This window comes from Macaca mulatta, chromosome X, assembly GCF_049350105.2.
Source record: "Macaca mulatta isolate MMU2019108-1 chromosome X, T2T-MMU8v2.0, whole genome shotgun sequence".
NCBI lineage: Eukaryota > Metazoa > Chordata > Mammalia > Primates > Cercopithecidae > Macaca > Macaca mulatta.
This window is the reverse complement of record NC_133426.1, coordinates 43,336,770-43,480,948: the sequence shown is the minus strand read 5'-3', so window position 1 is coordinate 43,480,948 and position 144,179 is coordinate 43,336,770. Positions and strand designations below refer to the sequence as shown.

Sequence of the window (144,179 nt, the reverse complement as noted above, 5' to 3'; positions counted from 1 at the left end):
AATCCCAGCACTTTGGGAAGCCGAGATGGGCGGATCACGAGGTCAGGAGATCGAGACCATCCTGGCTAACCCGGTGAAACCCCGTCTCTACTAAAAAATACAAAAAACTAGCCGGGCGAGGTGGCGGGCGCCTGTAGTCCCAGCTACTCGGGAGGCTGAGGCAGGAGAATGGTGTAAACCCAGGAGGCGGAGCTTGCAGTGAGCTGAGATCCGGCCACTGCACTCCAGCCTGGGCGACAGAGCGAGACTCCGTCTCAAAAAAAAAAAAAAAAAAAAAAAAAAAAAAAATTTCCCAGTCTCAGGTATTTCTTTATAGTGTGAGAACAGACTAATACGGGGTGCAATTACCAAAATGGCCAGAGCCAGAGTGGAATCAGTTTTGTCCTGTAGGGATCTTTGGGGATGGTTTATTGATCTCAGTGTCCCTAAGACTGAAATAAGTTATCAGCCTATTGTCACGGTTCACCTTCCTCAGGACAAAACTCTGATACAAAATTTGCGTTATGAAATTTTCTTGGGAAATGCTCTTTCCCAATCCATGGGAAAGTGAAGGAAGCAGCATTAGGCAAAAAAAGCTGAGATGGATCTGCAGAGTGTTCTGATTTGGAGCAAAGGTGCCTGACTTTTATGCCTCTGTACTGACCTGCCATTTGATATAGGCTGCCCCCAGCAAGGGGCATAATCTTGGGCAAGAAAGTTCTGTCTTTAGGCCCAGGCAAGCTCCAAAGAAGGACTTGACTGAGATGTTGCTGCCAACACCCTCATCAGTTGTGGTAATTAATGCTCCAGTCTTAGAAGAAGGGTTGAGTTTGTGAAAGGTACCAAAGTATCCACACACCTACTGAAGTTTTATGGGATCTAGATAACTAGGAGGAAAAATCTAGGTCTAGTGGAGAGAGACCTGACTTGAATTATTACAGTGAAAATCACGGTCTCTCACTCTGTTCAGAGACCTGAGCCAGGACACAGAATCAGAGCATCTTGAATAAGGGGATATTGGGTCCTCTAGAAGAAGGATCCCTATGATATTCTAGAAGAAGGATCCCTATGATATTGCCGTAAGCATATATTGTAAATTTGTCTCCAAATTTTCCTCAGGCAATTTAGAGCCATTTATCAGGGACCACGGACTGGAGAATGGGAAGTAGTTACATCAAAGATCACCAGATGGTGGCTCAGAGTTGATCCTAGTCCTGGAGTTCTCAGAGGCTGCTGTGGCTCACCAAACAGAATGGCGGCTAGAGGCTAGTTGACTCATAGAATTTCAGGCTGAGAATATGATTATTTCCCCAGATTTGGAATTATGATAGACATACTCAGAATATGACAGAATCCCCACATTCTTTCCCAGGCTCAGACTGAAGGACATTACAGTAGGAGTAGCCAATAAAAACCCCTGGAACTTCCCTTTCCTACCAGGATAATAAATCATAAGCAGTATTACTTTCCTAAGGTAACCGCAAAAAGTGGTGTCGCTATGAAAAATTGAGAAAGATGGATCCTATCACATCACCACTTAACCTGCCTATTTGTCTTCTGCAGAAAGCGTCTGAGTCTTAGAGAATGGCTGTGGATAATCACACAGTTAATTGAGTGCTGACTCTCATTTCAGCAACTGCTCCATATGAGATCTCTTCTCAAGATGAAATCAACGTAGCTCTTGGAACCTACCTGGTCAGTAGAGGCTTCTTCTTGACCTCTGGGTAATACCACCTTCCCCTTATTCACTCCTCAGTCATACGACACTTCTATAGCTTATTTCTCTGGAATTCCTCTGCTTGAAATATCTAGAGTGGTGTAGATTGAATTCCCTGGGATGCAGACTAAAACAAATTAGCATACAGGGTATTTCTTCTATGCAGAGAAGGGAGGGCGGCACGATCAGGCAGAGGGAGAAATTGAGCACAAATTACAAGATCCACTGCAAGTGGGGAGTGGAGGGAGAAAGGGTGTTAGGGACAGTGAGGTGACACAGATGACAAGGTGATGCTCCATCCTAGGGTCAGTTATTCTGGGGTGGCCAGAAGAAACCTGACTAGAACTCCATACTAGTCAATTCCATGGCATAAGAAGTATTTCCTCATCAAATGATTGGTTCTCTATATTTCTCAGCTGTGCAAGCTCATATTATTCATAACCAGAGAATATACAGAGCAATATTTGTGCATACACATCACATGTAACAAATTTACTATAAGCTATATGATTGCATTAAGTGTTCTCTATGTTTCTCAAATTATTTTTGGAAGAAAAATTTCCAAAGCAGCAGCTCCTTTATGGCTGCAATGAACATCTTCGCAATTATACTTATTAAGTCTGTCCCACATCCTCTCTCCCCAACCCTGGATCTTCAGCTTTGCAAGAGAAGAAATGAGAGCTAATGAGACAGAGAGAGAGAGAGAGAGAGAGAGAGAGAGGAATGGAGTTTAGAAACAGAGCTAAAGGAATGCCTTCAAGATTTCTGAAGGCATGCTGCACCATTTTACATCCCTCCTTAAAAATGCATGGAGATGATCTAATTAGTTGGAGTGCTGATTTTTTCCCTGTATTTGTAAGAAGATCAACAGTGAGAAAACACTAACTGGAGCCTTTGTTGCTGAATGTCAAGAGAATCCCCAGAAAAGAGAATGTTATAGATGATAGGAAGTAAGGACATGAGAAATTTATCAGGAATGTTGGGGCAGATTTCAATGACACGTTGAGGGAAATGTATTAACAGATGACTGGGGGAAAGAAAAACTCAGAATGACGAATGATATAGCATTTGCTAGTGCTCGAGCTGACAGGAATGGAGGAGGAAGAATTGCAAGACACTGCCTCAGAACAGGACTGGCAGATGAAGCTGGCTGCCCTTGTGGCATCATGCCATGCTCCCTAGGAAAGTTGTCTCCATCATCTTTCCTTGCTGTACCCCCAATTATCTCTGAACTTTCTGTTAGATATTACTTCATTGTGTGATATTTTCTATATAATTGCATTTTGAAGCTTATAGCACCTAGCACAAAGCTGGGTTTGTGTGACTATATTCTGTAAACACTTTCTGATTATTTTGAAAATGTAAATTCTGTTAGGAGTAGGAACGTGGCATTGCATGTTTCGTAGGAAATGAGTACATATGACATATGTTTTCCTTAGCTATTTGAGAGCTCTGGACCTGCACCTGAGATGTGGGACATTAGGAAAAAGGGTGCTAAAAAAAAAAGGAAATGCCCCCCAATGGTCCCCAAAAATCTGCCCTTCCTATTTTCTCATGCAGCTTCAGGCCATGGAAAAATTGTGTGATGAAGTCAGTGTTGCGGGTTCAGATCCCACTCTGAACTCATTTTTTTATAGTTAAAGATTATAATACTAACTCTACATCATTAGCTAAAAGATGTTTTGTGTAGAACACATCTCTCCCTTAATTCCACCATACTGATAGAGCAGTTGCTTTCATTTTCGTGCTCCCTTCCAGTATGCGTTCCTATACATATTTTAAATAATTATAATGGTAGCAAAGATATTTTATGTTTTGATTTTTCACAGAAAATAATTTTTCCATGTTGTTACAGTCTTAATTATAGTTTTTCATGGGCTTCTGTGCAATTACTCAATTGTATTCCCATAGGACAGTTGTGCTAGTTTGTAATTTTCATACTACAGATAAGTCTCAAATTTGAGAAGAGAAACTACTTGGTCAAAGGAGTATGAATATTTAGACAGCATTTGAGATATTGCTGGATTCCAAAATGTGGCAACTTATAATCCACCAAACATTTCCACCTCACTTGCTAGTGTTATTCTTTTAAATGATTCTATTATTTTAATGAACGTATTTGGTGTAAAATGTAACTGTGAAAATGTCTTACTATGTATTTCTTTGAGGGTTGGCAAGATTTAGTGGGTCCCCATATGTTTAAAATGATATCAAAATGAAAAGTTGTGTGTGTGTGTGTGTGTGTGTGTATGTGTGTGTGTATATATATATATATGACAAGTTTACAGAGAAGTTACAAGAAGAATACAAAGATCTCTGGGTACCGGTACCTGTACCCTAATGCATCAGTTGCACACATCTTGCTACATTGTTTTGTCATGAACCAGTTTTTCATGAACCTGCTGAAAGTATGCTGAATATACCATGTCGCTTTACTGCATTAATAATATTGCATTATGTTAAACTTTCCTGAATTTTATAGTTACACCATTATTATATAAGAAAATATCCTTGTTCTTAGGAAATATGCATTTGTTTTACTTAATCTACAGTTCATATTCCATTTTTACAAGTTGCTTCGATAGTATCTTTGAAAACAATTTTTTTCCTGTTCAGGAACGAACCAGTCCAAGACCATGCATGCACTTAGTCATCAAGCTTCTTCAGTTTCCTTTAATACGGAACATTTTCTCAGCTCTTTTTTGTCTTTCATTACCCTGACATTTTCAGAATATGGGCCAATTATTTTGTAGAATGTCCAGCAGTGTGCTGGTAAATGTTTAACAGATGTCTTAAAAAAAAAAAATCCTGCTGTGTAGCATTTGCTGATTTCTCTGGTGTAAATATTCCTATCATGGCTGATGTCAAGCTCCCAATGTGATGTTGCTGAAAGTGCCATTGTGCCATTGGAAACAATTGTGCACAGTTGGCTCTCCCGAGCTGATATGTATGAGCCAGCTCCAGCACATCACTGAATCTACCTCAATTTGGGTTTGTCTGCTTGCTTTCTCATGAACATAACAGGAGCACCAACAAAGTAATGCAATGTCCTTCTTAGTGCATCATACCAAGGAGGCACATAATATAGATATGTTCTACCTGTACATATCTTTGAGTTCCTATCACATCACTATATATGTGTGTGTGTGTGTGTGTGTGTGTGTGTGTGTGTATGTGTGTGTGTATGTTTATTTCTGCCTCAGTATATGGAATGGATGGAAATGAGGATATGGGGGATGTTCTGACATTCTGGTTGAAGTAGAGAAAGTCAAATCCTCAAAGTCCTGTCATCCCCATATTATGCCCCTGAAAGGTCTCTGAGTTGCACAATTTGAGAAAAATCACTATCCTAAAGACTGGGAGTTGTTTTGTGCAGGCCTTAATAGTGGAGTATATAAGCCCAAAGCACCTACCAATAGGTAAGAAAAGTCTACACATAGAAACACAAACCCTGTTAGAGAAAATGTGGCTCATCCATAAATATATTCACTCAGAACAGAATCAGGAAGAGATCACAGAAGTCACAGTACTAGACTACAGTTCCAAGTTAGGAGTGTCAGTTTGCATTGAATTAAGTTGGATCTGGTGATGATACTCAGGGAAGAGAGGAGTGTCTTAGATTGTGGCACCCCAAAAGCCAACCTGGAGACAAGGATTTGGATGGTTTATTTGAGATCTGATCATAGGAAACACCAATAAGCAGAGGATGGAGTGGAAGAAAACTAATGCAGGGCGTGGCGGTGAGCAGTTGACTTCCCTAAGCAATCAGAACCTGATCCCACTGGGAACCACTGGGAAACTGTGCAGGGCATGTGCCAGAGTTGTTTTACCTGAGGTGCGAGGAAGCTGGGTATTTATCCACCAGCTTCCATCCATCACTGGCTGAAGGCTGCTCACAAGGGCATCAGACCCCTTGGAAATTTCTGCACTCATAGGTGAAACCTTGTCCTGTAGTCAGAGAAAGCCTCTTTTCAGTAGAAAGACATTAGCATCTACAGGAATGATGAAAGTGGCAGAGATATTGGCAGGTTGCAAACAGCGTCTGCTATAAGGGGCAAAAATATTTGCCTACCTGTGGAAATGGAAAAGTAAGATGTACTATATAACTGAACTCTAACCTGAGTCACTATAATGTCTAGGTCAGTTAAGACTTGAGAAGAATGAGAAAAGTGGCTCATCAGGCAAGGGTACACCTTTGTGGCTTCCAGATTCCCTTTACACCAGCTTCTCCTGCAGGTCTTGGCTGTTCCTTTCAGACAAACACAGACTTTTACTGCATGTATATGTGTCAAGGATGAGTTTACTCTGCAACCCTTAGTTATAGGAAATATCACATTCTTTTATTTCTTCCAATTAAATTTCATATATTCATAACCCTGCCCACTTCTTAGTTGGCAGGATATTTAATCTCATGCATTACTAGAACTCCCTAAACCTCAGTACATAAAACGTACAGGGTCCCGTTTTATGTGGGGCTAGAGAACCATTATAGAGAATAGGTCCTCAGTCCATGGTGGTATACTATTATTCCTTTATTCTGTCACTGATTGGTAATTCATTCAGTACTGCCTGGGCTCAGAGAGGCCCCCTTGTGGTGACCATCACCTAAAGAGACCCTTATCACTTCTCTCATGGCTGAATAGCACAGTCCCGAGGCTATACAGAATCCCTTGTGATTGCCCATTAGGGTGCAGTTTCAGATGGGGCCGAGTCTTTACCATATGTACTTCTCCTCCAGTTCCCATACTTACCTGCAAGTACATGCTTCCACTCCTCTCTCTCAGGGACTACAAATCATAATCCTTAGCAATGAGCTTCAAAAGCCCTTTACTCTGTTCTAAAAACCCTTTATTACCCTGTCTCAGAGCCTGAGACAAGAATGTAAGAACAGGTAGTTTAGTCCCAAAGAAGGGAATAGGAAGAGAGAGGGAATGGAAAAAGCCAGTGAAATGCACATGAATGATCTGGTTTTTCTAAGAGCAACTGAAGCTCTCTGTCTCCTTGGGGACCTTATTATTGTTTCACCAGGACTGGAACATTTATCTGTTTATTTTTGTCCTTCATTGGTTAAAGTTTTCCCTTGGGAGGCATCCACACCCCCATATTTCCAGGTTGCACCTGTGTGGAGCTGATCAGGCTTTCTGAGCTTGCGAGAAAGCTCTGAGGCAGCAAAGCAGTTCCCAAATGAATGTGGGATACTGGCAATGTACAGTAAATTATCTGCCTATGCTAAAATTGGGTGGGGTGAGGTTTGGTAGCATGATACACTGTAAGTATCTGTTAAATACCTGTTTTGGACATGAATCTCATCCACTTCCTCAGATTCTCTTGCCTACTTCTCTCTGAAGGTGCCATCTGCTGCCCAGGCTTCTCCACCATTACCATCTTTGCTGAGATCCCTAGGCTGGCTGGAGTCAAGTTGCATCCTGGGACTTTGATGGCCCATATAACCCATACTCTGGGCTAATCCATGCCAACACCCGCTCCATTTTCAGACTTAGATGAAATACCACACTCTGGGGGCATCTGGCTTCCTGAAAGACTGACAAGGGGCTGGATGACACAATCTAGAAGTAAAGGGGCGTTAGCTCTCTGTGAGGTAAACCTTGGCCAATGGAAAACAGAAGGCATGAGGGAGCTGATCATATAAATTCCTTCTCCTTTCTCTCTTCCATGGACTGCTGTGACATGTGGTTTCTTCTTGCACCTTCCAGAGGAATCCTGGTACAAGGAGACATACATGCCAACTTACCAATGCTTGAGTTTCTTGGCTTATCATAAAGCTGTGGCCAATGCAGTAACAAATTATGTCACTTATTTTTGCTTGCCTCATTGCCCTTTTTCTTTCTCACTCTCACTGTCATGAGCTTGTACCAAATAAAATGGCAGTGCTCTAATCCTTACCTTGGGTTCTGCTTATTAGAGCACCCAGACTAAGAAACCATGCTTCTTTTTTTTTTTCTTTTTTTTTTTTTTTTCCCCGAGACAGAGTCTTGCTCTGTCACCCAGGCTGGAGTGCAGTGGCACGTCTTGGCTCACTGCAACCTCTGCCTCCTTGGTTCAAGCGATTCTCCTGCCTCAGCCTCCTGAATAGCTGGGATTACAGGCACACGCCACCATGCCGGCTAATTTTTCTATTTTTATTAGAGACGGAGTTTCACCATGTTGGCCAGGCTGGTCTCGAACTCCTGACCTCATGATCCACCTGCCTTGGCCTCCCAAAGTGCTGGGATTACAGGTGTGAGCCACCGTGCCCGGCCTGAAACTATGCTTCTTATACCTCCCCCACCTGCACCCTTGCTAGTAGTGGTGGTGTATGAGACAAACCAGACATCTTGAATCACATTCTGGAGAAAAGGTATAAAAGAAGGTGCTGACCAATATTCTGGTTTTACTTGTTGATGCTAGAGATAAGTGACTATGAAAAAAATTTATAAGAACCTTTTTTCCCTTTATTTGTAATATCCTTAAATTAAGTAGTAGATATCTTGTCTTAAGAAGAAAAATTCTGGACTAATTTTTACTCCCAGATTGTATCTGCATGCCACAGAAGACTTAGACAATCTTCTGATCACACGGGTGCTCTTAAATGCAGAGAGAGACAAATCATACCATGATCGCCTCTATCATGGTAAATTATAAGCTAAATGGAAGACAAAGGTTTATTTTCAAAGGGCAGGGGGTTCTAATTATTCTAGAAGGTTGTACAGTGTTAATGGGAAGAATTAATGACTTATTAAAATCATGCCTGTCCAGTGCGCTGACCTAAATGCGCCAGTGGGACATACTTCCATCTATAGTTACTTAACTCAAATATATTTTTAATTAAATAGATTTGCATATCAAAGATCAGTTTCTTCTAAGTTAATTCTCTCTTATTTCTTCAAGAGTGGTATACTTAGACTCGATGTAGCTCTGTGACAATAAATATGTCACATAACTTACTGGCATCTAATCTATCTAAGGAAAGGATGCTACACTTACTGATACTTGATTCTGTATGGAAAAGGACTTTAAAATTCTAAATTATACTCTTCCTAAAGGTAGAGACCAACCTAGGCCATCATAGAATAACTGCAGAACTGTCATTTCATGCTCTCTGAACCTTGTCTGCCTCAAGTTGAAAATCTTGATCTAAGTAGGTTTAGACCAAAGGTCAGCACTTCCTCAGCTCTTATCTATGGAACCTTTTCTTCCCCAAGATTCACAACACTCTAGTTACATTTTACCTTCCACGGTACCCATAGTTCCTCCTATTATTCCATCACTTTAATGAGAAAACAATGAATGGGCAAAAATAATGACTAGATAAAACATACTATTTTTGAGATAGCAGTTTTTAGATGCTGCAATGTTAGCTGAAATACAGTAATGAAATATTTTTAAAAATAATATTACAGGCTGGGTACAATGGCTTACGCGTGTAATCCCAGCACTTTGGGAGGCTGAGACGGGCGGATTGCAAGGTCAGGAGATTGGGACCGGCCTGACCAACATGGTGAAACCCCGTCTCTACTAAAATACAAAAAATTAGCTGGATGTGGTGGTGTGCACCTGTGGTCCCAGCTATTCGGGAGGCTGAGGCAGGAGAATTGCTTGAACCCAGGAGGCAGAGGTTGCGGTGAATGGAGATCGTGCCACTGCACTCCAGCCTGGTGACAGGGCAAGACTCAGTCTCAAAAAATATATATAATAATCATATTACAGGTTACTCTTACAATAATAAGTACACATTTAGACTTAAGTGATAGAATTTCAACATGTAAATCTTATAAGTGGATTGTCATTTCAGGTTATAGAATTTTTACATATATTTGAAAATGAATACTGAGGTGTTAATGATAAATCTGGAAAAATGACATGGCCTTTTAATATTATGGAGCTTATTGAGGGAGGCTAGAAATGATGGTGATGTGGGTGTTTGGCCATTCAGCTTTTCAAAAGTTGATATATAAGAGGAATATTTGATTTTGGTTAAATACCAAGTCTGAAGCCAACTTTCAAGTATCCTTAGCATTCTGTTCCTGCTTCAGGCTTTTAATAAGTTTTCTTTTTGAAATTACTTTTAAAATGTACTTTTGATGAGAAAGCTGCCAAGGCCATTGCCAGATCTGAAGCACCTCTAGTACCCACTCACAGTTGTGAATGTGCCAGGCTTTGTTCCCCACTGGGAGAATGTGCACATTTCCCCATGACTCCTCTTTGCTTTTAACTTTGGATGTGCTCATTTATTTCTTTCAATTTTTTTAGAGACAAGGTCTCTCTCTGTCATCCAGGCTGGAGTGCAGTTGTATGATCATAGCTCACTGTAGCCTCGAGCTCCTGGGCCCAAGCTATCCTCCTGCCTCAGCCTCCCAAAGCACTGGGATTACAGGCATGAGCTGCCACACCCAGGCTCATTTTTAATGGTGCCAAAAAACTAAAGAAACAAAAAATAGAAAGAAAGAAGTTATTAGATAAATTTGACCACTACTTTAGGTCACATTTTGGAGAAATGAGTAGCTTGAGGTATAAGAAGACGTGGAAATCCTATCTGCCTAGCATGTTGAAATAGTTCTGCGAAGTATCTTGAGGCCATAAAAGAAAAGAGAAAGGAGAAAACCAAGATAAAGAACTACAAAATTGTATAAGCTCTTTGAAGGCAGAGGCCATGGTTTCTGTTTCTTCGTTATGATTTTGTACTGGAAAAATTAAACTTCCAGCAGCCTTTTCCCACCTAGTAAAAGAGCTATCCTGGTCAAAAGAAAACTCTAGGAAAAGGAAACCCCATGTTTTTAATGATTTTTCCTCTTCCACATCCTCTGTGACAGTTTAGTGAGCAATCACTAATTATTCCAACAAATATTTGTCGAATGTCTTCTATGTGGCACTTCCCATTGCCATAAAGATATGAACAAGACAAACTTCATCTTTGCCTCAGGGTCTAGCTAAAGTTTAAGCCCTAGCTAACTTTGCCTTGTGGATGACTTAGAATAGCCTCAGCCACATGCAGAGGGTACATCCGATCCTCTGATATATTTTGTAGGAAATACCACAGCTTCCATACTTCCATGTTCTCTTACATTCTTTCAAAGAATCAGAATTTCTTGGAGTATTAAAATTAAGGTTCTATTTATTAAAATGCATATAAATAAGGTAATTAAACAACCAGACTATTTTCAGTATATACAAAACCAAGCCTGGAGCGGGGAAGTATTTCCCAGGATCTCCCATTCTGTACCTCCAACACCATATATTCCAAACACAGGAATAAAAATAATGTTGCAGATGGCTCCATTCAAAGAACATGCTGGGTTATTTTTATATCTTTCCCATGTTTATAAGTGTGTAGTCACTGATGTGTTTTTGCTGTAGCCATTGTATACATCTGCAGAACAATTTCTTAGACAAAATGCAATCCTTCTTATATGAATATTTGCCTCTTTCATCACTTAGATCATCTTAAATAATCCATTTTCAATGAGCTGTAATTTTTAGAGGCCAAGATACACATTAGAGGGCTTATTTTGTAAAAAGAGCTAATTTGAATTCTCCCTATATTAGTCAGGGCCCCAACAGGAAACAGATGATGCTCTTGAATTAGGATACTTCAAGGAGGGATTAATAAAGGCACTATTTATAAAGATGTGGGCAGGACATAGAGGAACCGTAAATGATATTTCAGGAACCACAAAACTTAGTACTGGTAACGATGAAGATGTTACCAGTTCCCAGCCTGAAGGGAGATGAGAAAGCACTAACTGGGACCCAGAAGGCAAGAGTTTTCTAGGGAAGTTTGCCTTCAGTTGAGAAACCCACCCAGCTCAAGACAAACTGTCAGGGAGGGAGATGTGGAAATAAATACTTTGATCTCACTTTATTTTTGCCCTAATCTTCCGCTAAGGGTCTTTATGAGCCAAATCTAAGTGGAAACTAAAGGACAAAGAAGACATTGATATAACTTATATAGACCAGGCTCTCAAGGCAGAAAGCAGGATGGAGAAAGATGGAGTATAGGTCTAGAGGGGCAAATGGAAGATATCCTGCTACAATATCCCTGTTAATTAGAAACCCCTTTAGCTTTGGGGCAAGGAGATTACAAAATAATTCTTTTGCTTAAGTCATGTTTCCAACTTTGTACATTTATATATGTCTTTACTGAACCCTTATTTTGTACTAAGCTCTATTTGGTGTAAGTAAAATAAACAAAAATCTCTTCCTGCAAGCAATATTCTATTGGTGGCCACTTCTCTCAGTCAAGAGTTATTTTGTTGCAAGAGAAAGTCACTCAAGTTAGGAATTTTAAAAAATATTGCTTGTAAGAAATTCTCCTGATTGTTGCAAATCTGTTAAGCAACTACTCCCTGGGATCTCTACTACACACCTCTCTTCTTTCTTTCTGTCCCCCATCTCTCTCTCCATACCTCCTTCCAACCCCCCAAAAAGTGATTTTGCTTCTCCACATATTTCTCCAAATCTGTTCCTTTCTCATTTAGGCAGACTTCATTTTGAGGTTCTTATTGTCTACTTCCCTATATTTTCAGTATGCATGTGCTTTGGTATCTACTCTGTTTCTGGTCATGTATATGAAAGTGCTTTGAAAACTTTGAAGCAGTGGCCATCCTCTTCCAGCCTATATTGCCTCCACTCCAAAAATGTTGTTCACGTGACAGTTGCTCTCCTATTGCCATATCCACTCACCCATTTGTTCATTTTTGAAAATTTATTTGAATATGTATTGAGTACTTTTGCACTCCAGAGGTAAAGGGGGAATTACCAAGGAATGATGGACATTTCATTTACTGAAGTTGGCGTTGGTGCTGGGGTAGGCTGGCATATGATGAACTATGGGCTGTGGGGAGAAATCACTAGCAGGTAAAAGAAACCAAAGCCAGAGTTCAAAGTGATATCCTTTCAAGTCAGATCTCAGATCTAAACACAGTGCCCAAGAAATGGGAGCACAGACTAACCAGTCTGCAGAGTGGTTGAAACATAGTAGAGGGCCCATTAGACTGAAGCAAGAATCTGGGTCCACCAAGAGCAGAAACTATCTCAGAGATTGTTTAACGTTTCTACACTCAGCAAACTCTTACACATGGTAAGAGTTGTGGGGGATAGAGCTGGTTCCTGCTCTCAAGTGATTTTACTCTTTTACAAAGGTACAATAGGCAGTTGTTGATGGTTTAAATGGTCCCCTTTTAGTGCTTTTGACTCTATCTCCTTCTGTCTGCATTTTCCTTAATATTGACACGTACTGAACACTTCTATTCCATTTCGAAATAACAAGTTAATGTGCTGCCCTTTGCAAGCATGGTTTTCATTTTGTTCCTGTTTATTTCACAATAATACATAACTCTCTCTCTCTCTCGGTGTGTGTACATATCCATGTTTCAATAGGAGTTGAAAAAGTTCAGGGGTATTGTGTCTGTTAATTGATCTACACTGTCTTCTGCAGAGGTTTTGTGATGGAAGTGAAGTCGTAGTTTATGCCTTCACCATTTTTCTAGCCCCTGGTTTTGAAGAACAACCATGGCCTAGACTGTGCGACTCGAGTTGACGTTCGGAAAGAGAATTCCCTATATCCAAGGTGTTGTTCTGCATGTAACGTATCGTCTAGGATTTTGAAACAGTTGGGACAAAAGCGCACCTGTTTGGATTCACTCTCCCTGGGGTGCAGGTACCATGTTATTTATTTTACTCTAGACCAGCTTTCTAAAAGTTGGAGTGCAAGTAGAACTGCCTGAAAATCTTCTTGGAAGTGCAGAAGCATAAATCATACCCTTGGGGACTGTGATCCCATAGATCACAGGTGCATTTGTTTTCTAGGGCTGCTGTAACAAATTGCCGCAAAACTAGACAGCTTAAACAACAGAAATGTATTGTCTCATGATTCTGGAGGCTGGACCCTAAGATCAAGGTGTTGGCAGGGTCACCCTCCTTCTGAAAGGGATAGAAAAAGATCTTTTCCAGACGTCCTTCCTAACTTGTGGTAGCTCCTGGGCTTGTGGCAGCATAACTTCTGTCCTCACATGCTATTCTCTCTGTACGTATGTGTGTCCAAATTTCTTTCTTTTATAAGGACACAAGTCGTATTGGATGAGAAGCCCACCCTACTCCAATTTAAGTAATTTAAGAATTATTTAACTAATTACATCTGTAATGACCCTATTTTCAAATAGCACCACATTCTGAGGCACTAGGGGCTAAGACTTCAATGTATGAATTTTGAAAAGACACAATTCAACACATAATGATGGATAACTACTAGAAACTGGCATTTTTACATGATGTATCAAAACCCCCTTAAGCTTCTGTTTATAATTTTGGCCCAATCTTGGATTCCAGTAGCCTTGATATGAAACAGTTCGAAGTAGAGTGGTCTGTTTCACACAGGTGCACCTGGATAGCACTGGCTAGCACTGTTACACCTGGATAGCACCTGTTAACAATTCAAAGTAGATTGCGCTGTTTCACACAGGTGCACCTGGATAGCACTTTTCCCCCAGCCAGCACCTTGTGTTTCTTGCTTTTTGCCCCAGGCTTCTCTCACACAATAGCATGGAATCCTGCTGCCTCCCAATCAGCTGTGACACATGAGTAACTCAGAATATGGAGGAGTTAACACTCCTTGGGCGGCCCTTGGCCGATGGGGGATGAGATGCAATAAATAGATGATTTCTCTCTCTCATCCCCAGGTGAATAGGTCTGAGATCTATTTCATTAGGATTTTTAGAAATTTCTTCAAATTCAAACACCAGTTACTAGTAGCAGTGGCCAACTTGGTAATGCATTTTTTGTTGTCTCGTCCAGCTTCCCTTTTATTTCTTAAGTTTTTTACCCTTGCTTCCTGAGTTCACTTCCCAAATAAATGATGTGTATCAAAACCTTTGCCTCAAAGTCTGCTTATGGAGATCCATGCTTCCCAGGTGATCCGGATGTAAGTGATCCATGGACCAATATTTGAGAAATCCTCCAAATCTCAGTGCAAAACAAGATGGGTTAAAATTACTCTTAATGTGTTTGTTAAATAAGACATTCCCCACACCACTCTCTTTCTTTAATCCAAGAAATATGCAAGAGAGATTCTGAAGCCAGGAGTTATATGAGAAGTCCAAAATCAAAGTAAATCTCAGAATGAGGAGCAGGCCAGGTGCAATGGCTCATGCTTGTTATTTCAGTACTTTGGGAGACCGAGGCAGGTGGATCACTTGATCCCAGGAGTTCAAGACTAGCCTGGCCAACATGGTGAAATCCCATCTCTACAAGAAATACAAAAAATTAGCCCAGCTTGTTGGCACACGCTTGTAGTCCCAGCTACTTGGGAGGCCGGGACCAGGGGCATCACTTGAGCCCAGGAGTTTGAGGCTACAGTGAGCTATGATTGCACCGTTGCACTCTGACCTGGGCAACAGAGACAGACCCTGTCTCTGAAAAATAAAAAATAAAAAACTAAAAGAAAAATGAGGAGCAAACCACCGTCTGTGACAGAAGCCAGCAAGTACCCAGATACTATGGCTAGTACTGTCTGTCCTCAGAAGATACCTGGGTGATGGGTCAATGTGATTCAATTATCAAAGCCTCATTATCTCTGTGTACTTAGAAAATTTATTTTGAGGCCCTCTAAAGCTGTGGGTCAGACACTGTCACCCTTTCACGAAGCAGGGTCCTATGAGGCCCCACAGGTGATGAAGAGGTGGGAAGGCCAGCGGGTTAATAGAATGTGATCATCTCTCTGCTGTGTCTCATGGAAACAGGACTCATGTCACAGAAAAGCCTATGCTAGTCTGAAAGCTTCATTTAAATAAGCCCCCAATTTATAATAACCTTAAACGTGGCAGAACTGATGTTCTAACCTGAATTTTATGCTTCTGCTAGTAGGCTGACAGAGGGCCAGTTCTCTCCGGGGCTGACTCAGCAGTTTAAAAAGCCAAACAATTACTAACCAGAATGGCCAGCTCAGCAGAAAGGATGACAACTGCGGTCTCTGAATAGCAGGATTTAAAATCCATGCCTGAGCTTGTCAGTCCTATGTGCCTAGACACAGTTGGGGGAAAAATCCCTGGGGGAGAAGAGAAATAAACAGAGGAAGATAAATTCAAAAATTATATATACATAAATACTGTGTGTGTGTGCATGTGTTCAAATGATAGCATTATCTTAACCAAGGATAAGATATTTAGTGTCCAGAAAACTGCTTTCTTCATGGATGACCCATCATGGAGGAAGAGTGAACAAAACAATATAACAAGGACAGACCAGCCAGGCTGGGCCTAAGCAAAGATCCTAAATCTGCTGGTAATGGAACAAGCCATTGAATGGATATCTTAATACCCATGTTGCACTTGAAGGGATTTGACTTGGGTAGATTTGGGTTTATACCACAACTATACCACTTACCAGCTGAGTGCCAGCTAGATATTTCACTTCTCTGATAATACTACCTTGCAGGGTTGTGAGGATTAAATAAAAGAATGGGTTAAAGGTATCCAGCTTAATTCTTAGTGCATAGTAGCCATTCAATAAATGGTGTATATTATAGTATTGCTATAAAAAAGCAGTTTTAGTGAACTATAATTTAGTGTACATAGGATGCATCTTGGACTTTATGTAAGCAATCTTAGTTTATGAAGTACTTAAAGAACCCTAGTTACATTACAGCCCCTGGGCATGGACTACAAGAACAGAATTAGAGGAAATCTTGTGTATATATGAGATAATTAAATGTATGCATTTATGTGTATCATATAGTGTTATATATTTATATGTCTGCATTTATGTTTTTATTTTAAATATTCTTCTTTTAAATCTCTGTTCTTTCTTGTCCTTGTTTTTTCATGGTTGCAGTATCTTCTCAGCTCTGAGAGGTGCTGATAGGTTATTTGGGAAGAGGAAAGGTTAAACAAAATGACTGTTTCCTCTAATTGCTTTTTTTTGCTCACCTGATGATCCTTGGCTGTCTGTTTACATTTACAAGAGGGACACTAAAAAGCTGATTGGAAGCTTTTAGAGTTGAATTGATCAACTGTGAATATTTCCATAGGGTTATCTGACTGGGCGGTTTCTTTGGGGAACCTTTGATTAAGGCTTTCCTCTTTGGGGGAGATCATATTCCTTAGAGTAGGCTCTTCTTGTAGCCTCAAGGCTTGCCTTAAGGATGAAGGCATGGTGGCTGGAATTCTGAGAGCAACATGGAAAAGAGAGCTGGGGAGACCTCACTGTCCATATTATCTGTTTCCATCGTGAACACAAGGCACAAAGACCCTACTTTTGACCTTTCCAGAAAATAAATCTCCAATAATGTTCTATGGTGAGTGGCAGAAATTTCAAAGGGTAAAAGAGTAGATCTAGCAACCTAATTGTTTCCTAAATAGATTTTGAACTCAATTTCCTTCTTTTGGATCTTTCCTTTCCCCTTTTCTTCCCCACTTCTAAAGATACATAAATGCTGTCATTGGAGGTTTTGTTGTGTAAGTTGAAGTACATTGTGTTGTTTCCTTGTGGATCTCTCCAAATTCAGTGTTCTCATGTCTCCTAAAATCTTTTATGCCTGCTTGTCCATCAGCTTTCCAGTTTCCAAAATTTTGTTAGTGTTGCATCCTCTCCTGTTTCCCTACATTTTGTGGTTTTATGGCTTTAAAAACATAAAAATAATAAAAATTTATTGATGTAAGTTTGTTCAATCTGCTCTTTACCTATACATATATACTTTTATTATGATCCTGAATTACTTTCTTATTTTATTATAATCCCGACTTAGAGATATTTAATGTAGACTTTTTACCTTTTGTCCTTTGCATAGACAGTATACAGCAAAGCAAAGTTCCAAAAATGAAGTACAAAAGTGGAAAAGAAATGGATTTTGTGCCTTGGGCTGTGTACTTGAAACTGGCCTTCAGTCCTGTCACATTCATGGTCTCATATTTGGTTAGGACATTTATGAGTGTTTCTTCTCACAATTCCCCTTGTGACTAGTTTAATGAAATACGCACTGTCTTCGTCTGGTATCTTCCCTCAAGAATGTGTCATATGAGACACTGAGGTCCATGTCTCAGAACTGCTCCCTAAGTTCTTGGTACCTCTAAGAATGTTTTTTTTTTTTTTTTTTTTTTTTTTTTTTTTGAGACGGAGTCTCGCTCTGTCGCCCAGGCTGGAGTGCAGTGGCTGGATCTCAGCTCACTGCAAGCTCCGCTTCCCGGGTTTACGCCATTCTCCTGCCTCAGCCTCCCGAGTAGCTGGGACTACAGGCGCCCACCACCTCGCCCGGCTAGTTTTTTGTATTTTTAGTAGAGACGGGGTTTCACCATGTTAGCCAGGATGGTCTCGATCTCCTGACCTTGTGATCCGCCCATCTCGGCCTCCCAAAGTGCTGGGATTACAGGCTTGAGCCACCGCGCCCGGCCTAAGAATGTTAAATAGACAAGTGCAAGGACCAGGAAAAGGCATTGAGGGGTGTGTGTGTGTGTGTGTGTGTGTGTGTGTCTGTGTGTAGACTTTTTTTGGACACTGATATGGGCTGTGCTTTCAATTCTCATTCTACTTATTGACATGAACTTCGGTGGTCATGAATAAAGCAAGCTCACGTTGCCTGGTGATGAACTTGGTTATGCAAGCTGTTTCTTATTCTGGCACACCTGTTCCAGCTTTCCCAGAAAGTTCAGCAAATACAGATTGTAGTTCCTTCCAAAACCTGTGATCCAGACATTCCCTCTTTGGGATGTGCTGCCCTTGTTTTCCCTTCCCACAGTACATCAAAAAATCAGAGGAAGGTAGGGCAAAAAAACAAAACAACAACAACAACAAAAAAAAACAAACCCACAACAACAACAACAAAAGAAAACCTCCTTTTGATCTCTTCCAGGGGAGCTGCCATATCTTTCTGTTGTCACTGCCAGCCTGTCATATTGCCTCCTGTTTCTTCACTTACATCCAGAAAAGAAAAAAAAAATTGCAGATGTTTCTGAAGCATCAAACTTCTAAAGCTTATTTATCAATTCTCCTAGTGTCTGATCCAGGAAACTCCACCACATAAATCTTGGGTCCAAGAAGCTGTCATTGAACCCCTCTGGGCATCAGTTTCTCTATCTATGACATAAGGAGATGAAAACCTATGATCCCTTCCAAACTTTAATAATTGTTCTCTATCTTTTGTTCACCCAGACTGTACCAGGGAGGATCTATATTTATACGAATTCAATTTTAGCAACCAAATGGAGAAGCAAGACATCAAAGCAGCCCTCTGATTAGACGTTGTTAATAGAGAGGATGGTAGATCTGTTAATCAAGGAGAGAGAGAACTGTTCTTTCTTCTTTCACAGGACATTGGCTATTGCCTTGGGGAAAATAACTTAAGCCATTTTAGATCAAAATGGGGATGAGCAATCCTGCGACCAGACACACAGATTATTGTGAGAGATATGATACGGTGTAGGTAATGGAGAGAAGGAGAGAGAAATGGGGAGGGGAGCTACTCTGGCTGACAGAATAGCCAAAAGAAGTAAGAGAATTGAGGTCGGTATGGGCAAGCCTTACCCTTCTAGGAATGAGCATGGATCAGGAGTAAAACTGAAAGAGGCTTTATCCTCTTTCCCCAGAGGAACCTTTAGAAAAGTTGAAGGGAAGCAGAGGCATGGGCACTAGGAACAGCCAGTCTTTGGGAGCTGTTTGTCAGGGAATGAGACAGACCAGAAGTGAAACTGGAGAGGGGTGGAGTAGTAAGAACTCGGGGCCAGGAAGCCAGGCTTCCAATTCTGGTTCCACAACTAACTAGCTGGACGATTTGACCGGGTCTAGGCTTCAGGTTTCTCATCTGAAAGACTAGCAAATTGGATTACTTCTCTCTAAGATCTGAGTGTTAACATTCTTATGATTCTATGAAATGGAAAAGCGAAGGTTCCTCTACATTTGTGAAAATACAGTTATTATTTTGATGATAATAATGCCAGTTACTGGCTACTATTAATTGATTGTTATATGCTAGGCATTGAATTTAGCATTTTATATCCATTACAACTTGTGAGTGAGGTAGTTATTTGCAAAAAGCACAGATAAATATTTTACCAAAATTACACATTTAATAAGAGGCAAAGCCATAATTCAAACTCAGTCTAATACACAATGAATTTTGAATCATAGAACTAGAGATTACCTTAAATTTAAACAAAGCATCAAAGCCAATATTTCCTTTGAACATATGAGGAAACAGAAGACTAGAATTCTTATCGCAGTTCTCATCATAGGTATAAGCTTGAGAAAGTCACGCCCCTTCCTCAGTTTTCTGGATCTCTAATTCTAACTGTAGCTTTTTTCCCCAATGCCCTAGGTTGCCTTGCTAAGAAAAATTACATCAAGCTGGTCCGCAGCTGTGTCTTTCAAGAAATAACAGCTTAGGGCACAGGGAAGTAACCTGAAACCCTTGGAGAAGGACAGTCTTTCAGACAGGCTGGGTTCAGTATTTCTGAAAGGTCCTTTGCTTATGTATGTGACTTTCAGGACCTGATTGGATGTGACTTGTTTTTTAATGAAAACCTGTTTTCCAGAACCTTATACTCTGGTTCCCACTCCATTCAAATTAGTGTATGTAGCACTCATTTCCAGTGTGTAAGATTTGCCTTGTCAAAGTTTACACAAGGTGTCAGCATTGCTAGGGGGCCAACATAGTGCCCTGCTTATATTTTTCCAGTGTGAAAGTTTCCTGTCCTCTGTGAGCACTTACTGAGAAAGGCTGGTGGCTTTGCTGTGTTATTTAATTTTGAACTGCCCTGGACCATTTCTGGAGTGAAGAGCAAAGCAGTAGGAGAGACAAAAACAGTAACCCAGGAAGTAAAGAGGGGGAAAGAAATACAGTAAAACTGTAAGAGCTTTCTTTTCACCTTGGACTGTATCTCAACGAATGCCCTCTTTTCAAATGGCCTTCTTCTCCCCACTTTTATTTTAGGATACAAATTTAAATGGTACTTTAATATTTGATGTAAAATAAATCAAAAACCCATAATACAAAATTATATATTACAGCTGCTATCATGCAACAATGAGCTTTCATAATGAAAAATCACTGGAAGGTGATATTTGAAAATAAAAATTGTTTTGAATTATGGTTGCTTGTATTTGTTCTCAATGTGCTTACTAATTGTTTTATGGCCTTTTAATTAATCAAGCACAGAGCTTTTAAATAAGTCTCTAATAGAAAAATGGGCAAAGGAGGCTGGACACGGTGACTCGTGCCTGTAATCCCAGCACTTTGGGAGGCTGAGGTGGGTGGATCACCTCAGGTCAGAAGTTTGAGACCAGCCTGGCCAATATGGTGAAACCGCATCTCTACTAAAAATACAAAAATTAGCCTGATGTGTGGCATGTGCCTGTAATTCCAGGTACTCAGGAAGCTGAGGCAGGAGAATCACTTGAACCCAGGAGGTGGAGGTTGCAGTGAGCTGAGATCGCGTCACTGTACTCCAGCCTGGGTATGACAGAGTGAGACTCCATCTCAAAAAGAAAAAAAGAAAGAAAGAAAGAAAAACAGGCTAAGGATATAAGAAATTCACAAAAGAAGCAAAAACATGATCAATAAACATCAAAATTGCACAATTATATTTGTATTAAGCTGCACACTGTGATGGTTAATGTTATGTGTCAACTTCACTGGGCTATGAAGAGCTCAGACATTTGGCCAAAGATTAATTGGGTGTGTCCATGAGGGTATTTCTGGATGAGATTAGCATCGAATCAGTAGACTGATTAAAGGAGATGGCCCTCCGTAATATGAGAGTGCCTCATCCAGTCAATACCTGAATAGAACAAAAGACTAAGTAAGAGGAACTTCACCTGCCTGACTGCCTGAACTGTGATATCTGGCCTTTTCTTATTTTAGGAGTTAAACTGAAAAATTGGGTCTTCCTAGGTCACAAGCCTGCTGCCTTTCACAAAGGAACTTATACCATTAGCTCTCCTGGTTCTCAGGCCTTTCGACTAAGAAAGAAAATACACTATCGGCTCTCTGGGGTCTCCAGCTTGCCAACACCTCTCTCTCTCTCTGTTTCTCCATGGAAACAGAATCTATCTATCTATCTATCTATCTATCTATCTATCTATCATCTGTCATCTCTCTGAAATAGACATGTGTAGAGGATATATATCCTCTCTATATAGAGATTTTATATTACATGTAATATATATTACAGCTGCTATCATGCAACAATGAGTTTTCATAATGAAAAATCACTGGAAGTGATACTTGAAAATAAAAATCGTTTTGAATTATGGTTGCTTGTATTTGTTCTCAATATGCTTACTGATTGTTTTATGGCCTTTTAATTAATCAAGCACAGAGCTTTTAAATGAGTCTTCGATAGAAAAATGGGCAAAGGAGGCTGGACATGGTGACTCATGCCTATAATCCCAGCACTATATATATATATATATATATATATATATATATATATATATATAATCTCTCTATATAGAGAGAGGATATATGTCCTCTTAATTCTGTTTCTCTGGAGAACCCTGATTAATACAGTATCTTAACAATAATAAAATATCTTATGCCTATTGTATAACTAATGTGTACTGTATTAATACCTCCCCAAAATTCATATGTTGAAGTTCTAACCCCCAGTACATTGGAATGTAACCTTATTTGTAATTAGGGTAATTGCAGATATAACTAGTTAAGATGAGGTAATACTGGACTATGGTGGGCCCCTAATCCAATGTGACTGATGCCTTTATACAAAGGGGGAAATTTGGAGATAGACACACACAGGAAACACCATGTAAAGATAAATGCAGACTTAAACAAGCCAAAGAATGCCAAAGATTGCTAACAACCACCAGGAGGTAGGGAAGGGCATGGAACATGGAACCACCAGGAGGTAGGGAGGGGCATGAGGACATTCTCCCTCACTGTTCTCAGAAGAAACCCATCCTGCCAACACCTTGATCTCAGACTTCTAGCCTCTAGAACTGTGAGACAGCAAATTTCCGTTGCTTAATCCATTCAGTTTGTGATACTTTGTTATGGTCACCCTAGCAAGCTAATATACATTTCATGTTAGAAAAAGTTAAAAGATGGATACAATCCAGCTGTGGAGAAATAGGTACTCATAAAGTTGGAGAAAGTGTGATAAGTACTTCTCTAAAAGCACTTTAGGAACAGGAGTAAAATAAAATTTCATGCATTTACAAAAGTACTTAGGAATTTATTTAACAGGATTATATACTCACAGAGCTGCTGGTAAACATAAAAATTTCAAACAATCAAAATTTGTGTCAATAATGAAATGGGTAAAAAGTTATGGTACATAAATAATATAAAATTAATATATCTAGTTCAAAGAATGAGACAGGTCTAATTGAGTTGGTAGAAATGCCGTCCTTGATATGTTGGTTAATGAATGAAGCAATTCACAAAAAAGCAAGTGAAATTTATAAGTGTGTATATATGATGAATAAATAAAAGTTGGTGTATTAGTCTTTTCTCATGCTGCTAATAGAGACATATCCGAGACTGGGTAATTTATGAGGGAAAGTGATTTAATTGACCACAGTTCCACATGTCTGGAGAGGCCTCACAATCACCGTGGAAGGGAAAGGAGGAGCAAAGTCACATCTTACATGGTGGCAGGCAAAGCAAGAGATTTTGTGCAGGGGAACTCCCATTTATAAAACCATCCGATCTTGTGAGACTTATTACTACCACAAAAACAGTATGGGGAAAACTGCCCCCATGATTCAATTATCTCCACCTGGCCCCCCCTTGACATGTGGTAATTATTACAATTCAAGATGAGATGTGGGTGGGAGCACAGCCAAACCATATCAGTTGGCAAAATGTGCATACATAGTAAAACTATTAGTTACCTTTGTGGACAAGGGTTAGGAGTGTAAAAGTTCATCCCTTTTTGTTATATGTTCTTTCCTTGCTTGTTTTACAATGAGCAGGAATTCTTTATGGTATTATGAAAAAAACAGAAAGCATAGTTTCAGAAAAAGGACATTCCCGTTTGAATTCATGGCCAAAGATTCCTCTAATAACACACCATCATAGAAATTTCTGCTGCCTGCCTCATCAGATTCTGGGCTCATACCACTCTTAATGCTGTGGCACTTACTCCAGGACTCTCATATTCTAAGGCTGTGCTAACCACAGTGACAGCACTGACCACTATTGTAGACAGAGGGTAGTGAGGGCATAACTGTAGGCTCCTCAACACATTAATTTGAAGAGATACCACTGCCCACATATTAATAATTCTATATTGATTCTAAGGCTCTCTTAGCATGCCTTCTTTCTTCATTCACCTCAAATTTTCTTGTTACAGCTTGGCTTACAGGTGAGTTCATCAAATATAGTTCTCAGCAACACTAAGATGGCCTTTTCCAAATTCTGCATCTATGATGACACCACCAGCATTTTACTAAACATATCTTGTTATTTTTTAAATTGTTTATTGAAGGTATGATTGACATACAACAGATAAATAGCACATATTTTAAGTGTAGAATTTGATACATTTTGACATATGTATACACCCATGAAACCATCACCACAATCAAGATAAAGAACATATCCATCCTTGCCAAAAGTGTTCTCTTGCCCCTTTGTAATGCCTCACTCATGCCTCATTCCTGCTCTTCTCCAACCCTCTAGTCTCTAGACCACTACCAATGTGCTTTCTGTCACTATAGACTAGTTATTAGGCTGGTGCAGAAGTAAACTTTTAATGGCATAAACCGTGATTACTTCTGCACCACCCTAATGAAATTTTCTAGATATGTAAATAAATGGAATCATATAATATGTACTATTTATTTGTCTGCTTTCACTCAGCATAATGATTTTGAGATTGTGACCATTTTGTGTGTTTCGGTAGTTGGTTCCTTAGTATTATTAGACAGTATTTCATGGTATGGATATAACACAATTTATTAATCTATTCATCTATTGATGAAAAATTTGGGTTGTTTTATTTTTGTCTATTAAAAATAAAGCTGCTACAAACATACAAGTCATTGTGAGCTCCTTTTTTTCATTTCTCGTATGTAAATATCTAGGAGTAGGGTGGCTAGGTTAGACTTTGGGCATATGTTGAACTTTTTAAAAAACTTCCAAAGTAAAAAAAAAAAACAAAAAAAAAAAACTTCCAAAGTATTTTTCAAAGTGGACGTCCCATTCTACATTTCCATTAAGAATATATGAGAGTTTCACTTGCTTCATGTCCTTGCTAGTTCTTGATACTGTCAGGATTTCTAATTTTAACCATTCTAACAGGTGTGTAATCTCATTGGGGCTTTAATTTGAATTTCTCTAATGATTAATGATGTTGAACATGTTTTTGTGGGCTTATTTGCCATCCATATGTCTTCTTTGATTGGCCTGTTTACTTATTATTGTGACTTAAGAGTTCTTTAAATATTCTGGACACATGTCTTTTATCAAATATGTGATTGGCAAATGTTTTCTCCTTGTGCATGACTTGCTTTTTCATTTTTTCAATGGTGTATTTTGAGGAAAATTTCTTAATTTTGGTGAATCCCTGTTTATTCAGTTTTTCTTCTATAAATTGTGCTTGGCTGTTACACTTAAGAAATCTTTATGTAACTCAATTCACAAAGATTTTCTCATATATTTTCTTCTAGAAGTTTTATAAATTTAGCTTTGTGTAACTTTGTATCCTGCCAATTTGCTAATTTCACTTGTTCTAGTATTCTTTTATTTGGTAATGTAGGATTTTATACATAAATAATCATATCATCTGATAAGGTAGTTTTAATTATTATTTTTCAATTTTTGTGCCTTTTATTTCCTTTTTTAAAACTCTTATTTCACTGGCTGGACTCTACAATGTACTGTTGAATAGAAGTGAGGAAAGTGGATATTCTTGCCTTTTTTCTTTTAATCTTAGGAGAAAATAATTTAGTTATTCACCACAAGTATGGTAGTGACTATACACTTTTTAAAGATGTCCTTTATCAGTATGAGACAGTTTCCTTTTATTCCTAGTTTACTGAGAGTTTTAATCAGAAATAGATGTTGAAACTTTTCAAATGTTTTTCTATATCTGTTGATGTTGTTTTTTCTTTTTAAATCTCTTAAACCAAAATATGAAACCAATCTACTCTGAGAACAATTCTAATCTGATCCTTTTTTTATATTGTTGAATTAAATTTGTAAAATGGTAAGAAGTTTTGTTTTTTTTTTTTTTTTTGTATTTATCCTCTTTGGCTTTGTATGTCTTCTAGCATCTATGGCTTTTTTTTCTTTCTTTTTATTTATTTATTTATTTTTAATTTTTTATTATGCTTTAAGTTCTAGGGTACATGTGCACAATGTGCAGGTTTGCTACATATGTATACATGTGCCATGTTGGTGTGCTGCACCCATTAACTCATCATTTACATTAGGCATATCTCCTAATGCTATCCCTCCCCCCTCCTTGTACCCCACAACAGGCCCCGGTGTGTGATGTTCCCCTTCCTGTGTCTAAATGTTCTCATTGTTCAATTCCCACCTATAAGTGAGAACATGCGGTGTTTGGTTTTCTGTTCTTGTGATAGTTTGCTGAGAATGATGGTTTCCAGCTGCATCCATGTCCCTACAAAGGACAAGAACTCATCCTTTTTTATGGCTGCATAGTATTCCATGGTGTATATGTGCCACATTTTCTTAATCCAGTCTGTCACTGGTGGACATTTGGATTGATTCCAAGTCTTTGCTATTGTGAATAGTGCCGCAATAAACATACGTGTGCATGTGTCTTTATAGCAGCATGATGTATAATCCTTTGGGTATATACCCAGTAATGGGATGGCTGGGTCAAATGGTATTCCTAGTTCTAGATCCTTGAGGAATCACCACACTGTCTTCCACAATGGTTGAACTAGTTTATAGTCCCACCAACAGTGTAAAAGTGTTCTATTTCTCCACATCCTCTCCAGCACCTGTTTTTTTCCTGACTTTTTAATGGTTGCCATTCTAACTGGTGTGAGATGGTATCTCATTTTGGTTTTGATTTGCATTTCTCTGATGGCTAGTGATGATGAGCATTTTTTCATGTGTCTGTTGGCTGCATAAATGTCTTCTTTTGAGAATGGAACAGAACAGAGCCCTCAGAAATAATACCACACATCTACAACCATATGATCTTTGACAAACCTGACAAAAACAAGAAATGGGGAAAGGATTCCCTATTTAATAAATGGTGTTGGGAAAACTGGCTAACTATATGTAGAAAGCTGAAAATGGATCCCTTCCTTACACCTTATACAAAAATTAATTCAAGATGGATTAGAGGCTTAAATGTTAGACCTAAAACCATAAAAACCCTAGAAGAAAACCTAGGCAATACCATTCAGGACATAGGCATGGGCAAGGACTTCATGTCTAAAACACCAAAAGCAATGGCAACAAAAGCCAAAATTGACAAATGGGATCTAATTAAACTAAAGAGCTTCTGCACAGCAAAAGAAACTACCATCGGAGTGAACAGGCAACCTACAGAATGGGAGAAAATTTTTGCAATCTACTCATCTGACAAAGGGCTAATATCCAGAACCTACAAAGAACTCAAACAAATTTACAAGGAAAAAACAAACAGCCCCATCAAAAAGTGGGCAAAGGATATGAACAGACACTTCTCAAAAGAAGTTTTATATCTGTGTTCCTGAGGGATATTGCTCTGTAATATTATCTTTATAAAATGTCTTTGGTTTTGGTATCACAATATTTCTCAACTAATTGAAAGACTTTGAAAGTATTCCTTTCCTTTTAATTTTCTGTAGGAGTTTTGTTGAATTAGTATTATTTAGCCTTTAAATGATTGAAGGCTGGACATGGTGGCTCACACCTATAATCCCATCACTTTGGGAGGCCAAGGTGGGAGGTTCGCTAGAGCCCAGGAGTTTGAGACCAGCCTGGGAAACAGAGGGAGACCTCATCTCTAAAAATAATTTTTAAAATTAGCTGGATGTAGTGGTGCATGCCTGTAGCCCCAGCTACTCAGGATTCTGAGGTGGGAGGAATCCTTGAGCCCAGGAGTTCAAGGCTGCAGGGAGCTATGATCATGCCACTGCATTCCAGCCTGGGTGACAGAGCAAGACCCTGTCTCAAAAAAAAAAAAAAAATGTTTGGTAGAAATCATTAGTAGAGCAGCTGTCTGAGCCTAGAATTTTTGTTTTGTGTTGATTTTGTGGGAAAGTTTTTAAATTACAAGTTAAATTTTTAAGTAGATATAGGAGTATTCTGGTTATCTCTTACTTTTTGAGTGATCATTGAGAATTCTGTCTTCCAAGTTATTTGTTCATTTCATAAAAGCTGTCAAATTTATTGGTATAAAGTTGTTCATAATATTCCCTTATTAAATGTGGTGGTTTTAAAATAGATTCACAAATAATTTGGTACTCCTCCCTTAAAGACACAGAAAATAAATTCTGCGCCACCCCCTCCATGTTTGAGTCATGCTAAATGACCGGCTTCTATCAAATAAAATATGGCAGAATTAAAATTGTATGATGTCCAAGATTAGGATATAAAAGACATTGATGGCATCCTCCTTAATCTGTGTCTTGGATTGCCTACTCAATGGAAGCCAGCTGTCATGTGTAATGACACTCAAGTATAACCCCATGGAGAAACCTTCATGGCAAGAAATGGTGGCCTTCTGCCAAAAGGCAGCAAGGAACTTCGGCTTCCTGCCAACAGTCACGTGAATTAGCCATCTTGGAAGTGAGTCTTCTGGCCCTAGTCACATCTCCAGATGACTCTAGTCCTGGCTACCATATTGGCTACAATCTCACAAGTGACCTTGAGACAGAAACATCAAGATAAAATGCTCTGAAATTCCTGAGCCACATACATTTTAAGATAATATATGTTTGTTTCTTGAAGCACTTAGACTGGGGACAATCTGTTACATATCAATGGAAAACTAACACAAATTTTTTTGTACTGAGAATGGAGTACTGGAATAGCCAAAAGCAAAAAAGTGGGAGTGGTTTGGAATTGAGCAGTGGGCACAACATGGAAGAGCACTGAGGAGAGAGTTAGTGAAAGATTGAAGATTTTTAAAGAAATTTAATTCCTGACTCACAGAAACTGTGAGATAATAAATGTTTGCTGGTTTAAGCTACCATGTTTTGTGATAATTACTATGCAGCAATAGATAACTAAGGCATTTTCCTTTTATTTTTATTTTATTTACTTATTTTAACTGTTATTTCATGTTCAAGAGTACACAGGCAGGTTTGTTATACAAGTAAATTGCGTGTCAGACGGTTTGGTGTCAGATTATTCCATCACCCAGATAGGTAGTTTTTCAATCCTCACCCTCCTCCCTCTCTTCACCCTTAAGTAGGCCCTGGTGTCTGTTGTTCCCCTCTATGTGTCCATGTGTTCCCATGATTTAGCTTCCACTTGTAAGTGAGAACATGTGGTGTTTGGTTTTCTGTTTCTGTGTTAATTTGCTAAGGATATTGGCCTCCAGCTCCAACCACGTTTCTACAAAGGACCTGATCTCATTCTTGTTATGGCTGCATAATATTCCATGGTATATATGTACCATGTTTTCTTTATCCTGTCTACCATTGATGGTATTTAGGTTGAGTCCATGTCTTTGCTATTGTGAACAGTGCTGCAATGAACATACATGTGCATGTGTCTTTATGGTAGAATGATACATATTCCTTTGGGTATATACTCAGTAATGGAATTGCTGGGTAAAATAGCATTTCTGTTTTTAGTTCTTTGAGGAATTGCCACATTGCTTTCCACAATAGTTGAACTACTTTACACTACCACCAACAGTGTATAAGCTTTCCTTTTTCTCTGCAACCTCGCCAACACCTGTTATTTTTTGACTTTTTAATAGTAGCCATTCTAACTGGCATGAGATGATATCTCATTGTGGTTTTGATTTGCATTTCTCTAATGATCAGTGATATTGAACTTTTGTTCATATGCTTCTCAGCCACATGTCTGTCTTCTTTTGAAAAGAGTTCATGTCCTTTGCCTACTTTTTAATGGGGTTGTTTTTTTCTTGTAAATTTGTTTAAGTGCCTTATAGATGCTGGATATTAGACCTTTGTCAGATGCACAGTTTGCAAATTTTTCTCCCATTCTATAAGTTGTCTCTTTACTCTGTTGGATAGTTTCTTTTGCTGTGCAGGAGCTCTTTAGTTTAATTAGATCCCATTTGTCAATTTTTACTTTTGTTGTAATTGCTTTTGGCATCCTTGTCATAAAATCTTTGTTCATTCCTATGTCCAGAATCATATTTCCTATGTTTTCTTCTAAGTTTTTATAGTTTTGGGTTTTACATTTAAGTCTTTAATCCATCTTAATTTTTGTATATGGTATAAGGAAGGGGTCCAGTTTCAATCCTCTGCCTATGGCTAGCCAGTTATCCTACCACCATTTATTGAATAAGGAATCCTTTCTCTATTGCTTTCCTTGTCCGCTTTGTTGAAGATCAGATGGTTATAGGTGTGCAGCTCTATTTCTGAGCTCTCTATTCTGTTCCATTGGTCTATGTGTCTGTTTTTTGTACCAGTAACATGTTGTTTTGGTTAGTGTAGCCTTGTAGTATAGTTTGAAGTCAGGTAGCATGATGCCTCCAGTTTTGTTCTTTGTGCTTAGGATTGCCTTGGCTATTTGGGCTCTTTTTCGGTTACATGTGAATTTATAAATAGTTTTTCTTTCTACTTCTGTAAACAATGTCATTGATAGTTTGATAGAAATAGTATTGAATTCATAAATTGCTTTGGGCAGTATGGCCATTTAAATGATATTGATTCTATTCAGGAGCATGGCGTGTGTGTCCATTTATTTGTGTCATCTCCGATTTCTTTCAGCTGTGTTTTGTAGTTCTCATTGTAGAGATCTTTCACCTTCCTGGTTAGCTGTATTCCTAGGTATGTTCTTTTTGTGGCAGTTGTGCATGGGATTACATTCGTAATTTGGCTATCAGCTTGACTATTATTGGTGTATAGGAATGCTAGTGATTTTCATACATTGATTTTGTATCCTGAGACTTGGCACCAAAGTTGTTTATCAGCTTAAGAAGCTTTTGGGTAGGATTTTCTAGATATAGAATCATGTCATCTGCAAACAAAGATAGTTTGACTTCCTCTCTTTCTATTTAGATGTCTTTTATTTCTTTCTCTTGCCTGATTAGTCTGGCAAGGACTTCCAATACTATGTTGAATAGGAGTGATGAGATAGGGCATCCTTAACTTGTACCAGTTTTCAAGGGGAATGCTTCCAGTTTTTGCCCATTCAGTATGATGTTGGCAGTGGATTTTTCATAGATGGCTCTTATTATTTTGAGATATGTTTATTCAATGCCTAGTTTGTTTAGGGTTTTTTTTTTTCTTTTCTTTTGATGGAGTTTCACTCTTTTTGCCCAGGCTGGAGTGCAATGGCATGATTTCAGCTCACTGCAACCTCCACCTCCCAGGTTCAAGCAATTCTCCTGCCTTAGCTTCCCAAGTCACTGGGGTTACAGGCTCCTGCCACCATGCCCAGCTAATTTTTGTATTTTTAGTAGAGATGGGATTTTGTCATGTTGGCAGGCTGGTCCAGAACTCCTGACCTCAGGTGATCCATCTGCCTCAGCCTCCCAAAGTGCTGGGATTGCAGGCATGAGCCACAGCGCCTGGATTGTTGAGGGTTTTTAACATGAAGGGATGTTGAATTTTATCAAAAACCTTTTCTGCATATATTGAGATGATTGTATGGTTTATGTTTTCAGTTCTGTTTATGTGATGAATCACAGTTACTGATTTGCAACCAATTTATTGAATCAACTTTGCACCCCAGGGATAAAGCCTACTTGATTGTATTGGATTCACTTTTTTATGTGCCAATGGATTTGGTTTGCAAGTATTTTGTTGAGGATCTTTGCATCAATGTTCATCAAGGATATTGGCCTGAAGTTTTCTTTTTTGTGTGTGTCACTAACAGGTTTTGTGATCAAGATTATACTGACCTAATAGAATGAGTTGGTGAGGAGTCCCATCTCCTCACTTTTTTGGAATAGTTTCATTAGGCTTGGTACCAGCTCTTCTTTATACATCTGGTAGAGTTCAGCTGTGAATCTGTCTGGTCCTGGGGTTTTTCTGATTGGTAGGCTTTTCGTTACTGATTCAACTTCAGAACTCCTTATTAGTTTCTTCAGGCATTCAATCTCCTCTTGGTTCAATTTTGAGAAGTGATATGTTTCCAGGAATTTATCCATTTCTTCTAGGTTTTGCTACTTGTATCCATAGAGGTGTTCATAGTAGTATCTGAGAGTCTTTTGTATTTCTGTGGGAATCAGTGATAACTGTTTTGTCATTTCTGATTGTGTTTATTTGGATCTTCTCTCTTTTTTTCATTAGTCTAGCTAGTCTAGCTAGTTGTCTATCTATCTTATTGAGTCTTTCAACGAACCAAATCCTGGATTCATTGATCTTTTGTATAGCTTTTTGTATCTCAATTTTCTGCAGTTCAGCTATGATGTTGGTTATTTCTTATCTTTTGCTAGCTTTGGGGTTAGTTTGCTCTTGTTTTTCTAGTTCTTCTAGTTGTAATGTTGGGTTGTTAATTTGAGATATTTCTAAGTTTTTGATGTGGACTTTTAGTGCTGTAAAGTTCCCTCTTAACACTGTTTTAACTGTGTCCTAGAAATTTCTAAGTTTTTGATGTGGACTTTTAGTGCTGTAAAGTTCCCTCTTAACACTGTTTTAACTGTGTCCTAGAAATTCTGGTATATTTTTGCTCTTATTTTCAAAGAATTTTTTGATTCTTGCCTTAATTTCATTGTTTATCCAAAAGTCATTCAGAATCAAGTTGTTTAATTTTCATGTAATTGTATGGTTTTGAGTGAATTTTCTTAGTATTAATTTCTATTTTTATTGTATTGTGGTTCAGGAGAATGGTTGGTATGTTTTCAGTTTTTTTGAATTTGCTAAGGATTATTTCATGTTCTATTCTGTGGTCAGTTTTAGAGTGTGTGTCATGTGCAGATAAGAAGAATGTATATTCTGGTTTTTTTTTGGGGGGGGTGGAGAGTTCTGTAGATGTCTATTAGGTTGATTTGTTCAAGTGTCAAGTTCAGGTCCTTAATATCTTTGTTAGTTTTCTGTCTCGATTATCTGTCTAATACTGTCAGTGGGCTGTTGAAGTCTCCCACTATTTTGTGTGGTTATCTAAGTCTCTTCTTAGGTCTCTAAAGACTTGATTTATGAATCTGGGTGCTCCTGTGTTGGGTGCATATATATTTAGGATAGTTAGGTCTTCTTGTTGAATTGAGCCTTTTACCATTATGTAATGCCTTTCTTTGTCTTTTTTGATTTTTTTTTTTGTTTAAAGTCTGTTTTGTCTGAAATTAGAATAGCAACTGCTGCTTTTTTCTCTTTTCCATTTGCCTGATAGATTTTTCTCCATCTCTTTACTTTGAGCCTATGGGTGTCATTGCATGTAAGATGGGTCTCTTGAAGACAGCATATAGTTGTGTCTTACTTTTTTATCCAACTTGCCACTCTGTGTCTTTCAGTTGGACCATTTAGCCCATGTACATTCAAAGTTAGTATTGCTGTGTGTGGATTTGATCCTGTCACTGTGCTGTTAATTGGCTATTATACAGATTTGTTTGTGTGGTTGCTTTATAGTGTCACTGGTCTATGTACTTGAGAGTGTTTTTGTAGTGGCTGGTAACAGTCTTTTCTTCCAATATTTAACAGTCTCTTCAGTAACTCTTATAAGGAAAATCTGGTGGTAATGATTTCCCTTAGCACTTGCTCATCTGAAAAGGATCTTATTTATTCTTCACTTATGAAGCTTAGTTTGGCTAGATATGAAATTCTGGGTTGCAAATTCTTTTCTTTAAGAATGCTGAATATAGGCCCCAGTCTCTTCTGGCTTGTAGGTTTTCTGCTGAAAGGTCCACTCTTTGCCTGATGGGATTTACTTTGTAGGCAACCTGCCCCTTCTCCCTAGCTGGCTTTAGCTTTTTTTTTTTTTTCCATTACAACCTTGGAGAATCTGATTACTATGACTATGTGTCTTTGGGATGATCTTCTCATGTAGTGTTTTTCAGGAGTTCTTTGCATTTCCTGAATTTGAATGTTGGCCTCTCTAGCAAGGTTGGGGAAATCTTCATGGATGATATCCTAAAGTATGTTTTCCAAGTTGCTTGCTTTCTTGCCCACTCTTCAGGGACACCAACAGATCATAGATGTGCTCTTTTTACAGAATCCGGTATTTCTTGGAGGTTTTGTTCATCCTTTTTTGCTTTTTCTTTATTTTTATCTGACTGAATTATTTCAGGGAACTGGTCTTTGACTTCTGAGATTCTTTCCTCAGCTTAGTTGATCCTACTGTTAATACTTGTGATTATATTCTGAAATTCCTGCAGTGAGTTTTTCAGCTCTATCAGATTAGTTTGGTTCTTTCTTAATGTGGCCATTTCATCTTTCATCTCCTGTATCATTTTATTATATTTCTTAGAATCCTCAGATTGGATTTCAGCTATCTCCTGAATCTCAATAATCTTAATTCTATCCATATTGCAAATTCTTTTTCTGTCATTTCAGCCATTTCAACCTGATTAAGAACCATTGTTGGGGAAGTAGTGTGGTCATTTGGAGGTAAGAAGACATTCTGACTTTTTGAGTTGCCAGAGTTCTTGCTCAGGTTTTCTCATCAGTGTGGGCTGATGTTCCTTCAATCTTTGATCTTACTGTCTTTTAGATTTTTTTTTTTTTTTTTTTTTTTTTTACACCCCTGGGCTGTGTGCTCTAACTTTGGGAGAGCTAGTCTCAATTCCCCAGCTTTGTTCTCTCACCCCTCATAGTTACGAATCTGCTGTCCTGGAGGGGCCGAGGTGTTCCCGGACCACTGAGAAAACTCTGATGGGTGGTGCCAGCCAAATCACTTTGTCAGGCAGTGGCAGTGGGATTCATGTTTGTTTGCAGCTGTGGCAGCATGGCAGCAGCTGTGGCAGCATGGCAGCATACATGCTTATCAGCTGTGGCAAGGCACTGGCCGTTGTGGGGCTACCAGCCTCAGTGCAGGTGTTCACAGCAGTGGCGGTGCCAGCATTGGCTGAGGGGCAGGGCCACTGGAGCCTATTCACACATTTGCACTGGCAGTGGTGTCAGTACAGGGTCAAAACACTGGTATGTGCAAGGCTGGCAGCCCTTTATGCTCACACTCATGCTAGCAGCAGTGTCAGTGTGGGACCTTTGGCCTCTGTGCATGCATTCACACCAGCAGCAGTGATAGCACAAGATTGGAGGGTGGGGCCACTGGCCTCTGTGTGTGCATTTGCTCTGGCAGTGGTGGCATAGTTGAGTCAGGGATGGGGCGTACTCATGCTGGCAACAGTGGCATGGTGGAGTGCGTGCACACATGCATATCATCAGGGAAGAGGAGGAAAGGTTCACCTGCAGACACATGCACCATCAAAGCAATGGAGACGGTGGCTGTGGTGAATTGCATGTTGGCAAAGTGGCACAGGGGAGGTTACAGTGAGGGAAGGGTGCTAGTGGGCTGGTGTGCATCAATGGGGGCCACTCTGCTGGAGCTTTCCAATGGTTAGGCATGGTTTGTCAAAGCAGGAGCTATGATGCAAATTCCCAGGAGGCACCCCAGTTAGACATCTGAGGCTGTACTGCAAGCATATGTGGCTAGGCTGGGCCCCTGGGATAGGCCAGCAGACAGTGGGATGCTCAGGTTGGACTGACTTGCATTATGGGCAAGATCACCTTTGTTCTGTTCAGGGCCAACAGTGCCCCTTTTAGAGGAGCATGGGGAGCCTTGGGGGATGGGCATCTGTGGCTGTGCTCTACTGCAGACTTTCCTGTATCAAACCCTCTGGGCTCCACACAGGCTGGAGTCCTGCCCTTATCACCTCTATAAGCAGCTCTTCCTGTCTGCTCAAGTGTCCATGGGGACTGTGGAGTCTCCTGCTGCCTGGATTCCAGAGGTCTTGAAACCCTGGGCTCAAGTGATCTTTGTGCCTCAGCTTCCAGAGGTCTGTGGCAAGAGTGGGTGGCTCCTTGCCAGCTCAACTCACCCCATCCCCAGGAGTAACTTGGGGTCAGAAATGAGTCCCTGTGTGCTACAGCCTCATGCAGGGTTCTAGCTTCCTTCCGCTTCAGCCCAGCATCTGTGTCCTCCCTCCATCCATTCTCAATGCCTTACCTTTGAAGATATGCTCAGAGTATGCTATTCTTCACAGTGTCCTGTTCCTTCAGTGGCAGGAGTTCCTCCTGGCTTCATCTAGTCAGCCATCTTGCCTCAATCCTCCATTAGTTAGTTGTATTTTCCTTCTAATATCTGTAGAATCTGTAGTTATATAACTTCTTTCTTCCTGATGTTGGTATTTTTGGATTTCTTTTTTCTGATTAGTCTGGCTAGAGGTGTGTCACCTTCATTGGTTTTTGATCCTCTCAAAAGGCCTTTGGTTTCACTAATTTTCTCTATTATTTTGATTTTATATTTTATTTATTTCTAGTCTATTTACTTTATTCTGCTTATTTTTAAGTTTAATTTATATTTTCTCATTTCTTAAGGTATAAGTTAAAGTCACTACTGATTTGAGACATTTCTTCTTTCCTAATATAGACATTTGAATGCAGCCCACAATCTTGATATGTGGTGTTTTTATTTTTCATTCAGTTGAAAACACCTTCTAATTTTCTTTGTTATTTCTTCTTGGATCCATGTTATTTAATTTCCAAGTATATAGTGATTTTCTGGATATCTCTCTTATTGATTTTAAATTTAATTTCATTACAGTTAGATAAGTTGCTTGATATAATTTGAGTCTTTTAAAACTTATTGAAACTTATTTTATAATTGGAAATGTGATCTATCTTGGTAAATATGAATTAGATCAAATTGTTTGTGTTATTCATTTTTTATGTCCTTGCTGACTTTTTTTGGTCTAGTCTATCAATTGTGGAAACAGGAGTGTTGAAAGGCCCCACTTATCACTGTGGAATTTTCTATTTGTCATTTCAGTCCTATCAGATTTTGCTTCATGTGTTTTGAAGCTTTATTGTTAGATAAATAAATGTTTATAACTGTTATGTCTTCTTGATAAACTGACACCATTATCATTGTGAAATGTCCCTCTTTATCCTAGGTAGTATCTTTACTTTCAAATCTACTTAATCTAATATTAATATAACCACTGCAACATTCTTTTGATCAGTGTTAGCATGGTCTATCTTTCCCTATTCTTTTACTTTAACCTATTTGTCTTTATATTTAAAATGAGTTTCTTGTAGGCATCATATAGGTAGTTGCTCCTTGCTTCTCAATCCAACTTGACAATCCAATTTGGCTTTTAATTGAAGTGTTTAGACTATTATACATGTAACATGATTATTTATGTAGTTACATTTAAATCTTGTGCCCTATTTTTTTTTTTATTTTTTCCATCTGTTATTTGTTTTATTTTTCCTTTCCCCCTGCAACCTTTATGATTGAGGGGATTAAAAAATATTTTTCTTATTATTTCCTCTGTTGGATTATTGCTATAAATTTATTTTGGTTTCTTTAGGGTTTATAACATAAATCTTTAACTTAAGGTCTACTTTCAAATAATTTGATACTATTTCACATATAAGTATCTTATGACAGTATATTTTCATCTCTCTACCCTAACCTTTGTGTCATTGATTTATATGTCTTACTGATATATAATTTATAAGCCCGTAATACATTATTATATTTGCTTTCAATAGTCAATTGTCTTCTAATAGCTTCAAAAATAACAAAGAAGTCTTTTATATTTACCATCTCTGGTACTTTTCATTCCTCATATAACCTGTTTCTTTTCTTCTGCTTGAAAGTCTTTCTTGTAGTCCAGGACTATTGATAATTAATTCCTTCAGCCTTTGCATGTGTGAGAAAATCATCCTTTCAAGAGGTATTTTCACTAGGTATAGGCTTCCATGTGACAGGTATTTTTTTCTTTCAGTACTTTAAATATGTTCCTCTGTTGTCTTTTGGCTTGGATTATCTCTAATGAAACATCTGCTACCTGTTTAACTTTGTTACTCTACATAATGTCTTTTTGACCCCTCTGGCTAGTTTTCAGATTTTCTTTTTAGCCTTGGTTTAATAATTTGAATATAATGTATCTTGATTTTTTTAAATATTTCTGGTGGTTAGGAAACATCCAGCTTTTTAGGTTTGTGAGTTTGTAGTTTTCATCAAATTAGAAAAATTTTAACCATTATTTCCTCAAGTATTTTTCTATTCTTTTGTGGCCTCCAGTGGCATGTATATTAGACTACTTGATTGTCCTAGAGGTTACTAATACTCTGTTCATTTTTCAGTATTTTTTCTCTGCATATTTTATTCTTGATAAGTTCTATTCCTAGGGTTTTGAGGTTTTCTCCTCTAGTGTCTACTTGGCTGGTAACCCTATCCAGTGCATTTTTAAAGAAATCTTTGACACTGTAGTTTTATCTGTAAACGTTTGATTTGAGTTTTTATTTTCTTTAACTTTTAAAAATTTTTGTAGAGATAAGGGTCTTGCTGTATTGCCCAGGCTGGTCTTGAAACCCTGGGCTCAAGTGATCTTCGTGCCTCAGCTTCCAGAGTTGCTGGGATTACAGAGGTGAGCTACTGTGCCCGGCTGATTTGAGTGTTTTGTATAGCTTCCATGTCTCTAACATGCTCAATTTTTTTCTGCCTTCTTGAACACATCAAATATAATAAAAATATCTGTTTTAGTGTCTTTGTGTACTACTTCTGATACCTATGTTGTTTTTAGTTTCTTTATATTGATTTACTTTCTCCTCATTATCAGTTTCATTTCCCTGCTCCTTTGCACATCTTGTAATTCTTGATTGGATGCCAGACATTGTGAATTTTACTTTGTTTTATGCTGAATTATTTTTTGTTTCTATAAAATTTTTGAGCTTTGTTCTCGAATGTGCTTAGATTACTTGAAAACAGTTTAATCCTTTCAAGCCTTACTTTAAAACTTTGTTAGGTGAAACCAGATCAACTTTTAGTCTATAACTAATTTTTTCACCCCTACTACTGAGGCTATACCCTTCCAAGTACTCATTGAATCCATTGTCTTGTGAATTACAAGGATTTTTCACTCTGGTTAGTGGAAATACCTATATGTTCTCTAGGGATTTGGGATGGTTCTGTCTTCAGTCTCGGGTGGTTTTCTCCTACACTATTGTGCTGATCAGTACTCAGCTGAAGATTTGAGGAAGATCTTCTGCAAATCTCTGGGAGCTCTGTCTTTGTGCATCTATCTCCTCTCTGTTATTCCTGCAAACTTAGCCATCCTTGGGCTCTGAATTCCATCTTTTTAACTCAGGGAGACTGTTAGGCTCCTCCTGGGTTTTCTCTGCCTGTGATGTGGCCTGAGAACTCTGTCTTGACAGTAAACTGAGGCAATCATAGGACTTATCTCATTTGTTTCTCCTTTCATAGGAATCATTGTCTTATGCTCGCTGATAACCCATGTCAGAACAACATCGTAGCATGTATTTTGTCTGATATTTTAGTTGTTTCAGGCGGAAGGGTCAATATACTCCTATCACTCCATCTTGGCCAGAAGCAGATGTCTCTTCTCAACTACATCTAATTACCTATGTTCCACAGTAGTTCTTAAACTGAGCATCCTGTTTCTAATATTTATTTATACCAATTCTACATGTCTTCTACATTATCTTGTTTAAAACACTTCCCTAAGAAATGAAGCCACTGCTTTTCTTAAAAATGTTGAATGATTAGATTATATCTAAACTTCTTTTTTGATGTTTAAGGCCTTCTAGTAAAATGAAAAACATCTCATCCTTTTATTTCTCCTTCCATTGGACCAAGGGAGGATAAAGAGAAGGAAATCACATTGACAACTTTTCTCTTTCCATTTGAGGGATCTGCCCCCTGGAACAGTAGCCCTTTTGTGTATAATCTATGATTTTAGGTCAGACAGTGGAGAAGCATGCAGCTGACAGTCAGAACTCATGATGGCAGGATTGTGTCTTATTTACTTGAATTCTTAGTGTATAATATATCTGGTATATATTTGATAAAGATATAGTCTGTGTAAATCACAGTACCTGGAACAAAACTATTTACATAATGGTTCTATAAAAATATTTATTGGCTTAGCAAGACATAAATTTAAGACCTTAAAAATATATAAAAACATGTATCATATCTTTTTCCCCTTAAGCAATCAATTAAACCAATCATTTATTTCTCCTCATAAGCAATTAATTAGGCCTTATTAACACTGGTATTTTCTGTTGCAGATCAAGCTATGGCTATCTCAAATTGGGAAAGCTGTTGTTGACTTAACATGGTTCCTCAGTCTCAAAAACTGAGATTTAACATAAAATATCTGGGTGGAAGGATTGGAAGGAAAAACAAAACTGCTCCTGGGGAAATATTACTTGCTGTGTCCAATCTTGATAAAAAAAAATAAAAATAAAAAGAAGGTGGTTTTCCTAGAATTTCAGTTGTCACTTTTATTTGTCAATAAATGTGTTTGAATTTTCTCAGGTTATGAAACAACCTGCGGCAATAGCAGGGGTGGCAGAGGCGTAAGCTGCTTGATTATCTTAGCACTGACCTGTAAGCAGCCCCCTCTGGGGTGAAATGCAATTGAATCTCTCTATTAAGTTCAGTCCTGAGTGCCTCTGCAGTAGTCTCGGTTATCAGGCTCAGAACACATTGAGTTAAGTAGGAAGGCACGGAGTGGATAATGGTTTTGTGACGCAGATGGCTATCAGCAAGCGACTAAGCTGAAAATTACTTCTCTGGGGCTGCGGAGGATGGGAAATCAGGGTGAAAGTTGAGGCTGAGCTGCAAGGTTTGGTTTTCTATCTTCTGCAATGGCCTTGCTCTGTGGGTTAAAGGCCACTGCTGTACTCATGAATATATACTATTTCTGGCTGCTATAATTGATTAGCTACACTTTGCAGCTGGCTTAACGAGCCTAAGAGCTACTATTCAAGGCCAGAGGAGCAGTACAGAATAGCATAGCCATAGATGCTTTGAGTTATCTTTGGCCATGTGGAAACTGAGTGAACTCAACAGCAGAAAAACACTCTTCACATTATATGGACTAAATTTTTTTTTTTAATTATACTTTAAGTTCTAGGGTACATGTGCACAATGTACAGGTTTGTTATATATGTATACATGTGCCATGTTGGTGTGCTGCACCCATTAACTCGTCGTTTACATTAGGTGTATCTCCTAATGCTATCCCTCCTCCCTCCCGCCTCCCCACAATAGGCCCCGGTGTGTGATGTTCCCCTTCCTGTGTATATGGACTAAATTTTGAACTACTATCATACCAGCATTGTCTCCATGTTAGTTATATTACTTTATATTTGACAAGAAGAAAAAACCTCAACATTTCATCTTTCTTTAGTTTACCTTTATCTTCATTTACATATGCATGCAGATGGTTTTATCTTTCTGATGGAAGTGGATTCAACATCTGACATGGTATGGCATCAGGCTAAGACCTGAACTCTGGAGTGAATTGCTTGTGGTGAATCCCAGCTTTATCTCTCACTGACTGTGTAACCCTGGGCAAATTACTTTACCTCTCTTGCCTTAGTATCTTCATCTGTAAAATGGGCATAACGAAATGACCACCCTCATATGGCTGTTATAGTACTAAGTAGGTTAATAAATATAAAGCACTTACATAGAGTTTACCATAATCTAGACCTTATTCTAACTTCTAGTCATAATATTAGCTGAAATGACACAAGAGCTGCAGTGGACAAGTATACAATGTAAAGCTTAGAATTCAAGCTGATGTCATTTTTTCACCCTTGATCTCAAGCTATTTCTGAAAGGCTTTCCTTTGTATTTGGTTACACACAAATGTAATTTTTCTCCTAGGTCTGGAATTGTGTTGTCTTACTTAGCTGACTAGAAGCTCTTGAAGTGGAGATTTTATTTCCCCGTTCACTTCCTCTATAAATAAGGAGCAGCTAGCACAGATAATGGGTATTTGTAAATATTACTTTTAGCAAGTCTATTTTTCACTAAATAAAGGCTTCATGTGCAGCCTCTATACCTTGTTGCTGTGAGTACAGCGCAACATCTATTAGTTCCTTAAAAATATGATATTATGTGACATACTCTAAAGAATACCAGTTATCATTTATTGAGTGGCTACCATCTGTAGGGCTCTGTATAAAAACTACATAGCTTGTCTCCTGGAACTCGCAAATTCTCTATAAAGTGGATGGTATTATCTTCACTTTAGATATGGGGAAATAGGAGCTCGGAGGGATGAAGGTACTGAACAAGTTCACACATCTCTGTCACTCTGGTCTGCCCGATTTTAAAGCTTATGAGTTTGCTTACCATATCATACTGCAATTCTTCCTGTTGTTGTCTCACGCCTGTCTTCACTTTATATTCTATTTATTGATTTTTTCCTCCTTCTTGTCTTGTGTTATTTTGATGATAGTTTTCATCAACAGGCATAAACATCAGAGTTAAATGATACTAGTTCCTTTTAGTTCAGGAGACTCAGCCCCAAGATCTTTCCTGTGGTAACTGAATAAAATTGTTGTTAACCCTTGATTAAACATTGCTACAAATCACATCATGGTCACTAACAAAGCTTTTTTATTCCCACTGAAATGTTCTGTTAACAGAGAGTTAACTAACCGAAATCCCCACTGTGCTCAGAGGACAGTTGCAATAATGGGACTTTTAACAACAGACAAAAAAATCCATAGGCTCCTCTATCTGGATTATCACAAAGGGGAAAGATCTGGAAATGACTGTTCATCAGAGCTATGATTGAAGGAGCGACTACTTCTCAGTTGTGTCATTTCTCCTTGCATTTTTCAGAGTAGCAACGTAGTATAGTGGTTCAGAACCACTGATGGTTGCTTGAGCCACATCGCTGTGTTCAAATCGCAGCTGTGTTACTTACTAGCTGTGTGATGTTGGACCCACTACTTGATTCATTTAACCTTCACAACAGCCCTATGATGTAGGTACTATCATTATCCCCACTTCACAGATGAGGAGACTTGAGGCACAGAGAGTTTATATAACCTGCCCAATGTAATATCCATGACATCTCCTTAAGTCTTGAAATTTGGGGTGTCAGAATTAATATTTTTTTCTAATATTTTGTTATGAAAATATTTTAGTATACAGAAAAATTGAAAGAATTTTCCAGTAGATACCTGTATATCCACCACATAGATTTTATCTATGAGTTTTTATTATAATTGTTTTATCACATATCTGTACTTACTTTACATTCATCAATCTATCTTTTTTTGTTTTCGAATGCACTTTAAAGTAAGTTACCAAATCAATTTTCTCCTAAATACTTCAGCATTTATATGACTAACTACAGGTCAATAGTTGTTTATAGTTTTTCTTTTGATTTATGTACAATGAAATGAACAAATCTGAAATGTACATTGCAAAATATGTGCTGGGAATACAGCAACTCAACCCCTATCAAGATATAGAACATTACTGTCCCATTACCATCATCCAGATAGTTCTCTTGTGCTCTTTTCTACTCGTCCTCCACTCCTATTCCAAAAGTAGCCTCTGTCCTGATATTTTTCATTATAAATTAGTTTAGCCTGCTTTAGAAGTTTGTATAAATGGAATCCTGCACTATTTTCTCATTTGTGTAAGCCTTCTTTCATTCACTATGCTGTTGAAAAATATCTTATTTGAAGACAGAAGAGCTTTCATAAGGAAGCCAAAAGACTAACTTATTTAACTGTAAATACCCAGTCAAATGAATGGTTCAAGAAGAAGTGCATAGAAGTAGAAAGATATGGCCAGGCGTGGTGGCTCACACCTGTAATCCCAGCACTTTGGGAGGCCGAGGCAGGCGGATCACGAGGTTAGGAGATCGAGACCATCTTGGCTAACACAGTGAAACCCCATCTCTACAAAAAAAAAATACAAATAACTAACCGGGTGTGGTGGTACGCGCCTATAATCCCACCTACTCAGGAGGCTAAGGCAGAAGAATCGCTTGAACCCAGGAGGCGGAGGTTGCAGTGAGCTGAGATTGTACCACTACACTCCAGCCTGGCGACAGAGTGAGACTCTGTCTCAAAAAAAAAAAAAATAAATAAAAAGGTGGAAAGATACAATTTCTCTTGCCTATACCTTTCACAGTAATATTTGCATGTGTATTTCTGTGGGTAAAACCATCTAGAAATACAAATATATATGTGTATGTATATGTGTGTTTTTATATATATGTATATGTGTGTGTGTGTATATATATATATGTATATTCTATTTAAAAAGAGCAGGTGAGGAAGAAAGCTGATATATATGGACCACCTAATGAGCACCAGATATCTGACATGCACTATTTCATTTAAACTTCATACCCCAAGAGAAATATTTTCTCCATTTTACACATGAGCCATGCACTCCCAATTACACTTTGCTGTTTCCCAGAGCTTTCTGCTACTTTGTATTAGGGAGAAACCAGGGCTCCCTTGCTAAGCTGCCATTCCTAGTTGGCCTTCCTTACCTTCTCCTCATTGTTTTCCAGTTACCTCATTTTCTAGAGTTTTGCTCCAGACTAGGTGACAACTAGTTAATTACTGAAATTGTCATGGCTTGATGTCCTGTAAAGGTTGGTATCCTACAATTTGATTCTTACGTGAGATATATTTACTTTGTAGAAAAACTGTGAGAGACAATATCTTCATCTGAAGGAGAAACACAACGGTGAAAATTACAGGTTCTTCTTTCGATATGTGGAAATACATTGCAATAGGCAGGCCTTGTACATTTCTAATATGTATACTTACTAACCTTATAACACTTTCTAGATTGTTGCTCATGGTTTCTAGATGTCTGCTTGTTCCCATATCCATCATTAGGAATTCAGGTATTAGAGACTTGGTTCAGGACTATAAACAAGGGTTCCAGTAACTTCAGACCTACTCAAGTCACTTAATTAAGGCCTATGTATTACCCACATGAACAATATACCCAGGACTTGGTCTTTTTATTCCTTGACTTCCTTAGTTTCTGTAAATTCTTTTTTTTTATTCATTAAAAAATTAATCATTTTGATTAGGACTTTGGTATATAAGAGGCCATCATTAAAATGAAAATTTCAACCAAAGATGTTGGGGAGAAACATGAAATCCATCCTCTATCTCTGCCATATCAATTATTTGTTCCTTTCCATCCATATCTGCCAGTCTTTTTCCTTATCTGTCATCAGGGTAATTTCTCTTCTCTTGAACATTTTCTTCCTTCCATCCCTCCCCAAGCTCAACTCACATTCTCACAAGCAGGAAGCATCTGTTCCCAAGTTGGTGATGTGGATTTAGGGGAAAGAAGAAGAGGAGAGTGGAGTGCACATTTGATGGAGGATTCTGAGAAGTGTTGCGAGCGATCCTCCACAGTGCAGTGGCACCACCTGGGCCCACACCACCAATCTCTGCTTAGTTTTTCATAAGTGCCTGCCCCACCTGGGGTTCTCAAGCCATTTTATGTGCATAAGAGCCACCTGTAGATATTGTTAAACTGAAGGTGAGAATCAGTAAGAATATGGGGAGGAGGCTGCAATTTGTATTTGTTTTCATTTTTTGATGCATTATATATATACATATTTATGGGGTACACGTGAAATTTCGTTACATGTATAGAATGTATAATGATCAAGTCAGAGTCTTTAGGGTATATCTGTCACCTGTGTATTTATCATTTCTATGTGTTGGGTACATTTCAAGTCCTCTCTTCCAGATTTGTATTTTTAAGAAGTTTTTTTAAACAAGTTTTTTGGTCTATGGACCACACTTCGAGTAGTAAGGTGCTACATCATTTTCCTTCCCCAAAGAAAGAAAAAAATATTAGCAAGTGTGTGGTGAGCGTTTGGAGAATTTCAGAACTATAAAGAAGAGCATGACCAGAGTTTTTCAAGAATACCTTGCTGATGAGAACCATGACTCACCATCATTCTGAATGAACCCCAGACTCACAAGTGGTGGGCTCTACAGTTGTTCCACTTTGGGGTAGCTGGTATGCCTGAGTGAGTTGTTGCTGGACATGACTCATGCTCACTGAACTGCAGCTTTCCCCACTAACCCAGTCTGTAGGCCTAAGCTCCTGCCATGCCATTCCTGACTACTTTTATTTCCTTCTCAGAATTAAGTCGCTAGGATACTAGCGCCTTGACTGGAGCCCTGACAACCTTCCTATCCTTTCCAGCCATTCTTTTAAGGGCACATAACCATGATCTTACGCCCTTAGACCCTGGAGTCCTCCCCAAAAGTAGCTCTAAAATGCTCAGTCTTCCACATGCCTGACTACAGCGATTTTCATTGACCTGTGATATTTGCCGAATCAAATTATTTCACTGGATGGTACAGAATGATAATTTTCTAATGCTCTCATTTTATTAGTTGGCTATCATTTATAAAGAAGAGTTTCCCTTTTTAGCTGGGAATGAACTAAGGTCCTGCAGAAACAGCAGTTAAAAAAATAAGTTATTTCATCATTATGGGTTCATGTATTTACATTTTTAAAGTGTTTTATAATGAAGAGTTCCTATTTTTTTTTTTTTTTTTTTTTTTTTGTGAGATGGAGTTTCACTCTTGTTGCCCAGGCTGGAGTGCAATGGCGCAATCTTGGCTCACCACAATCTCCGCCTCCCAGGTTCAAGCGATTCTTCTGCCTCAGCCTCCCAAGTAGCTGGAATTACAGGCATGCATCACCACACCTGGCTAATTTTGTATCTTTAGTAGACATGGTGTTTCTCCATGTTGGTCAGGCTGCTCTTGAATTCCTGACCTCAGGTGATCCGCCCACCTTGGCCTCCCAAAGTGCTGGGATTACAGGCATGAGCTACCGCATCTGGCCCAAGAGTTCCTAATTTTTTGATGCTCAGATTCTCCCCAGTTTGGCCAGTGCAAACACTTTCACACTGGCTCTCGTATCATTTTGACATGCCCCCATTATTCTTTGAGCCCTTGCTTGCTTGCTACCACAAAATCTTTCAGGCTCCCCTTTTATTTTTCCCTTTTCCTGGATGTGAATTCAGCCATTTTCTCCATGTAGGTTTATTCTAGTGGGAAATTGTTCTTACACATCAAGATCTGAGTGTTAGCTATCTTTAATACCACCCAGGAATGCCATTTCTTCTAGTACAATTCAGGGACAGAGCTAGCATGTATAAAAATATGAACTAAATTGTTTAAAATATGTTTTGAATTCAAATTTAATATCACAGAGTTAAAAAAATTTTTTTGATTTTATATTTCTTTTCTCAAACACTTGAAATTTTACTCCTTAAAAAAATAACTCTTTGCTTTCTTATGTAGTCTATAATATACATACAATAGCAAATGGACAATACCGATATTCCCATTTTTAATGACTAAGATTTCTTTGCAGTTCTTTTTATGTTAACAAACACAAATATGTCTATACATGCTTTGTAAATATCTAAGGATATACAGACATCTATGTAAAAAAAATCCCTTGAAATAGCTCTTTTCTTTGTGTGATTAGTATAAATTTTTAATAAATTGGGTTTATTTGTTCCCATCTGTGCTTACTTTTAAGTTTTGCTCACTTTTTCTTTTTTGATGAAAATTTGTTTTGTGTATGTAAGACATTTACATGATTCAAAAGTCAAAACTTTATTTTAAAAACTATATTCAGAGAAGATCCACGTCAGCCCTTTTATATATACTCCTTTACCCTACCTCCATAAGCAGCCATTTTTTAAAAATCTCTGGTTTATTTTTCTAGTTTTTTTTTAACAAATTATAAATGAATACTTATTTCTTTTCCTTTTTTATGAAAAAGTATAGATTGAACCATGAGTTAGTTTTTTTGGTACATTAAAAATGGTCAATTATTAGTAATTTTATATGGTTCAAACTAATGTATATTAACTTGAGTGAGACTTGACATTTGTATAATGTTAAACCATTCTATGCAAGAACATAACATACTTTTCCATTTGTTCAAATTTACTTTTCTGCCTTTTACAAGTATTTTGTAAATTGCTTAAGGTTTTTCCATGACATTTTATTTTCTTTTTGCTATATATATGTGGTTTTGCTCTGTTGCCCAGGCTGGAGTGCAGTGGTATAAACATGGTCCACGGCAACCTTGGCCTCCTGGGCTCAAGAAATCCCCCTACATCAGCATCACGAGTAGCTGGGACCACAGGCATGCACCACCATGCTCGGCCATTAAAAATATTAAAAATTAAAAATTTTTTTTTGTAGGCATGGGTTCTTGCTCTGTTGCCTAGACAGTCTGGTCTCAAACTACTGGGCTCAAACAGTCCTCCCACCTCAGCCTGCCGTAGTGCTGAGATTACAGATGTGAGCCATTACACCTGGCCTGCTATTGTTAATGTAGCTTTCTCATTCATTATATCTTCTATTATTTGTGTATGTATATGTGTGTCTGAATTTTTTATGTTTATTTCATATCTTTGCTACCTAACTGAATTTTTATCATTCGACTTTTAAAAATAATTCTCTTGGTGTTTTAAAGCAATACTATAATATCATCTTCAAATAGGGATTGCTTTATTTCTTCCTTTCCATTTTATGTGTCTCATTTTTTTTGTGTGTCTTATCACACTGGGAAATAGTTCCAATACAATGCTGAATAGTAAAGAAGAGTGTGGGCCTTATTTTTGATTTCAGCAGGAATGGTCCAGTGTTTCCCCATTAAGGAAGATGTTGGTCTTGAAGCTGATGTGTTACATTGAGGAAGCATCTGTGAAGCCTATGTAATTCAATGCTTTTAGGAATATGTGTTGAACTTTTAAACTACAATTTTAGTATCTTCTGAGACGATCATATAAATATTCTTAGATTTATTGATATACTGAATACCTATTTTGTTATTCCTGAAATAAACCAATTTAGTCATGGCATCCAATTTTTTAAATATGTTGTCATTAGATTCAATTTGCTTATATTTCATTTAGAATTTCTCTATCAAAATTCATAACTTGGACTGATATACAGTTATTTTGCTATTCTTAAATCATTATCAGGGTTAGGTATCAATATTTGATGGATTAAACAAAAAGTGCTTGAAAACTTTTTCTACTCTCTGAAACCTTTTAAGAATCATTGGAATTTTCTGGTCTTAGAAAGTTTGGTTGAAATCGCGATTGAAAATATCTGGACCTTTTGCTTTACTGGGACGTCACCGTTTAATAACTTGCTGTATTTCTTCTGTGGAAGCTGACTTATTTAAACTTTTTCTCTCTCTTAGAGTGAGTTTGGTAAATTATATTTTTATAGAAAATTTTCTAGAAAATTATCTAATTCAATTTACAAATTTCCTTTTCATAGAGTTTTGCAACTCAATCCATTATGATTTTGTTGAAGTTAAATAAAATATAGAGATAAATCTCTAAATTTAAGACATTTTATTTGGGAAGGAAGACTTGCAGTTTGGGGCATATACACAGACTGATCTTTGGTATGTCCGAAGAACAAAGAGAAGGTTGGAAGTTTTATTAGAAAAAGAAATGTTACATATTGTTTTGAAAGAAAGCTCATTGGCATTTGAGAAGCTTTTGGCATCCGGCAAGCTCTGATTGGTGAGTGGTGGTAGGTAAAACTTGTCTTAAGAGTCACTACAGGTGGTTTCAGTAAAACTGGTCTTTGGGTTACAGCAGGCCATTTCAGCAGCCAAGCTTGCAGAGAATTACATTCTTGGAGCAATGTAATATGCCTTGAATGCTTTTTTCCCCCTGGCCCCTCAACTCTGATTTAGTTGAGTATGACAAGAATGACCCAATTGTATAATTAACTTTTATAATTCAAAAAATGATTCCTCTGTTTCAGTGGTTGCATCTACCTTGTTTTTCTGTTGCATTTGTGCTTTCTCCTGTTTTCCTTTCACTAGTTCAGATTTTAGTTTTCCATTTCTTAAAGGAACTAGCTTGTTATTTATATATTAGTTCTCCTGTTTTTCCTAACTCATAAATTTTCCTTTATATTTAGTATTTTCTTATTTCTGTTTTGTGGATTGCTTCTTATTTTTTGAATTGAATATTTAATTTACTTTTATGCATTCACCTTTATCAATTTTAGTGTTTAAGGGTCTGAATATTTCTATCATCAATGTCATATTTTTAAAATAAATTTTGCATTTTCATTTTATCTCCTCCATTTAACAGAAAGTTTAAAAATACCCTGCAAATTCCCCAGCCTCTTTCGCAACCTTCTTGATCATGTGACTGATTCTATCTGATGAACTGTGGTATGTTTCACTTTCCGGTGAAGGCAGTGTAGTAGGTAGTGTGTCTTCTTCGTGTTCTCTCTCTCCTCTGAGTAGCTAAAGGTGAAAGACTGCATCATGATTAAAGGAGTCTAGATTCCTGATTTACTGCTTTGAACAAGGGTCAACACACTTCTTCTATAAAGGGCCAGATAGTAAACATTTTTGGTTTGTTGGCCATGCTGTCTCTATTGTGACAACTCACCTCTGCCATTGTAGCCATAGACAATACATACATGAATGGGTGTGGCTGTGTTCTAATAAAATGTTCTTTATAAAAAAACAGGGGCTGGCCAGGTTTGGCCTGTGAGTTTGCTAACCCCTCGTTTAGAGGAGAAAGCTGCCTAGGATCAATGTTCAAACTGCATCAGATCATATCAAATATGAGAAAAAACACTTCTATTGGCCAGGCGCGGTGGCTCAAGCCTGTAATCCCAGCACTTTGGGAGGCCGAGACGGGCAGATCACGAGGTCAGGAGATCGAGACCATCCTGGCTAACACGGTGACACCCCGTCTCTACTAAAAAATACAAAAAAAAAAAAAACTAGCCAGGCAAGGTGGCGGACGCCTGTAGTCCCAGCTACTCGGGAGGCTGAGGCAGGAGAATGGCGTGAACCCAGGAGGCGGAGCTTGCAGTGAGCCGAGATCCGGCCACTGCACTCCAGCCTGGGCGACAGAGCGAGACTCCGCCTCAAAAAAAAAAAAAAAAAAAAAGCACTTCTATTGTATTGCCACTGAATTTTGTTTTGAATTTTTTTTTTTTTTTTTTCCTACAACAGATGCTAATATTTTCCCTAGTGGTCAGGAATACTCTGAAAACCAGATTTAGTGATTTACTCAAAAGCCATAGCCGAGTCCTTGACAAACTTGAGATTTTAACAAGGTCTATAGAATTCTAGAGCTTGTGTTATTTATGATATCATGTTGTATCTCTATCTTCACTTTTTCTATTGAAAAAATTTTAGCCAAGAAAGGTTAAATATGTCCAAAGTCATGCAGCCAGTTAGAACTTTAGCAGATTATATTATTGTTCAATAATATTTACTCCCTTCTTCTCATCCACAGGAAAAATACATTTCCGTGATACATTGACTTTGGGCTTGTCCATGCTTTGGCCTTTAAGTGGGACAAGTTATTCTTTATGTCCCTTGTGTTTCAACTTGACCATGTACCTTGCTTTAGCTAACGATATAATAGTAGACATTATACAAGCAGAGATGTGAAATGTACTTCTACAATTGGGCTCATCTTCCGGTTTCTCTGTCATTGTCCTGGCTAGCTGCTATCCCTTCAGCCTGGGCTCCACAGTATCAGAGTTATGCCCTGGCAAAAAGGGATCAAGCCAGGCTGAAGCCACTGATTGAAGCAGAACCACCCAAACAACCCACAGATATGTGAGAATAAATGATTGTGGTTTTAATTCACTGAGTTTTAAAACAGTTTATTACATATAATAATTTTTGAAAATAGAAAAATCATAAAGGCAGAGACTCCCCAAAAACAAGTTTTCCGAATCCTTGCCTAGTTATGTTTTCTATGGAGTCATTTTTGATAGACACTTTTGATAGTCACAGGAGGCAGCCAAATGCCTAGGCAGATAGGGGTAGATACCCAGTGAAACCCCACCTCCAAGCCAAAGACAGTTTAAAGCCTGCAAGCCAAGCTACAAGTTAAATCCCCTGATCAGCTTGAAAACTTGTCCTGTTTGGTGCGTTTTCCTCTGATTCATCCCCACACTTTGCCTATTTTACATATACTTACTCTTTTCGAATTGGTTTTCTACACTGTCGTGCCTACCATTGGGTGTTTTCACTTTAACCTTTTCTGTGTACTCACAAACCAATCAGCACACACTCCCATCCTGTGCCTATGAAGACCCCAGACTCAGTCGGTAGAGGGGGAGATGACCTGACTTTGTGGAAGACGATCTGCCCTTCTCTCTTCTCTGCTGAGAGCTGTTTTCATTGCTCAGTGAAATTCCCCACCTTTACCATCCTTCAGCTGTCCATGTGACTTCATTCTTCTTGGGGGACACACCAAGTGCAGGTACCCAGAAAAGACTGTCACACTGACCCTTTGCCCTCGCCGGTAGAGGGCAGCCGCCCCACACGACAAGACAAGGGGCCAACTGAGCTGCTAACACAACACCATCCATGAACAGCAGATTTAAAGCAGCACTGTAACACCCCCTCTGGGTCTTTGGGGTCACAGGCACCATCACTTGGGCGCTGCTGCATTCTCCTTGGGGTGACATGCCTGGTCTGGCCGTGGGCCCTGCACAGAGTTTGCTCCTGTGTCCGCGCTCAGAGTGGCTGGCCAGGTCCCACACTCGCTTACTTGCACCTGGTCTGTGGCCGTGGGCCGTGCGTGGAGCTTGTTCCGTGTGGGCACCCTGAAGGGCCGGCGGGATCCTTCACTCTCTGGTTTACGTGCTCCCTCCTGCAAGGGAGGGAACGCTGCAAGTCAAGTAGGCGGGGCACCCCTGCTGTGAGTCTGGCTAAGGGGCTGAGAAAAATCCTGCATGACTTTCACATGTCCTTGAATTTAAACTATTTCAGTTATAAGTTCCTTACTCTGACATATACTATACCTTTCTCCATTGTGATAATGTGTTATGTTGATTTGATTTTCTGTACATTTTTATAGCTAGCCACGGTTCACTTTTCTATTGTCTAGAAATAAATAAGCACGGTTGAAAATAAACTAAAACCCACATCCTCTCCCATTTAAAACTCAGGTGGCATTTAAAGACCCTTGTTTAATCCAAAAAAGCAACCAGTTGAAACCAATGGTTAAAATGTCAGTCTACCCACTAACTATATTCTTAAATGAGAAGAAAATAGCATTTACCTCCCCTCTCTTTCTTTCCCCTCTCTTCCATATACCCCAAAAAGGCAAAGCTGTAAATCTATAACATGATCCCCAGAATTGATAGCAAAGCAAACAGCTTTTGGTTAGTCTCATTTCTCCAAGGAATAGATTTTCCATAACCAGTATTTTTTCACAGGCAAAACACAGAATGCTTGAAAAATCTTCAGGAAGACTGGACATTTTTGTGAGACAGACATTGACTGTGCTGAAACCCATAGCTAGGCTGATCTGTCTTTTCCACTTAAAGAGGATTATTGTATAAGCAGCAATATTAGACTCCTAGGCATAAAAATTGCATTTTAATACAGTATGGAGTTCTCTGACCTTCCTGTAAAAGGGACTGAAATATAAACAAATGGTAATTTGTTCTTAAACTCCACCATGCAATTCAATTTTTGCTTATGCTATCCATTTTTTTCTTATGTCCAATGGTTCATTTAAAATAACATGTTTGGCTTATTTTTAAAAGAGTCATTATGTATTTTTTCTGCTCTGAACCTCTCTTAGGTCACCTTGCCACTAATTGAGACCACAAGACAATTTGCCTCTTAATTGTTTCTTTGTTTCTGCTGTGGTTGTGCTTCACTTATTTTCTTGTTTTTAATTATCAGGTTGAGAGGTAGCAGATATTCTTTTGGTTTGTGGTAAAGAAGTTAGGTGTAACATGATGATCTCTTAATACTTTTATTTGCCGAGTATTGATTTCTTTCTTCTAGTATCCTCATTCCCTTCTCCCTGGCCCTTCTTTTGTACATAGACCTTCATTCTTCCTGAGGTGTCAAAATTTGCCTCTATACCCAAAACTGAGTTCTTTTGTCTCAAGTTTTTATATTGTTTTGTTTCTTCTCTGATGGGCGAGTATGTGAAAGGAGAATTGGATGCTCTAAGCTGCTGATTCGTTGTTCTTGTGACAACTTTGATAGCATCAGAAAGAAGACACGCCAATGCCACAAGGAATTCAGTGCAAATGAATGTTACAAATAGCTCTTAATTGTAGTTTAAATCTTTTCTATGCTAGATGCAACCCCAAGCTTCAACAGGGGAGGTGGTGAATAAAAATTCATTCCCAAAGGCTGCCTACACTATACAATTCAGAACCCTGTGTTTCCATAAATACACAATATTCCATTCATAAGTGTCTTTTTTGTTGTTGTTAAAAAAATTCACTGAACACCACATTCACCTGTAACTTAGTGATCCATCTACAGGTAGCTCTCTTATTTGGCATGCAATTGAGATGATCTAAAGTAGTACAATTCCTTCTCTTATTTGCCACGACAGGAAGTGCATCGCTAGAACTTATGTCTGGCAAACAAACAACAAAACCGTGTCTGCTTCTACAAGTCTATAGAGCTAAAGGCAGTTGGACCCCAAGACATTTCCAAATCTCCCATGGAGCTGAAGTGAAACCCAGTCATGACTTTCCCCACCTGGTCATTTTTATATTGTACCATTTTCATTTTTATTTTTGTCACAGCTTGAGAGTTCAATGCTATGATTTCTTTAATGAAAAAGTCACTTCCACCTTCAAGGTCTTTATCTGTTTAATCTTTTATTGAAAAATTTGTATTTAATCTTCGCCTAATTATAAAAACTCCTTTGACATTTACCAACCTTTCTATAATCATTCCCCCTACAAAATAACTACACAGTCATTTATCTCCAAAGGGCTATAGTAACAGCTGGTACTCACAGATTTCCACAGTAGGAATGGGCTCCTCTTAGCATACAAGAGGAACTGCCTGATAATCTGATGTTCTCCCTTATTTCTCTGGGCCACGATTCCCCATCATCAGCTCTCCATGCTGCTGGTCTAAATGGTCCTTTGTCTGAACTCGGGCTAACTCAAGACACTCCTAGATCCAGTCTCTATCGAGTTCCTGGCTCTCTTGCTTCTGTCTTGGACCATTGTGTGAGGTTCAAGATGTAAATGGACAGAAGCCCAACTGCATCATCCTTTGTACACTTCCCTCATTCTAATCTGTGCTAACAGATTGATGGGTAAAATAAATATAAACATGTTCTGCCTTCTGAGTTTCACACATCACAAATCAAGTGATGTAAATTAAGTTTTCAGCATCTTTGCAGTGCTGTCTCTGAAACACTAACCACTTTGCATGGAAGAATTTTATTTTTGACCCAAGGCATCCCTTGGCTGCCTGGAATAAGCAGGGTGATGCACAGGGTGATGTATTTGGTAGAGTCACAGTTGGATACAATAAAATACTGATGAAGGAATTAATCCTTAGTTTCAGCAATGGATGTTGAACGTCTGCTAAGCCCAAGTCACAGTATTAGGCAAACAGTGTGGCATGCTCGCTAAAGGTATAAGACCAGAGAGGAAGCTGGGTATGCTGGTTCACGCATACAACCCCAGCACTTTGGGAGGCCAAAATGGGAGGATTGCTTGAGGCCAGGAGTTCAAGACTAGCCTGGGCAAAATAGCAAGACCCCATCTCTAGAAAAAATAAATTAGCTGGGCATTGTGACATTCACCGTCCTAGTTACTTCAAGGTTGAGACAGGAGGATCACTTGAGTCCAGGAAGTTGAATCTGCAGCGAGCCATGATTACACCACTGCACTCCAACCTAGGCTACAGAGGAAGACCTTATCTAAAAAGCAAAAGAAAACAAAAACCAACAAACAAAAACCAGAGAAGGCAATGAGGCCTGGGTGCAAAATTCCCCTGAGGTCGGGTGTGGTGGCTCACGCCTGTAATCCCAGCACTTTGGGAGGCTGAGGCAGGTGGATCACTTGAGGTTAGGAGTTGGAGACCAGCCTGGCCAACATGGTGAAACTGAAAATATAAAAATTAGCTGGGCCTGGCGGTAGGTGCCTGTAATCCCAGTTACTCAGGATACTGAGGCAGGAGACTCACTTGAACCCAGGAGGTGGAGGTTGTAGTGAGCCAAGATCGTGCCACTGCACTCCAGCCTGGGTGACAGAGCAAGACTCCATCTCAAAAAAAAAAAAAAAGAATCCCCCTGAAATTTGTCAGAGAACCAAGAATCATCCAAATTAAATACAACTGATTTTATCTGTAGTTGGGAAAAGTGATCATATATATATGAGGCAGAGGAATAAATAATACAGTAATCACTTCCTTTTACATTAGGACCACAAATGTATACAAGGTTTTGACTCCTAGGTAAGGAATGCATGACGGTATCTACAACTTGCTGGTTAAAAAATAACTGAACACAAAAGGTAGTGATGTTATGTCTATTGCAATGGTTGGCTAGGATAATTGACGAGTATGCCTATCCAAAGGCAGGTGAATGGATGAGTTGCTGTTTCCGAGTATCTTATAACCCACTGATCCCACAGCTGACTGTTTTCTCATCTGGTTAGATTTGTTGGGTCATATAAGCAACTAACCATGTGAACATAATTTAGGGTTGTAGTAGAAACTTTTGGTTGCACTAGCCAGAATCCCATGGTGTTTCCTTGATTTCAAGTGCAGCTATGTTGGACAGTTTCTGTGTGTATTTTCAACATCTTGTCTCAATGCCTACTACATTGCCTGTTAGTTTTTTGTTTTTGTTGTTGTTTGGCTTCAGAGCTTTCTCCAAAGTTGTAGAGGCATATTCAGTCCTTGTGGAGGGAAGCCACATAGCAGGGAGATATTAATATCCTCAGGTTCAGTCAGCACCAAGGGACAATTCTAAGGCACCCAGAGGGTCCCCACTTGCCCACTGCAGTTACCAACACAATAACATAAAACCTTTATTAGATTTTTCTCCTTCCTTCCTTCACTCTCCCTGTTTTTTCATACCTGCCCTGGCATTAACTGCCAAATAAACCAGTGCATTCAAATGTGTGTAATACATTCTGCATACATAGAGAAACATTTGGAAAGATACACATCAAACTGCGTCTTAAAGTGGTTACCTATGGGGATTGGAATTGATGCATACGTGGGATAGGGATTGTAGCAGATACTATTTTTGTCCTGAGTATACCTCCTTGGCATTCATTCTTCCTGTAAATGCCTATAGTTTCATACTGCAAGCGCATGCATCTCTCTGCAAGAGGGCTTTCTCTGGATACAGGAGTGTGCTTGGTCTGCCTACAGAGTCAGCCAGAAGGTCTGAGGAGTTATCACATTCAGAATAGCCCTCAGCCAATGAGGTATGAATGATGGTAGATAAATATTTCAGCTCCCCACCCTCAGATGGGACAACTCTGAGACATGTTCTATACCACAGACTGGCAAACTTTTCCTGTAGGGACAGAGAGTAAATAATGTAAACTTTGAGATAATACTGTGTGTCATAATTAGTCAACTCATAGAAAACATGTGAACAAAAACAGGGCATAGTTCTATTCCATAATCACTTACAAAAATAAGCAGTGGGTCTGATTTGGCTCATGGCTGTAGTTTGTCAACCTCTGTTTTGTACTATTTACTAGAAGTTCATAGGGGAATTGAGCCCCATCTGAGTCCTGAGAATTTACTCATCAGCACATCATTTACTGACTTTCCCTCCCTCTCCTGTGTAATTTCCCTACTCCCTCACTGTGCTCTTTGGCCTTCCATATAAACTGCTTGTCCCCAAATCCTAATCTCAGGGTCTACTTTTGGGGGAATCCAATCTAAGAGAGCAATTTTACCTTTTACTTCTATATAGTTCTAACTGTAATTTTACAAGAATATATTATTTTAAAACCTTTTTAAAGAAAAAACTAATAAAGAGCATATGGGAGATGAATCCTGGTTCCTGGAGCCTGAACCAGCTGCTTTTAGAATAGTCTTAATAGAAGGAAGGACAACTCTGGCCCTTTGGAGAATGAAGCTCGTGAATCTCTCAGGGAACTCTGCCTTTGACAATAGTCTGTGTTAATAAGTTCACCTTGTTAACACTTGCCAAAAGTATTTCTGAAGACCTAATGGTGAATCAAATTATAGTTAACTATCTACTTTAATATTCTCTGTTTGCATACCTTATGTTTACAGCAGTCATTTCGAGTTCAAATGGACTAGATTAGGACTCTACTACTTTACCTTCACTCTGCCTATCAGCTTTTTTCTGATCTACTAGAAGGACCTAAGACTGCAAGGGAGTCCTGTATCAGAAGAAATAATTAACAATACTAATGACCACCAAATCAACTTTCTTTTTTTGAGTTTGGGCAGAAGCTTTTTTTTTTTTTTTTTTTTTTTTTTTTTGAGATGGAGTTTCACTCTTGTTGCCCAGGCTGGAGTGCAATGGTGCGATCTCGGCTCACCGCAACCTCTGTCTCCCAGATTCAAGCACTTCTCCTGCCTCAGCCTCCTGAGTAGCTGGGATTACAGGCACCCGCCACCGTGCCCAGCTAATTTTGTATTTTTAGTAGAGACAGGGTTTCTCCATCTTGGTCAGGCTGGTCTCAAACTCCCGACCTCAGGTGATTTGCCCGCCTCGGCCTCCCAAAGTGCTGGGATTACAAATGTGAACCACCGTGCCCAGCCGGAAGCTTTCTTTAACCTACTTGTACAATCAAAATGCCATCTAGAGAATAATAATAATAAAATCAGAATAGTGGTTACCTTTGTGGTAAAAGGAGGGGTAGAATTTGGGATGGGTAGGACATGGAAGATTTGGGGGATACTGGCAGTGTTCTGTTTCTTTATTTGGATGGTGGTTACATGAGTGTTCATTTTGTGACAAATTCTTCAGTTGTATGTCTTTTTCTTGTGTAAGTTTCTGTATGCGTGTTATATTTCACAAACTAAAGGATTAAAAAAGTCATGGTGATCATTTTGCCTGTAAGGGAGTCAGAGATTACCTCCAACTCCCTTTAGGTTTTTATATGGGCTTTTGCTAGCTCTAGAAACCAAACTGATGCCAGGTTGATGAACAAGAGGAAAGCATACAAATTTTATTAGTTGTACATGTACATGGAGCTCTTCATGAGAGAGTGAAGCCAGTGAAGTCCAAAGAAGTGGTCAAAGCACAACATGCTTTTATACTTTTTAGACAAAAAATGATACATTTGATAAGAATTGATTAGATAAAGCAAATCTGGCTGAGGGCAGTATGTTTTCTAGGGGAGTCACTAGGTGATATATATGGGGGATATAAAACTAGTGGAACATAAGCGTTACTTCATTAAGTATATTTATTCAGGTCCATTTCCCCCTGTTCCCAGTCTCTGGTGATAAGGGCTATTTTCTCACCCTGGTGCAGTGACAGTACCCCTCCAAGAGGAACCTTTATGGCTTGTTGTATGCAGGAAGAGACAGGTCAGCTAGCCCTTTCTGAAACTACAATTTCTCCAGTATTTTCGACTGAAAATAATCAACATAGAAGTCTTGCATAGTTTGGGATATTCCTTCATTTTACATTCCTTTACTCCTTCATTTTCCCAGTTTGAAACGTCACTAGAAGTTTTGAACATTAAAAACTGAGTTGGTGGCAAAAGGATAAACAGCATGAGATTGTTTTCTCTCGGCATACATTTATTCTCTGGACTTTAACCACCAGACGTGAATTGGCAGGAACAAAAATATGTTCAGGTTCTTTCAAATAATGTTGACATTCAAATATGTTGACATAACCAACAATCAGATTGGTTAGTTATCATAGACAGGATTTGGAAGACTGGTACAAAGAGGTACCAGGTCTGTACCTGACTTGTTGAAAAAAATAAGAGTTAATAAGATCAAGACACAGTTTGAAAAATGGTGCACAGTAGAGGATCAGAGGGAGAACAGAATAGAGTCAGACGGTCTCCAGTCAGCTTTTTTATAGTCTATCAACAGACAGGGAAAAGATTTGTTCAATGAAAAAAAGAAGTCTTTTTGTATTGTTTTGTTTTTTGTTTACCTAAAGAAGAGTAGTGGGAAAATAACAGAAAGGTAGAGAAAATAGGTGGAAGTAGACTTGCTTTTAAAAAAATTGTGGGTACATATTAGGTATATATATTTATGGGGTAATCAGATATTTTGATATAGGCATGCAATACATAATAATCACATCACGGGAAATGGGGTATCTATCCCCTCAAGCATTTATTCTTTCTGTTACAAACAATCCAATTATACTCTTTTTTTTTTTTTTTGAGATGGAGTTTCGCTCTTGTTACCCAGGCTGGAGTGCAAAGGTGTGATCTCGGCTCACTGCAACCTCCGCCTCCTAGGTTCAAGCGATTCTCCTGCCTCAGCCTCTCAAGTAGTTGAGGTTACAGGCATGCACCACCATGCCCAGCTAATTTTGTATTTTTAGTAGAGATGGGATTTCACTATGTTGATCAGACTGTTCTTGAACTCCTGACCTCAGGTGATCCACCCACTTCAGCCTCCCTGTGTGCTGAGATTACAGGTGTGAGCCACAGCGCCCGGCCCAATTATACTCTTTTAGTTATTTTTAAATGTACAATTAAATTATTATTGACTATAGTCACCCTGTTGGGCTATCAAATACTAAGCCTTATTTATTCATTCTTTTTTTGTTTTTTTTTGTACCCATTAACCATCCCAACCTCCCCATCATCCCCACTACCCTTCCCAGCCTCTGGTAACCATCCTTCTACTATCTTCATGAGTTCAATTGTTGTAGTTTTTAGATCACACAAATAAGAGAGAACATGTGATGTTCGTTTTTCTGTGCCTGGCTTATTTCACTTAACATAGTGATCTCCAGTTCCATCCATGTTGTTGCAAATGACTGAGTCTCCTTCTTTTTTACGGCTGCACAGTACTCCGTTGTATATATGTACCACATTGTCTTTATCCACTCATCTGTTGATGGACTCAGGTTGCTTCCAAATATTGGCTATTGTGCTGCAGCAAACGTGGAAGTGTGGATATCTCTTCAATATATTGATTTCCTTTCTATTGGGTATATACTCAGCAGTGAGATTGCTGGATCAAATAGTAGCTCTATTTTTAGGTTTTTGAGAAATCTACAAACTGTTTTCCAGCGTGGTTGTACTGATATACCTTCTCACCAACAGTATACAAGGGTTCCCTTTTCTCCACATCCTCAGCAGTATTTTTTATTGCCTGTCTTTTGGATTTAGGCCATTTTAACTGGGGTGAGATGATAGCTCGTTTTAGGTTTTGATTTGTATTTCTCTGATAATCAATGATGTTGAGCATCTTTTCATCTGTCTGTTTTCCATTAGTATGTCTTCTTTTCAGAAATGTCTAGTCAAATCTTTTGCCCATTTTAAAATCAGATTATTCTTTTTTTCCCTATTAAGTTGTGTGAGCTCCCCACATATTCTGACTGTTATTCCCTTGCCAGATAGGTAGTTTGCAAATATTTTCTTCCATTCTGTGGGTTGTCTCCTCACTTTGTTGATTGTATCCTTTGTTGTGCAGAAAGGTTTAGCTTGATATGATCCCATTTGTCCATTTTTGCTTGGTTGCCTGTACTTGTGGGGTATTAATAAATCTTTGCCCAGATCAATGTCCTGGAGAATTTCCCCAGGGTTTTCTTGTAGTAGTTTAATTGTTTGAGGTATTAGATTTAATTCTTTAACCCATTTTGATTTGATTTTTGTATATGTTGAGACATAGTATTTTAGTTTCATTCTTTTGTATATGGATATCCAGTTTTCTCAGCACCATTTATTGAAGAGACTATCTTTTCCCCAGTGTATATTCTTGGCACCTTTGTTGAAAATGAGGTTATTGTAGGTGTGTGAATTTGTTTCTGGGTTCTCTATTTTGTTTCATTGGTCTGTATGTCTGTGTTTATGCCACTACAATGCTGTTTTGGTTATTACTGCTCTGTAGTATAATTTGAAGTCAGGTAACGTGATTTCTCCAGCTTTGTTCTTTTTGCTTAGGATAGCTTTGGCTATTCTGGATCTTTCATGCTTCCATCTACATTTTAGGATTCTGTTTTATATTTCTGTAAAGAATGTCATTGGTATTTTGATAGGAATTGCCTTGAATCTGTAGATTGCCTTGAGTAGTATGAATATTTTAACAATATCAAATCTTCCAATCCATGAACATGGAATTAAAAAAAAAATTATGTCCTCTTCAATTTCTTTCATCAATGTTTTATAGTTTTATTATAGAGATCTTTCACTTCTTTGGTAAATTCCTAGGTATTTAATTTTATCTGTGGGGAAGTAGATTTTGTTGATCCATAGTCTTAGGAAAAGCTGTCTTCTTTAAAGAAATACCATTTGCTTCTGGGCCTTATGAATTGGCCCTGGGGATTCTTACTTTAAGCTTTACTGTAGAGGTAATTTTCCAAATGTCTTAGGAGTGCTGATCAGGGTCTAGCTTTGCATTAGAGATAAATCACTAGCTTGGCATGACTTGCATGGACCTAAGAGGGTTTTTCTTTGGTTTTGATGGCAGTGTAGTTAGTCAGCAGTACTTCATATGGGCCTTCCCAGTGAGGTGAAAGTATCTTCTTTCTTCTAATAACCTTGATGTACACACGATTTCCTGATCAAAAAGGATAGCAAGGCTTGTCAGTTGGCAAAGGCCATGCCCTTTTTATCTGTTGATGGTATGCTCCAAGTAGATTAGTTAGTGCCTATATATAGCTAGACATAGCATTCAGATTGTTTACTTAAATCCCCACATGTCCATTTAACTCAGGAATGGAAGATTCAGGTGTCAGCAGGCATAGAAAGACCAACCACTGTTTCAAACAGGTTAATCCATGTCGCTTCTTCAGAGTATTCCAAATTTTTATAGGAGTCAGAGGTAATGCTTCTGGCCATTTAATTCCAGTTTCTTGACAGACTTTTCCTCAAGTCCATTTAATGTCTAGATTTTTATGTTGTATTTGCCCTGAGGATTGGGGATGGTATGGGGCATGAAATTTTAATGAATACCCCAGAGATTTTTGCAAGCAAGTGGTTTATCTCTGATGTAAAATGAGTTTCTTGGTCTGACTCAATCCGTAAAGCGATGCCAAAGTGAGGAATAATCTCAGTTATCAATTTCTTTACCACTGTTGTGGCATCAGAATGTTTAATTGGATAGCATTCAGTTCATCCACTAAACCTGCAGACAATAACCAAACAGTGGGAAAAGCCAAAAGCTGGAGGTAAATTTATGAAATGTATCTGAAGTGCTGCAACAGAAAGTGGGGGCCTTTGAGGACTGCCTGAGGAGTGTTGGTTTCTTCCAGAAATTTGGTGAGATTTACAAGTAATGCATGGGGAAATAATTTGGACAGAAATGTTGTAGATCCCAGGACAAAGCCAATTATTCTTTAGTTCAACTATCCCCCATATGCGCATATGTCCCATCTGATGAGACATAAGTACAAGCCAAAAGGTCAAAAGAAAAGGGACCACAGGAAGTCCATTTGGCCCAATATATACACAACCCATCTGATAATTGCTTGGCACCCTTTTGTATCCATTTATCTTTTTCATATTTTGGGGCATTTACCTGAAATTGATTTACCTGAAAATCAATAATATCAGTCAGGGATAAAGGCAAATTCATAAATTGGGTGGAAAAATGAAAAGGGGGTCAGTTTTTGGCTGTGTACTTAGCAGCCTTTTCTGCCCTATCATTCCCTAGAGATATAGTATCAGTCTCCTTAGTGTGGGCTGGACAATGAACAATAGCAATTTTAGTATGAAGGTGAACAGTCTGTGATAAGGCAGCAATTATATGTCCATTAGCAAGAGGAGTACCAGCAGAGGTTCAGAATCCACAGGATTTCCAGATTGTGCCAACAGCATGGCAGACTCCAAAAGCATATCGGAGTCAGTGTAAATGGTGGCAGTTTTTCCTTTTGCCAATGTGCAAGCTCTAATAAGAGCTATAAGTTCAGCAGCCTGGGCTTACTTTATAGTCAGCAAAGAGTATGCCTCAAGCGTTTCATGTGGGGAAACTATGGCGTAGCCAGTTATTATGTTTCCCTTAAAATTAAATTTGCAAGAACCATTACAAAATAGCAGCAAGGCTAGGTTGTCTAAAGGAGAGTCTGAGCGATACCCTCATGGCTTTGAACCCATTTCTATAGCTGCTAGGCATCAGGTGGAATGGAATGAGGCTCTTCATCATCAGGGAGGGGTCGGAGTGTAGCAGGATTTAGTGTCACAAAGGTGTAAGATGATGGAGGGATTGGTTCACAGGGCTTGCTCCTAGGTGGTCTGTCCATGTGTGGAGAGGTGCTGCATTTTAAGAACTTGGAAGAGAGCGGACACAGCATGGGAAACATTGAGGTAGATGGGGGAGCCTAATGTCTGGGTGCTGACTTTAGTAATTAGGGCAGCAGCTGCTGCTACTGCATGCAGGCATGGGGGCGTGCCTGCTGCCATGGGATCCCATTGGCATGAGAAATATGCTACAGGTTGTATCTGAGAGGCAAAGGGTTGCCTTAGAATACTGGCAGCAACTCCACTATTTTCATGACAATAGAGGTGAAACGGTTTATCAAAATTAGGTAAGCCAAGAGCAGGGGGTAGGAAAATGCTAATTTCAAGAAATTAATTTTTCTGAAGGCCACAGAGTGGCCTCTGGAGTGGTATCTGGAAAGAGGGCATATAGTGGTTTGGCAATAACCTCAAAATTAGGAATCCATTGCTAACAATAGCCAGCTGCCCCTAGAAATTTACACAGCTGCTTTTTTGTCTTGGGGAAAGGGATGAACAAAATTGACAGAATGCATTTTGGGGTGAACTTCTGAGTGCCCTCAGCTATTTCATGTCCTAAGAAAGTAACTGTTGTTCGCACAAACTGAAGTTTAGACCTGGAGGCTTTATGGCATGTTTCAGCGAGTACTTTTAGTACATTGAGAGAGTCTATAAAGGTATCTTCTTTAGTTTGGTTGCAAAGCAAAAGGTCATTAATATATTGCACAAGGGTGGAGCATTGGGTGGAGGCTACGGAATCCAAGTGGTTTTAAGGATTGCAGAGAATATTGAAGGATACTCACAATATCCCTAAAGCATGAGAGTCCATGTTAATTGTCTTCTTCTAACTGTAAATGCAAAGAGAAACTGTGAGTCAGGGTGCAATGGAATTGAAAAGAAAGCCGAGCCGAGGTCAACTACTGTAAACCAGGCTGCATCACCAGGAATTGAGGTAGGGATAGTAGTCAAATTGGGGATTACAAGGTGGTAGGGAATTACAAAGGTGCTTAAGGCTCTTATATCTTGCATAAATCGATAGATTTGATTTCCATCTGAATCGAATTTTCCTTCATTCTTTGGTAAAATTGGGATGTTACAGGGTGAAGTGGTAAAAATAAGCATATCTTACTGCAAAAGGGAGTCTATGATACGTTTGATTCCTTGCTCTGCATCTCATGAGAGGGGACACTGAGCTACCCATGGGAAGTGTTTGTTCCTTTTCTCTGCGATGCATACAGGTTCTGTACTCAGTAGCAGTCCAAACTCATTTGCATGTGAAGCCTAGGGACTAGCTGGGGCATCTTTTAAGATTGCATCTTCTTCAGAGGAATTTAAATCAAGAAGAGTTTCCCTGAGAGAGCAGGAAGCTTGAAGTTTGTTCTGAATGTAGGGAAATAAAAATGGCTTTTTTATTATATTGTATCATAGCGCTAAACTTACATAATAAATTTCTACCTAAAAGATTTGCAGGTGGCTCCTCTGGGGACAGGACATAGCTAAACAAAAAGCAGCAGAGACCTTGGCAGAGGTAAATGCCCCTGTCTGACAGCTTTGAAGAGAGCAGTGGAGCTCCCAGCACGGAGGTTGAGATCTGAGAACGGACAGACTGCCTGCTCAAGTGGGTCCCTGACCCCTAAGTAGCCTAACTGGGAGACATCCCCCACTAGGTGAGACTGAAACCTCACACCTCACACCTCACACAGCGGGGTACACCCCGAGACGAAGCTTCCAGAGCAAGAATCAGACAGCAACACTCGCTGCTCAGCAATATTCTATCTTCTGCAGCCTCTGCTGCTGATACCCAGGCAAACAGGGTCTGGAGTGGACCTCAAGCAAACTCCAACAGACCTACGGCTGAGGGTCCTGACTGTTAGAAGGAAAACTAACAAACAGAAAGGACATCCACACCAAAACCCCATCAGTACGTAACCATCATCAAAGACCAAAGGCAGATAAAACCACAAAGATGGGGAAAAAGCAGTGCAGAAAAGCTGGAAATTCAAAAAATCAGAGCGCATCTCCCCCTCCAAAGGAACACAGCTCATCGCCAGCAACGGAACAAAGCTAGATGGAGAATGACTTTGATGAGCTGAGAGAAGAAGGCTTCAGTCGATCAAACTTCTTGGAGCTAAAGGAGGAACTACGTAACCAGCACAAAGAAACTAAAAACCTTGAAAAAAGAATGGATGAATAGATAACTAGAATAATCAATGCAGAGAAGACCTTAAAAGAACTGACAGAGATGAAAACCATAACATGAGAACTACCTGACAAATGCACAAGCTTCAGTAACCGACTCGATCAACTGGAAGAAAGAGTATCAGCGATTGAAGATCAAATGAATGAAATGAAGCAAGAAGAAAAGTGTAGAGAAAAAAGAGTAAAAAGAAATGAACAAAGCCTCCAAGAAATATGGGATTATGTGAAAAGACCAAATCTACCTCTGATTGCTGTGCCTGAAAGTGACAGGGAAAATGGAACCAAGTTGGAAAACACTCTGCAGGATATCATCCAGGAGAACTTCCCCAACCTAGTAAGGCAGGCCAATATTCAAATTCAGGAAATACAGAGAACTCCACAAAGATACTCTTCGAGAAGAGCAACTCCAAGACACATAATTGTCAGATTCACCAAAGTTGAAATGAAGGAAAAAATGTTAAGGGCAGTCAGAGAGAAAGGTCGGGTTACACACAAAGGGAAGCCCATCAGACTAACAGCAGATCTCTTGGCAGAAACTCTACAAGCCAGAATAGAGTGGGGGTAATATTCAACATTCTTAAAGAAAAGAATTTTAAACCCAGAATTTCATATCCAGCCAAACTAAGTTTCATAAGTGAAGGAGAAATAAAATCCTTTACAGATAAGCAAATGCTTAGAGATTTTGTCACCACCAGGCCTGCCCTACAAGAGATCCTGAAGGAAGCACTAAACATGGAAAGGAACAACAGGTACCAGCCATTGCAAAAACATGTCAAAATGTAAAGTCCATCAATGCTAGGAAGAAACTGCATCAACTAACGAGCAAAATAACCAGTTAATATCATAATGACAGGATCAAGTTCACACATAACAATATTAACCTTAAATGTAAATGGACTAAATGGTCCAACTAAAAGACACAGACTGGCAAATTGAATAAAGAGTCAAGACCCATCAGTCTGCTGTATTCAGGAGACCCAACTCACATGCAGAGACACACATAGGCTCAAAATAAAGGGATGGAGGAAGATCTACCAAGCAAATGGAAAACAAAAAAAAAGCAGGGGTTGCAATCCTAGTCTCTGATAAAACAGACTTTAAACCATCAAAGATCAAAAGAGACAAAGAAGGCCATTACATAATGGTAAAGGGATCAATTCAACAGGAAGAGCTAACTATCCTAAATATATATGCACCCAATACAGGAGCACCCAGATTCATAAAGCAAGTCCTTAGAGACTTACAAAGAGACTTAGACTCCCATACAATAATAATGGGAGACTTTAACACCCCACTGTCAACATTAGACAGATCAATGAGATAGAAAGTTAACAAGGATATCCAGGAATTGAACTCAACTCTGCACCAAGTGGACCTAATAGACATCTACAGAACTCTTCACCCCAAATCAACAGAATATACATTCTTCTCAACACCACATCGCACTTATTCCAAAATTGACCATATAGTTGGAAGTAAAGCACTCCTCAGCAAATGTACAAGAACAGAAATTATAACAAACTGTCTCTGAGACCACAATGCAATCAAACTAGAACTCAGGACTAAGAAACTCAATCAAAACCGCTCAACTACATGGAAACTGAACAACCTGCTCCTGAATGAATACATAACAGAATGAAGGCAGAAATAAAGATATTCTTTGAAACCAATGAGAACAAAGATACAACATACCAGAATCTCTGGGACACATTTAAAGCAATGTGTAGCAGGAAATTTATAGCACTAAATGCCCACAAGAGAAAGCAAGAAAGATCTAAAATTGATACCCTAACATCACAATTAAAAGAGCTAGAGAAGCAAGAGCAAACACATTCAAAAGCTAGCAGAAGGCAAGAAATAACTAAGATCAGAGCAGAACTGAAGGAGATAGAGACACAAAAAACCCTCCAAAAAATCAATGAGTCCCGGAGTTGGTTTTTTGAAAAGATCAACAAAATTGACAGACCCCTAGCAAGACTAATAAAGAAGAAAAGAGAGAAGAATCAAATAGACACGATAAAAAATGATAAAGGGGATATCACCACCAACCCCACAGAAATACAAACTACCATCAGAGAATACTATAAACACCTCTACGCAAATAAACTAGAAAACCTAGAAGAAATGGATAATTTCCTGGACACTTACACTCTCCCAAGACTAAACCAGGAAGAAGTTGAATCCCTGAATAGACCAATAGCAGGCTCTGAAATTGAGGCAATAATTAATAGCCTACCAACCAAAAAAAGTCCAGGACCAGACGGATTCACAGCCGAATTCTACCAGAGGTACAAGGAGGAGTTGGTACCATTCCTTCAGAAATTATTCCAATCAATAGAAAAAGAGGGAATCCTCCCTAACTCATTTTATGAGGCCAACATCATCCTGATACCAAAGCCTGGCAGAGACACAACAAAAAAAGAGAATTTTAGACCAATATTCCTGATGAACATAGATGCAAAAATCCTCAATAAAATACTGGCAAACCGAATCCAGCAGCACATCAAAAAGCTTATCCACCATGATCAAGTGGGCTTCATCCCTGGGATGCAAGGCTGGTTCAACATACACAAATCAATAAACGTAATCCAGCATATAAACAGAACCAAAGACAAAAACCACATGATTATCTCAATAGATGCAGAAAAGACCTTTGACAAAATTCAACAGCCCTTCATGATAAAAACTCTCAATAAATTCGGTATTGATGGAACATATCTGAAAATAATAAGGGCTATTTATGACAAACCCACAGCCAATATCATACTGAATGGGCAAAAACTGAAGCATTCCCTTTGAAAACTGGCACAAGGCAGGGATGCATTCTCTCACCACTCCTATTTAACATAGTGTTGGACGTTCTGGCTAGAGCAATCAGGCAAGAGAAAGAAATCAAGGGTATTCAGTTAGGAAAAGAAGAAGTCAAATTGTCCCTCTTTGCAGATGACATGATTGTATATTTAGGAAACCCCATTGTCTCAGCCCAAAATCTCCTTAAGCTGATAAGAAACTTCAGCAAAGTCTCAGGATACATAATTAATGTGCAAAAATCACAAGCATTCTTATACACCAGTAACAGACAAACAGAGAGCCAAATCATGAATGAACTCCCATTCACAATAGCTTCAAAGAGAATAAAATACCTAGGAATCCAACTTACAAGGGATGTAAAGGACCTCTTCAAGGAGAACTACAGACCACTGCTCAGTGAAATAAAAGAGGACACAAACAAATGGAAGAACATACCATGCTCATGGATAGGAAGAATCAATATTGTGAAAATGGTCATACTGCCCAAGGTAATTTATAGATTCAGTGCCATCCCCATTAAGCTACCAATGACTTTCTTCACAGAATTGGAAAAAACTACTCTAAAGTTCATATGGAACCAAAAAAGACCCCGCATTGCCAAGACAATCTTAAGCAAAAAGAACAAAGCTGGAAGCATCATGCTCCCTGACTTTAAACTATACTACAAGGCTACAGTAACCAAAACAGCATGGTACTGGTACTAAAACAGAGATATAGACCAATAGAACAGAACAGAGCCCTCAGAAATAATACCACACATCTACAGCCATCTGATCTTTGACAAACCTGACAAAAACAAGAAATGGGGAAAGGATTCCCTATTTAATAAATGGTGCTGGGAAAACTGGCTAGCCATAAGTAGAAAGCTGAAACTGGATCCTTTCCTTACTCCTTAGATGAAAATTAATTCAAGATGGATTAAGACTTAAATGTTAGACCTAAAACCATAAAAACCCTAGAAGAAAACCTAGGTAATACCATTCAGGACATAGGCATGGGCAAGGACTTCATGTCTAAAACACCAAAAGCAATGGCAACAAAAGCCAAAATTGACAAATGGGATCTAATTAAACTAAAGAGCTGTTGCACAGCAAAAGAAACTACCATCAGAGTGAACAGGCAACCTACAGAATGGGAGAACATTTTTGCAATCTACTCATCAGACAAAGGGCTAATATCCAGAACCTATAAAGAACTCAATCAAATTTACAGGAAAAAAAACAAACAACGCCATCAAAAAGTGGGCAAAGAATATGAACAGACACTTCTCAAAAGAAGACATTCATACAGCCAACAGACACATGAAAAAATGCTCATCGTCACTTGCCATCAGGGAAGTGCAAATCAAAACCACAATGAGATACCATCTCACACCATTTAGAATGGTAATCATTAAAAAGTCAGGAAACAACAGGTGCTGGAGAGGATGTGGCAAAATAGGAGCACTTTTACACTGTTGGTTGGATTGTAAACTAATTCAACCATTGTGGAAAACAGTGTGGTGATTCCTCAAGGATCTAGAACTAGAAATACCATTTGACCCAGCCATCCCATTACTGGGTATATACCCAAAGGATTATAAGTCATGCTGCTATAAAGACACATGCACATGTATGTTTATTGCAGCACTATTCACAATAGCAAAGACTTGGAATCAACCCAAATGTCCATCACTGACAGACTGGATTAAGAAAATGTGGCACATATACACCATGGAATACTATGCAGCCATAAAAAAGGATGAGTTCATGTCCTTTGTAGGGACATGGATGCAGCTGGAAACCAAAGAGAAGAAAGAAGCCATATGCCTTTGAAAACCTTGCATAAATTTCTCGACAAATGCCTTGGGGTGCTCACCCTCTATCTGGATATACAATTTGACTTTAGACCAATTCATCTTAGGAGGGAAAGCCTCTAATATTGTCCCTTTCAGGCCCTGAATATCAGCATCTAGCTGAGCTGTCTCCTCATTTGCAGGAAGGCCAGGGAGGGGCTCCGGCCATCTGTTCCCTCTGTGGAGGGGGTTTTTCCCAGAAGGCTGTCGGGCCTGTCTGGCCAGTTATTAACTGTAGTATGATCATGAGAGTATGCAGTATGATCATGAGAGGAAAGTACACCTCTTATCAGCCAGTCAAGGTTTCTATGAATGGGATTATGGATGGCCACTGATTTCTCCTATTTTTCTCTAAACTTGGTAGGATCTTCTGAAAGTGGAGACAAAATGGCTTTATTATTTAAAAGATCTGTTGCTGTCCAGGAAACATAAATTCTTTGAGTAGGGGGTCTAAGATACATTCACAGAGAACATTGCATAGGAAGGTCTGGAGCTGATGGAGTCTGATTACAAAGCCCTGGGAAATAGGAAAGGTGGTAAGGCACAGAAAAAAAGTGAGCCTTGCCACATGTTCTTGGAACCTGTGCCAGTTTTACTTCTTGGTTGTTAAGTTTTACACAAATGACCTGTATGCCTTGGGCTTTGAGATCAAGAGGACTTTTTGTAAATCACCCAGGGAAAGGACGGTTAAAGAAGGCAGCTGTATATCTGAGTGGCTTTCTGGGGAGGTTGAAGGAGTCAAAGGATTTTGTTGAGGAGCCACAATAGGAGGGAGAAGCTGAAGAGATAGGGCTGGATGTTGAGGAGGGGGTTTCAAATCAGGGGCCCTGAGATCCAATAGATCCTCTGGTGGGTCAGGGACAGGGAGCTGGGGATAAAGCAGGGTGTAAGTGGGTGGAAAAGGAGGATTTATAGTGGAAGTGAATTTCAGTTTGTGTTCTAGGTCTCCTTTTTGTTGTTTAATTTTCTTAAGTAAATTTCTAAGGATAGCCATAATTTTCTGGGTTCTTCATTCTACCTGATCTTCCCATAAAGGCTGATTTTTTAGAATGAAAGCTCTCTCAAAATTTTTTCAAATATAGTAGTCTTTCTATTTCAAAGGATCTATCTTTTGGTCAGTGACAACTGGGATCTTCATTAGTGTATATATTCCAACGTTCACTTAATCCAATAAGCCTTTTTATGGAGAGACTAGAAGGTAAGTTTCCAGGCTTAGAATAAATCTTTACAGAGATGCAAGGGGCATTTCTGGAGTGGGCACAGAAGATCCAGCCCCTATGACCTAAAAATTTGCTCTCAGAAATAGACAAAGAAAGCAAAGACCTTTGTTGCCACAGGCAATTAAGGAGAGTGTTTGTGCAGACAATGTCTCTGGTCTCTCATGGAATATGAGTTGCCTTTATTTATAAACCCACTAATCTCTGACATCAGACAGGCAATACTGGGATATTGATCCAGGCAACAAAAGACTTCATGGGTTGGCTTCTTATAAAACTCGCTGAGAGCTTGGTACATTTGGACAAAAAAAGTGCTGCTTAATACCTTACTTGTCTCAAATCCCCAGTCTTTTCAGACTGGCTGCCTAACACAAACCCAATTCTTTGTGTCCCTCTGATGGCAGTGATTAGAGAGGGTGTCCTCTTTCCTTGCAAAGCCAAGCCCTCAGGACATAAAACAAGACAAGAGGGGAACCTCATTCATTTTTGTTGTTGTTTGCTTCAGGGACCCAGAGCACAGTTTGTTTAGATAGACACTGGCCTGATGAGAACTGTAAACTCACTGGTCTGTGAAGGCCGATTCGAACAGCAGGATTATAAGGACCTATGCCTGTATTCTCTACCTATGCCAATGGTTCCTCTCCTTATGGCAAACAACACAACAAGACAGTGAGAAAATAAGATAAAGACTATTTCTAAGAGCAAAAGGATCAAATAGAAATATAGAGTACTCACAAAAACACCAAGAGTCACTTTATACCCAAAGAACTAGTTCACAAGTGTTTCATCCTGTCAATCCCAGTTTTGAGAGGGAAAAAGATGCAGAGAGTCTTACCATTCTTGCCTCGACCAGCTACCACCACAGCGATCCAGGAATCTGACAGTAAGAAATCTTACCTTTGACAGCCTTTTGTCAGAGGTACAGGATCTCAGCTGCAGCGGTTCTGGAGTAAGCAAAGTTCCAGCCAGTGAAGAATTGCCCCACATTGGGCAATGATTTCTGTATGGGAGTCAGAGATTACCTCCAGCTCCTCTTAGGCTCTTATGCAGGCTTTCTGGTTGGATCTAGAAACCAAACTGACACGAGGCAGATTAGGAAGAGAAAAGCATACAAATTGTGTTAGTTTTGCACTATATGAGGATCTTCACAAGAGAGTGAAGTCCAAAGAAGTGGTCAAAGCAAGATGCTTTTATACTTTTTAGACAAAGAATGAAAAATTTGAGAAGAAATGACAGGATAAAGAAAATCTGGCTGGGGCAGTATATTTTCTAAGGGAGTCTCTAGGAGGTAGATATATAGGGGTTATGAAACTAGTGGAACAAGGGTTACTTCATTAAGCATAACAAAATATACCTCGTTGAATATATTTATTCATCTCAATTGCCCCCAATTTCCAGTCTGGTGATAAAGGCTGTTTTCTCACCCTAGTATGGTGAGGGTACCCCTCCCAGAGGAATCTGTATGGCTTGCCACATGCAGGAAGAGACAGGTCAACTAGCCCTTTCTGAAACTATAATTTCTCCAATGTTTTCAACTCAAAATAATCAATATACTTATCTGGCATATTTTGGGATGGCATGTCGTCCTTCACTCTCATGCTCATTCTTATACTTAGTACTCAGAAAGAAGGGAAGCCATGCTTCACAGCAGTTTGCCTCTTAGGAAAAATTCTTGATTTCTCTGCAATGTTTCTTTTTGGCAGTCATGGTGCTGTGCCATTCAGATTTCCCTTCAAAAATGCACTTGCCATTCAACTGCAGCACCTTCAAGAGCTACCTCAGAGTAGACTTTGCATTCATTCTGTGCAACTCTTAGCCAAAGGTTGAGCATGGTTGGGCTTACTAGGACATGGCCATTTCTGTCCAGTGTGAGGCTCCTCTAATGGACAGTTTTTGATCTGGAGATCCTCTTTGGGTTGACTATGACTGTCTGATCTGACTTGCCACTGGAGATGCTCCCTGCCAAATTCTACTTTCTACTCTTTTATCTTTCAGGGAGCTATTCCTCTAATAAACCTATTGATAGCAACAGGAGGCAGGGAAATTCTGGGCAGAAGAGGATGGGTCCCCAGTGAGGAGACTCTTGCTGGTACCCAAAAGCACTCACCCCTGCTCCTGTACTTGCTTACCTGTGCACCCCCTCCCATGAGGAGTGGAGCACAGTGGGTCAAGTGAGTGGAGTTTGCCCCTGCCAGCACTCACGTACTCCAGTTCCTGCCTGTGAAGGGGTCAGGGAAATATCCTGCTTCACTATTGTATTCCAATTTAGTCTCAGCATCTCCCTCCTGGAGGACCCAACTAGCATACTTTCAGACTGAGAGCAGCATGGTCAGCAGTGATATGGTTTGCAGGCCTTTTTGGTATTAGACACACTGATCAGCTTGTGAGTGTCAGCAAAAAGGACTAATTAGAAGAAATGCCTTTGTTAGAAAATGTTGGCCAGGCACAGTGGCTCATGCCTGTAACCCCAGCACTTTGGGAGGCTGAAGTGGGAGGATCACTTGAGCCCAGGGGTTTGAGACCAGCCTAGGCAACATAGCAAGACCCCATCTACACACACACACACACACAAACACACGATTTGTGATGATCTGGGCTTTGTGGTATGCACCTGTGGTCCCAGCTTCTGAGGAGGTTAAGGTGTGTTAGAAATGCAAAATGCTTGTTCCCTGGTGCTGCAAAGAGATAGCACTTGAACATAAATTTAATTTTCTCAGTAAGGCAATTTTTAATTTCCGCAGAAAGGGTGTTTTTCACAGATGGAACCATGGCAAGAGCACACCTGGACAGGGGAGGGGAAGGAGTTCTTATTCCTAATGCAGATAGCCCCTACCGCTGTGTCGTTCCCCTATTGGCTAGGGTTGGCCTGCACAGTCTAAGCTAATTCCGATCGGCTATTTTAAAGAGAGCAGCGATATGAGCCAGAGTGGTGGGGTGAGTAGTTTGGTGGGAAGGATGGTTAGGAACAGGTAACTAAAGGTGGCTTAGGTCAGAGCAGGTGACCAGGAGTGACTCAGGTCAAAGCAGGTGACTGGGATGAGTCAGGACGGAGGAGGTGACCAGGGAACAGATGTGAACTATTGATTAGCACTGGTAGGAAAGTTGTTTACTGAAACTAGAAGCAAGGGAGTGAAGAGAACCAGGAAGTTAAACTTTAAAATGGAGAATCAAAGAATAAGAGAGCCGAACATACTGACATACTGATTCTTTGAAAAGAAACTTAGGGTTTACTAGATTTAACAGGTAGGAAGATTACTTGAGCACAGGGGATCGAAGCTGCTGTGAGCTGTGTTGGTGCCACTGCACTCCAGTCTACGCAACAGAGTAAGACCCTGTTTCTTAACAACAACAACAACAGATGTTGTCCTGGCTTCTCTTGATGATCTGTCGACCACCTCGTTTTCCCACCAAAGAAGCACAAGAAGACTCCATGCATCTTCCATTCAATCTGAAACTAGGCCGCATAAAACTTAGAAACTAGGCCTCATAAAAAAAAGAACTTAAAAAAAATTAACACCAGGTGGCTCTGGATAGGGTCCCACCCTGCCTCAATAGGGTCCCACCCTGATAGGGTCCCACCCTGCCAATTCCGGGAAACAACCTCATGGGGTCCCACCCTGCCAATTCCGGGGGTCCCACCCTGCCTCGAAGTTCCCGGAATCAACAACTCCAGGAAAAAACCTCATAAGGTCCTGCTCTAACCAATTAGAACAAGACACCTTGCTCAGGCCATAGACAGACCCAATTACCACGCGCCTAAAGCTTTGTTTGAATTTCGCGCCCTAAGCTGTGTTTGAACTTGTGTTTGCCTATATAAACAGCCTGTAACAAGCAGTCAGGGTCCCAGGGCCAACTTAGAGCTTGGGACCCTAGCGCGCTAGTAATAAATAACTCTCTGCTGTGAATCTCGTGTCGGTGATCCTTCGCGGCGACCCCTGCCCAGGAAGGAATCGACAGTTCGGTTCCAACACTTTATCTTATTTACAAAAGAAAGGCACATTTCTTACTCAATAAAAATCCTGTCATAGAGTTTTGCCCTGAGTAATACCTCCTGGGTAACAAACACAGAGACAATTACAAATGTTGGTGTCAAAACTCTCCTTAAATCAAAAGTAACCTCTATCTTTCTTATGGAGATATACATTTCCAATAAATAATTGTTCTTTGGGTTTGATAATTATCAAATTTTGTAATATATTCTATTTTGATCAAATGTGTACTGCGAATAAGATTTCTTTTAGATTGAAGTATAATTAACACTTGAGCCTTAAGGCCACAGGTAATCTTAAAAATTAAAGTTTCAATTTAATATACGCATTCTTATTGCAGGCTGGTATGTTATGGTAATCAATGGAATTTTACAGCACAAAAATGTATTTCAATAGGATAAAATTATAGAGGGGAAGTAATTTGGATATATAAGTTCAAGGAAAAGAGGAATCATTTAATATTTCTGACAGGAGAATAGCTTTTTCATGTATTTTTTAAATTGAAGATCATGGTTCAAATTGCATTTGTATTTATAGTCCTTTGAATATATTTAAAAGAGTGATGTGACAGTTTTAATTTAAAATAACAATATTTACAATATACTGGAAATGATATTCTTTGCAAATATTTAAACTTGCAATGAAAAAGTTTAGACATCAACTTAAAAGTGCCTGAGGAGATACTTATTTTTTAAAATAAATTTTTTACGTTTAAATGCATTCAGATTTATAGAACATCCCAAAGATAGTACAGAGTATTTCTTTTTGCCTTCATATTTCTCAAACTAAAAATTTAACATCAACAGAAATAACTAACTTGCAGCAACCAGCCCAGGAAACCAACACATTATCTACAGTAACCAGCCATGAAGCCAACCTGCTATCTATGAGTCAGACTTGTAGACAGGCAAGCTGCTATCGCTAATAACCCAGGAAGCCAAACAATAACTCCTTTAACAATCAGCTCCAAACGGCCAGGACTTGATTAATAACTGACAGCTTCCCTAATTTTTATGCCTGCTTCCAACTTAGGATCAACCTGAATCTGCTCCTCAAATGAATCACATAGGATGCCCAGCTTCATTTAGCCCATTTCCTGCTTCCCCATGTCAACAGCTTCCAATTAGGGCACATCTGAAGCTCTCTCTCTTTTCTAACACAAAGTTCTCCCACTCTTCTTACTGGTTTTTGAGTCTGCCAAAACACAAGTGATGATGGCTAACTCCCTTGCAAGCTCTGAGTAAGTAACCTGGGTACTTGTTCTCATTTGGGAGTTATTTCTACAATGTATATTTTATATTTGAGTTATAATCCAAGCATATATATCTTTCTTTTTCAGTTTATTTTCTTACTCAAATTTTTCCAGTTTTAGCCATTGGGAGTTATTTCTTGTTTTCCTTTCACATACTCCCATCCTTTTGTTTGAGCACTTCCTTAATTTCTGGCACTACAAAATGCTTCAGGCTCATTTTGTATATTTCCTTCCCCAGTTCTAGAATCAGTCATTTCTTCAAGGAGCCCTAGTTCCCCTTATTAAAGAATGGTATTTAGAAACTAAAATCTGAACACCATGTGTATTTTCTTGCTACTGGAAGTACCACTACTTTTAGGCCCTCTCAGAAGAAAGAGCTAGGACACACACACACACACACACACACACACATACTAACCAGAGTATACATACATATCTGTAATTATTCTGTCTCTGTATGTATATTAAGATAAACATGAATTCATACTTACTGTCTCTAACTTTAATTCAGAGTTCATTCTAGTCTTCCCCCTTATTTTATTTGTAACTTCGTTCTTTGACAGTGAGAAACATGACTCCATTATGTATCATTTATATACTTATAGGTTCAATCATAGTATGTACTTAAAGTGTTCAAACTTCTTAACCCATATCCCTTTGAGAAACAAATTTGACAATTAGAGTACATTTTATGTACAGTTTGTTTTGTCTTTTAGCTTACATTTTTCAGTCAAAACACAATTTTCCAAAGTTATTTAGGTTAGCTCCTTTTCCAGCCACACCATTCACTGAGGTTATATAATAAATTTATTGTAAGGTTACATTAATTTGTCACAGTTTGTATCCCATCAGAAATCCCTTGAAATTCTTGTTGATTTTTTTATTTGCATATGTCAATGTTTAATATTTGTGATGAACAGTTCTTAGGGTTTTAAAACATGCACCTAGTAATGTATCTACCATCCTAGTACCATACAGAATGTTCTATCACAATAAAAATTATCCTGTGTATCTCCTTTGTAATCAACCACTCCCCCTTTCATAAACCCTGATAACTTGGGGAAGCTGATCTGTTTTTCATTTGCATAGTTTTGCCTTTTCCAGAATGCCGTATGCATGTAATCATACAATGTGTAACCTGTTGGTTCTGGCTTCTTTCACTTAGCAAAATTTATTTATGATTTATCCATGTTGTTGTGTGGATCAATAATTTATTCCATTTTATCATCGAATAGTATTCCACTGTATGGATATGGCATGGTTTGTTTATCTATTTACCCACTGAGGTACATTTAGTTGCTTGCAGTTTTTGCAGATTATGAACAGCTGCTAAAATATTTGCATATTATAACTATCTCTCTATCTATCTAGAGATTGATTTATTACAAGGAATTGGCATAAGTAACTGTAGACCTTAGTAAGGAAGGGAAGATCACCAACAGGTTGAAACTCCACAGGCACAAGCTGAAGCTGTTGTCCACGAGTAGAATTTCTTCTTCCTCTCTTTCTCCTCCTTCTTCTCTCTCTTACTCTCTCCTCTTTCATCTTTCTCTCTCTTTTTTTCTTTCTTTCCTCAGACTAGCTTTTAAGGCCTTTCAACTTTAAGTCAGGCCCACCCAGGTTGCATAGGATAATCTCTTTTACTTAAAAAGAACTGATTAGAGACTATATCTGCAAAGTCCTTTCACAGCAACAACTAGATTGATTGAATGACAGAAGACTATAGCCTAGGCAACCTGACACACTAATACATGGTATCAGACAAGAGAGAATGAGAGCCAAGCAAAAGGGGAAACCCCTTGTAAAATCATCAGAACTTGTGAGGCTTACTACCATGAGAACAATATGGGGGAAACTGCCCCCATGATTCAGTTATCTCCCACCACCTCCCTCCCACAACACATGGGAATTATGGGACCTACAAACTCAAGATGAGATTTGGGTGGGGACACAGCCAAACCATATCAGTATTTTAATTATAATTCCAATTTTTTATTTTCTGTTATTTAAAGATACAATTGACTATTGTACATGAAATCTGTATCCTGCAATCATGCTAGATTTACTTAGTTATAGAAGGATTTATTTTGTCTTTAGGTTTGTTTTACATTGACAATTATATTGTTTTAAATAAAGATAGTTTAATTTCTTCCTTTTCAATCTGCTTGCTTTTTATTTTCCTTTTCTGCATTTTTGCATTGGCTAGGCCTTCTAGTACTTTGTTGAATAGGAGCAGTGAAAGACAACATATTTGCCTCATTTCTCATTTTAAGGCAATTGCATTTTGTGTCTCACTATAAAGTATGAAAAGAGCTATAGGTATAATTTTTTTCTCTAGACACCATTTATTAGATTGAGGGAGTTCCCTTGTTTTCCCAATTCGTTGAGAGTATTATTATGAATTGATGTTGTATTTTATAAAATGCTTTTTCTTCATCTACTGATAAATGGATTTTTTATTTAGCCTGTTAATATGGTGAATTACCTTGATTGATTTTCAAATGTTGAACCAGCTTTTCATTTGTTGGACAAACCCTACTTGGTCCCAACATATTATCATTCATTTTATATATTGCTGGATTTGATTTGTTAATATTTTGATGAATATTTTTATATCTACATTTAGAGAGATATTGATGTATAATGTTCCTTTCTTGTAATGTCTTTGTTTGGCTTGAGTATTAGAGTAACGCTGACCTAGTATTAGTTGTCATCTTAATTTAATAAAATATAGATGCTAACTTATAAGTGCCCAAGGAAGTGTATGTTATTTTTAAAAATTATTTTAGCAGGTACGTGAAGAAAAAAATTTTGAAGTTTATTGTCTTATAAGATTATCCACAATCTAACTTTGACTATCTTACCAACCCCAGCTACAGCATATAATGCCAGTGTCAGCTTGTAGACAAAAGAGCCCTTTGGATACTTTTACCATTTCTGGGCACTTCCTCTTCCAGCTTTGGTGTGTTTTTGCCTCCAAAAACCTGCACCTTTACTTTCAGAGAACTATCTGGCTAGTAGAGCTGCTTGTCTTGCAGCAGCAGAGAAGAAGAAGTAGCTGGGAGCTTGAATTCCCCTGGGTGAACCTCAGGCAATGGACTCATGTTGTGTGCAGAAGTATGAAAGCCTGGATACTTACCTTCAGGTCATACAGTTCTAAGGAATGACTTACTCATGTTTCAGAATTCTCCTGAGGACAAGACTGAAACTACCTTGTGTGGGACTTTGCCTGAAATCAGACATTTGCATGCCTTCTTTATTTTTTCTGCCCTGATTCTCCCTTTGCCTAATGGTGTCTCCTGGAAGCACTTACTTAATGAATTACTTGTGCATAAATCTATATCATAGGATTTGCTTATGGGGAACCCAGCCTAGGATAACCATCAATCTAATCTACCATTTTGTTCCCACATTCCCAATTATACAGATATCCTACACTTTTCTTCATTTCCTCGTCACTCCATGTTAATATCCTAGAGTAATTTTGTATATTGTGCCATTTCAACTTTGAATTCTCTCTATCTTTTTTTTTTTTTTCTCTGCAAGGTAGTAACAAAATTCAAGGCTATTTCAAACATCAACTCTTTTGAAAAACCTGGCCAGACATTTCTTTGCAGCTGTTTGGTCCCTCCTCTTGGCCCACACGGCACTGTATTTTTTGTTTGTTTGTTTGTTCACGCAACTATTAATATCTCTTGCTAGACTGGAAACTTCTCAATTGCAGGAGACAGACTTTTTTGCATTTTTGTTTCCTTACCTCTATATTGGTAACAAGTGCCTCCTAAGTACTTGTGAAATGAGTTAATAAATAAACTAAACTTAATATTATTCCAATAGAATAGATTCCATTCACATATGTACAACCCTAGAAAGCCCTTTACATTTTATTTTAATTACAAGCCATTTGATGAATATGCAACATGAAATCATTATCAAGTTACATATGAGGAAACAGACTCTAGTAAGTGACATAATTAATCCAACATCAGGAGAGACTGGCCAAGATGACCAACTAGAAGCAGCTAGTGTGTACCACTCTCATGGAGAGAAATAGAAGGGGTGAGTAAATTCAGTACCTTCAACTGAAACATCCAGGTACAAGCATTGGGATTTGTCAAGAAAACAACTCAACCCACAGTGAATAGAGAAAAGCAAGGCAGGACAACCACCCATTTGGGAGTGACACAGAGCCAGGGGAACCTCCCTCACCCAGGGAAGTAGTGAATGAGTAAATGACCTTGGGTACCCATGCTTCTTTCATGGATCTGTGTAACTCTCAGGTCAGGAGATCTGTTTGTGAACCCACTCCACCAGGATGTGCCATGTGACATGCAGAACTATGTGGAGTCTTGGTAGAGAAGTTTCTCAGGCATACATCGAGCCCCAGGAGCTTTAGATGCCCTGGCTTCCTGGCAGAAGTGGCTGCAAAACTTTGGCAAAGTGGGAGGTTAGACTCCCATACATAACCCTAGGAAAGGGGCTGAATCCAGGGGCTGAGCAGCGATGGTGTGCATGCTCCGCTTCCACAGGATCTTATCCTTGCAGGATAAGACCGACTGGTTTGGAACTCCAGCCAGCTACCAGTGGCAGCATTACACCTCCCTGAGACAGAGCTCCCAGGGGAAGGGGCAGTCCACCATCTTTGCTGTTTCACAGCCTTGGCCATTGCTGCCTTCAGTGCAGCCACCCTATGAAAAAGCGACCAGACCACTCTTTTACAAGAGCACCTTTCCTTACTGGGTGGGACCTGCTAACTGGAGTCACCAGCCACCTTTGCTCGTGTTTTCCAGCTGGCAGGGTTCTAAGCCTTCCTGGGACAGAGTTCCCAGGGCGAGGGATGGGCCACCATTTTTGTTGTTTCACAGCCTTAGCCATTGTTGCCTTTGAGCTCCACAGAGTCAGGAAGTGACTAGGGACTGGGGCAGTACCCTGGCACAGCACAGTAGCTCTATGGAGAAGCAACCAGACTGCCTTTCTTTTCTTTCTTTCTTTTTTTTTTTTTTTTGTTTTTTTTGTTTTTTTTGAGACAGAATTTCGCTCTTGTAGCCCAGGCTGGAGTGCAATGGCATGATCTTGGCTAATCGCAACCTTCGCCTCCCAGGTTCAAGCGATTGTCCTGCCTCAGCCTCCTGAGTAGCTAGGATTACAGGCATGTACCACCACACCTGGCTAATTTTGTATTTTTGGTAGAGATGGGGTTTCTCCATGTTGGTCAGGCTGTTCTTGAACTCCCGACCTCAGGTGATCCGCCCATTTTGGCCTCCCAAAGTGCTGGGATTACAGGCTTGAGCCACCGCGCCTGGCCCGGACTGCCTTTTCATGTGGATCCCATTTCTCTTTACTGGGTGGAATCTCCTGACTGAGGTCTATAACAACCCCTGCTGATGTTTTCTGGCTGGCAGCTGTTTCAAATCTCCCCAGGACAGAGCTATCAGAGAAAGGGGTGGGCTGCTATCTTTGCTGTTTCATAGCCTTAGTTGTTGTTACCTTTGGAATTTGGAGAGTCTGAAGTGACTGGGAGCTGGAGTGGACCCCCAACACAGCATGACCACTCTACAAAAATGGAGCTAGATTGCTATTTTACATGGGTCCCTGATCCTATTTCTCCCCACTGGGCAGGATCTCCCTGCCAAAATGTCTAGCCATCTCCTGCTGGTGTGTTCAGGCTGGTAACAAGTCTATACCTCCCTGGGATGGAGCTCCCAGAGAGGGGTGGGCTGCCATCTTTGCTGTTTCACAGACTTCACTGTTGATACCTTCAGGTGCTGGAAAACCCAAAGTAACTAGGTGCTGGAGTGGAACCCCAGCATACTGCAGCAACCTTATGGAAAATTGGCCAGACTTTTACATCCCAGTCCTCACTTCTCCTCACTGGGCAGGGCTGCCTGACCTGGGACCTCAGCACACCCACTCTGCCCCTGACTGACCACTTTAATCAGAGGCAGCTCAGCAGTTAAAGGAATACCCACACCCAGAGAAGAGAAAGAACCAATACAAGAACTCCAGCAACTCCAATGGGAAGAGTGTCTTATGTCCCCCGAACAGTTGCACTAGTTCTTCAATAAAGATTCTTAACCAGGGTGAGCTGGCTGAAATGACAGAAATAGAATTCAGGATATAGATAGGTATGAAGACCATTGAGATTCAGAAGAATGGTAAAATCCAACCCAAGGAAACTAAGAATCACAATGAAATGATACAAGACCTGACAGAAAAAATAACCAGTATAAAAAATAACCTAACTGATCTGATAGAGCCAAAAAACATACTACAAGAATTTCACAATGCAATCTCAAGTATTAACAGCAGAACAGACCATGCTAATGAAAGAATCTAGGAATTTGAAGACTGACTCTCTGAAACAAGAAAGACAAAAATAAAGAAAAAAGAATAAAAGGGAGTAAACAAATCATCCAAGAAATATGGGATTATATAAAGAGGCCAAATCAACAAAATAACTGGCATTTCTGAAATGGATAGGGAGAAAGCAAACAACTTGAAAAATATGTATTAGAATATCATCCATGAAAACTTCCTCATCCTCACTAGAGACGCCAACAGTCAAATTCAGATAATACAGAGAGCTCCTAGATGATCCTACATAAGAATATCATCCCCAAGAAACATAATTATCAGATTTTTCCAAGGTCAAAATGAAAGAAAGGATGTTACCAGCGAATACCAAAACACACTTAAGTACATAGACCAGTGACACAATAAAGCAATCACACAAACAAATGTGTATAATAACCAGCTAACAACATAATGAAAGAATCAAATCCACACATATCAATACTAACCTTGAATGTAAATGAGCTAAACGGCCAATTTAAAAGGCACAGAGTAAGAAGCTGGATAAGAAACTTGATGGTATGCTGTCTTCAAGAGGCCCGTCTCACACACAATGACATCTACAGGCTCAAAATAAAGGGATGGATGAAAATCCCCTAAGCAAATGGAAATCAGTAAAAAGCAGGGTTGCAATCCTAATTTCAGACAAAATAGACTTTAAACCAACAAAGATCAAAAAACACAAAGAAGGGCATTATATAATGGGTAAGGGTTTAATTCAACAAGAAGACCTAACTATCCTAAATATATATGCACCCAACACAGGAGCACTCAGATTCATAAAGTCAGTTCTTAGAGACCTACCAAGAGACTTAGTCATTCACACAATAATAGTAGGAGACTTCAACACCCCATTGACAGTATTAGAGAGATCATTGAGGCAGAAGATTAACAAAGATATTCAGAACCTGAACTCAAAATGGGACCAAATGGATCTGATAGACTTCTATAGAACTCTCCACCCCAAAACAACAGAATGTACATTCTTCTCATCACCACATGGCTCATACTCTAAAATCGACCACATAATCAGACATAAAACAATCCTCAGCAAATGCAAAACAACTGAAATCATACCAATGACACTGCTGGATGACAGTGCTATTAAAATAGAAATCAATACTAAGAAAATCACTCAAAACCATGCAATTACATGTAAATTGAGCAATTGACTCCTGAATGACTTTTGGATAAATAAGCAAGGCAAAAATCAAGAAGTTCTTTGAAACTAATGAGAAGAAAGATACAACATACCAGAATCTCTGGGACACAGCTGAGGCAGTGTTAAGTAGAAAATTTATAGCACTAAATGTCCACATCAAAAAGTTAGAAATATGTCAGTTTAACAACCTAAAATCACAACTAGAAGTATTAGAGAAGCACAAGCAAACCAACCCCAAATCTAGCAGAAGACAAGAAATAACCAAAATCAGAGCTGAACTGAAGGAGATTGAGACACACAAAAAAATTCAGAAGATCAATGAATCCAGGAATTGGTCTTTTTAGAAAAATTAATAGTAGACCGCTAACTAGACTAATAATAAAGAAAAGAGAGAAGATCCAAATAAACACAGTGTTGACAAAGGGGATGTTGTCACTGACCTCCGATAAATACAAACAACCATCAAAGACTATTACAAAACATCTATACACACAAACAAAACCTAGAAGAAGTGGATAAATTGTTGGACACATACACCTTCCAAGACCTCTTTTCTTTATAAATTACACAGCCTCAGGTATTTCTTTATAGCAATGCAAAAATGGCCTAATACACATATCCTTTCCAACATCAAAAAGGCCCCTTTCTAGGGTACATGACCTTCAAACTCAGGACCCTAAAAATAGGAGGTAGTGTCTCAGAGCAGATAGGAAAATAAATCATTTTTGCACTAGAACCTCTCTCTCGTGAATGAAGGGATGTCATCTCAATTCCATGACATCTTCTTCCTCTGTTCCTTTCCCTGCTGGCACCAGTGAAAAATACCAGCCAGCAGCCAAACCAAGAATTTCCCTATTACCTAAGGTCCACCAAATGGTTGACTTCTGCTTCTCCTCCTTGCTTAGCTAGTAATTAGAAATGACCTAGAACCTGCTGAAACTGGACAATGACATGGGCATGGCTACATAAGGGATAAAGAGAGAGACTATTTTGAAGGGCACCCATTAATTTCACAGGCATTGTAAAACTAAATGCCAAAAAACTCTTGGCAATGCCTGATTGGGACATACAGGTGTTTTATTTCCTCTCTGGCAAGAGAACTCTTATTTTCTTCTCTGGCTATCCTTTGAAGGTCAGATTCCTGACTTTGCTCAAATATGTGACAGTGACAGAAAGCAGCATTGGGGAGACATACATACCGGCTGAGTGGTATCTTTTTTGCCTGCCTGAACCTTATAGGAAATCTTCGCTCCTTATAGCCTCTTTGAAAATCTATTAAAGCTTCTAATGTTCTAAAGAGAGTATGTGGAATTGTGACATTAGATGCCAGCAAATCTGTAAAAGGAAAAGACATTCTAAATGGTGTAGACAGAAGAGATTGTAGAAAGAGAATCTAATTTCTCAGCACACAGGCAAAAACTGAGGGGAAGCCAGTGAGTTTCACTAGAGATCCCTCAGGCCCATATGCATAATCTCAGTAAATATTTATCACAATCTGCTTTTGAGAGGTAGGATTTATTATTTGCATTGCATAGTTGAGGGAAACTGAGGTCCAGGCTCATTGAACTACTTGCCCAAGGTTTTACAACTGCATTAGTTCAAATGGAAAAAAGGGCTGTTGCCATTGAATCAAGAGCTAATAATGGCTTCACAGGATCTTCTGTTCCTCTCATAATTGTCAAACCTTGGTCAGTGATGCCCTGGTTAAAATGACTGCATGGAATGATGTGACTGAGGAGCAGGCACAGTGGCAAAACTGTGGCAGGAACTCCTGGTTTGTCATCTGTAAGTATATACTTTGCTGACACTGGCTCTGGAAGAAATCTGAAAAAAAAAATTGATTAAAAAGGTTCCAGGATCACAGGAAGTTAACCTGAATTATGGTCCAGGAGTATGAATGGATAGTAACTGGGATCCCCAGATGTTTTCAAAGATGAAAGGGAAAATGTATCTGATGCAATTCAAGATACATAAAAGAACGGCCAGAGTGAATTGGGCATTGAGGGACTCTGAATGAACAATGCAATATTTGAGACAATTGGTACTTAAGGAAATACCAGGTTTCTTTCTTTTGTTTTTTTTAAAATATACTTTAAGTTCTGGGGTACATGTGTAGAACATGCAGTTTTTGTTACATAGGTATACACATGCCATGGTGGTTTGCTGCACTCATCAACCCGTCACCTACATTAGGTATTTCTCCTAATGCTGTCCCTCCCCTAGCCCCCCATCCACCGACAGGCCCGGTGTGTGATGTTCCCCTCCCTGTGTCCATGTGTTCTCATTGTTCAACTCCCACTTATGAGTGAGAACATGCAGTGTTTGGTTTTCTGTTCCTGTGTTAGTTTGCTGAGAATGATGGTTTCCAGCTTCATCCATGTCCCTGCAAAGGACATGAACTGATCCTTTTTTGTGGCTGCATAGTATTCCATGGTTTATATGTGCCACATTTTCTTTATCCAGTCTATCATTGATGGACATTTGGGTTGGTTCCAAGTCTTTGCTATTGTGAATAGTGCAGCAATAAACATACGTGTGCATGTGTCTTTATAGTAGAATGATTTATAATCCTTTGGTTATACACCCAGTAAAGGGATTGCTGGGTCAAATGGTAGGGAAATACTAGGTTTCCTAATCAAAGTTACTTCACTGGGCATCCATAAGTAGCAAACATCTGACATCTCTTCCCCGTTGTGGCCACTGTCTACATATGTGCAGTTTGTCCACTGCACAAAAATGGCCCCTAAAGAGGGATAGGTGGGAATTCAATTTTCTGCCTCTGGAATGGAGAAAAGGTGTCCTTTTCTACTATACTCATACAAAGGGGCAAGTTTTTCTAATTTTCCCTATGGCTGAATTTCCATTTCATTTTGGTACAGCATCGCTTTACTTTTTCTTTGGAAATTTCTCTCCCAACCCCTGCCATTGGAGATGGAGATGGTGGGATTTTTGTTTCTACTGGCTCAACTCCTCCCATCCTAGGGGTACACTCATGGGCAAGCTGGATGAATTTGGCTTTCCTGTGATCTGCAACTTGAGAACAGTGACACAAGGATGGGAGGTGTCCAGAGCAGAGTCACGAAGTTGATGCTGAGCAAGAACTGAGCATGAGTTCTTGTTGCTGAGCCTCTCAAAGCTCCCTGACATCTGTGCTTCCCAAAGACTGAAATTTCATATATTCCTCTGAACATCTTCATCAAAAGATGCATGGTTTTAGAAGGAAACTGTGGCTCAAAGATTCATTTCCTGGTGTTTAACTGATACAAAGGAGATGAGAATCAGAGCCCTTTGAAGTTGTATCCATCAAAGCCAATATTCATTCAACCGTTTGTTCAACAAATTCAACTGAGTTTTTTTTTTTTTCGATTATCAGTGGTCATTTTTTTTTTTACCTTTAAAGTCTGTACATCATTATGCCTTTTAAAAGCTATGTGTGCCTTTAAGGAATTGTTTTCTATTTTCTCAGATATGTTATCGAATGCATAATATATCTTATAATCAACAGTGTCTGAGAGACCCAGTCAGAGGGATCTAGTAGTTGGTGCTCTTTATACTGAAAGGAAAGGTCTTCCTTGGGAAGTTCCATCAAAACACGTACCCAAGGAGATCTGGTTTGATGAAGATCAGGCCTCAGCATCAATCTATCTATCCCTGATGGTTGGTACTTTCATATTTTCACAATTTCCTCTGTCTTCAGCAAGAATCTGTTTGCACTCTTCTGCCCATCATTGTGTTAGTCCATATATATAGTTAAACTGACTCATGCTATTTTGTTCTCAATATATAAAGATGAATTACTAGGCGACTGAATAGCCCAGCTTTCTCCAGGCTTCATTTTATATTCTACTTCAGAGGTGGGTTGAAATGCTCAGGTTACAAGCCCTGAATCACCTATCCTCAGTTCTCAGTCAGAGCTGCAAAGGATGTGTCAGTCAGATTTCTAACTCTGGGTTTGATACCATATCTAGCAGATAGTAAGCTTTGAGCAATAAGTCATGTGTTTGCTTTATAGAAAGTTTGACTCTCACTTTAACAATTTCTAAAATCAGGATGGTTCATGGAGAATGTCTAAAAATCATCAACTACCTTCTAAATAAACTCTTCTTTTACATAAAAATTAGTTTGTTTTACCTTGTGCTTATAAAAATTGTTATTTCTATATGTGAATGAGGTTTTTTAAATAGGAGATCAATTCATGGCATAGTTACATTATGTGCACCATACAGCCACTGTATTAAAAGTTAGAGGAGTCAAAATTTCGAAATAGGGGCAGATGTGGGGATAGAACCTAAGCTTCCTAAGAAATTTAACTTTTCTGGAGCTTCTTTGAAGACTGGGATGGTATTTGCCCTGTCTGATCCTCAGTGTCATTTGGAACATTTAGAGATAACATATGGGAGGATGCACTGGAAACGTAAGTGCTCTTCAAGTGTAAGTTATTACAGCTGGTTGTTCAGGCTGAAAGGAATTTCATCTCAGAATAAGAACAATTTCAAGAGGGCAGACTCCACAAATTAGGCATTCTCACAACCATCAGTGAACCTGACATCAAACAGAATACAGAAGTAGTGCCTGCCATGAAAATATTGAACCAAATCAATTATTAATTGGCAGGTGTGCATGAAATTTTTGATTTTGAATTACTGATGGGTAGATCTCAAGGATGTCAAGGCAGAAGGCCACCTTACTTCACCAGGATGTGAAGATGAGTGGTTGGAGAAGAAAAAGGCATGCCCAGGGGCTAAGAACTCAGTAAGACCCAAAGGAAATCAGGTGGATGTGCTAAATTATATTATAATGTATATTTAACCATCGAGCAGTCACTGTACTATAGGTTGAGGTTACAAATGTGAATGAGGTAAAATATATGCCTGGAAAGGAAATACTCACAATTTAGTGATTTAGTATCAGAGAAGTAAACACTACACTGTAATACATGATTTTTCTTCTGTTATACTACATACTTATATCTGTGCCTTAAAAATAGGTTTGAGGAGTATCACTCAAGACTTATGTCAAGTATTAATCAGAGCACCAGCAAACACGTATGTGAGACTAATAAAATACTGGCGTGGGGAAATCTGCACAGATATTCACACTCCAGCATCACAATTAGCCAAACGTTTGCACTCTAAAACACAGAGCTTTATGTTTACCCCTTCAAGATGTGTCCTAGGGAACTGTTTCATCAAAATTAAAAATTTCATCCAAGATGGAGCTTCCTTCATAATTTTCTATGAACATAAAGGGAAATGTCTTTGCAGTTTCTTTGCCTGCCTTTGCAACTACCCCAGTTAGTTTCTAATAGTGGACATTAGAGCAATTCCTGAACTCACTAAAGCGCTTGCACTGAAGAAATTTGCTTGTATAGGATTTTCAAGATGTTTATCTTTTCTTTCTTCTTAAAAAAACACTTTATTGAGGTATGATTGACATATAAAATGCTGCACATATTTAATGTATACACCTCGATGAGTTTGAGGATAAGTATATACCTGTGAAACTATCATCATCATCAAGGCCACAAGCATGTCCATCACCTCCCAAAGTTTCCTTACTCCTTTATTATTATATTTCTTCTTCTTTTTTTGGTAAGAACACTTTGCGAAGATCTACCCTCTTAGCAAATTTTAAGTATGTGGTACAGTATTGTTAGCTATAGGCACTATGCTGTGTAGATCTCCAAACTTACTCATTCTGCATAACAGAAACTTCACACCTTTTGAACATCACCTCCCCATTTCCTCCTTCCTTAAGTGCCTGGCAACTGCCATTCTACTTTCTGCTTTTATGAGTTTGACTATTTAAGAGTCCATATATAAGTGAGATCATGCAGTATTTTTCTTCCTGTGTCTGGCTTATTTCATTTAGCATAATGTTCTCCAGGACTGTCCATGTTGTCACAAATGTCAGGATTCTCTTCTTTTTTAATGTGGAATAATATTCCATTGTATGTATATACAATAATTACTTCATCAATTCGTCTCTTGGTGGGCATTTAGGTTGTTTACATATCTCGGCTATTGTGAATAATACTGCAATGAACATGGGCATGCAGATATCTCCATGAGATCCTGATTTCAATACTTTTGAGTATATATTTAGAAGTAGGATTGCTGGATTGTATGGTAGGTCTATTTTTAATTTTTTGAGGGCCCTCCATACTGTTTTCCATAATGTTTGTACTAAATTACATTCCCTCTAACAGTGTATAAGGGTTCCCTTTTCTCCACATTTTTCCCAATATTTGTTATCTTTTGTTTTTTAATAGCCATCCTAACAAGTGTGAAGTGATATCTTATTATGGTTTTGATTTGCATTTCCCTGATGATTAGTGATGTTGAGCATTTTTTCATATACCCGTTGGCCATTTGTATGACTTCTTTGGTGAAATATCTGTTTAGGTCTGCTGTGGTTTGAATGTGTCCTCCAAAAAACATGTGTTGAAAACTTACTCCCCAATGTAACAGTGCTGGGAGTGGAGCCTAATGAGAGGTAATTAGGCCAGGAGTGCAGAGTGAAGGGATTGCAGGAGTGGGTTCCTTAAAAAGGATAAATTCGGCCCCCTCTTGCTCTCTCTCTCTGACCCTCTCTGCTCTTCCACCATGGGATGATACAGCAAGAAGGCCCTCACCACACGCTGGCCTCAATCTTGGACTTCCTAGTAAAGTTCTGTTCATTATAAAGAGTCTGTGGTATTATTATAGCAGCACAAAATGAACTAAGACAGAGTTCTTTGCCCATTTCATAATCAGATTATTTGTTTTCTTACTACTGAGTTGTTTGAGTTTCTTATATATTTTGGATATTAACCTCTTTCCAGATGTATGGTTTGTAAATATATACTCTCGATCTATAGATTTTCTCTTTACTTTGTTGATTGTTTACTCTGCTGTGCTGAAGTTTTTTAATTTGATGTAATTCCATGTGTCTATTTTTGCTTTTGTTGCTTGTGCTTTTGGAATCATATTCAAAAAACTATTGTCAAGACTAATGTCAAGAAGTTTTTCCCCTATGTTTCCTTCTAGGAGTTTGTGGTTTCAGGTATTATGTTTAAGTAGTTAGTCCATTTTGAGTTGATTTTGTGTATAGTGTAAGATAAAGATCCAATTTCATTATTCTTCATGTGGAGATCCAGTTTTTTCAACACTATTTGTTGAAGAAATTGTCCTTTCTACTTTGTGTACTCTTGGCACCCTTGTTGAAAATTAATTGACCATATATGTATGGGCTTATTTCTGGACTCTCTATTATGTTCCATTGTTTTATGTGTCTGTATACATATGAGTTGGAATACACACATATATTTCCTTATTCTGTCAGGAAGAGCATCTAGAAATAATAACACCCGAATATCAACAAGCACACTTAGAACAAAGATCTTGATTTCTAATACCATCCTCCAACCAAAAGAAGCAGTATTCCTTGGAAAAATGGCTGTTTCTAGGACTGGGGCAGGAAATATACAAGATGAGCTGGAGCATCTTATAGTGACAGAAAGTAAGGAGGTGTTAACAAACACACTCACACACAATGATGGGAGTATATCAGTGTGATACAGGAGCAACTGAAAGAATTCTTAATGGCAAAAGCTGGACCAATTTGAGCAACAAAGGAAATAAAATACTGTTAAATTGTAGACCAAAGTATAAAACAAGTATTCCAGGGTCCATAATGATATAAATGATTAAATAAACAAGCAAATGGGGAAGAATAAATAAATCTCTCACACAGAAGATACTCTGTATGTAAATACTCTGCCCTTAGGGATGTAGATATAACTCCCAACTCTTAGGTGTGGGGTGTGCATAGTGACTTCTTTCCAAAGACTACCAAATGAGAGGGGAAAACAGGGTAACTTTACAGTGGAGAAATATGACAAACACTACTTCAGCCAGGAGATTAAAATTAGCATCCTCACAGCATGTGCCCTTGATATGATATGATGAGATTGGCACTTTATCTTTGCAGCATTCTTCTGAAAATCCTACAATCCTAGTATAATGATAAAACAATCAGAAAAATACTAAGATACCTTGGGGTACATTCTACAAAATATCTGTCTGGCCCTCCCTACAACTGTCAAGGTCATTGAAAACAAAGACTGAGAAACTTTCACAGTAAGAGGAGTCTAAGGAAATATATTGACTAGATGTGATATGATGTATTGAATAGGATCCTGGAACAAAAAAAGGACATTGGGCAAAAATTGAGGAAATCTGAATAATGTGCCAACTTTAGTTAATAATAATATATCAATATTGGTAAATTAATTGCGGTAAATGTACCATCATGATATAAAATTTTAATAGGATGGGAAACTATGTGTGGGTATATGATAACTATTTGTACTATTGTTGCACGTTTTTCTAAGTCTAAAACTGTTTTAAAGTAAAATATTTTAAAAAGTAATATATTACATACTCCTTCTAGGAAGATGGAATAGATGTACTTTTCCCTATTTCTATGGCTAAGTACAGCTAAAAACCTTGGACATCATGGATAAAACAAACACAAGAAGACTCTGAAACATGGAAAGACAAAGACCAAACAGACTTTCGGGTCTCAGGAACAACATGGCAATTAGTTCCTTGGGTTTTATTTTTTTCCCATGTAGACCCCAGAATGAGTATTGGAGAAGCTAGCAACCCAGAAACACCAACTGGCATAGAAAAGAAAAAGTCCTAAGTAAAGCCTTTTTTCTCTCTAGCTAAATGAACAGAAAAGAGAAGCCTGGCAAGACAGACAACTTTTAGGTAATAACTGCTTTACTCTAGTCAAATCTATTGATTTCAGCAATATATAAAAAGAATTATACACCATAACCAAGAAAGGCTCATTCCAGGAATGCAAGGCTGGCTCAGTATTTGAAAATCAATGTAATCCACCATATTAACAAGCTAAAAAAAAAATCACATGATCCTACTAATTGATGCAGATAAAGCATTTGACAAAATCCAACACTCACTCATGATAAGAACTCTCACAAAGTAGGAATAGAGGGGAACTTCCTGAGCTTGAAAATAAAATCTACCAAAAAAAAAATGCACCACTAAAATGACACTTAAGAGTAAAAGGCTAAATCTCAAAGCACTATATATTATATGATACCATTTATGTAACATTCTTGAAATAACATAATTATAGAGATATAGAAAAGAGGAGAAGTTTCCAGGGGTTAAGGATGGGAGGAGGAAATGCAGGGGGAAGAGTGATTATATATGAGTAGAAAAAGGGAGATCATTGTAGCAATGGATTACTTCTATATCTTAATTGGAGTGGTTATATCAATCTACACATATGACAAAATGGCATAGAGCTATATACTCACATTGTACCAATGTCAATTTCCTAGTTTTAATATTGTACTATAGTTAAGTAGGATAACACCAATGGAGAAAACTGAAGGAAGGATGTACCTCTCTGTACTATCTTTTCAACTTTGTTGTGGAGGTTGCAGTGAGCTGAGATCGCACCACTGCATTCCAGCCTGGGCAACAGAGTGAGACTCCGTCTCAGAAGAAAAAAAAAAAGTTTTTCTTAAAAAGTGAACTAATAAGAAAAAGAATAAAAAACTAAATTGTTTCTTCTAAGATGAGAAACAAGGCAAAGATGTCCAGTCACACTGCTGTTATTCAGTGTAGTACTGGAAGTTCTGGCCAGAGCAATAGGAGAGACAATAAAATAAAAGGCATACAGATTGTAAAGGAGGAAATGAAACTATCCCTATTTGCAGATTGCATGATTGTTTACATAGAAAATGCCAAAAATCTACAAAAGTACTCCTAGAACTAGAAAATAGATTTAACAAAGTTTTCAGGATACAAGATCAACATGTAAAAATTACATTTGTACATCTAAAAGTGAGCATGTGAAAACCAAAATTATAACCACAATACCATCTATATTCAATCTAAACAAAGTGAAATACTCAGGTATAAACTTAACAAAATATGTCAATCTTCTATATACTGAAAATTACAAAAGGCTGATGAAAGAAATCAAAGATGGCTTAAATGGAAAAATATAACATGTTAATAGTTTGGAAGCTTCCACATGGTAGAGATGGTAATTTTCCCCAAGTTGACCTATAGGTTTTAATGCAATTCCTATCAAAAGCCCAGTAAGTTTTTGTAGACATATTTAATCTTGTTCCAAGACTTATATGGAGAGGCACAGGCTCAAGTATAGCCAACATCATTTTGAAGAACAAACTATGAGAAAGTGCTCTACCTAACATTTAGGCCTGATTTATAACTAGAGTATTTATGTGTGAACACTGTAGCTATATATTAGTATCATATTGGTGTAGAGATAGATATAAAGAACAATTGGTATTAGTGTTGTACAGTGGAGGAATAGATACATAGATCATTGGAACAGAATAGAGAGCCCAGAACTGCTCTATACAAGTATGGCGAACTGATTTTTGACAAGGGTACAAAGGCAATTCAATGGAGGAAAGATAATCTTTTCGAAGTTGGGTAGTGTGATGCTTCCAGCTTTGTTCTTTTTGGTTAGCATTGGAGGCATCACACTATCTGACTTTAAACTATATCACAAGGCTAAGTAACCAAAACTGCATGGCACTGTTAGAAAAACAGTCACATAGACAAATGGAGCAGAATAGAAAACTCAGAAATAAGACTGCACATCTACAACCAACTGATCTTCAACAAACCTGACAAAAACAAGCAATAGGGTAAAGGATTTCCTATTTAATAAATAGTGCTGGGAGAGTGGGCTAGCCATATGCAGAAAATTGAAACTGGACCCCTTCCTTACACCTTATACAAAAATTAACTCAAGATGGGTTAAAGACTTAAATGTAAAACCCAAAACTATAAAAACCTAGAAGAAAATCTAGGCAGTTTCATTCAGGACACAGGCACGGGCAAAGATTTCATGATGAAATCGCCAAAAGCAAATGCAACAAAAGCAAAAATTGACAAATGGGATCTAATTAAAGAGATTCTGTACAGCAAAATAAACTATCATCAGAATGAACAGGCAACCTAGAGAGTGGGAGAAAATTTTTACAATCTATCCATCTTGTAGTTTTGTTTAAGTTCTTTGTGGATTCTGGATATTACAAGAAAAAAACAAATGACCCCATTAAAAAGTGGGCAAAGGACATGTACAGGCACTTCTCAAAGAGAAGATATTCATGTGGCCAACAAACATTTATTTCAGATAAGTGAAAATTTATGTCCACACAAAAACCTGTACATGAATGTTCATAGTACTTTTATTTGTTATTGCCAAAAACTGGAAACAATAAAAATGGGTGAACATACTATGTTATATCATACTATGGAATAGTACTCAGGAATAAGAAGAAATGAAATATTGATAATGCAATAACTTAGATGGCTCCCAGGGGCATTATGCTGAGTGAAAAAAAAAGTTATCTCAAAAGATCACATACTGTATGATTCCATTTAAATAACATTCTAAAAATGGCAAACTTTTAGAGATAGAGAACTAATAGTTACCAGGGTTTAGGGATAGTGGAGGAAAGGAGGCTGGATGTGAACGTGGTACAAGGAAAGTCTTTATGGTAATGGAGCAGTTCTGTATCTTCATTGTTGATTGTGTTGTATGAATCTACACATGTAACAAGATGACATAGAACTATTAGTACCTTTACTACTCCTTTATTTTATTACCCATGGTAAGTTGGTACAGTAGGCAGTAGAGTATGCCTGGAAACCATTGCTATACTAGGCGCATCAACAATTAACTTGGTCAGATTACAACTACATCAATATTGCCTTCTCTTGATAAACTAAGTATATTTCAACTCAGTTTCCCATTGGTAAGGCACTAAAATGCCTGCATTCTGGAGCCCAGCCTGTCTGCACTTAAGAAAAGGCCAGTTACAGTTACAAGTTGTTCTGGAGGGAGTCACAGCAGGGGACCTCTGTTACATTTCACCTCCCCAGGAGGAGACAGAGTGCTTTGTCCATCAGGAAGCTTTCTCATTTAGTGCTTTTTCTCCTCCTGAGAACGGCATGTAAAAAGTTGGACTGGATAATCATTTAGTTCAATTAAATCAGAGACTTTTAAATTTAGTACTCATCAGAATCACGCAGGGTGCTTGTTTGAAAGAGATCACCTGGGCCACCCCAGGGATTCTAATACAGGGGGTCCATAGATTTCATTTTGAGAAACCTGGAGCTAACCTTTCTGTCTTTTGAACAGGCTCGACAGTGGAAACTATTTGATTTTTTTTCTAACAGTTGCTTTCTACCTAGATTGCTGGGGGGAACAAACTAATAAAAAGTGGCCCCAACTTATCTTTCTACAATGAGTGCTTCACAAATGCACAGAGATAATGTAGTAGCCTGTTCACTTGCTGCTTTCACCTACTATTTCTGCACTGAGTGCTCCCTAGTCCTGAGACAAGATAGAAATTCACCCCATGGGAGGCAAATCTATATAGTGTCTGGGAGAGATGAACTGCTCTGCTCTTTCCTCAGCTGTCTACTGTCATGCACCTGAACCACACATGCCAATTAGAAACAGATGCAGATAGCATATACCCTGAGTAGTCAAACCTTCTGTTCTAAAAAGCACATTGATCTTTGGTTTCCTAGTGCTTGAACTAGCATAAATGCTAACTTTGGATCATTTCTCCTAAATGCACATGTGGCATCCCACAAACTGTGTATGGTTTACAGATACAATATAGGGATTCATGGAGCATTTCCACATATAGAAGTATTCTACTCCAACTGCACAAGGTAATCAATAAAGAAGCTAATTTTCCAGCTCAAAAAGAAAATCCCCCCACCCTCTAATACTGCAGATGACTGTGTGTGTCCTGTCACAGGGTCCCCACATGGAGAAGTCTTGTTTTCACAGGGGTTTAAAGCCCTGGACTTTAGTTTGCCATGCAGTGATACAACTCATGGTGTTTCAGAACAGACAGGGCAGAGAGAAGCTGGAATCACTACTTGTGCATTTTATGTGGACTCCAAAGCTCTCACTCTCTCATTCTAACTCCTATCCTCCTGCCTGGAGGACAGTCAAACAAATATTAAGCTAGATATTATTGAGTGCCTCTTGCATTCCAGGCCTATACTAGGCATGTTATCTAATTTAACCTTCTTAACAATTCTGTAATATAGAGAGTATTTTTTATTAGCTGGTTCCCTAGAAAACAGAGCATTGAGCAAGGATTAAGGGGCTATTGCTTCATTTGGAAGAGGCTTTCTCAGGACAGTGAGAGTGAGGGAAATGTCCAACAGACAGGAAAGGCAAGGAAACAAGCAAAGAGAGTTATTACTTCACTGGCCACTGTTTCATCACAAGCCTTGAAGAGACACAGCTGACTGCCCAGCACATCCACCCAGTGATATATAGGGGGTATCTTTGCACAAACTGTATGGAGAAACCATGTTTTGGTAGATTGCATCAGAGGGAGAAAAGGAGAGGAAATATATTTGCCTGATTTAATCTTCTGTCTCTCACTGGTTAACATTTGCCCTGAGCGTCAGCAGGATTTAACTCCTTCATTCCTCCAGGTTGTTTCATCATGCCCTTGTAGCAGGTGCCCTGGATGCCAGATTCTACTCCTTCTGGTGTGGCACTTCACTGGAGTATGGAAGTGGATGAAGGAGCCAAACTACAAACATGTGATTTCTCAGCTTCATAAAGCTTCAAACCTACACATAAGCCTTTGCACCCCCCCCCATCCCCTAGCTTGCTAGAGAGCCAATTTCTCAGTGTTAGCTAAAATTTACCTCCATAGCTCTTGAAATGCATTTCTTCCCTTGGTACTCTGTGGGATCTTAGAAATCCACTATTCTATGGGGTCAGATTTCATGTCTGTGGTATGATATGAGAGGCATAGAGACCTGCCTCCTGCCCTGTAATTCCCCATCTCCACTGTTACTGTGTGACAAACCACCCCAAACTAAGTGATGTTAAGCAACAAAATTTGTTATTCTTACAGAGTCTGGGGGTCGGGGACTCATATGGGACAGAGTAGGGATGGTTTGTCTGTGCCACACCATACACAGTGCCCCCAATGGAAAGATTTGAATGACTAGGGGTGAACTGAATGGCTAGGGATGGATTAATTTGGATGCTTCTTCACTCACATACCTCACATCTGGGCTGGGATGACTCAAAGCCTAGCTCATCTGAAGCTATCAACTAGAACACTACACATGGCCTCTCCATGTGGCTTGAGCTTCTTACACCATGACAGTTGGATCCAAGAGGAAACATCCTAAGAGGGATGTCTAGAGACTGAGTGTTTGAAGAACCTGTTGTAAGTTGCATGATCTTTTATGACTCAGGCTTAGAAGAAACATTGCATCGCTCTGTAAGCATTCACACGTTCACCCAGATTCAAGGGAAAGGACTCAACCTCTTGATAGAAAATGTCATAAGAATTTAGAGCAGTGTTTTCAACCATGCCCTTGTCAACACATAATTGTCAAAAATTTTGAAATACTACTACGATTTAGGATTCATTGCTCTAAATCAAACATTGTTACCAATCAAAACACAACTTCTCCTGGAAATCAATATTATATCAGTATATCATAGATGCTCCCAGATGTTTTTTAATGTGATAGCCAGCCTAGAGCAGATCACCATGGGCTGGAGGAATCAGAGAACGTGCAAGACCTGGGTGCTTAGGACAGGAAAGTGTGAGGGGAGATATGTGGGGACAGAAGAGTTACTTCTCAAATTTGCATGTAGCTAGCCCTCCTTGTTGCTTTCATAGGGAAAAGTGCATAGTGCAGAAAAGTTACTCGTTTCTCAGAAGCCCTCAGGGAAAGGAGAGACTCCCCACTTCCATAACCACCAGTCTCTTGTTTGTCTATCTCTAAGTCTCTGAGCTAAGTTCTGGGATGCACTGGCAACAAGAAATGACACACTCCCTACTCTCCAGGTACTTGCCTTCTAGTGGGGAAAATCCAGATTAATAAATGAATGTGTTTGGTGTGATAAACACGAGGATAAAAGTAAGATACTGTGGGACCACAGAGGAGAGGCAGGCAATCCAAACTGAGAAATAAGGAATGGCTTTGAGGATGAGATAGGGTGGCCCTGTAGTAGGTAAGGATTTCCCAAGTAAATGGCTGTATGGAAGGGCACCCGGGCAGAGGACTTGTGCTGCCCAGCCACATGAAAATGTATGGGGATTTCTCGTATTTCAAAATGGCTGGGGCCTGCAGTACAACAAGGGATGATATGAGAGGAGGCTGATGATTAAAAATTGAAGTAGGGCTGACCTTTTTCTTAGGCTGAGCTGTTTAAACTCTATTCTGTAGGTTGTAGGGAGTCATTTGAGCATTGTGTGGTTGAGTATGATACGTAAGGATTTGCATTTGCAAAGATTACTCTGGCTAAAATTTGGAAACTGGTTTGGAGTGGGAAAAGTATGAAGGTAGAGGCACTAGTTATGATATGGTTTACTATAACAGAGGTTATGCATACTTATGTTACTATAGTAACATAGGTAATGGTGGGCAGTACATAGACAGGAAGATAGATTCAGGATATATCATGGAAGTACATTTGTCTGGTCTTAGTGACTGATTAGATTTGGAAACTTAAATAAAAGGGATAATCTGGGATGGCTGGGGGCAGGGGTAATGTCACCTTTCACACAAATAAGCAATGCAGAGGATGGAGGGAGAAGGGTGGAAGAGATAGGCACAGTGAGAAATGAATGCAGCTTTAGACCTATTACACTGGAGTAACCTGTAAGGCAACCAGATGAAATATATACAGAGAGGTCTGGAGGAATAGATTTAAAAGTCATTAGCATATAACCACATGGTGAATGAATCCACAGAAATTAATGGTTTTGCCTAGGATGGGTATAGAGTGAAAAGAGAAGACTGTCAAGAACAGAACCCCAAGGAGCAGTGATTTTATGGAACAGAAAAAGGAAGAATGGCTGCAAAGGAGACTGAGAGACTGAACAGGGACAACTGGAGGAAAGGAGAAAAATTTTAAAAAGAATAGCCCCAGGAAATTTCCTTTTGGGAAAATTAAGGATTTCAGAGTAATGAAAGAAATGGCACACCGGGGCCTATCATGGGGAGGGGGGGAGGGGGGAGTGGGGAGGGATTGCATTGGGAGTTATACCTGATGCAAATGACGAGTTGATGGGTGCTGACAAGTTGATGGGTGCAGCACACCAACATGGCACAAGTATACATATGTAACAAACCTGCACGTTATGCACATGTACCCTACAACTTAAAGTATGATAATAATAAAAAAAAAAAAAGAAAAAAAAAAAGAAATGGTTCACTTCCACTTGGAAACAAAAAGAGGATCTGTGAAAAATACTTTGTAAGGAAGACGCTACCCTTGGGGAATTAGTAACTGAAGGGTAAACCTATGCATTTGTATAACTCTCTGACTGTTGAATATACTCTATTTTTAGCTGCAGCACATTTTATAAAACTGACAGATTAGGTTCATGATACAGTTTAATTTCATGATTTTTACTTGCTTTTCTGTCTTAAACCATACACAGTGTAACTATAACAATGACAATAATAATAAAGAAAATGATCCATAATCCTTTAATTTCCAAATAAACTGTTTTTTTGTTTTTAATATTATTTGTCTATAAGAAATTTTATAGCTATAATATTAACATTTATATCCTGCTAAATTTGCTTATTTACAAATGTGGTAAGTGTATTTCAACATAGATACATAGGTATTAAGAACTGTGATTTTAAGTATCTGCCTAATATTCTGTTATATGGTAATACTATAATTTACTGTCCATTTCTCTATTTTTTAATATTTAAACTGTTTCTAAATTTGCTAAATTGAATGCATTTATGCATAATGAGTCTCTCTAGACACTCCTAGAGTTAAGGAATTTCATTACAAATTTGAATAATTCTGAAATTTCAGGATAATATTATAATACAGTGATTCGGAACTGAGCTCAAGGTTTAGTTCGATTATGTCTTTGGTTTTAGTTATTGCCATGGTTGAAATCATCCTTCACAAGGGCTATAAAATAAAATAGACACCTTGGGAGATGTTTATTGTTAATAATTGTATATGTGAATTGGTATTTCAAATAATCTCATTGTTAATCTTACAAGTTTGTTAGTTTCTGGGCAGGTCTGAGTAAATTCTCATTGTTTTTTCAAAATCTCATTTACTGTGCAGAGAAGAGTTTGTACTAGGAGTAGAAGTTTTGGCCCTGTCTTTTTAGTTTTGTTTGCTTGAGCTTACATTATTAGTGTTACCTTAAAATCATGCTTGTTGAATCTATCTGTCTGTCTATCCATCCATCCATCCATCCATCTGGCAGAAATAATTTCTAGACCCTTAACCCCTTTATGAAGGTTTGTTCAGCTAAAACCGGATTATATGAGCCATTAATTTTCTTAACTGTGTAGATGTAAACAGTAATCTATTGTAACATGCTACATTATGCAATCTGATGAGAGAGGCACTGAACCGTGAGTGACCCGTGACTCTAGATTTGTGGATCAAATAAGGATGCCTTATAGTAAATAATGGTAGAGCTTTCTGTTTTTTAATTCATACATCAATATAACTTGAAATTCTAATATTTCTTCCTGATATGGTTTGGCTCCATCCCCACCCAATTCTCATCATGAATTATAGTTCCCATAATCCCTACAGGTCATGGGAGGGACCCAGTGGGAGGTCATTGAATTGTAGGGGCAATTACTCTCATGCTGTTCTCATGATAGTGAGTGAGTTCTGATGAGATCTGATGGTTTTATAAGGGGTCCCCCATTTGCTCGGCCCTTCTCTTTCCTGCAACCATGTGAAGAAGGACATGTTTTTTCCCTTTCTGCCTTGATTGTAAGTTTCCTGAGGCCTCCCCAGTCCTGTGGAACTGTGAGTCAATTAAGCTTCTTTCCTTTATAAATTACCCAGTCTTGAGTATTTCTTCATAGCATCATGAGAATGGACTAATACACTTCCCTCCTCCAAGTGTATTGTCTTGTATCACCCTTGAGTATAAGCATCCCACTTTAGAGACCACTGCTCCAAAAGTCTTCCTGGTCTTGACATTCTAATTAGCTTCTGCTGTTGTCTGCTGTCTAGCAATTCTCTGGAACAGTGGGATAGAGAGAGTTCTTTCTACAGAGTAAGTAGAACCCTTCAGTAATGAGAAAGCATTACTAAGTATAGTTTTTTCCTGAAATTTTAAAACAATAGTAACCTAATCATCACTATGTATAAATGTATATTACTGCTAATGCATCATATATTGTTGCTAGTTAGTAATCACTGGTACACAACTGAATTATTTGTATAATTGAGAACCAATATTTTCAAGTCCATGCAGCACTATAAAACTTAGTCGGTGTAGTTACTAGACGTCACCCAAGAATGAGGCCATTTTTCTTTGCTTTCTAGTTTTTGTCTTGCTCTTATTCATTGATTCATCCATTCATTCAACAAGATTGTAAAGAGCAATAATAATAAATAAAAGCTAAATAAAAGCTAATATGTATTGATTTGGTGTTTTGTGCCAGTCCATTTCCTAAGCACTTCAAATGCATTAACTCCTTTAACTCTCACAGTAATCCTAGGGGAGACTTTTAGTGATTCCATATACAATCCTTATTTGCCATAGAAATTTTCAAATACCCTTAAGTTTGCTGGCTCACAAGGCCCCAGTAACAGTGAAGCTAATATATCAACCTGCATATGCTGCAAAGCCCTTTCTTGCTCTAGAAAACACACTTGAAACTGGCACCCTTGTGGGTATGTTGGCAAATGGGGCTAAACAGCATGCCCAAATGTAGTTGCTGGTGAGGCACATGGTCATACAGCTAGAAAGTAGCTTCCATAAACTAAGGACCATGCTAAGCCACAGCAATAGAGAGAGAAAGACATAACCTGCTCTAAAGGAGCTCCCAGATAAGTGGAACAGACAAAGAGATTATTGCTTAGCTATATCTATCTATCTATATATATATAGATAGATAGATAGATTGTGAGCTGTCTCTTATAGATGTTAATATAGAGTCCCTGGGAAATACATTGGAGATCAGCCCTTTTAGATTCTGGAGGCAACAACTACCACATTTCGGCATGCACAGTCTTGAAATAGCTCCTCTAAGGTATTTATTAATTACAAAGAGAAAAATAGTAGCCTCACAGAGGAAAAATGCTACAGACACACAACCAAGTGATCAAGGTGACCATCACTAGTTATAAGATATATTGACCTCATGTGTGCCCTGATAAGATACACAAAATAGAGAACAACAACTCTATGATATTCATACTGCCAAATGCATAACCTCAATAAAATCTTGAGAAAATATCACACAAACTCATATTGAGGGACATTCTACAAAATGTACTCTTCAGTAGTGACTTTTCTACTTTCCAGTATTCTTCAAAAGTGTCAAGGTCATAAATGACAAAGAAAGACAGGAACTCTCTCAGATTGGAGGAAATGAAAGAATCATGAAAGCTTAATCCAATATGGGATTCTGGATTGGATCCTGGAACAGGAAAAGGACTTTAGTGGAAAAGTTGGTAAAATTCAAATAAAATCTATAGGTTAATAGAGTTGTGTTGTTATGCCCAGACCGTTTGTTCCCCAAAGAAGACCACCAGAGTCCAGAGTCAAAGCCAAGCGGCAAGGATCTTTTACTGCAAGTTCGAACTTGGTCCCTCCATTCCACAGCATACAAGAGGGCCCCGAACAATGCGAGTGCTTGCCTTTTATAGCCCGAGGTAAATAGGATAGTAAAGTTACAGAGGAACAAGGGAATTCTTTTGGTTACAGCATTACAATTGGTTTACATTTTAAGTTATACATTTACTAGTTTTTCTATTGGTTCCTGCGCTTTCAGTAAAACTACAAACGGCTGTGTCCTTATCGGGGATTTTCCAGGTGGTGTTTGTACTGGGCTCAGGAAGTTGAGAGATATATGGTGGGATGTGTTTGTACTGGGCTCAGGAAGTTGAGAGATATATGGTGGGATGTGTTTGTACTGGGCCTGTTTGTGTTGAGCCCAGGGCTGAGGAATGTGCCTGATGTCTTTCAGTGTCACTGTTAATTTCCTAGTTTTAATCATTGTACTATGGTTATATAAGATGTTAACATTAGGGAGAGCTAAGTGAAGGGTGTATGGGAGCTCTCTGGGCTATTTTTACAACTTCTTTGTAAGTCTAATATTACTTTAAAATGAACTTCTAAAAAATTTACAGAAATAAACAGTACCAGAGAATAGATTAGGTTCTAGTCCTATCTTCTAATAACTAGCTATGTGACTATGAACAATTCCATGTTTTCTGGGCACAGTGAAATCAGTGAATTGGATTGCCAAGATGCTTTTCAGAGCTAATATTCTATGACTTGATAATTCATTCATACATTTAAGTATCTATTCTTTCATCAAATATAGCATTGTGCTTAGCATGAAACAGGTAATCTCTAAACATGAAATACAGAAATGAATAAAGCATTATTGTCACCTTAAGTTCATAGTTACAAGGAAAAATACAGGTAAGGAAGCGTTTAAAATATAGCAATATAAGAGCTGCAGTAGAGATATACTCAAAATTCTGGTGGCCCGGAAAAGATGGGTTCATCTCCATGTAAAGATGGAAGGAAGGTTTTGAAGATTAGGTGATACTTGAGCTAGGACCTTGAAGATGGGTTATGGTTGTTTTTCTGTAAGACTGGTTTATTTCTACTCTCTCCCCATTTTCACCCCAACAGCCCCAATATAATCCTAGTTTGCTTTTTTTAAAAAAAAGTCAAAGGCAAGGAACAGCATTTATAAATTTGGAACATTCAAGAAGTGAAATACAGTTGGAGCAAGAAATGACTGATATGGGGTGAGTTTTGAAGGATGATGTGCTGGAGATGTGGCAGGGATCAGACATAGATTCCCCAAATGCCAAGCTGAGATGTGTGGGCAGTATTGTGAGAACCCAGTAATTTACTAAAAGTTTTTGAACGTTTTTATTGAAGTGTAGCATACGTAGAGAAAAGGGCACAGATTATAAGTATACAGATCAATGAATTTTGACAACATGAGAACATTTATATAACCAGTATCCAGATCCAAGAACTAGAGCATTACCAGCATTTCCAAAGCAGCCCCACACCTTGTGTCCTTTCCTTTCAATAATTTATTTCCCCAATAGTAACTGCAAACCTAACTCCTAACACCTATTTTTTTTGCCTGCTTTTGAAATTTATACCAATGAATATATTGTATTCTTTTGTGTGACTTATTTAACTTAATATTATGGATATGAGAGTCATCCTTATTGTTGCATATAGTTGTGTATAATTCATTCATTCCTGTTGCTGTATAATATTTATTGTGTAAATTTAATAGAATTTGTTTATCCATTTTACCATTGATGGGAATTCTGTAGTTTTCAGGTTTGGGCTATAATGAATAGTGCTGCTATAAACATTCTTATACATGTTTTAGTGAACATATGTACAAATTCCTGTTGGCTCTATGCCTAGCAGTGGACTTTCTGGGTCATTAGCATGCATATGTTAAACTTTAATAAATACTGCAAAAGAGTTTTCTAAAGAAATTCTCACAAATTATACCCCTGCTGGCAGCATATGAGAGTTTCAATTGCTCTACATCCTTGCCAATTCTTGATATTACCTATTGGAAGTTTGAATTTGCACTTGCTTGATGACTAATGACATTGAGCATGTATGAATGGTTTTCAAAAAGTTCATGGAAAATGTGTATTATGAAAAAGCTATGCATGGACGTAAAAAGATTTTTGCACCCAAATAAACTCATACTAACTTGTTAAAACATGTTTGAACAGGATCTAGTATGAGGCACTAAGAAAGATAAGACATTAATTTGAAAAAAGCCCCTATCAGAGCAACATGAATTCTGCTAAAACTGAAGGAAGAACCAACATCAAATTTATGATGAAGTTTGATTGGAAGAGTGATGAAATCATTGATGCTTTACAAAATGTTTATGGGGGCAATGCTGCAAAGAAATCAGCAGTTTACCATGGATAACTCATTTTAATAAGGAACGAGATGATGTTGAAGTTGAAGTCTGCAGTGGCAACTCATCCACATCAATTTGCTAGTAAAAAATTTATCTCGTTCGTGCCCTAATTCAAGAGGATTGAGGGACCGAGGATTAATAGCACAAATGAAAGCCAATACCATAGATATCTCCACTGGTCCAGCTTACACAATTCTGACTAAGAAATTAAAGTTGAGGAAATTTTCCACTTGACAGGTGCCAAAACTGTTGTGCCCGTATTAGCTGTAGATAAGAGCAGAATTTCAATGGAATTTTTTTTTTTTTGAGACAGGGTCTCACTCTATCACTCTGGTTGGAGTGCAGTGGTGAGATTACAGCTTACCGCAGCCTCAGCCTCCTGGGCTCGGGTGATCCTTGCACCTCAGCCTTCTGAGTAGCTGGGACTATAGGCACATGCTGTTGTGCCCAACTAATTTTTTTTTTTTTTTTTTTTTTTTTTGTAGAGCTTCCCCAGGCTGGTTCCTAACTCCTGGCTTCAAGCAATCCTCCCACCTTGTCCTCCCAAAGTGATGGAATTACAGGCATGAGCCACCACACCCAGCCTCAATGGAAATTTTAAATAAGTGGGATCAAGATCCTGAAGCACTTCTCTGAACAATTGTAACAGGAAATGAAACATGACTTTACCGGTATGATCCTGAAGACAAAGCACAATCAAAGCAGTGGCAACTAAGAGGTGGAAGTGGTCCTGTTAAAGCAAAAGCAGACCAGTCAAAAGGAAAGGTCATGAAAATAGTTTGGGGGATGCTCAAAGTATCATGCTTGTTGACTTTCTGGAGGGCCAAAGAATTATGACATCTACTTATTGTGCGGATGTTTTGAGAAAGCTGGCCAAAGCTGTAGCAGAAAAATGCCCAGGAAAGCTTCACCAGAGACTCCTTTTGCACCATGGCAATGCTGCTCATTCCTCTCATCAAACAAGGCAATTTTGTGAGACTTTCACCTTACAATACTGACTGGGCTCCTTCTGACTTCTTTTTGTTATTTAATCTTAAAATATCTTTAAAGGGCACCCACTTTTCAGTTAATAATCTACAAAAGACTATTGACATGATTAAATTCCCAGTACCCTCAGTTCTTTATGGATAGAATAAGGGACTGGCATTATCATTTACAAAAGTGTCTTGAACTTGATGGAAGTTATGTTGAGAAATAAAGTGTATGTATTTTTATTTTTGTCTTTTAATTCCATTTTCACAAACTTCTAAAAGTCCCCTTGTATTCATATATTCACACACTGGCCATTTGGATATCCTTTCTTTTCAAACTTCCTGTTCAAGTGTTTTGCCTATTTTTCCATCAGGTTGTCTCTCTCTAAAAGGTTTTCAGACAAGGAGTGGTTTGATTATCCTAGTCAACTAAAGCTGCCATAGCAAAACACCACAAACTGGGTGGCTTAAACAACAAGAATTTATTTCTCACAGTTCTGGGGACTCGGAAGTACATGATCAAAATGACAGCTGATTTGGTCCCCTGATAAGTACTCTCTTTCTGGATTGCAGACAGCCATCTTCTCAGTGCCCTTACTGAGACAGAAAGAGGTCTGGTCTCTTTTCCTGCTCTTACAAGGGCACTAATCCCATCATGGGGCCCTCAGTCTCATAACCTCATTTGAACATGATTATCTCCCAAAGGTCGCACCTCTAAATACCATGACATTGGGGGTTAGGGCTTTAACATATGAATTTTGAAGGGGCACAAACATTGAGTCCATAACAGATACGGCTTGCATTACAGGAGAGCCTTTTTTTTTTTGTTATTTTTTTGGTTATGGTTTTTTTTTTAATAAGGGATTCCAGATTTCGTAAAGCATCTTGGGCTTTATTGGCCTTCATTGGCTACATACCTATTATTTTCTTTTCTTTGTTTGATACAAAGTCTCACTCTATTGCATAGGCTGGAATGCAGTGGCATGAACAACTGCAGCCTCAAACTCCTGGGCTTAAGCAATTCTCCCACCTCAGCCTCCTGAGTAGCTGGGACTATAGGCTTGTGCCACCAAGCCCGGATAATTTTTTAATTTTTTTGTAGAGACTGGGGTCCCACTTCGCTGCAAAGGCTGGTCTTGAACTCCTGGGCTCAAGAGATCCTCCTGCCTTGGCCTCCCAAAGTGCTGGGATTACAGGCATGAGCTGCTGCACCTGGCCATTCCTGTTATTTCCGAACATTTATATAAAATGTGGAGTTACATATCTATTATACTAATTTTTGTAAAACTTAAGAATTAAAGAGTGGGAGACAAATTCTTGAATACTTTGCACTGTTAAATGTGTTATTTAATATCCATAAAACTATACAAAATAATTATTAGTCTCCCCATTTTATGGTTTGAAATTTAGGCATAGAGAGATTAAGTAAACTTGAACAAGGCCACTGATAGAAAATTCTAGATCCAAGCCTTAAGCCATTAGATGAGTTCATTTTGTGAACTTCAGTTCAGTCCAAGGATTGAAACTTAAGATCTTGAGGCAGAAAGCAATTTGGCTCATCATATGCAGATAACACTTTTAAGAATGGGTTTATTCTTTAGTCTGTATCACTGGTTTCTTAAAATGTTTGGTTTATGGAGCCTTTAGAGGCTTTGGTGTGTGTGATGTTAATGACTTTCACAGACAGAGACTAGTTTTCCATCTGGCTTAGTGGTGAAGTTTTTATTTGATGGAATGCCAGAACAAAAAGCAATAAACCAGATTTCTGGTTTTAGCTCCAACATATAAAGATTCTCTAAGTCATTACTCCCATCCTTACAATAATAATAAAGCTGAGCAAACGGAAAATTAATGAATCGTCTTGAACCAATCAGAGAATTAAGGCCGCAAGCCCACCTGCCACACAGAGAGACAAGTGAACCTAGAGAGTTACTGCCAATATCACTGTCTTAGTTCAGACTACTATAGCAAAGTACCATAGACTGGGTGGCCTAAAAACAACAGAAATTTGTTTCTCAAGGTTCCCTTATAAGGGATACATATGTACATATACTTATTCCAGGGAGACTGGAAGTCTGACATCAGGGTGCTAGCATGGTCGGGTTCTGGTAAGAGCCCTCTTCTGGGTTGCAGATTGTTGTCTTCCTGTACCCCTACATGGTGGAAAGAGGGTAAGAGAGCTGTCTGGGATCCCTTTTATAAGGACACTAATTCCATTCATAATGGCTCCACCCTCATGATCTTATCATCTCACAAACACCCCCCCCCAATACCATCACATTGTGGATTATGATTTCAACATATAAATTTGGGAGGAACACAGATATTTAGCACATTGCACCAACTACATCAATAATCATTTAAAATATGAATAGTCTAAATATATCAATTAAAAGAAAGAGGTTGGGATACAAAAGACCCAACTGTTTATTGTTTCCAAAAAATCTGCTATCACATAATGAATAAAACAGGTTACAAGTAAAGGGATGAAGAAAAATATGTTATATTAACATTAATACAATGAAAGCTGGAGTAGCTATATTAATCTCAGGCAAAACAGTTTCAGAACAAGGAAAATTATCATGGATAAAGAGAAGCATTATTTCATGATAAACGGGCAAATTCCCAAGAAGACATAACAATCTTTATTGTGTATGCACCTAACAGCTAAGTGCCAAAATAGGTGAGGCAAAAACTGATAGAACTAAAAGGAAAAATGAAAAAGTTCAGTATTATAGTTGGAAATTTCAACACTTCAATTTCAGTAATTGATACATTAAGAAAGTAAAAAATCAGCAAGGATAGATCAATAAGGATAGTGCTGAATAGCACTATCAATCAATTTGATTGATTTGGAATTTATAGAAAATTTAATCCAAGTGCAGTGATTGAAGTGAACATTCATTCTCAAGCTTGCATGGACTACTTGTCTAGATAAAGCATATTCTGGACCACATAACACGCTTTATCAAACTTAAAATGGTATAATACAATGTATATCTCCAAGCACAATGGAATTAAACTAAAAATCAATAATAGGATAACTGGTAACCTCAAAATATTTGGAAATAAAACCACACACTTCTAAATAACACATAAATCAAAGAAGTCTCATGAAAAATTAAAAATATTTTAATTAAATGAAAACTTAAAGATACTTATCAAAATATATGAAGTGTGGTGAAGGTAGTGCTTAGTGGGACATATATACCATTAAATGCGTATATTAGAAAGAAGCTGTAAACTCAGCAACACAGCATTTCACACTACAAAATTAGAGATAGAAGAGAAATGTATGCCTCAAGCAATATTGCAGAAGAAAAAAATAACAAAAATTAAAGCAGAAACCAATGAAACTAAAATCAAGAAAACAATAGAAAAATATCAACAAACCTGAAAGATGTTTCTTAGAAAAGTCAATAGAATTTATAAACCTCTAGACAGGCTAACCAATAATAAAAGATAAAAAAACAGTAATTACCAATATCAGTAATACATTTAGGTCATCACTACCGAGCCTGTGGATACTGAAAGGAAAATAAAAGGAATACTGTGAACAACTCTGCACCCACAAGCTTGATAATTCACATGAAATGAACCAGTTCTTAGACAAAAACTACTAAAGCTCACACAAGAAGAAACAAATAACTTGAATAGCCCTACTGAAGAAATTGAATCAATAATGAATAATCTCCACCTAAAACAAAAAGCCAGGCCCAGACAGTTTCACTGGTAAATTCCTCTAAACATTTAAGAAGAAATGATACCAATTCTCCATAATGTCCTCCAGAAAATAAAAACAAAGTTTACACTTCCAAAATCATTCTATGAAACCAATATTACCCTAATAAAAAAACCTAATTCCAAGGGATATTAGGACATTAGGACATTATATGAGAAAAAAAAAAAACTAAAGAGCAATGTCTCTTATGAATATAGATTAAACATTATCAGTAAAATATTAGCAAATAAAACCAAAAAATGTAAAAAGAATTATACACCATGACCAAGTAGGATTTACTTCAAATATGGAAGACTTGCTCAACATTTGAAATTAAATGAATGCATTTTACCATATCAATGAGCTAAAGAAGAAAATTCACATGATTCTATCAATTGATGTAGATCAATTATTTTACAAAATCCAAATATCACTCAGCAAGCTAGGAATAGAGGCAATTTTTTTCAACTTGGTTAAAAGAATACCTATAAAAACCTACAGCTAACATCAAATGTAATAATAAGAAGGTGGACATTTTTCATGCAAGATTCAGAACAAAGTGGGAATGTGATCTTTCACCACTCCTATTTTACATCACACTGGAAATCTTGACTTGTGTGATAAGACAAAAATGAAAGAGAGAATAAGAAAAAGAGGAGAAGGGGGAGAGGGAAGAAAGGAAGGAAGGAAGGAAGAAAAAGAAAAAAGGTATATAGATTCAGAAGGAAGCAATAAAACTGTCCTTGTTCACAGATGACTGGCTTGTGCAGATTATTCCAAAGAATTAACATTCTGCAATTAATAAGAGGGTCTAGCATGGTCCTGAAATACAAGCTTAATATCCAAAAGTCAATTGCTTTCCTATATATCAGCAAAGAACAATTGGAATTTGAAATTAAAATAATAACAAAATAGCACCAAAAATTGAAATAGGTATAAATTTAACATAATAGATACAGGATCTATATGTGGAAAATTATAAAACTCTGATAAAAGAAAAGATCTAAATAAATGGAAAGATTTTAATTTTTATTGATTAGAAAACTCAATATTATTAAGATATAAATTCTTCCCAACTTGATCCACAGATGCAATGCAATATCAATAAAAGTCCTAGCAAATTATTTCGAAATATCTATAAACTGATTGTAAAGTTTATATAAAAAGCAAAAGATCTAGAATATCCAACATGACAACGAAGGAAAAGAACAAGTTGCAACGCTCTTGCTATCTGATTTCAAGACTTAATATAAAGCTACAATAATCAAAAAGCATAGTGTAAGTGAACGAATAGACACACTAATCAATGGAACAGAATAGATAGCTCATATACAGACCAACATTAATATAGTCAGTTGATTTTTGACAAAGAAGCAAAGGCAATTTAATGAAGAAAGAATATTGTTTTAAATAAATGGTGACAGAACAATTGGATGTCCCCACGGTGGGGGGAAGAACCTACTCATAGACCTTACACCTTTCAGAAAAATGAACTCAATATGGATTATAGACCTAAATGAAAGTGGCAAAACTATAAAACTCCTAGAAGAAAACATAGGAAGAAATGTAAGTGACCTAAGGATGATGATGAGTTTTTAGATACAATACCAAAAGCATGATCCATGAAAGAAAAAGAAATTGATATTGGATTTTCTTAAAATGAAAAAATTTTGCTCTGTGAAAGACTATGTTAGAGAATGAAAAGGCAAGCCATGGTCTGGGAGAAAATATGTTCAAAAAAATATCTGAGAAACGACGTGTACCCAAAATTTATAAATAACACCTAAAACATCCACCTAATTAAAAAAAAAATAGATCTGAACAGACATCTCATCAAAGAAGACATGCAAATGGCAAATAAATATACAAGAAGATGTTCAACATTTATCATCAGGAAATTACAAATTAAAACAACAGTGAGATACCACTACACACCTATTAAAATGGTAAAATCTAAAAAGCAGACAATTCCAATTCTGACAAGGATGTGGAACACAGGAACTCTCATTCATTGCTGGCAGGAATGCAAAATGGTACAGCCACTTTGAGAATAGTTTGGCAGTTTCCTTCAAAGCTAAACATATTTTACCATACAATGGAACAATCATGCTCCTAAAACTTCCCCCAATTAATTTGAAAACCTATGTCTATGCAAAAACTTGTACGGGCCAGGTGCGGTTGCTTATGTCTGTAATCCCAGCGCTTTGGGAGGCCAAGGCAGGCAGATCGCTTGAACCTGGGAGACCATCCTGGGCAACATGGCAAAATCCCATCTCTACAAAAAATACAAAAAAATTAGCTGGGCATGGTGGCACATGCCTGTAGTCTCAGCTATTTTAGAGGCTGAGGCAGGGGTATCACCTGACCCCAGGAGGTTGAGGCTGTGGTGAGCTGTGACTGCACCATGGCACTCCAACCTAGGCAATAGAGTTACACCCTGTGACAAAACAAAAACGAAAACAAAAAACTTGCACAATATTATTTATGTCAGTTTTATTCATAATTACCAAAAACTCAAAGCAACTAAGAAATTATTCAATAGGAGAATGGACAAACTGGGGGACATCTATACAATGGAATATTATTTAGGGATAGAAAGGAATGAAACTGGGCATGGTGGTACATGCTGTAGTCCAAGGTACTTGGGAGGCTAAGGCAAGAAAATCGCTTGAGGCCAGGAGTTGGAAGCTGCAGTGAGCTATGATCATGGCACTGCACTCCAGCCTGGGTGACACATTGAGACCCCATCTCAAAAAACAAAACAAAACAAAGTTTTTAAAAAAGAAATGAGCTATGAAGCCATAAAAAGACATGGATGAATTTTATTTTTTTTATTTTTATTTTTATTTTTTGAGACGGGGTCTTGCTCTGTCACCCAGGCTGGAGTGCAGTGGCCGGATCTCAGCTCACTGCAAGCTCCGCCTCCCGGGTTCACGCCATTCTCCTGCCTCAGCCTCCCGAGTAGCTGGGACTACAGGCGCCCGCCACCTCGCCCGGCTAGTTTTTTGTATTTTTTAGTAGAGATGGGGTTTCACCGGGTTAGCCAGGATGGTCTCGATCTCCTGACCTTGTGATCCGCCCGTCTCGGCCTCCCAAAGTGCTGGGATTACAGGCTTGAGCCACCGCGCCCGGCCAAGACATGGATGAATTTTAAACACATATTGTTAGGTGAAACAAGCCAGTATGAAAAGACTAATTACTGTAGTATTCTAATTATATGACATCCTAGGAAGAACAAGCCTATAGTGACAATAAAAACATCAGTGGTATCCAGGGTTTGTGACGAGGAATGTAAGGTTCAAAAGACAATGTACAAGGTTTTTGTGTTTGTGTTTTAGGATGGTGAAAATATTCTCTACAAATTGTAATTGTAATAACATGGCACTGTGCAGTATGTCTAAACACAATGTATACAAACTAACTGGATACTTAATGTATACAAACTAAACACTCATTTAGGAATTGGGAGCATCCCGGGATGGAATGAGGAATGTGACAAAATCATCTAAATGTATTACAAATATAGGCTGGACTGAGCTGGTTGCCTCCGGTTATTGTGGGGGCAATTCACTTCATCCCAACTACTTGATACTTTCACTTCTGGAGGTCATATTTCTCTAAGATCTTCCAGAAAAAAAGTCTTAAATCTGCCTTAGCCTTTTTGTTTTACAGTCCAGCTCTTAATTTTTTCCCTTCTATTCCCCAATAATAACATGAGTATGGATCCAGCCTATCCCCAAAGCCTGCCTTGCTCTGAAGCATCCAACTGTAAAGAATCTTCACTTACACCGGTGACTTGTGGGCCTGAAGAAAACTATCCATCCTTGCAAATGTCTTCTGCTGAGATGCCTCACGCAGAGACTGTCTCTCCTCTTCCTTCCTCCATGGATCTGCTTATTCAGGACAGCCCTGATTCTTCTACCAGTCCCAAAGGCAAACAACCCACTTCTGCAGAGAAGAGCACTGCGAAAAAGGAAGACAAGGTTCCGGTCAAGAAACAGAAGACCAGAACTGTGTTCTCTTCCACCCAGCTGTATGTACTTAATGATAGATTCCAGAGACAGAAATACCTAAGCCTCCAGCAGATGCAAGAACTTTCAGCCATCCTGAACCTTAGCTACAAACAGGTTAAGACCTGGTTCCAGAACCAGAGAATGAAATCTAAGAGGCGACAGAAAAACAACTGGCCAAAGAATAGCAGTGGTGTGACTCAGAAGGCCTCAGTACCTACCTACCCCACCCTCTACTCTTCCTACCACCAGGGATGCCTGGTGAACACGACTGGAAACCTTTCAATGTGGAGCAACCAGACCTGCAGCAATTCAGCCTGGAGCAACCAGACCCAGAATGTCCATTCCTGGAGCAACCACTCCTGGTGCACCCAGTCCTGGAACAATCAGGCCTGGAACAGTCCCTTCTCTAACTGTGGAGAGGAATCTCTGCAGTCCTGCATGCAGTTCCAGCCAAATTCTCCTGCCAGTGACTTGGAGGTTGCCTTGGAAACTGCTGGGGAAAGCCATAATGTAATACAGCAGACCACTAGGTATTTTAGTACTCCACAAGCCATAGATTTATTCCTAAACGATTCCACGAACATGCAACCTGAAGATACCTGAAGATGAGTGAAACTGATATTATTCAATTTCAGTGTGGGCACTGGCTGAATCCTACCTCTCCTTGCCTCCCCTCCCTTATAGGATTTTTCTTGTTTGGAAACCACGTGTTCTGGTTTCCATTATGCCTATCCAGTCAATTTGATAGAGGGTGGGGTATGATTGGAGCCTAATCAGAGAGGTTTCTTTCTTTTTTCCTATTGAATCTTCCTAGAGAAAAGACCTTTTAATAATCTTGGCTGGCAAGGACAACATGGTAGAAGCTGTCTCTGGCTATAGATAAGTATATACAATACTAGTTTGGATATCTTTAAGGTTTAGAATCTAACTTCCAGAATAAGAAATAAAAGTACAAATTGGTGTGATGAAGGTATATTCCTATTTTTTGGGATTGGGAGGCTTTACTTATTTTTTAAAAAAACTCTATTGAGGTGAAGGGTTAAGCTGTAACATACTACATTTATTTCCTCAACCCTTTTTGGCTCTGTTTTACTATAGCCCCCGTTCTGTTGGTTATGCTAATATTTGCAGAAAGAGATCTTGTACTTGCTGCATCATAATGACATTAGTACTACTTTGGCTGGTTTAAGTACAGATGAATAAAACAATCATTCTTCCTTAAAAAAAAAATGTATTACAAATATTAAAAAATGACATCAATGAGGTCAGTGGGGGAATAGGGTGTTGACCAAAGCAACTTTGGAAATAAACGGTCTATAAAACTAAAGGCAAACAAAACTGTATATAAGCCTGTACTCTTGTTGGTAAATTGTAAATGTGAATTAACAATTCTGGTACTGCTATATATGTATACTGGAATTTAAACATTAAGTAAATCAATGAGAGATGGTGGGAGCCAGGTATCACTGCTGGAATGACAGTTTATAGATAAGCATCAGGTGAAGGCTAGAGTGATTCATGTGGTAATAGATTAGAGTCAGAGGCAACAGTATGAACTCATATTTAGGTTTATATAGATACATATGGTTACACATAGAAATATTCATAGATATGTGTATATGCATGGGTTAGTATACACACATCTCTCTCCTCCCTGTCAGCTGAGAGGATCTAGGAGCAGCAACACCCCAGTAGCAACAAGCTCACCTGGTGCCTCGATCTTGTTTTCTAATACTATTGTCCAATAAAAGGACCCGGGGCTTCTTGGAGGAAATTCCAGATGCTAGGACTGAGGCAGGAAATATACAAGATGAGCCTGAAGTATCCTGTAGTGCCAGAAATCAAGGAAGTGCTAAGCAACAACAACAACAAAATCAAACCACAATGTATGTTATAGGGCACAGGAGGCAACCGAAAGAGCTCCCAATGGCCACAATGGGAGCAATTCAAGCAATGAAATATAGTAGTATCGGATTATAACCCAAAGTACAAGATCGGTATCTGTGAGTCCATACTGTCATAAACAAATCATTGAATAAATATATAAGTGTGGGAGAATAGACAAATCTGTGCAGAAGAATTCCAAATAAATTATGTAGATACTCTGCCCTCAAGGAGGTGGAGCATAATTTCTCACTTTTTTTTTTTTTTTTTTTTGAGATGGAGTCTCACTCGGTCGCCCAGGCTGGAGTGCGGTGGCGAGATCTCCGCTCACTGCAAGCTCCGCATTCCGGTTTCACGCCATTCTCCCACCTCAGCCTCCTGAGTGGCTGGGACTACAGGCGCCCGCCACCACACCCGGCTAATTTTTTGTATTTTTAGTAGACACGGGGTTTCACCGTGTTGGCCAGGATGGTCTCGATCTCCTGACCTCGTGATCCGCCCGCCTCGGCCTCCCAAAGTGTTGGGATTACAGGCATGAGCCACTGCGCCCGGCCTCATTTCCCACTTCTTAAGCATGGACTGTGCACATTGATTGACTTCCTTCCAAAGTTTCAGTATGGAAAAGGGGAAATAAAAGAGTAAATGTACAGTGGAGAAATATAACAATACCTCAGCCAAGTGATCCAGGTCACTTATCAACAGTGATAAGTCATGTCGATAATGTTATATGCACTTAGTATGACATGATGAGATTGACACTTTATGTGTGAGGTCTTCTTCTCAAAATCTTACAATCTCAGTCTAATCATGAAAAACCTCAGACAAATCCCAGTTAAGATACACTCTACAAAATATTTGACCAATTCTCCTCTAAACTGTGAAGAGTATTGAAAACACAGAAAGTCTGAAAAAAACATAGTAGCCAATAGAAGCCTAAGGAGACATGATGATTAAATATAATGTGGTGTCCCGAATGGTAAAGTAAAATAGAAAAAAAAACAGGTAATAACTAAGGAAACCTGAATCAAGAAAGGACTTCAGTTAATAATAATGTATCAATACTTACTCATTAATTGTGACAAATGTACCATAGTAATGGAAAATGTTAATAATAGAAGAAATTATGTGCAGGGTTTATGAGAACTCTCTATACAATCTTTATGTTTTTTTAAAAATCTAAAACTGTTCTAAAAATGCAGTTTATTTAAAAACAAAAAGCAATGAGTCAGGGTTTTGGATGGAGCTCCTTTAAATCCAAGAAACATAACCAGAAGTGTTGCAAAAGCATTGAATAAATTCCACCTACCCACAGAGCATCAACGTTTGTATTTGTTGTTGGCAAAGAAATTTTGTAAATGTGTCAGCATACTAAAAAAAAAAAAAAAAAAATGAAGTTTCACAAAGGCTTACAAAATAAGATATTTTCTTGGGTGGTATCATTAGAAGCTTCCTGGACAGAACACAAGCAGTTTTAGTCCAGTGGCATGATACTGAGATATAGCATACCTGCCAATTATCCCATAACTTACTTCTTAATATCGCAAGAAACATCAGTAATTATGGAGTCAATGATAGTATTTGATGGGGACACTATTTCTGAATTCTCCTTCTACTCAAAGTTACCTATCAATGCAACCAGTCCCAGAGCACGGGGCTTCAAAATCTTCCTAAATTGAGTGTGGCATCTTTCTCCTGAAAAGACATGTCTATTAACCAACTCGACATCTCCTCCTCGATGTATTGAATGTCTTTCATTTGCCCTTTCCAATATATTCTATACCCCTCTTTACTCTGCGCTGTGCCATGGAAGGCTGAACTCTGGCTTACATTAGAGGGCTCATTTGTCCTCTGACTTCCTGTTGGGTTTAGTCAATGGGGAACACCAATAGAATAACAAACAGGAAGGAGGAGATGAGGTTGGAGTATTTATTCCTGATTCCATCCCTGCAGCATTGCTGAGTACTGTCTGCATTCCTCAGAAGGGTTTCAGCCCCTTCCTCAGCCCTTTGCACAGTACCGCATGGCCCCAGTCTGTTTCCTTATCCTGTCAGGCCTAGGGTTGTAAAACATTCAACATATTTTAGCCTGGTGCTATTGCACTATCTCTTGTGCTTTTCCTGTCTTTGTATATTTATAAATAGTTCCATTATTATGCCTCTCCTCAAATTAACCTAATTTGACTCTTTCCTTTTGGAACCCTAATTGATATACCTCAAACTTAAAATGTCCCCATCTACATCCCCAACCCCCGATCTGCTTCTCCAGCTACAGTAGTCTTCCCCCATAGTAATTAAATGATAACTCCATTCTTTCAGTTGCTCAAGCCAAATAGCTTGGCTTGATTCCTATCTTTCAAACCTTACATAAAATTAACATCCTATATGTCTATCTTAGAAATGTTTCCGGAGTCTGACCACTTCTTAATGTTTCCACCACTATTTAATACTATCCTGGTTCAAGCCACTAGGTTATGAAGATTGTTTTAGGTTCCTCCTAACTGGTTTTTCTGCTTCCATCTTTGCCCTCTGCGGTCTAGTATTAGATTTGCGGAAGCCAGAATGAACCTCTTAAAACACAAGTCAGATCATACCACTCCCTTGTTCAAACCCTCTAAAGGCTTCTTATTTCCCTTAGGGTAAGATCAAAGTCTGGCCACGTCCTCGCATACCACCAGCTCTCAGCTCATGCCATTCTACCCTTTACTCCCTCTGCACGAGCACAATTACCTCCTTGCTATTCCTCGAACAGACCAAGCTTGCTCTTGCCACAGGGAACTTTCAAGTTACTGTTCCTTCTGTTGCATCCACTTTTCTTCCAGATATCTATATGACTTGCTCCCTCACTTCCTTCATGTCTCTGCTCAAATGTGTATTATAGACAAGCCTTTCCTTAATCATGCTATATAAAAGAACTGCACCCCATTTCTCATCTCAATCCATCTCTTTTAGTTCATTTTATTTTTCTTCATAGCATTTATCACCAGACGTGTATTTGCTTATAGTTTCTCTTCCCTAACCTGAGTATAAGGTGGTATTCTTGACTATTTTGTTCACCACTGACTCCCAGGGCCTAGAATAGTTACTGGCCCATAATAGGCATTCCACAAACATTCATTAAATGAGTAAATGTATATGGTAACTGATATTGTAGTGTACTTTAAAGATAAAGCTTTTGCATTGTGGTAAATCTAATTTTCAGTAAAGGTCTATAGTTTTAGACCAAACCTTCTAATGAAAAAGATACGCAGAATGCAGGGTATTTCAGAAAGGAGAGAACCAATGTGTGTTAGAAGTTTCTTTGGCTTTCTGTAACCATTGTGAAGAAACGTGTGAACCAGATCTCTTTGTCCCATCACATTTAATAATGAAAGTCACAACATATAATAAAGGTTGTCATATTTTCCTTTAGAAAATTTTAAACTTTAGCTATACCCATTGTATACAAATATAGATGCAATAATTGTAATAGCAAGGTATGTTTTCCTACATTCATATCAAGTATTCTACTTGACTTGTTATGAAGAGAGTAGAAATTACATGTTGCCTGACTGGGTAAGGTAGCATTTCTTGCATACTTCCTCTTTGGAGAGTTAGAATGTTTCAACAAAATAATAATGTTTCAACCTAATTTCACATAAAATAAATGTTGCCAAGAAAAATCTTTGCACCTAATTCATGAACTCTCCATCTTCCCCTACCTTCTGTCCCCAACCCAATCCATTCATGTAACCTAGTCTGTGTATCTGCTCTGGATTTTCTAAGTGCTACCTTAGAGTCAGACTGCAAGATTGTCAGAGTTAGAGACTTGGATTGCTTTATTTAGTGCCTAATAACCATGCAGTAAAGGAATTGATTTCACTAAATGAAACCTGGGCACTAGGCCATTGAGCCTAAGTAAGTTGGAAGAAACCAAATGAAACTCATGGTCCCATCTTACCATAAACTTCCTCTAGAGCTTCCCATAGTATCCTCTCTTTCAGGACTCACAGAAGAAACTGCTCTTGGATTAATACATCCCAAACAATCCAGTCACCTAGAAAAAACCTGGCTTTTTGAATCTTCTGGGCTCTGTTTAGTCACCAGAAAGCAAGCAACTATATTGTTGCAACTATATAGGACCCTATGCCCTGCGATCCTAATATTACCTGTGGTTTTCTCCCTTTGTACCAACCCCTTCAGGTGTTCATTTGTATCCTTTTGTACAGCATGTCTTTTTGAAACAACCTTAAATCCTTTGTGGGACAATCTGGAGTATAAATAAATAATTGTGGTATATGTGGGGGTTTTTTTGTGTTCATTTTGTCTGTTTCCCACTGTGCTACATCATGAGTTGTGTATGAATCGATACAGAGCTGGAGGAAGATATCAGCACATGTCCTAGGTTGTATTTTTAAAAACTGATAGTTTACAGAATGTTTTAAAAAATGTGTAAGCTCAAAGCCCTTTCCTTCCGTGGATCACTGATGATTATGTGTCTTTAGAATAGTCCAGAGTTATTGACATTGTCACATAATTCGCTTTTAAAGCCACATAATTCACCTTTATTTTTGTTGTTGTTTTCTCCTTGTAACAAAGTTCAATGTTAATGACAGAAAGTAGTAAAATATTAATAATTGGTGAATCTAGGTGAAATCTATATAGATATTCATTGCATTATGCTTTTTACTCTTTTGTAGGTTTGAAAATTTTTATTCTAAGAAGTAAAACATAAATAAATAAAAATGTAATGCTAGCAAATAATCCTCTCATCCCACTCCAACTTGAAATACGCTAGGTTGAACAGAATTAAAAGAATCTTGAATGTTGTATGTATCTTGAACAATTCTTCTATTATGCTAATAAGCTGGACATCTGTGCTTATCTCCTTAGAGATGAGATGATTTGTGCTAAACAAAATCAAAAGTGTCTTGAGCATTATTCCAAGTTAAATACTGTTGTTTTGTGCCATTGAGTTATGTGAGTGGGTCAGAACTTTGTTAAATCTATTATGTCTGGTATTCACTTTGTAGGTATCCTCTAGTAAATATTCTCTGGAAATGGCTCCCTCATTTTTTTAGAGCTATAGTTCTTCAGGATTCACATATTTGAGAATTAATGTTGTAGATATCACTTAAGTCCCTCCTGGATCATTTTTAACTTTGTACGTTTGCTAGTTTCTTATACCTGTCCTCATCCATATGGAAAACTTCATGCCATCTGGCTCTGATTCTGAGTTGATCCATATACTGTGAAATATGATAAATACGTCACTCTGATAACATAAGCTTATTCTCCATCACCTGCCTTACCAAAGCTGTCAAATATAACTTGAGCCTTTAAACTCAAGGGAGTTTTGCAGATCCACAAATGCTATAAAGGATTTTTCTTTTCCAAGAGGAGGGAATAGGGTCCTGTGGCTTATTGTCTGAGATATATTCAACTCAATATTTATTGAGCTCTTATGAGGTGCTCTAACCATGTCCCGGATGGCATAAAGAAATTAGTAGTGTTTTGAAGGTGAGCCAAAACCTTTACAGCTTGTGGTAAATGCTGCCTGGCCTGGGACTCACTGTTCAGGGCAGTGGGTTCCCCTCTGGCCTAGGGCAGATCCAGAAATGCCATCCAAGGGTCAAGCCCTAGAATCGGGAACCCCAAGAGCCTGCTTGGTGTTCTACTCCCCTGTGGCAGTGTTGGTACCTAAGATGCAAGACAAAGTTCTTTTACTTTTCCCTCTGCTTTTCTCAAACAGAAGGAATTTTGCCCTGTAGCCACCACAGCTGGTAATGTACTGAGTCTCACCTGAAGCTAGTAATTCTCAGAGGCTCACGGAGGCCCTTGATGTAGTACCTGGCTATTGCTACTCTTTATTCAGGGCTCAAGGGCTCTTTAGTTAGCAGGTGATGAATATTGCCAGGACTGGGCCATTCCTTCAAGGCAGTGGGTTCTCTTCTAGCTCAGGGTGTGTCTAGAAATATCCTCTGAGAGCTAGGGCCTGGAACAGGGGCCTCGCAACTGACTCAGAGCACTTTGGCCCTCGGTGGCAAAAGATTCCCCTCTGACCAGAGTTGGATTAAATGCTTCCTCTGTGTCAATCGAGTTTGGTCTGGTTTTCCTTTCTGCTCTAAGAGGATAGCACGAAATTCAATGCCTCACAATTGCTGTGCTCTCCCTCCCCAGCACCCAGAGATATGAGGTCTGCAGCACACAGTCGCTGCTGGGTATGAGCGAGGGCTGTTATTGGGGATTCAGGATTGGTTTTGCTATCTCTTCAGTGCCTCTTTCAGCGATATGAAGTTAAAACCAGGTACTGTAAGTGCTCACCTGATTTTTGGTTCCTATGAAGGTGTTTTTTCTATGTAGATAGTTGTTAACTTGGTGTCCTTGGCGGTGCGGGGCAGGGAGATGATTGGGGGAGCTTTCTATTTTGCCATCTTGCTCTGTCTCTCTTTCTACACTGTAGCTTTGAGGTAAGTTTTAAAATCTGTCTTCCAACTTTGCTCCTTTCAAGATTGTTTTTGTTATCTGTGGTCTCTTGCATTTCCATATGCATTCTAAGATCAGCTTATCAATTACTGCAAAAAAGGTCATTGGAATTTTGATAGGAAATGCATTAAATAAGTAGATCAATTTTGGGAGTATTGTCATTTAAACAATATTACGTTTTTAATTTTTTTAATTTTTAAAATTTTTCTAGAATTTATCTTTCAGAGCTGCATTTCTAATAAAATTTTACTTATTCTTAAAATGTATAACAGTATTTCATTGTTTTTGTTATTTTAAACAATTATGTACTAGTATTTTTTGTAATATTTTTATTCTTAGAACGTTATAATCAGAGACAATATAAAAAATAAAAGTAATATTAAGTCTTCTAATCCATGAACATAGGGTTTTTCCACTTTTTAGCTCTTTTAAATTTCTTTCAATTATGTTTTGTAGTTGTCAGGGTATAAGACTCATACTTCTTTTGTTAAATTTATTATTATTTTGCTCTTTTTAATACTATTTAAATGAAATTTTTTGTTTCATTTTTTGATTGTTCATTGCTGGTATATATAAATACAATTGATTTTTATATATGGCTATTGTATCCTGCAACCTAGCTGAACTTATTTACTGGCTCTAATTTTTTTGTAGATTCCTTAAGGTATTCTACATACAAAGTCATGTCATATGTGAATACAAATAGTTAACTTTCTTTTCCAATCTGGATATATTTTATTTATTTTTCTTGGATAATTGTTCTGGCTAGAATGTCCAATACAATTTTGAATAGAAATGGTGAGCCGGGTGCGGTGGCTCATGCCTGTAATCCCAACACTTTGGGAAGCCGAAGTGGGTGGATCACCTGAGGTCAGGAGTTCGAGACCAGCCTGACCAACATGGAGAAACCCCCTTCTCTACTGAAATTACAAAATTTGCCTGGCATAGTGGTGCATGCCTGTAATCCCAGCTACTCTGGAGGCTGAAGCAGGAGAATCGCTTGAACCTGGGAGGCAGAGAGATTGTGGTGAGCCGAGATCGTGTCATTGCTCTCCAGCCTAGGCAACAAGAGCATAACCCTGTCTCAGAAAAAAAAAAAAGAAAGAAAGAAAGAAAAAGAAAAAGAAATGGTGAGAAGGGACATTCTTGTCTTGCTTTTTATCTTAAGAGGAAAGCTTCCATCCCTTCACCATTAAGTATGATGTTAGCTGTGGGTTTTGTTTTTTGTTTGTTTGTTTGTTTGTTTTTTTGTAGATACCTTATACCTATGTATGTCAATTAAGTTAAGCTTTTAAGTTGTATTGGCCAAAACTACAGTATCATTTCTTATTTGAATTTGGTGGCTCCATCCACTGAGAGAGTTGTGCTGAAACCTCCAATTATTGTTTTTGGATTGTATATAGTTTCTTGTTGGTCTCTCAGTGTTTGTTTCAATATTTTGAGGCTATCTTATTAGATATATATCTATTTGGTATTGTTATATGTTATTGAATTGACCATTCCATATTTGCACTGTTCCTATTCCTCTTTATCTCTAGTAATATTTAAGCATAAATTCTGTTGTCCTTTTTCTTTAAAACTTTTGATCCACTTGTATTTTAGGCATGTCTTTTATAAGCAGCAAAGACTTTTTCTGTTTGTATGTGCTTTTTAATTTAGTTTGACAACCTTAGTATTTTGCTTTGAGCATTTGGTTTAATTTTGTTTAACTTAACTAGTGATATATTTACATTTTAGCATATTATTTACTACTTTTCCTCTTCCCCTTTGTATTCCTTGATCTTGACCTTTCCACCTTTTTTTTTACTTAATCAAATATTTTTAAATATTTCATTTCAACAATTAATTTTGTATTATTTTATTACTCTTTTAATTTTTACCCTAGAGATTACAAATTCATCATTGACTTATCTAAGTATAACCTAAGTTAGATCTTTCACCACTTTCTGAGCAATCCAAGAATCTTACAATTTTTAAAATTCCATATATCCCCATTCTTCCTTTGGCCTATTGTGGTTATACATTTTAATTCTCTATATATTTTAAACCCCATAGACAGTCTATTGTTTTGAACAATTTATGCACATATTTATCCTATCTGGTGGCTCTTTATACCTTCTTGCATTAACGTGATTACAACTCAGATAACTTTTCCTTCTTTCTTCTTCTTTCTTCCCATACTATTTCTTTAAAGAATTCAATCAAGTTCTTTTTGTTTTCCTGAAAATGTCTTTATATTCTCTTTATTTTTAAACGGTATTTTCACTGAGTATAAAATTCAAAGTTGGCAGTTTTATATTAGAATTTCAAATATATCATTTTACTATTTTCTGGGTTCCATTGTATCTCTTGAGAATCTTGCTGACAGTTCATTTGGAGGAAAATGTAATTTTTTCTCTGTATGCTTAAAATTTTTTTCTTTCTGTCTTTTGTTGTCATCATTTTAATGATTTTATGCCTATGTGTGATTTTCTTTGTAATTACAGTTTGGGTTCATAGAACCCAAACTAATGAAGTTTGAGAAACTTACTAACTTGCATTTCTTCAAATATTACTTCTACCTCATTCTCTCTTTCCAGTCATCTAGAAACACAAATTATACATATGATAGGCCATTTCCCACATTCTGTCTATCTCTTATATGTGTTTCCCATTTTTAACATTTTCTCTCTGTATTTCAATGTGCATATTGTCCACCAACCACCTTGCAGTTTACTACTCCATTCTTCTGTTGTGCTAATTTGCTGTTGATTACATTTAGATAACTTTAAATTTCGTGTTATACTTTCCATTGTGGAATTTTTATCTTATTCTTTTAAAATAAATTTCAGCTGTCTGGGAAGAAATTTCTGTTTTACATCTATTTTCTTGAATGACTTAATCGTATTTATAAAGTTTTAATGTCCATGTATTGTAACTTCAATTTCTGAGTCATTTCTGGCTCTAATTGTCTTTATTTTTCTTGTTTTTTGGTCATTTGGTTCTGTTTCCTGCCATGACTTTTAATGTTTGGTTGAATATGGAGCATTGTGTATGAAAATTTGTAGAGGCTCAGGATAATATTATTTCCCTCCAGAGAAAAATTAATTTTCTTCTGATAAAAGATGGAGCTAGGAAGATTGCCTTGTTCTAGTTGAAACTCTTCTATTTCCACTTTACTGTTATTATTAAGGTATAGTCATTCTGGACCATTAAAATCTGGTGTATTTACTAGAACAATTTTTCTACGGTGGCCTTGACTTCTGGATTTCATCCTTGATATGATTTGGCTGTGTCCCCACCCAAATCTCATCTTGAATTTGTCTGAGAGACCTGGTAGAGGCACTTGAATCATGGGGGCAGGTCTTTCTTGTTCTTTTCTCGAGAATAGCACATAGGAAATAAGTCTCATGAGATTTGATGGTTTTAAAAAGGGAAGTTCCCCTGCAAAAACTCTCTTCTCTTGTCTGCCGCTATGTGAGATGTGCCTTTCACCTTCTGCCATGATTGTGAGGCCCTCCCAACCACGTGGAACTGTAAGTCCATTAAACTTCTTTCTTTTGTAAATTGCCCAGTTTCAGGTATGTCTTTATTAGCAGCATGAAAACAGATGAATACAGTAACTTGGTACCAGTAGAGTGGGGTGCTGCTGAAAAGATACCCAAAAATGTGTAAGTGACTTTGGAACTGAGTAACAGGCAGAGGTTGGAACAGTTTGGAAGGCTCAGGAGAAGCCAGGAAAATGTGGGAAAGTTTGGAACTTCCTAGAGACTTGTTGAATGGCTTTGACCAAAATACTGATAATGGTTTGGACAGTGAAATCTATGCTGAGGTGGTCTCAGATGGAGATAAAGAACTTATTGAGAAATGGAGCAAAGGTAACTCTTGTAATGTTTTAGCAAAGAGGCTGGCAGCATTTTGCCCTTGACCTAGAGATTTGTGGAACTTTGAACTTGAGAGAGATGATTTAGGGTATCTGGTGGAAGAAATTTCTAAGCAGCAAAGCATTCAGGAGCTGACTTGGGTGCTGTTAAGGCATTTAGTTTTAAAAAGGAAACAGAACCTAAAAGTTTGGAAAATTTGCAGCCTGACAATGTGATAGAAACAAAAATCCCATTTTCTGAGGAGAAATTCAAGCTGGCTGCAGAAATTTGTATAAGTAATGAGGAGCTGAATGTAAATCACCCAAGACAATGGGAAAAATGTCTCGAGGGCATGTCAGAGATCTTTGCAGCAGCCACTCCCATCACTGGCCCAGAGATTTAGGAGGAAAAAATGGTTTTGTGGGCTGGCCCAGGGTCCCCATGCTATGTGCAGTCTAGGGACTTCGTACCTTCATCCCAGCTGCTCTAGCCATGACTAAAAGGGGCCAAAGTACAGCTCAGGCTGTTGCTTCAGAGGGTGGAAGCCCCAAGCCTTGGCAGCTTCTGTGTGGTATTGAGCCTGCAGGGATGCAGAAGTCAAGAGTTGAGATTTGGGAACCTCTGCCTACATTTCAGAGAATGTATGGAAATGCCTGGATGCCCAGATAGAAGTTTGCTGCAAGGGCAGGGCCCTCATGGAGAGCCTCTGCTAGGGCAGTGCAGAAGGGACATGTGGGGTCAGAGCCCCCACACAGTCCCTACTAGGGCATTGCCTAGTGGATCTGTAAGAAGAAGGCTACCGTCCTCCAGACCCCAGAATGGTAGATCCACCAACAGCTTGCACCTTGTACCTGGAAAAGCCATGGACACTCAATGCCAGCCCATGAAAGCAGCCAGGAGGAGGACTACACCCTGCAAAGCCACAGGGGTGGAGCTGCTCAAGGCCATGGGAACTCACCTCTTGTATCAGCGTGACCTGGCTGTGAGACATGGAGTAAAAGGAGATCATTTTGGAGTTTTAAGATTTGACTATCCTGCTGGATTTTGGACTTGCATGGGGCCTGTAGCCCCTTTGTTTAGGCCAATTTCTCCCATTTGGAATGGCTGTATTTACTCAATACCTGTTCTCCCATTATATCTAGGAAGTAACTAACTTGCTTTTGATTTTACAGGCTCATAGGCAGAAGGGACTTGCCTTGTCTCGGATGAGACTTTGGACTGTGGACTTTTGAGTTAATGCTAAAATGAGTCAAGACTTTGGGGGACTGTTGGGAAGGCAAGATTGTGTTTTGAAATGTGAGGACATGAGATTTGGGAGGGGGCAGGGGCAGTATGATATGTTTTGGCTATGTCCCCACCCAAATCTCATCTTGAATTCCCATGTGTTGTGGGAGGGACCTGGTGGGAGGTAGTTGAATCATGGGGGCAGGTCTTTGCTGTGTTGTTCTCATGATAGTGTATAAGTCTCACGAGATCTGATGGTTTTAAAAAGGGGAGTTTTCCTGCACAAGCTCTCTTCTCTTGTCTGTCACCATGTGAGACATGGCGTTCACCTTCTGCCATGATTGTGAGGCCTTCCCAGCCACATGGAACTGTAAGACCATTAAACCTCATTATTTTGTAAATTGCCCAGTCTTGGGTATGTCTTTATCAGCTGCATAAAAATGGACTAATACAATCCTCTTAGCAGTTGCTTTGTTTTTGAATCCTGACAACCATGCTTCATTTGTTTTCATAAAACATCAAAGGAAGATGATGTGTGATGGCAGCTACATCTCAATATATTTCCCTTCTCTCTGGCATAATGATCCTTCAACTTCTGGTTCTTGAATTCCTTCAAACAATTGTTTTTGTATTGAAATACCTTTTGTACTTGTTCTCATTTGGAGATTTAGTCTGACATTAGCTAATCCTTCATGAAAGAAGAGAAAGAGAAACTCCCTTCATGAGTTCTGTTCTAATTATTTTGTACTTTAGCTGCTGGAAGACTATTTAGGAGACATTATCTAATAGTAATCTTTCACTCTGATTTTAGGATTCAGGAGCAAGTAGTATAAAATTTTTGAAAGTTTAGAATACCGAGGGAATGAGAACTTTATAAAGGCAATACAAATAAGGAAAGTAAAGTAGTACAGGAGAATAAAAAATTGTCACTATAATAGGAAGGTAATTGAAGACTTACAGTTTCACAGAGAAAGATTCAAGAAGAATATAGCCATCTTAATCAAATTCTGCAGAGTTTAAGGAGAAGGAAGAGCCAGAAAGGACCACTTGACCTCATCTCTAGGAAGACAATTATGAAAATTGAGTGAGTAGATTTAGAAAGGGGGTAAGAATAATACTTAGATTATGAGGTTAAAAAAAAAGTCATTAAGAAAGTAGAAGAGACTCTTCCTTAAGGAATTTAACAATGAAAGAAAAGAGAAAAAGATAAGAAACTTAGTGAGCTAGCAAACCCCAGGGAATGTTTTTAGAGAAGTTTCAAATATACATGAGATTGGTGGTAGAAAAATTTTAGGGATCAATGAAAGTGAGAACAAGGGTATCTATGACAAGGGTATCTAAGACATTACATTAAGAACACATATAAATGGGAAAGCCTATGAAAGGAAGCTGTGGAGTGCTGTATCTTTTGAGAGAGAGGGAAAGGAAAAAATGGCCTGATTCTTTTTTTCCAATTTAAGGAGAATTTTAGGTTATATACTGAAGGTGGAGATGAGAGTCAAGGCTTGAAAAGAATGGGGTTCAAGATGAAATGACTATGAGGGATGTTGGAATTATAGGGTTAAAGAGACCATAAGACTAAGTTGTTAAGCATCCATTTGGGTAATCCTCTTAGGTGATTTTGGCAATAAACTACTTAGTGACAAAGATCTGGAAGTGCTGAAACAACAGCAATACAGATGGGAGAAAGATGGTATGAAACAAGATATGTTTCAAAAGAGAAAAACTTTTCAAGCAAGGGTGGAAGAAAATAGCATGGAACAGTTTTTTAAATCTATATCTCTTTGCTGTGAAAGATGGAGTAGCTTATCAAGAAGATATTTGCTTGAGGGCTGTGATTTTTGGTTAAATGGTATTATAGAAAAATAAAAGGATGTGTTGGAATTTGATCCAGGAAGGCAAAGGAAGAGGACATGGTAGAGAATTCTGCAAAAGGTGAATGGACCTGAGGATAAAGAGATGAAATAGGGATGAAAGTAGAGGGAAAAGTAGTATTGGTGGATGAAAGATGAGGAAATGAGAGGCTGGGTCATAGGCCAGAGGAGCACGTTAAGGACAAGTCAGTATTAAGGAGGCTGAAGTTTTGTAACTGAGAATTTTCAATGTGTTCACATGGTCATATTTACCTTCCAATAAAAACATTAGGTACTTTCTACATATTATTTGAATCAAGGTGTTGAGTTCTTGGAGCTTTATTATGTCTTATAAGGTGGTAGGTTAGAGGAGTAGAACGTTTAATTTAGAAGAGATAACACTGAAAACCTTTCATTTCAACTTACTTCCTTGTATCCTTGTAATATTTTTAACATAATATTGTAGAAGCTCAGAGAAAACTTTCTCCCTACCCACTGAAGGTTTGTTGAAATGACTGACAGTAGACAGATTAATGGGAGAAAAAGGCATACAAATATATTAAGGTGCATATGGAAATGGGAGTCCTGCAAACACAAAACTCAAAGATGGGCCGTATGGTTGAGCCCTAAATATCTTCTTCACAGGGAGAGAAAAGTTGGGGGGCACTGTTGGTAATTTTGGAGGGATAGTAAATGATTTTTAGGGGAAATGGATGAACCCAAAAAGCAGTGGCCTCGCAGAAAGTTCTCAAGCCCTGGGGGAGGTAGCAAGAAGGCAAGGGATGGAAATTCACTGGGAACAGAAAGGTTGTCTTATGCAGATAAAGTCTCCAAGGCAGTCTTTCAGAGCTGCCCTCAGAAGAATAGAAGAAAAGTCAGTCTGGGTAGGGCGATGATTTTTAGTCTGTTCTATTCTCCAGTAGTTAATCTTTCCTGGTTATTTGATAAGATTCCTAGAGTCCTAGAGAGGGGGTCTTATGACAATTGAATTTCTTTTGGAAAAGTTTTCTTCATCAGAAAAGGAAGTTCCAGGGACAGTTTCTTCCTGTGCTTGGGAAAAGAAAGGATCGGAGAGACAGGGAGGTGAGAGGAAGACAGAGGGAGACCTCAGTTATGAGGCTTATTTCTGAGGTTTTCCTATTTTACTTCAAAGTATTTAGCATGCCAAAGGGCTGAGCTTTTGGAATATCATTTTCTGAGCCCCAATAATGTAATTCAGCAACATTCTCTAATTAATTTTTTAATGTATTCTTGTAGTTGGTTTTGATTGCCGTCAGCTCACAATTTCTGGATTTAAGTTATCCAGGAATTTTAATTGCTCTAAAGGCTATCACTAGTTCAGAGTTGGCTCTTTTCAATGTTCAAGAGATTGTGAATTACATGGGAGAGAATGTTTTTAAAGTCATGCCTTAGTGATATTTCCTGTTTTGAATCCAGTCTTCTCTTAGGACTTTAGTTTCGTTCATCTTACACCAGGCTGATTTGTAGCTCCTGTATGCTTTTTTTTAGGGAACAATTTCCAAAGAATTTGTTTTATTTCTACAATTCTCATCTGTTGTATTCTCCTTCAAATAGATGCAACACCTATATCTTCTTTGCTAAACATATGGTTCAGTGCCTGGCATTCACTGGCTCAATCTTAGACCCAATTTATTAGTGTAGTCCCTAGTTCCCTGTCTTGTTTCTCAGCTTTTTTGATTCCTTTCTGTAGAGTGCAGAAAGAAACGCTCTATTTCAGAAAAGTCCAACTCATGCTGGGACTTTTCTGATTTAGACTAAATCCATAGTATACACATTTGGAAACCTATGTCTGCTTGGGGGGCCATCTGGCAACTTAAGAGAGTCCTTCTTACTGCTGTGAAGTCCCTGACTGTTGTGAAAACACAAGTCCATTGCTTTCAAGGTCCTGGGAGGGGAACAGCTAATTTTTCCTTCTTCTTTTGCAAAACAGAAGGAACTGTAAATAACAATCCTCTAGATAATGCAGATAGGTTAACATTGCCAGGATTTGCTATCTCAAGTACTAAAAATCCTTTTTTCTTGTGTTGTTGCTCTACTACTTACAGAAGTTCAGAATTTCTGCTGCTGATAGGTAGCCTAACAGAGGGGAAATTATATGGAAGAGAAAAATAGTATGTTTACCCCTAAGAAGTGTGGAGTAAATCTGTGGACTTTTATTGAATTTGGAATCTGTTTGTTCCAGATAATTCTCCTGTTATGACAAAAGATTCAGAACATGACTCTGTTTTATTATTTGCTATAGGACAACTAGTTTTTAATTCTTATAAAATTTAAAAGATTTTTAGTGAGTTGGCAGTTCTTGGGTATATTAAACACCTAATGTAAATCTTGAGTTTTCCTCTTTATTTTAGGTGTGATGAGTACTGTATCTAATAGTTTTTTTTTATTGGAACATAATGTTCTGATATTGACAAATGTGAAACAAATACGGATAGTGTCACTTGACAGGAGTATTATGATGTCACTGAATATTTGGTTATTATATGTGAAAGATATATATTCTTTTTTTTTTTTTTTTTTTTTTTTGAGACAGAGTCTTGCCCTATCGCTCAGGCTGGAGTGCAGTGGCGCGATTTCTGCTCAATGCAAGCTCCGCCTCCCAGGTTCACGCCACTCTCCTGCCTCAGCCTCCCGAGTAAGCTGGGACTACAGGCGCCCGCCACCGCGCCCGGCTAGTTTTTTGTATTTTCAGTAGAGATGGGGTTTCACTGTGTTAGCCAGGATGGTCTCAATCTCCTGACCTCATAATCCACCCGCCTCGGCCTCCCAAAGTGTTGGGATTACAGGGGTGAGCTACCGTGCCCGGCCAAAAGATATATATTCTAATCAACCACGTATCTTGAGTATTTTCACCACCTTGTATTCTCTTCCCTGCAGGGAGCTTTGTTAATGAACAAGCTCTCAGGATCAGCTTTTTTTGTGTGTGTGTGAGAACTTGCTGTGTTCAAGGAGTCTGCTGGATGCACAGGGTCATTTATAGAATCAAGACGTGCTGCCTCCTCTCCCTGAATGAATGCTCCATCTGTTGGAGTCCAATATATATAATAGATGTGTGAATAAGTACTGAAAAGCAGTGGTAATTAGTTTTGATTTTAGGAAAACTAGAAAAATCATAGTGAAGGTTGCATATGAATAAGATTTCAACAGAGAGAAAAGGGACCCTCGATTTGGGAGTGGAGACAGAATTTTAAGCAAAGAATAAAGCATGAACTAGACAGCATAGGAGCTGTCTAAACTGCCTAAATTGTTATCTGGTATCTCATGGACATTTTAGGCTACATTACATTAAACTGGATGTTAATACAAGAACTATAAAAGAGCATAGCAGCTGTGTTTTATATCAGTGGGTTTGGGGGAGAGAAGACCTTAGTGTCAAATGTTAGTTCTCAGCCAAATATCCCATGAGATATCTGTCAAATGTTTACCATGGAAGTACTCACACGTATGTGTGCATGTGGACACATGCATACATATATACTAACTGGGCCTTTTACCTTTCACATGCCCCTTCTGTCCTCCACCAAGGTAACCATGCCTTTGTAATCAGGGAAGCTAATAAAGTAGTTTCCTATTTTATATTTAGAGGTAATACCACAACTAATCCCTTAAACATCATGCATTTTGAGTATCATGTGCATTATCAGCTTACAGAGATGTTAACCATGCTTCCAATAATAGCAGCCAATTCCAGATTCTGGCAGAGATTTTGCAATAGCTGACTTTACTATGTCTTTCCACCTTGATGATGTGAATTCAGAGGAACAGTTTTACCACCTCCTCAAGATTAGAAGGAACCTGTGATGGTCACCTCCAGAATGGCTACCAGTGATCTCTACATCCTGGTATGAAAGGAACATAAATCTTGGGACCCCAAAAATCACTCAGCCAAAGGGAAAAGTCAAGCTGGGAACTGCTTAGGGCAAACCTGCCTCCCATTCTATTCCTAAAAAGATAGCTACTAAGATAAAAAAAAAAAAAAAAAAAAAGCTAAATACCTCCCTCACAAGGGATTTCCTTGTGGACAAAGGACAGACAGAAGTCAAAGTCATTCCTCTGCTCACTGAGGTAAATGCATATCTGATTGCCTCCTTTGGAAAGGCTCATCAAAAAGTCAACAGAATGCAACCATTTGTCTTTTATCTACCTATGATCTTGAAGCCCCCTCCCTGCTTTGAGTCGTCCAACCTTTCAGGACTGAACCGATGTACATCTTATATATGTTGATTAATGTCTCATGTTTCTCTAAAATGTATAAAACCAAGCTGTTCCCCAACTACCTTGGGTACATGTCATCAGGACCTCTGAGTCTGTGTCATAGGCGCACGTCCTTAACTTTGGCAAAATAAACTTCCTAAATTGACTGAGATCTGTCTCAGATATTTGGGGTCCATACTGGTATTCACAATCTTGTATAGTTCCCTCCAAAACTGTATAACGCTTATTCAGTATAACAAATAGAATACAGCAGAAGTGTTGGTACGTCACTTCAGAGATGAGGTTTTAAAAGACTATGGCTTTCTTCTTGGGCTTTTTCTCTACGTCTTTTGGAACACTTGCTCTTAAGCCGGTGGTCATGTGGGGACAAGCAGTCAGTGTACGGAGATGCCCATTTGTATTAGTCCATTCTCACATTGCTATAAAGAAATACCTGAGACTGGGTAATTGATAAAGAAAAGAGGTTTAATTGGCTCATAGTTCTGCAGGCTGTACAGGAAGCATAGTGGCATCTGCTTCTGGGGAGGTCTTTTGAAGCTTCAAATCATGGTGGAAGGTGAAGGGGGAGCTTGCAAATCACAAAGCGAGCGTGTTACAAGTAGTTAGATAAGCATGAGCCTGTCAGGAGAGGGCTCTTCTCCCACCCACTGGGAACATCAGTTGATGGTTTGGCAGTTATCACATTGCCTCTCTGAAAGTGATAAATTGGCAGCTGGTGCCAGGAAGAGGCCATTTTCTGATGGTCCACACCTGTTGCACTAAAGGGTTCATTGAATGCAGGTGCCAGGAAAATGGAACTTCCCAGGCATGTGCATTAAGAGACAAAATGGCAGAGTATGACCTTCTGAGGCACACCACTGGAAAAGGGAAGAAAGCCTCAGATGGGCATGTGTACAACTTTCTAAACACACTGTGCATGCCCACTTCCCAAGAGTAAGGAGGGCACTGAGCACGCGGGCAGCCCACACCAAAGGAACAATCATGGGAAAGGGGTCAGCACATAAAGTCCTAGGGTCAAGGTTAAATACTGCACTTGTTCTTCAATTTGCTTGCTTGGGTCTCTTCCAAGCGTACTTTCCTTTCCTTTCTTTCCTCTTCCTTTTTAAGTAAACTTCCACTCCTGCTCTGAAATTTGCCTTGGTCTCTTTTTCTACCTTATGCCTCTTAGTCAAATTCTTTCTTCTAAGGAGGCAAGAATTGAGGTTGCTGCAGACCTGTACAGATTTGCCACTGGTAACTTGGATACCTTCCACTGTTAACAAGAGCAGGAGCAAGAGAAAGTAGAGGGAAGAACCACACACCTTTAAACCCCAGGTGTTGGGATAACTCACTCACTATCACGAGGACAGTACCAAGAGGATAGTGCTAAACCACTCATGAGAAACTGCCCCCATGATCCAATCAAGTCCCTACAGGCTCCACCTCCAGCATTGGGGATTATAATTCAACATGAGATCTGGGTAGAGACATAGATCCAAACCCTATCAGCCATGTAGCAAGGCACTGAGGTCTCTAGCCAGTGGTCAGTGAGGAACTGAGTCTTGCCGAAAACCATGTAAGGGAGCTTAGAATTAAATTCTCCAGCCTTAAGATGACTGCAACTTCATTAAGAGACCCTGAGCCACAACTACTCAGACTGTTCCTGGATTCGCGATCCACAATAAATGTTGATTGTTCTCAACTGCTAAATTTTGGAGTAATTTGTTATGTAGCAATAGATGACTAATACAAGACCTTTCTGGGTAGAAGTTTTCCCTTGTGTTGAAACCACAGATCAAACTGAAACAAGGTTTTTCTTTGAAATTGTTGTGGATATGAATGACAGATCCTGTGTCATTTCAACAATGAGACATGGCCTCTGAGCACCATTTTGGGCCTGTGCTTCAGATGATGTAACTACACAATAGAAGGAGAAGAGAGAAGCTTGACATATATGACCCATCATGGCTGGGACCACATTTGTTCCTGGAACGCGTAGCCTCTCTGTTCTGAGAGTTGATCCTTTTATTTAAAAGCAATCAATCTCTTATTTACCCTTGGGGTGATAGATGATGTTACCCTAAAATATGCCACTTTGTATAATGATAATCTCAAGCTGAAGGCAATGGAGATGAAGTAGATAGAAGAAATGCTCTCTGCCCTCAACAATTTGCCTAACAGCAGTACATAAATTTACAAAGCTGTCCCTCCTCTCTTCTATCAGGAAGGAAAAAAGTTAATCACCATGGACAACTTTAGACTGATACCAGCCTGGGGAAGGCACCAGAGGAAGCTATATAACAAACTTTAGTAACTAGCACTTATCTATTATTAGTTTCTCATGTATTTGCCTTCCTACAATTTGCCACCCCTAAAGACTCAGGTTTCTTTTCCTTTGTCTTGTCACTTCTCTGAAAATGTATTCTTGCTTTGCTAAGATGCTATATAAACATAAGTTCTAACCAAACCTTTGAGTTTCTCATTTCTGGGTACTCCCATGTGTTACATTTGCGATGTACATGTTAATAAACTTGTATTTGTTTTTCTCTTCTTAATCTGTTTTTCATCAGTCCAATTAAAGGACCCCAGTGAGAGAATCTAGGAGAGTAATAGGAAAAATAATTTTTCCCCTCCTATTATTCAGTAGGTGGTTCAGATTCTAACTTCTGCTTTCAGCAAAGCTATATAAAGCAAAAGGCCATCCTCATGGTTGAAAGTTAAGAAACAAATTATATATTAGTCTAAGATTGATCCCTTACTAGCTGCAAAGCAGTTGTGAGAGGAAGATTGGGCTTATGAGTGGAGACCTGTGAGGCACAAAGGGACCAAGGAAGTTATTCACTCATTTTGAACCTCAGTATCTTTTTTTTTTAATTAGGTAAATAATACCTGTCAGAGATTTTTTTGATGATTAAATGTGCTTGTGAAAGCCTTTGCACCTACTAAATACCAATTAAAACTATGCTTTAATGGTGTAGTGCATTGTCCGTAGGTGATATGTCCATTAGTGGAAGAGGATGCCTTAATCCATTGAACAAATAATCTGAGCACCTACTAGGTAGAAGACACAGTTCCAGGGTGGGGATTATAATAATTAGAGGGGAGGAAGAAAACTTCGACTCATCTTTGGTTCTCCAGATGGGCCCCTGAAAATGAGACTGACCAAAAGCTGATTAACAAGAAAAAAAACAAACAGAAATTTATTAGCATGTGCATGACACGTACACATGGGTGTACTCAGATGAGTAACTCAAGGGGTGGTTATGACTTGGGTTTCTATATCATCTTAGGCTAAGAAAAAAGGAAAGGGAGGTTTTCTTTTGGATGGATGGGGGATTCAAGTTATGGAAAGGTGACCAAGAATAGTATAGTTAACAAGGGTTGTTTAATAAGATTGTTGTGCAGATTTAAGTCTTAAATTGATGTTTTCACCATGGACAACAGTTGTCGAGTCTTTTTTTTTTTTTTTTTTTTTTTTTGGTATGGGAGAGGGAAACATCTCTACAAACAAAAATTTGCTTTATAGATGTAAATTTTCTTTATAAGAGAAAAACTTGTGCCATGTTTTCAGAGCTTGACCTGCATCTGCTGGTTCTCAATGGCCTTTAACTCAAAATAATCTACATGCCAAAGAGGTATATTTTGGGGTGGCACATGCTGGTACCCTTCATAATAAACAAATCTGGTCTTTACCCTCGAGGAACTTACAGTCTAGTGGGAGAGGCAGTAATTAATCAAATAATTTCACAAATGAAAATTTCAACTTTGACCAGTGAGGATGTAGAAGTACTATAAGAGCATGTATAAAGGGAGATTTGACCTAGTGAGGGAAATAAAAGAATGCTTCTCCAGGAAGTGACGCTTGAACTGAGATCTAAAGGAGTAGTTTTAAAGAGGTGTGGGAAATGCCTCTCCGGTTGAGGGAGTAACAAGTCCAAAGACACACTAGCAGTGGACCAGTCGGATGATTAGGAGGAAACAAAAAGGCAGGGAGGCTGGAGAGCAAAAAGAGAGTGGAGCATGACAAAGGGGGTGAAGCTTTTTCCTACTTCATTTGTCTGCTAAGGTTTATAACTGACCCAGTGGAATGTCTACACAGCGAGTACCCAAGAGTGAGGGTAATTTTGTGTTGCAGTCTGTTGAGGCTGCTATAACAAACTATTATAGACTGGGTGGCTTATAAACAACATAAATTTCTTTCTCACGGTTCTGGAGGCTAATCCAAGATCATGGCACTGGCAGATTCAGTGTCTGGTTATGGCCCGTTTCCTGGTTTGTAGAGGATCATCTTGCTGTATCCTCACATGGCACAAGGGGCAAGGGAGCTTTCTGGGCTCCCTTTCGTAAGGGCACTAATCTCATTCATGAGGGCTCCACCCTCAGTACTTATCACCTCCCAAAGGTCTCACCTCCTAATACTATCACCTTAGGGGTTAGAATTTTGATATATGAATTTTGAGAGGACACAGACATTCAATCTATAGCATCTTATTTAATTGCTTCTCACTATATAACAAAAGTGCAGTTAATAAAAACGTTTGTGGGGAGTCCCTTGAAGACTGTAAAAATTATATGTTCTCTCAGTGGTTTTGGGATCTCTTTTTGATCTTGCTACATAAGCAAGATCTGAGGATTGATCTGCTGGGTGTTGGATCCTCAAATAGCATTTCTCTTCTGATCTTTAGTGTGGAGTCATTAGTACTGAAGAGCTCTATAACTTCAAGTTCAACCAGAAGTTAATGACTTGGGACCTCCCCTTTTTTAGTTCAGCTGTACATATACACAGTATTCTAGGCCCAAGGAATCGTGAAACTTTTCAGAGTCTTCTATGCTTATCTAGTTTCCCAGATCTACCTTTAACATTTTTGGCCAGGTTCTTGTTTGATTGAAATCAGTATTAGAGAACTCTTCACATTAATGATTTCAGCTAATTACTATTGTTTTCATTGACACCCTGGAGATAAGGTTTGTTTTACATATCTGAGCTCTGAGTCAAATCAAGTAGCAAGGATATCCTGGAATTGCTGGAATTGGAGGTTTTTTTTTTTTTTTTTTGAGACAGAGTCTCACTCTGTTGCCCAGGCTGGAGTGCAGGGGCGCAATCTTGGCTCACTGCAACCTCCGCCTCCCGGGTTCAAACAATTCTCATGCCTGGGCCTCTCAAGTAGCTGGGATTACAGGCACATGCCACCATGCCCGGCTAATTTTTGTATTTTTAGTAGAGATGGGGTTTCACCATGTTGCCCAGGCTGGTCTTCAACTCCTGACCTCAGTTGATCCACCCGCCTTGGCCTCCCAAAGTATTGGGATTATAGGCGTGAGCCACCGCACCTGGCCAGAATTGAATTTTTTGTAGGGAGCTATGGGTCAGGTCAAAATATTGACTATAATCTGGGGAGGGGCTTTTAACAGAGCTCCAAAAAGGTATCATTTCTTTCTGTTGGCTACAAAGCTGTCAGCTTTTCATGGCTACCATGCCACTGAGTTGGGAAGGTGGGAAGATAAGAGAAGACTCAAATTACAATGTCATAGACCCCACTGTTTTTGCCAACATTAAATAATTTTTCTTGAATAAACTCTTTGCAGTTTGTTCTGTTCCTTTGGTTTATTTTCAGGGCTCAAAAATGATTGTTTTTGATTGCTTTGTCAGTATTTTCTTTGTTTTTAACGGGAGCAAATTCATCACCAAGGTCCTCACTCTGCCATTCTGGAAATCAACTTGATTTCTCATACATTTTTAAAAAATCTTTTATTTCTGTAGGTTTTTGGGGAACAGGTGATATTTGGTTATATGAGTAAGTTCTTTAGTGGTGATTTTTGAGATTTTCATGCACCCATCACCTGAGCAGTATGCACTGAATGCAATTTGTAGTCTTTTATCCCCCACCCCACTCCCACCCTTTATCCTGAGTCCCCAAAGTCCATTGTATCATTCTAATGCTTTTGTATCCTCATAGCTTGCCTCCCACTTATGAGTGAGAATATATGATGTTTCATTTTCCATTCCTGAGTTACTTCACTTAGAATAATAGTCTCCAGTTCCTTCCGGGTTGCTGTGAATGCCATTAATTCATTCCTTTTTATGGCTGAGTAGTATTCCATCATATATATATGTATATACATATATAGGTATATATACATATATATACATATACACACACACACACACAATTTCTTTATCCACTCATTGATTGATGGGCATTTGGGCTGGTTCTGTATATTTGCAATTGCAAATTGTGCTGCTATGAACATGCACATGCAATTATCTTTTTCATGTAATGACTTCTTTTCCTCTGGGTAGGTATCCAGTAGTGGGATTGCTGGATCAAATGGTAGTTCTAATTTTAGTTCTTTAAGGAACCACCACACTGTTTTCCATAGTGGTTGTACTATTTACATTCCTGCCAGCAGTACAGAAGTGTTCCCTTTTCATCGCATCCACACCAACATCTATTATTTGTTGGTTTTTTTATTATGGCCATTCTTGCAGGAATTCAGTGGTATTGCATTGTGATTTTGATTTGCATTTCCCTGATCATTAGTGATGTAGAGTCTTTCTTCATAGGTTTGTTGGCCATTTGTAGATCTTCTTTTGAGAATTGTCTATTCATGTCCTTAGTCCACTTTTTCATGTTTTTTTTTTTTTCTTGCTAATTTGTCTGAGTACCTTGTGGATTCTGAATATTAGTCCTTTGTCAGATGTATAGATTTTGAACATTTTCTCCCACTCTGTGGGTTGTCTTCTTACTTTTTACTCTGCTGACTGCTTCTTTTCTGCTGTGCAGAAGCTCTTTAGTTTAATTAAGTCCTACCTATATCTTTGTTTTTGTTGCATTTGCTTTTGGGTTCTTTGTTATGAAGTCTGTCTAAGCCAATGTCTACAAGGGTTTTTCCAATGTTATCTTTTAGAATTTTCATAGGTTCAGGTGTTAGATTTAAGTCCTTGATCCATCTCGAGATGATTTTTGTATAAAGTGAGAGATGCAGATCCAGTTTCATTCTCCTATAAGTGGCTTGCCAATTATCCCAGCACCATTTCTTGAATAGGGTGTCCTTTCTCAACTTTATGTTTTTGTTTGCTTTGTCAAAGATCAGTTGACTGTATCTGGCTTCATTTTGGGGTTCTCTATTCTGTTCCATTGGTCTATGTGCCTATTTTTATACCAGTGGCATGCTGTTTTGGTGACTATGGCCTTATAGTATAGTTTGAAGTCAGGTAATGTGGTGCCTCCAGATTTGTTCTTTTTGCTTAGGCTTGCTTTGGCTATGCAGCTCTTTTTTGGTTCCATATGAATTTTAATATTTTTTTCTAGTTCTGTGAATAATGATTATGGTATTTTGATGGGAATTACATTGAATTTTGTAGATTGCTTTTGTCAGTATGATCATTTTCACAATATTGATTCTACCCATCCATGAGCATGGGATGTGTTTCCATTTATTTGTCACCTATGATCTCTTTCAGCAGTGTTTTGTAGTTTTCCTTGTAGAGGTCTTTCACTTCTTTGGTTGGGTATATTCCTAAGTATTTTATTCTTTTTACAGCTGTTGTAAAAGGGGTTGAGTTCTTGATTTGATTCTCAGTTTGGTCACTGTTGGTATATAGCAGAGCTACTGATTTGTGAACATTAATTTTGTATATTGAAACTTTGCTGAAGTCATTTATCAGTTCTAGGAGCTTTCTGAAGGAGTCTTTAGGGTTTTCTAGGTATACAGTCATATCACTGGCGAACAGCAACAGTTTCATTTTCTCTTTACTGATTTGGTTACCCTTTATTTCTTTCCCTTGTCTGATTGCTCTGGCTAGGACTTCCAGTACTACGTTGAATAGAAGTGGTGAGAGTGGGCATCCTTGTCTTGTTCCAGTTCTCAGAGAGAATGCTTTCAACTTTTCCCCACTCAGTATTATGTTGGCTGTGGATTTGTCATAGATGGCTTTTATGACATTGAGGTATGTCTCTTGTATGCCGATTTTGCTGAGGGTTTTAATCATAAAGGGATGCTGGATTTTGTCAAATGCTTTTTTTGTGTCTATTGAGATAATCATGTGATTTTTGTTTTTAATTCTGTTTACGTGGTGTATCATATTTATTGACTTGCATACGTTAAACCATCCCTGCATCCCTGGTATGAAAGCCACTTGATCATGGTCAATTACCTTTTTGATATGCTGTTGGATTCAGTTAGCTAGTATTCTGTTATGGATTTTCGCATCTATGTTCATTAGGGATATTGGTCTGTAGTTTTCTTTTCTTGTTATGTCCTTTCCTGGTTTTGGTATTAGGGTGATACTGGCTTCATAGAATGATTTAGGGAGGGTTCCTTCTTTCTCTATCTTGTGAAATAGTGTCAGTGGGAGTGGTAACAATTCTTCTTTGAATGTCTAATATAATTCAGCTCTGTGTCTGGTCCTGGACTTTTGTTTGTTGGTATTTTTTTTGTTACCGTTTCAATCTCACTGCTTGTTATTGGTCTGTTCAGGGTTTCTAATTCTTCCTCATTTAAGCTGGAAGAATTGTATATTTCCAGGAATTTATCCATCTCCTCTAGGTTTTCTAGTTTATGTGCATAAAGGTGTTCATAGTAGCCTTGAATGATTGTTTGTATTTCTGTGGTGTTGGTTGTAACATCTCCCATTTTGTTTCTAATTGAGTTTATTTGGATCTTCTCTCTTCTTTTCTTGGTTCATATTGCTAATGGTCTATCACTTTCATTTATCTTTTCAAAGAACTAGCCTTTAGTTTCATTTATCTTTTGTATTTTGTAGTTGGTGGTGTTGTTTCCATTTCATTTAGTTCTGCTCTGATCGTGGTTATTTCTTTTCTTCTGCTGGGTTTGGGTTTGGTTTGTTCTTGTTTCCCTAGCTCCTTGAGGTGTGGCCTTAGATTGTCTATTTGTGCTCTCTTAGGCTTTTTGATGTAGGAATTTAAGGCTATGAACTTTCCTCTTAGCACCGTTTTTGCTGTATCTCAGAGGTTTTGATAGGTTGTGTCACTAATATCATTCAGTCCAAAGATTTTTTAAAAATTTGTTGTTGCTGTTGTTGTTGTTTGAGATGAAGTCTCACTCACTTGCCCATGCTAGAGTGCAATGGCGCAATCTTGGCTCACGGCAACTTCCACCTCCCGGGTTCAAGCGATTCTCCTGCCTCAGCCTCCCAAGTAGCTGGGACTACAATTGCCCACCACCATGACTGGCTAATTTTTGTATTTTTAATAGAGACAGGGTTTCATCATGTTGACCAGGCTGGTCTCGAACTCCCGACTCAAGCGATCTGCCCATCTCAGCCTCCCAAAGTGCTGAGA

At 38.6% G+C, this 144,179-nt stretch overlaps 1 protein-coding gene across 1 annotated transcript; it reads left to right on the top strand.

Annotated features, from left to right (window-relative positions):
• Nucleotides 1–115,095: 115,095 nt before the first annotated feature.
• LOC701858 (homeobox protein NANOG-like) lies at nucleotides 115,096–115,998 on the top strand. Its single transcript, XM_077988399.1, has one exon. It carries the CDS (start codon nucleotides 115,096–115,098, stop codon nucleotides 115,996–115,998), a length of 903 nt encoding a protein of 300 aa, XP_077844525.1.
• Nucleotides 115,999–144,179: the final 28,181 nt, after the last annotated feature.

Coding starts and splice junctions, on each gene's coding strand:
- LOC701858 (XM_077988399.1), top strand. CDS start 115,096: ATGAGTATGGATCCAGCCTATCCCCAAAGCCTGCCTTGCTCTGAAGCA.